General features: G+C 33.1%; 2 protein-coding genes across 4 annotated transcripts; one reads left to right on the top strand and one right to left on the bottom strand.

Annotated features, from left to right (window-relative positions):
* Positions 1–15,551: 15,551 nt before the first annotated feature.
* Positions 15,552–85,317, bottom strand: LOC124369123 (protein DENND6B). 3 transcript variants are annotated; one of them, XM_046826882.1, is made up of 9 exons: positions 85,046–85,317; positions 78,367–78,589; positions 62,879–63,151; positions 57,810–57,995; positions 55,882–56,126; positions 51,215–51,405; positions 49,710–49,981; positions 42,435–42,647; positions 15,552–18,489 (listed from the first exon to the last, which is right to left on the bottom strand). In XM_046826882.1, exons 2-9 carry the CDS (start codon positions 78,556–78,558, stop codon positions 18,292–18,294), a joined length of 1,770 nt encoding a protein of 589 aa, XP_046682838.1. In that variant the 5' UTR covers positions 78,559–78,589; positions 85,046–85,317; the 3' UTR covers positions 15,552–18,291. The 3 variants fall into 3 exon arrangements, with proteins under 3 accessions (XP_046682838.1, XP_046682839.1, XP_046682840.1); XM_046826883.1 differs by lacking the exon at positions 15,552–18,489 and adding an exon at positions 35,810–37,782; XM_046826884.1 differs by lacking the exon at positions 15,552–18,489 and adding an exon at positions 38,975–39,090.
* A 4,529-nt stretch (positions 85,318–89,846) lies between these two features.
* On the top strand, positions 89,847–111,216 carry LOC124369121 (ras-like GTP-binding protein Rho1). Its single transcript, XM_046826880.1, has 5 exons — positions 89,847–89,961; positions 101,881–102,044; positions 105,167–105,367; positions 105,696–105,878; positions 110,520–111,216. The coding sequence occupies exons 2-5, from the start codon at positions 101,889–101,891 to the stop codon at positions 110,556–110,558; spliced, it is 579 nt and encodes a 192-aa protein (XP_046682836.1). The 5' UTR covers positions 89,847–89,961; positions 101,881–101,888; the 3' UTR covers positions 110,559–111,216.
* The last annotated feature ends 1,520 nt before the right edge of the window (positions 111,217–112,736 follow it).

Below are 112,736 nucleotides of genomic sequence, written 5' to 3'. Positions count from 1 at the left end.
TCCATCATTTCCTACAATTAACATTTTAAGAAATATACCTCGTTCGGTAGTATTTCTTGTACATTCTATTATGTGCACAATCTTCAGAAGTAATTACTTCCTGATGAACTGATAAATGTTATCTGAATCTGTAATATGTACTATGTTATATTATTTCCATTCAATAATAATCACAAATCACCATATAATCTTTCCGAAAATTTACATAAAACAGGGATCACCCTTCTTTCTCCACATGAGCGAGAACGGAGTGTAGGTGCTTTAGAATATTCCCAACGTAGCGCTCTGCGTGGCGTACAAGGCGGATTATTGCATATGTGATAATACTGGAAGTGATAACGCAAGAAGTAAGAAAACAAGATGGGAAGATAGATAAGCAGGATTGGACCAAATGGTAGTAAAATAATAAGTAGAAACGAGGAAATGGGTGTATGGCAAAGAAGATAGGAAGATACTTCAAAAGGAGACTATTAGCTATGTTCCAGGTGTGAATGAGAGAAAACGACTTTAGTGAGCAGCCGTTTATTAGGCAACCCAGTTGGTCAGTGGATTTGAACATTTCAAAGCTAAGTTAAGAGTATTCATTAAATGTATGATTAGAGGTAAAAAGTTGGAAGGAAGGACACTGAGGTGAAGAGAGAACTTTTTAAGACAAGTGCACATAGTTTGAAACAAGCGAAAATAATAAAGAAGAATGAACATTAAAGGAACATTAAAGGCTGTTAAATAAGTCAGTGTTGAAGATGAGAATACTGGCTTTCGCCAACTATGTCTCCTCCTCCTCTTCGCCCCCTCCACATACATCACATGTCCCCTCACTCCTACTCTATTTGGATTTTCGACAGAAATAACAAAACTTTTTATATGAAAAGAATATTTTATTGCGGGTTGAAACTTTTTAAAACGTACAACTATACAATAGTAATTTGGAGGTAGTCACACTATCTATGTTGCCTGTTTCTTTGAATTGTTTTTAACCAGATCTAAAAATTAAATTGCATATACTTAAAAAAAAAATGCTTTTAGGAGATGCGGCTCTTCCGAGTTCTCTAAGTATCGTATAAGCTATAAATGATAAAAATCTAAACAAAATAGTTAATCTCTTAGGAAATTGTGAGGTTATCACTAAGACATGATTTGTGAGTAAATATGTTTAATATGTAATCAATTTACGAGTGATACGTGTGTGCCAATTGGACCATGTTTGTGGTCTCTTATGGTTGGTAACGTACACCCGCACACTCACAGATCTTTTTCCATACCAGTGTTTTTCAAATCGAGTGTATCCCAAAATGAATATATCCAGAAAACTCTAAAACTCGAGTTTTCACATCTCAATACTATATATAGGCACTTGGTCTTGTATTATGGATGGGAGAAAGCAACAACTACCGTTATCACGCTAATAATAAGTAAAACCACCCCTAGTATATCACTTCTACAAGTAACATATCCTAGCTTACTCCTATAAGTATACTAATAAGTAAAGTCACTCCTAGTTAAATTTAAATATTTGGCTTTTCCCGATACATCGTACACTCATGCCATTTCTACATACTTCTCTGAATTTTATTATTTTCTTTTTAAATTCAAAAAGTAACAAAAACAACAAAACTGTTATTAACTGTGCCTTTTCTTACAATACTCTAAAACTAATTAACGAAGTGGACACGATTTAACTTAAAATTATTAAGTACCAACACAATTCGTGAAGGTGCCCAATTTGAAACGACGAAGAGATAAAATGGCAATTTTTATGGTACCTTATGGGGAAGTGTAGATGTAACCGTCCTAAAAACTGTGACCTGTGTACAGAGAACTGGCGTACAATCCACACTTTCACTGTTTCACTGCACGAGTAGCCTATGTTATAATCACTGTTTGTTAGGACTATTAGAGCCCGTTAACTTTCTTCGTTCGGACAAATACATATTCAAGCAGGTTGAGCAGTCTGGCATGCAAAGCACGGCGCGTCGGGGTCGGTGTCTCCTTCATGTCATTTGGATCCTTTGATTTTATCCTTTTTACTATCTCTACTCTCTCCCCCAATCACTGGCCCTAATCCACATTCATTTCTTTCAACTCCTCACACAAAAATTTGGAGATTGCTCATCGGGTAACAATAAATCACGTATACCGCGTAGAAAACTACCATTAAAAATTCAAATCTTGATATATTTCAGTTTTGGTCTGACATGTTTTGAATGAAAGTAGCTCTCCCTAGAGAGCCCAAAATATTTCGAGATTTGAATTGTGTTATAAATGTTTCCACGCGGTTTGAACCGGAAGACCTTTATTATCATCAAGGTCACGACACCGGCCGCGTAAGCCTACGAATTAAGACTAGTACCTTATCATTATTAATTATATGTAAACTAGCTGAAAGTACCTGTGCTTAGCTAGAGTAAAAATAGCACACACATTACGTGTGTAATGGAAATCTTTGTTTGGTTTGAGGAGATAAAATAATACTTTGACTTACACCGCAGTAACATGGGACTGCAGCTAGTTCCCTTCCTGGCCGTGCGGGAAAGGAAAATCACTCCTAAAACCACTCCTGCCACCCTCCAAGAATAAGCTTGCGCTTTATTCATTGGTGAAACATAACTACCAGCAACACAACACAACACGGCAACCGTTTAAACTGAAAGTTGTAGTTGGATGGAACCAAAATTAGGGGGGGAAACAGTTTACCGCACCACAGCTTGTGGAGATGGACAACTTCAATGACGTTTCTGTGTTAAGCATTAAGCTTCAACCTGCAGTCACTTGTCATTGCAAAGTTTCGAAATAATCAGATTACGCGGAAGCTTTATTGGAGCACCAATTTCAACTGACGGTTGTAATGTGCAATCCCAAGTGGAAAGTGTAAAGAAGTAACTACGTCTTCCACTTTTACAACAGAGTCTACAGATTGACATTTCACTATCTCAGTAGGAAGTTGGGCCAATAAATAATCGTTAATGCTTGCCGCCATGTTTATTATTTGTGTAACAATTACCTTTTCCTGATCTGAAGACATTAAATATTGCTTGCGTATAATGTTGCTTAAATTGGAATAGATATATTCATTTTAACTGTTTAGACCCTCGAAAACTGTACACAGATTGTTTGGAGTGTTTATTTTACCATTTTCTTCGTTCACGCTTTCATCTACAATTTCAAGAAGTTAGAAAACTCTTCTGCCCCAAGTTCACATGTGAGATAAACACTGATATTGACTAGCAAGGTTTGGACTAGGACTTTAAACCACAGGTACGAAAACTTATATAGTTTATAGAGAATAACAACTTTAAACTCTGCAAAAACAGTGTAATCTTCAAACCTTAAGTAAAAAATCCTCTTTGTGTTAATCTGGTATAATGTTTAATAGTGTAATGTAGTAATATAACTGAGCAAAAGAAATTGTTTTGATTGTTCAGATTTAATAATAGATCACTTTTTATAATTACTGCTCCTTGTTACACATTGTCTCAGATACATAGACTACTGATATTAACAATTATTAATACAGTTTTCATGATTATTGATCCATATTTCACAGCCTCAGTGGTATCTTAAGATAACTACACAATTAATAATAGAACATGTTTTATGATTACTGTCCCATTGCCCGAGATGTATGTACGAATAACTATCTAATTGATAATAACAAATTCATAGTGTTATTGCTGCATGCAGTGGAGCACCCAGAAATCTTCTCTGGGGCGTGTCGTGTACACACATGAGTTGGGTTATGGACTTTTGAAGTAATAAAAGGAGGGCGAAGTGGAGGGTCAGATTGTATAAAGTTTGCAGTAAAATCACTTTACCACCAATCACCAGTAATTTTATACTCAATTTTAAATTTTTATAATTTCAGAATTTTGTTGAATATAATATAATATATATATATATATATATATATATATATATATATATATATATATATATATATATATATATAATATACACTTTATGAATAAAAAATTACATTAAAAACTTTAAAATTTTTAATTGTACTTTTTTAATGGTTATTATTGAGTAAATTCAGGTATATCATATAAAGGAGGTTAAAATACATAAATATGTGGTAGAAATCACTTTTTGAAAAAAAACTGTACCTCACGTTGAATTTTGTTTTTGTTTACGGGAAATCAAGTGAAAATTGAAACTATTGTCTTTATTCAGACAACATCATCAATTCAAGGCCTATAAAGCTCTTATTATTCTTCCAGTGTTGCAGCTTCCACTTCTTAGTTCTTGCTGCTACTCTGGCATTTTCGACAATCTCATCAGCTTTTTTATCTGATTTTATTTGCCACATTTGATCAAACGCCCTTAGCCCACAGTTTGTATTCACCAAAACGTTCTAGCAACACCTTTACCATACCTAAGTAACTAGAGGTTTAAATTACTAATAGAATCCTGTAGATCTCTGTATATAGGCTTGATTTTATTCATAAATGCCAAAGGGAGTAAAGAGCAACAGTATATCTAAAAAATACGGAGCACTAAATATTTCGAAAGTTATATTAGTATTAGAATCAAAAATGGAAAAATCAACCTTGTGCCATTTATCGTTGTAAAATGTATTTGAGTAGTTTAGCAAATTTATGTATACCTATTTTGTGTATTAAACCATTGATAAAATAATAAAAATCAAGAAAAAATATAAAATGAACAATCTATTTTTTAATGGCGTCAGACTCTACCTAATTAAGACAAAATTTAATCATAACATTATCAAAATATTTTAAAAAACAGTTAAGTTTAAATCACAAATAAAGACCAACTCTAAATCTTAATGTCTACTCTCGGATCACAAACTAATAGAGCTCCAATAACAGGTATTATACTAAAATTTAGCTTGTTCATTTTTGAGTTTTTACATATAAAACTGCTCACTAACAATAACTTCCATGATATATCAATGACAACGAGAAAATATCGGTTTGGTGCTACTTTTCAACCAAACTGTAACTTTGCACATTCATAAGTCGGAAACCTGTGATTTTATAATGTTTAAGTGTTCATACAAGATATATGCAAGAGTATTGTAATGGAGTATGTAGTTTTTAGAATCTTAGAGTAGTATGTGAATAAAGTTGTTATCAAAAAACCATTTTTACTTTTATTCTTGACTGGCTGATCCTCAAAATTCGGTATTGCTCACATCATGGAGCTCTTAGTTATTAAGCATATAATTTTGTAAAATTACACAATTTTTAACGCAGATTAAATAGAACACGTTTGGATAATTTACCGCAACTGGCAATTGCTAGTTTAACGTGCAAATCGTGGCACTGTCCAGGACGGTTTTGCCTCTTAGTGACGATTAACAACAAACTAACTCAGTTTAGAACTGCTCAGAGCTTGGTATCATGTTCACTACTGTGACGACTGATCATATCGGAACTACTCCAGAAGATACTTTGCACCAGGTACTCGTCGTCATAAGAGAACAAGTAATCGCAAACCGAAAGTACCTGGCACAAGTTGCTTTTACGGTACAGATACTTTACACGTTGGACAAAGTATTCGGACTCGTTTACCAGTAATAGTAAGTGGAACATTTAGGAGTACTCTGTAACGTATCATTTTAAATCAGTACGAGTGCATTTTGAACTCGGTTACTGAAAGTACCGAGTACAAGGAGAAGTCACAAGAAATAATAAGAATTGACATCACTTTCGTAGTTACTGCGGGAGGGTGAAACATTTAGCGTTTTGAAATAAATTGAATAATATGTGCAGTGTTGTATATTTTGTAAATTAAAATAGTTATAAAGTTTGAATGTATATATTTGATTATAATGACTTCAAAGTTACAACATAAATATTGTTTTTATTCCCAAATAAACTAATAGGGGATTGATTTCTGAAATTAAATGCTCTTGGGGCGGGGCGAACTGTTCGTTCCCCCCGTCACGTCGGTGCGCCCCTGGCTCCATGCTTCATAGCCTCAGCGATGGATCGTCAGGTAAATATCTAATTAATTATAGAGCATGTTTTATGAATGTTGCTCCATGCTACTGGTACTATCTGATGCATCTTTGGATAGTAATTCAATTGTTTTTAATGACAATGACTCCTTTGTTGCATAGGGATGCAAGGGACTCCTACTCATTACGCATTGAGAATTAGTGTAAAATTAGACAAACAATTTACACTATACATGAAATAAATAAGTAAACCAACATATATTTTTATTAAGAGTCGCGCGTGAGTATATTATCACCGTACACATTATGAGATATAAATAGTTGATACGTTTATAAAAATGAAGCATGTCTATTAAACATAAATGAACTGAAAATATTAAGTTAGTGAATTATTAGATTATGTACAGTCTTATGTGCCACTCACATAGCATATTTTATGAGGTGGGTGCGAGGAACCAACTAAAAATCAAACTCCGGGAAACAAAACGGATGGGAGGTTAAAATATGTAATGTCACGTACAGAGAGATATGAGGAGGACCGAGATGATCTCACCTTACTCTTGCCACGCTAGACAGAAGATACCAAGGCAAATTGCAAGGCAAGATACCAAGGCAGAAGAAAAGTATGGCAAATTGCCACTCTGACATCACATCAAATGTTATTAATTCTGACTCAAAACACAAAAAGTTCGAGCTGTTAACTTTTAAATCATTACTAATATTCTAAATACCACCCAGCTCTAAAATTACCAATTTTACATATAGAACTGTAGGTGTAGGATTGACGTTAAGTCCATTTACATAAATAAATCAACGTGTGAATAAATATTGTTATTTTTAGTATTTTTCTATTTAGGAGGAAATGCCTTTTACGACTATTTTATAGATTAGATTAGTTATAATTTAGTATTAGTTTACAAATGCAATATCTGTCCAGATATACAACGATGACACTATGCACTATTTTATTTTATTGTTTATATTTCCAATTATGGTAGTACACTTTTAACTTTTGTATACATTTCAGTAAAACTATACACAATTTAGAATGTTATTGATGTATTTTTGATAAATAACCTACTTCCATGTGTTATATAAATTGTTAATAAAATAAAATGTGTTAATAAACAAGTTTTTAAAGTTGTGATATTGTAGAGTCCTGATTATAAAGAAGCCTAGCACTAGTCCACATACTTTTTGGCCTTATGGATTCCATATCAAATAATGATATCTAGCAATATTACTATACGTTATCAGTTGACACATCAAAATTGACACACCACCATTTTTTATACACAAGTGACCCTTAACATAAGAATTGCTTTGTAAAACTAAGACTTAATGTTGTCTAATTTCTAGGAAGAGACTAACTGCAAAGCATTGAATAAAACTGCATTCAAATTAGTTTTGTTTCATATACAGGAATGGTGCTCATTTCTTCTCATTTGACAAAATTTGTTGACGGACAGAAACAACAACAAACAAAAAAACAAATAACAAACGTTTAATAACGTTTCCACCGGAATGTTTAGCAGTGTCAACGCATATTATTTTAGTAGTGTGTAATAAACAATGAAACCGAACTGTGGAGACCTAACACACAGCAGTGGAACAGCTGGATACTATACCTTGCAGCACAATGAGCGTAATTAAATTCTAAACGCGGTTCGGCTGGGCTCGCATGAAATACTCTAATAAGTAAGTCGCTTCCATATTCATAGCCTTACGTTTCATAACGGCAACTAGTGGGGGTGGGTTCTCCGAACGAGCACACGCGCCTTTGCTCTCTTGTCTATCTTAAGATTGATGTAACAAATCAGTTAACTATTTATCCCCATTAATAACGAACGTAAATGGTATATTTCATGACGACACGCTTGTAAGCTCTCTTGTCTATCTTGGGGTTGTGTAACAAAACAGTTTACTATTTATCCGCATTAATAACGAACGAAAATTGTATATTTCATGACGACACGTTTGTAAGCTCTCTTGTCTATCTTGGGGTTGTGTAACAAAACAGTTGACTATTTATCCCCATTAATAACGAACGAAAATTGTATATTTCATGACGACACGCTTGTAAGCTCTCTGGTGTATCTTGGAATTGTGTAACAAAACAGTTGACTATTTATCCCCATTCATGACGACACGTTTGTAAGATCTCTTGTCTATCTTGGGGTTGTGTAACAAAACAGTTGACTATTTATCCCCATTAATAACGAACGAAAATTGTATATTTCATGACGACACGTTTGTAAGCTCTCTGGTGTATCTTGGAATTGTGTAACAAAACAGTTGACTATTTATCCCCATTCATGACGACACGTTTGTAAGCTCTCTTGTCTATCTTGGGGTTGTGTAACAAAACAGTTGACTATTTATCCCCATTAATAACGAACGAAAATTGTATATTTCATGACGGCACGTTTGTAAGCTCTCTTGTCTATCTTGGGATTGTGTAACAAAACAGTTGACTATTTATCCCCATTAATAACAAACGAAAATTGTATATTTCATGACGACACGCTTGTAAGCTCTCTGGTGTATCTTGGAATTGTGTAACAAAACAGTTGACTATTTATCCCCATTCATGACGACACGTTTGTAAGCTCTCTTGTCTATCTTGGGGTTGTGTAACAAAACAGTTGAATATTTATCCCCATTAATAACGAACGTGAATTGTATATTTCATGACAACACGCTTGTAATCTCTCTTACCCATCTTGGAGTTGTGTAACAAAACAGTTGATTTTTTATCCCCATTAATAACGAACGTAAATTGTATATTTCATGACAACACGCTTGTAATCTCTCTTACCCATCTTGGAGTTGTTGTAACAAAACAGTTGATTATTTATCCCCATTAATAACGAACGTTAACTGTATTTTTCATGACGACACGCTTGTAACCTCTCTGGTGTATCTTGGGGTTGTGTAACAAATTAGTTAACTATTTATCCCCATTCATGACGACACGTTTGTAAGCTCTCTTGTCTATCTTGGGGTTGTATATCAAAACAGTTGACTATTTATCTCCATTAATAACGAACGTAAATTGTATATTTCATGACGACACGCTTGTAAGCTCTCTGGTGTATCTTGGGGTTGTGTAACAAAACTGTTGACTATTTATCCCTATTAATAACGAACGTAAATTGTATATTTCATGACGACACGCTTGTAAGCTCTCTGGTGTATCTTGGGGTTGTGTAACAAAACATTTGACTATTTATCTCCATTAATAACGAACGTAAATTGTATATTTCATGACGACACGCTTGTAAGCTCTCTGGTGTATCTTGGGGTTGTGTAACAAAACATTTGACTATTTATCTCCATTAATAACGAACGTAAATTGTATATTTCATGACGACACGCTTGTAAGCTCTCTGGTGTATCTTGGGGTTGTGTAACAAAACAGTTGACTATTTATCTCCATTAATAACGAACGTAAATTGTATACTTCATGACGACACGCTTGTAAGCTCTCTGGTGTATCTTGGGGTTGTATAACAAAACAGTGGTTGACTTTTTATCCCCATTCATGATGACACGTTTGTAAGCTCTCTTGTCTATCTTGGGGTTTTTAACAAAGAGTTGTTTATTTATCCCCATTAATAACGAACTTATGATCGATTATATATTTCATAACCACGCTTTGTAAGACCTCTTGTCTATTTTGAGATGATGTAAAAATCATTTAACATTATCCCTTATAATAAGGAATGGTAAACATTATACGTTTGTTCTATTTTTTATCAATTCCTTCCTTAAATGAAGGTTTCCCTTAATGTTAGATGTTAAATGTAAGAAAGGACCATATGGTCCTAATTTTGCCTCAATAAAGAAGTGTTTCTTTCTTTCTTTTTAAATATGATTTAATCTTAGAATATTGATTAATTTATTGTTCCTCTTCTGTTCATTTATTAGCTTTAATAAATTGTAATAAAATGAATGATTCTTGCAATATCTAAATGATTTATTAAATCTTTTGATAGTTAAAAGTACCTTCAAATTTTAAAATAATATTTTTTCTCTTAGTCTGATTTAAGAACAGACAATCAAGTATTATCATTATTTTGAAATAGAATAATGAAAAATAATGCAATAATTTGCAATAATATAATATAATGCAATTAAGATGTTGCTTAATTGTAAGGGTTATTTAAAATGCATAATTTATTCAAATATTGGTTTTATTTCTTGAGTCTTTATGGAATATTTTAAGTTGGATCATTATTACATTATTTTAATATTTAATCACATGATCAATCAATCAGTCAGTCAAAATTTATTTAGTAGTAGGTTTTAAGAAAAGACTCTATATAGATTAGTAGTTTTGTAAAGAGCTAGTTAAAAAATACATCTGAATAAGGACTTGTAACATAGCTAAAAACTTTCTCATGTAAAGGGAAAATGGCAGGGTGAAAAAAACACAAAATAAACTAAATATATTGTTTTATTTACATTTCACAATTTCTTAAAACTAAATATATCAAATCCAATTGTAGATGTTTGATCTTTGTCTTCTTAAAAGAATCTTACAGTTTTGTGTCAACTATCATAATAAAAATTGTTCCCAAATAATTATGCTTCATTGTCAAAGTCAAACATATGTTTCAATCAAGTTTACATATTTAACTAATAGCCTTAATAAAATAACATACGTATTCAACAATTATACATCCAAAAATATACTATAGTTTGAAAATGAAAACCTTATACCTATACAATAATTACTGATATTAGAGAGAACACCACTATTAGTACTTTTATTAGAGAAAGGTATTCATATTTCAAATATAATTTGTTGTAAACATTTTAAAATTATTGCAATACCAACTTAAATGTACTACTAAAATTCCCACTTTACGAATGTATACTAGACGTGTGCATGTCAGGGAACTAATATACAATGATATTACACACTGATTGTACATTTGTTTAGTGGAAACATATATTCTACACTGTCAGCAACAACAACATTATTGAAAGTGTTGTTTAATAAGATGATTTAGACAAGGAAGAACCTAACTGTTTAGGGTGGGGGGCGGGTGGATATTTTATTTAAACACAGGTAGTCGACACACAACATGATACTATATGAGTCTTACTTCAGAGAAGATTTGAAGGGATACAACGAGAAGCAGATTATTTTGCTTCTCTATACTCCCCTCCCTCTAAAGAGAACTAGACAAAGTGTACTATCTTTGGACATATTTCACTTTTTTCTTACTAAAAAGTTACTGAAAATAAAATTACTGATTGATACTGTACATAGAGGATTATTTAAAAAATTAAATTCTTCTATACTGTATTGAGAATATGCTACTTTTTACACAAGTGTCAAACAATGTGACATCAAAGTATCAATTATAAAAGTACTAGGCAAAAAACAATATTCTTGTATAAAAACAAGTTTATTGCAGGGTATCTGTTTTGTTTGTACTCTTTATAAGCAAACTCCATTCTCATGGCATTTATGATGAGCATAATATAGACGTTTTTGCTTTATATTTTGATATTTTGGAACAACACAAGTTTAGGTACCATGCATTTATATTGTTTTTTCTAATACATTATAAACTAAGAATAATTTCCATAGTACCTAATTTAAGTATAATAAAATAAGCATGTACTTAACATCTACACGTGTAACTAATTATGTCATGTATGCTGTTTTGGGTTTGTGAAATCTGTGCCTCCTTCAAAGAACTACAAGGAAATATAACTGACTAGGTCGGTTTCCTACTTGAGAATTTCACAGCGATACAAGGATTGGCCAAAAAGTATCTTCCATGAACTCAAACAGGATAATGAGACCCAGATGCCAAAAGATACAAATTTTCTCTAAAGATGAAACTTTGTGTAAGTTTTTAATAAAAAGAGACAATTCTGTTATAGTGGGGGATGGATTGCTGTCAGCCGCTACTCGGATTGATCTATGGTGTGTTGCAGGCACAATTACCGGGGCAGAGAAAGCGCCAACAAAGACTCAAGAAGATTCTCTATTTCAACCGCAAGTTTTCATCTATCAATGATATACCTCGACTAGACTCAAATAAAATTGAGATATTTTACATCTTCTGTCATTAATTATAAACCATCTGATAAAGCAGCAGAATTGTGTTGTTTCATTTACTTTATTGGGACTATCCTGGTTTCCTTGTGTGAAGTCTAGTTGGTATATCAAGGAATATCTGTGTCCTGGCTAAGATGTGGAATGAGATACACTTAGAGATATTTAATAGCCTGAAGAATGTTGACATACTATCTGTGCTGAAAAAAGCCTAGTGAACTGCCTGATAATAACACAGTCCATGGGAGATCTGACCTTAGTTATAAGGTCATTGGCTGAGCGTTAGCGAAGCCTATTACTCAAGGGTCTGAGGTCAGTTTGGAGGCACATTTAAAACTCTGATCGATAAATTACGAATCTCTCAAAATTATTTTTTACGTATTATTTTAAAAAAGCAGAAAAGGGAAACCTCCTTTGCATTATACCAAACGTTAAATATACTACCTTTCTGTCATATTTTCGTGTTTAAAGTATTAAGTCTGTTCTACAGGAGAAGTGGCAATAAAGAAAATAATTTAATATGTCACTATAATACTAGGAGCTGTTCTGCAGGTAATGCTAGACTAATTAAAGTAAACAAATCCATTTTTAGGCATTTCTATAGTTACCTTGCACCTAAATATTTTAATCAAGTCCCTTATTATATAAGACAGAGCATTAGACTTAGGGAATTTTGTTCACTGTTGAAAAGTTGGCTAATGACTAAACAAGATGTAGAATTTTTGAATCTTGTAATTAGTTAATATAGTTTAATTATTTCCATAGCATACAATATATGTCATAAATTAATGTTAACGCACATTTGAAAAACCTTTTCACAGTTCTAATTATTGAATAGTTATTACAATATTTAAGTAGTCTAGTTTAGAGTTTGAAAGCATAAACATTGCAGAGAGTGTCTTTCTTGAATATTTAAACTTTATGTGCTAGACTGAAAAAAAAATATTATTGTATTTTTATCTTTGCCTTATAAAAACTGGCCACACTACTGGTTACGTGGCCAGTCAATTTCCAGGTTTTGTATTTGCAATTTCTGTTGTATGATGCTGATGGAAATAAATCATTTATTCATTTATTCAGCTATGTGAAGTTACTGGTTAAATTACAATAATTCAAATTAAAAATTATTATTTCATTTCACTATCTTTTTGCCTTTTTACTTAAACATTACAATAATTTTAGCATATTAATTGATCCATTACAATGCATGAGCAGGAATATAATGTACCAAAATGGAATACCAATGTAATTATCCTGTCATTTCAAATCTTTAGAACATTTTGGACTTTGTCATGAATATTGTATTAAGCTAGTCAGAACCTTAACCCCTTAATTGCCAGCCCGTGTTAACACGAAAGAAGAACATATGAAAGATACTGAAGGACATGTATCTTAAGCAGTTAGCTGAGGCAAGTCTGGACTCAGATGCTGTGGCAGAGGGATGCATGTGAGACTGCATGAATATTAAAGTTAGGATTTAGTAGGAAATTAGTTATAAGAACTAATTTAGTTTTACGTGTTAATTTAAAATATAATTTTATTTAATATGTTTTTCACATTCACAGACGTATTTAGTTTTATAAGTTTGTTAATTTTTCAATTTACATGCTAAAATATTATAGTAATTTCATGTTCTTTAAATGTAACAATTTGTTTGATTCTTTTATTCATAAGGTAATACATAATTTGTTAATTTGTTGTTGTCACAGGTTAAGTGTAAGAAAGAGCCATGTGGCCCTAACTTTGCCTGTAAAAAGAATTTTTCATTTAATCTTTGTTTGATGAAGGCAATCCACTTTGCGTTCCAACTGCCACAACCGTGTTAGTCATAGTCATAGTCAAACTACTTTATTCTGTAATATGTACAAGGTACAAAGAATAGCGTCACTACAATGAAACTAAATACTGTGTTATCACATGCCTAACGGCTGTTTCGCTACAAGAAGCCTGGCAACTATAAGATGATACACATTGGTCTCTACTAGTGTTTATTTGAACTATTACAAATCCAAAGTAGTGCTGTTAATTGCTACTACACTGTGAAGATCAACTGAGGAACTATCACAAATGCATATGGTGAAGTTTTACCTGGACTTTAGAAACAGAATGATATTTTTTCTAGTTTTCTTAATTGTGTTTTTGAAGTTGCTACTGTATTTTTTTTATTTACTATTTTGATTATGGTTCATTTGGTATGGAAGGAATTATTTGTAATATTGATAAGGACGTTTTATCAATTTTAGATTTCTTCAGATCCATTGTTGTGAGTTAGGCATTCAGCAGTGTGTAACTTTTCTTAGAATGATGGTGATTGGGATGGAGACTCAATTTATTAACCGCAATCTAATAAGACGAATCAGGAGACTCTGGTGGCAGTTTGATAAATGAAGATGTTGCTGAAGTTGATTATGTGGACGAGAAACACACTACATTTATGCTGAGGAGCAGATCTGTGCGCTGCAAATAACCCCAGCAGTACCAGGTGACAGCACCATTGAAAACTCAGCACTTAAAGGCTGACAAATCAGATAAGCTGCCTTTAGTTAATGTAACATTGTATCTCCAATACATAAAATAGCAGCTAGGTGATGGGGATCGGACCAGGCTCATGTGATATTATACAGGTAATGAGAAAGTATGATTTCTTTTGTTTTTAGAAATTGTAAGCTTAATAAATAAGGAATATCCAGAAGTCAAATACTTTTTGAACAATCCTTGTATTACTACGGTATATATAACAATAGCTATTTCAGTACTGAGTATTTAATACCTGTATTGTTCAAGACATAAAAGAGATTATCAATAATCATAACTTTGGCACTAGAAACACCACCTTCTTTACCCCAACTGTTAAGCAAAACTTGAGTGCAGATTGTTGTTTAATGTGAGCATAATTCAACGTTTTCTCATGACCTTACTTGGATTTTAAATATAAAAATATTTAGAATCTGGAATATACTGTGTCTTCAGAATTTGATGATTTTTGTTTGCATATTGTACCAGATTTATTTATGTTTAATGCAATCAATCATTACATAGTAAACTGTGTACATGATTAAAAAAATAAATTTTCCAATAAACATTCCTATATCAAGCCTCTCCATGTAATACAGGTTTCAATCAATTGTATTTGTGTATGAGACCATCTATGAACAGCTTATATGTGGATAGAGATAATCCTGCACTCAAATTGTTAAATAAGTTATAAAATAAAATGTTTTAACACTTCCATGTTTAGTTCTACAAATCTGAATTTGACATATTCTACTACCATGTCTTCTCCTTTCTTTGAGTTTTCTTGAAATATTTAATTTGCTCTCATCTTGTCTTTAAAAACCATATTGTCTATATTATATGGCTTCCATAATTATCTAAAGCTGAATCAAAAGACAAAGCTCATAACTAACTGTAAACAAAATATAACATTTTTTTTATTAATTTTAAATTTGTATAAAGGTAAACTAGAACAAACTAAACAACAAATTAAATAAATAAATAACAAAATACAAAACATAGGGAGGATTGTGAGAAAAATCACTATCTACTATGACATGTTTGAATAATATTATTTACTAATTATCATTGGACTTTTACACTACATATGTACAGTAACCTACATATCACAAATCCCCTCTAACTGTTAAAAAGAGTTTATTCTAAAATATTTACGAGTTAAGGTATTCATGAAACACTTATAAACAACGGTTTGAATGTATCTCCATACATTGAGGGAAAGATCCATTTTTGTACAAATTAGAGTGTATTTTTAACTTATTTGTCAGTGCTGGAAGTAACACTATTAGTACTTTTGATTTTTCAGACTATTTTAATTCCAGAAGGCAGCATTCATATACATTATATCAGTCCTATTCTGTATAATGTAGTTATAGGCCATCATGAATACCTAAAAGCCTTTTGCAGTGTGTAACACATGGTGTTCAATATCAGTCTAATTGAAGAAAATTTTACAAATTTTTAAAAATTACTTCAGTAACATTATTATGAAATGGTGACAAATTTTAAATCGTCATAACTTTTGAACGTGCTCTTCGCTGTGGTAAGTTAATACTTATAAACACATTGTATATGAATACCTACATGTAACACACTGTATTCAATACTAACCAATAAAAAGTCAAATAAAAAAAATTATTGAGCATTAACCTATTAACTTATTTTAATTATTTTTACATTTTTACAGATATCTGTCACTTTGTACTGGTTCTTTTAATGCAACAAAATAGTTTTTATAGACAATCTAAAGAGGACGTTATTTTTAAAATAGTAATTTTATTATTGGTTTTCATAAATTGGAATATAATATCTATTTGCAAAGTAAACTAGTAACACTTATCCAAAATTATTATAACTGTTACGTGTAGTATCTAAATAAATTATAATTTAACCAATAGTTAACGTAAGTAAAAAATTCATTCATAGAAGTCTTTTTGAAATACTGCACGCAGTATGGACCTTAACTAAGCTTAGCAACCAATGAAAACAAGCTATTAATTTGACTGTTTTGTTAAAAGTACAAATATTTTTTTGATTGATTAGTGCTCCCAATAAAAATACAAACTAAACAACTAAAAGTTGTATTCGACAAAAGAAGGTTTTATCAAGAACTATATTAACAGTAAAGGAAAATAAAACAATAAATGACTAATTAAAAACTAAGGAACTATAAAAGTGAGGTAAATCAAAGCTTATAAAGAAAAACTACTATGTTTTACAAGGTTATTAAACTCAATACATGTTTCCATAAATTGCACTATAATAGTTTTAATTAAAATATCATAACTGTACTTTTGTTAGATGTGGTGTATTTAATGTACTGAAGCAATGATGATATGAATATATTTTTCACATTATAAAAACTATGGCTTCTATTATAATAATTATTATTAAAGGTTCTTGTTTGGATGGTAGGCTAAGCAAACAAAATGTAAATAACAATGAATAAATCCAATGGAAAACTGATGATATTAAAATATTTCACGGAATAACTTTAAGTAAGTTGTTTAACATAAACTTTGTTCACTGGCTTAGTTCCTCCCCTATGCTTTGTTATGCAATTAAATTATCTCCACCACAGTTGTGACAAGTTCATAGTAAAATTTCAAACACGTTGTTCTTTAAGTTCTTTCATGTGCACACTTCAGTCGCTGTAGTTTGACAACTAACAGTCACAGCACCTGTAGTCAGTTAGCACACTATTTCAACAGTTCAGTTTCTTTTTGAAAACACATCATACTACAGAAGTTGCTCTTGTACAAGGATGGCAATCAAGAAATAAGGCTATCAACATTGCATACACTCTAGCCAATCTGGTGTTTAAAATTTAAACAGATCCTCAAAATGAGGTAAGAGATACAATCCATATGCACACTTATCGGATTGTATCCAAATTCCCTTCGTTTAAGGTGAGTGTGTGATAGAGCACTTATGGCAATTGACAATGGAAACACCACCTGGGATAGACATACTGTCTTGGAGGTCTGAGGACCTAGTTAAAAATAAATGATGCTCATATCGTTACAATTGATAACAGTCCCAAGTGCTAAGACCTAATGTTCAGTAGGAGCCTGAAAGCCCAAAGAGAAATTGATTTCACAGTAAACCACTGGTTCACTGGTTACCAATAACCACTGATACATACCATCAATCCTTTAAACTTTTAAATAAACTTAATGTTTGAAATAATTTTTCAAAAAAAAAACTAAAAATTAACTATTATTAGAGTATTTTTTCATGTACTATGTTGTGAGAGAAACCAGTCAACTTTATTTCTACAATAACTTTATGATAATAAATATATTTGAATTTTTTTTTGGAACCAATTTATATTTTAAATTCTACCATCCAAACAATACAGTTTATCTTGAGAAAAAAGAAAAGCTTTCAATATTACAAAATTTAGCACACGTGCACCACAACGATACAGAGATAAAAAATTCTGTTGTTCTGGACATTCCACCACATCTAATAATGCCTCATCTATATTTTTTATTATTTACTATCATTATTAGATAGTAATGGTAATAATAATTTATTACTAATGTAAATTATTAAAATTAAAATTTTGGAATATAAAAACTAAATAAGTAAGAGTGTAACAAACAACAATGCTTCAATGAGACTATTCTAGCTATCTGAAGTCATAAAGAATAAAACTATAAATACAATTCATTGGCTAATTTAACCGACCTCAGTAAATATAAACTAAAACAGATGTGGAAATGTTTGAGAGAAGCATGAAAGAGAATAAAGGAAGGAGAAAATGTTGGTATCAGCTGTAGGAGAGAACTGTTCGCAAGTCTTCTGGCAAGGTACACACAATGTCCTGCAGACGGCACTGTAACTGTCTGCGAGTTTCTTCCCCCAGAGGCATATCTTCAGCATCACATTTCTCCAGCTTACACTTAATCTTCAAGATCATATCAACCACTTCCACTTCTTTCTTATCTTTCACCCACTTTTTCAAGTCCTGAAATGCACAATGTATGTGTTAAATGTACTACTGTTTACATACAATAGTTTAAATATTTAACTTTCCAATTTAAATGACCGAGAGTATCCATGAATACTCGCAAGAAATGTTAAAGAATATACATTATAAGTCAGTATAGTAAAAGTTCAACAGTAGTAATAAAAAGTGCAAAGTTCGCAATCTGGATTTCCAGATCCAAAGTCACTGAAAACATGCTATTTCCTCTAAAAAGACTTAGTCTTTCAATTGGTTCATCCTGAAAAAAACTAAATATGTAGTATTGAAATCCACAAAACATGCTTCAATGAGAGCTTTAAAGCTATTTGACGTCTTCAATACAACAGAATTACAAATACAATTTGTTGTCTAATTTTAATGCACTCATTAGGTATGAAACAAAACAGAGGTGTGGAAGTGTTTGAGATAAGTGTTATAGGGGATAACGGTATAACATGTATGACAAAAACACTTTCAGTGCATTATACGAGTAGCTACGCAAGGGCAGATGTTGCACCATGATAAGGCACTCTTTTTCTTCTACACATTATTCAAACACAACAATTTGTAAATAGAATAAATAAAGTCCTTAAAGCAGTAAAAAAATTCTCAAAATAAATTCTAATTTTTATTTCATAATGGCATTAAACTATATATTAAATGCAGTCAAATCATTTATAAATCAAGACTAAAACTACATATTGAACGATTTTATATTGATATTTTCAGTTTTTAACCACATTAGTGATGATAACAGATCTATCTTCAATCATATATCTCAACATCTTGTTGATTTTTATAATTTTATATAATTTCCCTGCTTTCTTCCAAATTTTATCTTTATTTCTTCATTAATCTGCTTACTACCATGACACCAAGTGTTTGAAAATATTCTTTAACAACTCTCTACTAACATTATATAGAGTTCTTCTCTGAAAATTTCTCTATGTATTTTCAGTATTTTTTAAATTTTAACTCACATTTTATAAATTTTGTATATTTCCAAAAGACCTAATTCAGCTCAAATTGGAGTTTATAAACATCTGCATTTTGTTTTGGTATTTATCCAATGTTATGAACTTAAATCATAACTGTTAAAAGACTTATTTACTCGATTAATTTGCCTAAATTAGCTTTTTAATACTAGTAGAAGTTGGTAAGTGCAAATAGGGCTGGTGAAATCGTATACATTTGTCCTCACTAATAATTTCAGTTACTGAACTGCAACATTTTTTAAATGGCATGTTTTAAATTTTGTTATCTTTGAATTTTTTTTGTTCATTGCCAGAGACATTTTAGCCATAAGTCTTTATTTACCAGTGAATAATGAATGATAACTTGAATGTATTTATTGCATTACAATGGTTCCAGTATTTATTGTAATGTGGTCTACATGTTTGATTTTTTTTACAATTTTAATTATATACATATCTTGAGTTTGTTATGTCTAATGGATCCATAAATTCTTTGTTTATGGTTTGATATAGTATGAAAATAAAATGAGGCTTATAATTTAATTTATCTTTGTGAGACATCATGTTTCATTAACTGTAATTGAAATTTTGTGGTATATGTCTATTTTTACACGCTTTACTGAGTTAGCACATCTATTTAAGTTTATATTTCAACATTATAATTCAAAAACAGTTAAAGTTACAACACAATAAATTTGTATAACTATTAATCTAATTCAAATAAAATGTTATAATGTTTATTCATGTTTTGATCATCAAATTTACAAATATGCAGTGAACATGCAAATTGGTGGTCTTTTATGGGGAATTATATGACATGGAAAATTATAGCATGTTTTAGGTTGAAAGGTTATAGTTTCCTTGATCCTCGTCATTTATTTAGTTATATACTTGAGCAGATAGTAACAGAATCTGTCTGCAAACAACCAAGTGATAATGTGACCTACACTAGCATATTTACTTTCCTAGACTTATAGAAACGTGTTTTCAATATCAATGTTCTCTCTATTGGGTTCTTGTAGATATAATAAAAATGTCTAAACCCAATGCATCAAGGATCAATGAATCAAAATATTATTTATTTATCGTTATTACAGGAATATACTGAATGGTGCCAAGTCTTAAAATAACAATAGTACATTAACAAGACAATGGATTTAAACATATTTAAATCAACGTTAATTCTAGTCGTTAATCCCTAAAAATATCTGATGTAATATAGAGATTTTAATAAACAACAAAGGGACTGAATAATAAAATTTAAGAACCAAAAACATGAATACTAATATACTGCATTTAAGTATCACAACCTGACATGTGCGCCTGTTTGCCATGCCTTTTATTAAACAAAGTAAACTGTACAAATTTCTTGTTCTAAATGCTGCATATTTGTTTGAGTAAGTTTGTAATTAAAATGTACAGTTTGATATGTAATGAAAATGTACAGTTTGATATGTAATGAAAATGTACAGTTTGATGTAATAAAAAAACTATTACCAATCGTTAGTACACTCTTTACAAAGGATATTATATTTTTTACCATCAGTTTGGAATAGGTTTGTTCCCTTGGGGCATACCCCCTGAATATGATACACCACTTATTGGGCGTTTCTTTTCGTATAAGTTAATATTATTTTCCAGGAAACAAAAAGAGAGTCTTGAAGAATCAATAAAAACTTATCAAATAAAAAGTACTGTTAAAAGTGACTAATTACTATTCCTTTAAATGTGTAATCATACTCATTTGTGCACAAGATTACGCAATGTAATTAACTACAAGTAATACAAAAAATTAATGTTATTAAAATGTGTCTCATATTTTACATTTTTATCTTGTATTTTATCAAATTTATTGCTGGAGGGTGGCACATTTTATTTAATAAGACCAATTTGTTTAAAATTTAGTTTTTAACATAAAGGGTATATTAAACATTTTTTCATATGATTCACTATTTAGATTACAACAACACACCCAACTGCTAGAAAAATGTTTATTAGGCTAATTAAAATGTGTTCAAAGAAATTACTATTTAGTTCTTCCTTTTAAAAATGAGAGTAGTAGTCTTAATAAAATGAGGCTAATCTCCTGTTAGCCTTATTATGCTCACCCTCATGGGCCACTGGCGTGTGCAAAGATCTTATGAAACAGAATGAGGGGGAGAGTCGATACAGTACAAGGTCAAAGCACTAATAAAAAGTCCAAAGTCCAACACTTTAAACCACTGGTTCTTCTAAATTGATTCGACTTAAACTTTTCAAGTTATAACTACCATCTTTTATAACACCACATGCTTATACACTGTACAAGAAACAAAATTCACATGAAATGAAAAATTAATTTAATAAATAAAATATTTAGTAATTTGAAATTTGGATTTTTATTACTATAAATTTATCCTTCATTCTAATTGTTTGAAATCCAGTACTGAAAACACAACTAAGTATGGTCTTAAAGACAGTTTCTAAGGGACTTCAAGTTGTTTAAAAAAAGGAATTGTACATTTTCTGTAAAAAAATTGAACCGGATCTTGATACAAATAAACAGATATGGAACAATGAAAAACAAAAGAAAAAAGATTTTAATAACCTAGACTTGAGAGAACCACTTTGGATGGATATAGTCAGTAATTGCCTCAACCAGGGTGGTATTAGCTTGAAGCTTCTTTCCCCCTTGGCTAGCATATCTTTGCACACTCTTTCCAACCATTTATTATGTCTGGAAATCATAGAAAGAAATCTTTGGTTGCAAAACTATGACTTTACTAGAGGATAACTACTGAATTATGATTCTATTGGATTTATGTGATTCTTAACCCTAGAAGTGTGTCCATGTTACCAAAGATAAAACGTCAGTCCATTTTTGACGTGTTGCAAGGGTTTTTTAAAAAATTCGTAAAAAATATTTAATATCAAGAAAACATATATTGTTATATATCGTTTTTCTTCTCAGAAGTTGTACTATTTGAAATAGGAATAAATCTTTTGATATTCTTTGGTTTAGTATATATTTTCATGAAAATATCGAGAAATTGCAAAAAGTTTTATATGAAAATTTCAAGTTTGGACCTCTGTAAGGTATTGAAATATTACAGTAAGGTCAAAATGTTAAATGTATAAAATGTAGAGAATTCTATGCTAAATTAGAAAATATATTAACAATTTCTATTAAACGAAAATTGTAATTTTGCCATTTGTTTTTTACAAAAGCGAAAATTTACAAAAATGTACAAGGGTTTGGGCTTTTCATTTTTTTTACCTCCAAATGTGACTATATATTTATATGAAACAGTTTTATATTGTAAATTATACATGCTATTTGAAAACACTAAAAGTAAACAACAACAAAATAAACTATTATTTTATTATAAGCTTACAAAAAAAAAAATCTTTTGAAAAATGAAAATATTTTGTAACAAAATTCAGAAACAAGCTAAAAAACGTTCACTTTACTTTATGTTTATGTAATTTTTGAATATACCCTTAGTACGTATGTTTGTTTAGCTAAAATAAAATATAACATATGTTCAAATACTTTGAGAAGGAACTGAGTTATGACATTTTTTGTTAACAGTCCCACGTTGAAGAATTTACTCATAAAAAATAATCTGGTTTGCAATGTAAAAAAAAATATGAAAACATTTTTAAAATTTTTTTTTACTTGTTATATAATGTTAGCACATAATGTTTGAAAGAAATACACTCAATAATTTTTGAAAATTGAGTAAAAAATATAATTGTTGTGCGTCAAATATTGTAAAACCTTGCATTGTAAAATTTTTGACAATATATAAACAATAGATATTATAGTTCAAAATAACATTGTTTTATAATGTTTTTGTCATTTCATATGTATTTATGCAGTTGAGTATTTCAACCTGAAAAAATAGAGACCGAAATTATGAAAATCGGTAAAAAAAATAAACTCGTGGTGAAATAAAATGGTCAACAATGGCCGACAGGGGTGGGTTGGGTTGGTCTTGATGCGAAGCCGTGATTCATCTTTTTGTTTCGCACTGCCGGAAACCTACTGAACTAAATTTACCGTTGAAAGATTGTACTGGTAGATCGTTTCTTTCACTTTACACTGTTTTTTTTATATTCTTTATTGACAATAAATAACTGTGTGAATGTTATTATACTAACCAGCATAAAATATGCTGGTTTACAACTTTAGAATTGTCCCTTTTTAGAATATTCATAGTAAATCAACTATTCGTTCTAATGCCTTTCTGTTTGCACTGGAAGAAAGAATATTTCATTCCGCGTCTATTGACATATAGCAGCACTGTTTGCAGGCAATACGTAACTTGCTGTGATTGGTTTAAAATGATGTATTTCTTTGACCCGGCCACCCGCGAAATTTAACTCAAATGATGACTTCTTCAGAAAACATTTCACCACGACCGTAATATTGAAGTTAGAAAATAAAAGTTTATATAAAAATTGTAGAGTGGAATCTCACAATTTCAATGATACCAAAAACATGGTAATTGTTTGAAGATAAATAATTATTTTTAATGAAAAACTGAACCGACATTACAATATGCTGGTTCCGCACAACACACATAAATTACAACCGACATAAAATATGCTGGTTCCACACTTCTAGGGTTAAAATAACAAGTCAGAATATCCATATTTGTATACATATAATGAATATGTTCATATACAATGTAAATATCTTTCAATGTTGCTATTGATATACTAAATGGAGAGAAGGATCTACAATAAAACTTATATACAATATATATGGGCCCAAGAAAGTGCTTCTTATGCTTTCATGAGGTTTTAATTCTTTTTGTAAGTATGGGTTGATGATTTAGAGTTATGACGCAAATGAATTTTGAGCATAATAGCTATAATCCTTCTCAACACTGTCAACTCATGTGAATAATTTCTATCTGAATTAAACAATTAACACTAACAGATATTTTCATTATAACAGATAAGGATGTCTAAAGCTATTTCCTTGGCCAAGTGTTTATGCTACATGTAGGAATAAGAAATCCGTGAGCCTACTAAACAGAAGTGCTCAGACTATAGCTGTAAGCAGATATGATTTATTTACATAAAAATAGTCTTATTCATTACAATCATTATTTTTATGAATAACAATTGGACTACAGTTTGCAGTGGTAGACCAAGCACCTAAATGGAAACCAAGTTAGTTTTTGCCTTGTACAAAAAATAAAAACAAGGATTGCAATGAATCTTTCAGCTCTTTTCAATACAGAGATACTATAAAGTTATAAAATTTGTTAACCCTTTAATTTTTTAAGAATTTAATTTCAGTTTTTATTTAATTTTGAATGTTTAACTATTTACTTTAATATTTGAATATCACTGAATGTCCACTAAACACTTGAAATCCTGAATTTTCTTTACCTAATTCTAAAACATTTAACAATTTTTATAGGCCACATATTTTATAATTATTAATGGCATTCAAAATCAACAACTTTCAGTTACAAATCCGTACAATACAAAAACTATATTCTAAGGCAGATTGTAACATACAGCCCTACAAATTTTAATGGTCCAAAAAAAAGAGTATCACAAGCAAATATCTGAAAAATTTTCATTCTATTTCAAGTTAAAAAATTACCAAAAGTTTTCTAGCACAACAAAAGTGATTTAATTTTAGTTTTTAAATCTGCTTATGCACTTTCTATAAAACACATCACTAATGTTGTGCTGGTCAGAGAAAAACATGTTACACATTTGTAAAACAGAAAAAAATTTACTCATAAATTTACAAATGTGGTTATACAGGTAGTAATATTACTTAATTACTTTAACTATAAATTTAATAATAAATCAGAAATTGTATAAACAATAATTGTTATTTAAAAGGTTGACCGAGTTTTAAGGGTCGTTCTTTTTATTTGTTATGAAAATGTGTTCAGGAAAACATATATTAAAGTATAATAATGATTGCTTCCATATTTTTGTTCCAAACTGCTATTTACATCATTCATAATCATTACCTTTCCCAGTAGAAAATACACATGTTCATAGTTTTATTCTCCATAATCTTTTAGGGCATATCCCTAACAGCTGGCCGTAGTAAAATGACAAGTTTTATCCCATAAGAACAATGTTAAACTTAAAATCACTTTTACACCCTTAATTTTTGACCTACAGTAAAAGGGGGGGGGGTCTCATTTAAAGATATAATTAATACACATCCAAAAACTTTTTAGATTCTTTTTTTTTTTTTAAGTGTATACATTTTGAATATTTCAACAAACAGTTACATATAAGTTTGAGATTTTTTTCCCTCAATAACTAATAAAATATTTTAAAAATAAAAGCTTTTGAATGTATATATCTTTAAAATGAGACATCTATAATCCTACAACTGAATATAAGAGCGTCAATGTATCTGAAGTTTAAATTGTTTTTATGAGGCTAAACTGGTTGCCTAGGTTGCCTAAAAAAATGGTTGCCAGGACAGGTATTTCTTAAGTACTTCACTGGTTACATAAATAGTCTAACTCTTGAGCTGATAATTGCAATACATTGATCATGTATGTTACTCTTAATGTCATAAGCAGGTGCTTGAAAATTAAAACTTTTTAGAAACATCTGTTTCTTTTATTTTCGGAATTAAGTGCCATTTGACAGATGTATTGATCAATGGATCAACCAGTTAAATTAATCTCCAATCAATGATGTAACTATATTCCTTTTTGGAAAACTAGTTCAATTACCATCATGTCTGACCAGAAACTTACATGTGTTAAATTCATTACATTATAAATCATGCGTTTTTATAATCCAGATTAATATGAATTAATTAATTTTTGTTATTCCTTATCTGAGCCAATTGAAATAAAAACAATATGTAATTTCTTTAAATCAATAGTTTACCATACGGTAAACTGGGACTAAAGAATCTATGTGTTTCTAAGTTTTCAGGGAACATGTGTCTCCCTAATGAGTTAAGAGGTCAATAGGAGCTACTTTTTACTGCATTAAAATATTTAGTAGTTCCACCAAAGGGGTGAGCTTCTTAACACAATATGTTCAAATAGATATTACTATTTATCAACTGATTGAATGATTGAAAAGAGTAAAAAGACTAAGATTTTTACAAAAATCAGTCTTTATCTTCATTTATTCTTTATATATACAGGGTATGTATAATAAGTAACCGGACTGAGCCTGCCCCGCTCCGTCAAAGCGTCTGCTAACTGGTATCTGGTGCTGTAGTGGTGGTGGGGGGTCTAGTGAAAGGGAACCGGGCTGCAGCAGTTGCCTCCAAGCGCTTGGAGAGTTAGTATCGAGCGAGAGCGGAGTGCATGTTCAGTTACCCCGTCGGAGTGAAAATGGAGAGTACGATCGAGCAACGTTTTAGCATTAAATTTTGTGTCAAACTCAAGAAAACGGCCACGGAAACTCTTCAAATGATTCAAGAGGCTTACGGTGAGGATGCTCTGTCCAGAACTCAGGTGTTTCAGTGGCACAAAAATTTCCGGGAGGGCCGCGATGACGTCCATGACAAACAGCGCGTTGGTCCTCCATCAAAGAGTCACACGGACACAAATGTGCAAAAAGTGCGTGATGTGTTGAACAGTGATCGTCGTCTGAGCATTCGGGCTATCGCAGATGAGTTCGGAATTGATAAGATGACCGTTCAAAACATTATTAAGAACGATCTGGGCATGAGGAAGATCTGCGCGAAGCTGGTACCCAAACACCTGACTGATGAGCAAAAGAAGCGTCATGTTGCTGTCGCTTCGGAAATCCTTGATCGACTGCAAACCGAACCAGAGTTTTTCAACCACGTTATTACAAGAAACGAGACGTGGGTTTTTGAATACGATTCTGAAACGAAGCGGCAGAGTTCGGAGTGGCACACACCGGCGTCACCACGACCGAAAAAAGCGCGCATGAGCAAATCGAAGGTGAAGTCGATGCTCATTGCTTTCTTTGACGTGAAAGGCATTGTTCACAAAGAGTTTGTGCTACCCGGTCAAACTGTAAACGGCCAGTACTACAGAGAGGTGCTCCGTCGACTAACCGCCCGGGTTCACCGAGTCCGTCCGGAGATTGCCGATTCATGGATTCTCCATCACGACAATGCACTGTCGCACACCTGCCTGCTCGTCACCGAACAGTTGGCAAAACAGTCGAGGGCAACGTTGCCACAGCCTCCTTACAGCCAGGATATGGCACCACCGGACTTCTTTCTGTTCCCCAAGATCAAGAGACACCTTAAGGGGACGCGGTTCGGGACTCTGGAAAACGTTCCACGTGCTACGACGAGGGCTCTAGACAACATCGAGGTTGCCGACTTCCAGGGAGCGTTCAGGGATTGGAAAATACGGTATCAGCGTGTTATCGACTCCAATGGGGACTACTTTGAAGATTTCTAAAGAAAAATTGTACATATGTTGCCAATAAAAAATTTCCTGAAATCAGTCCGGTTACTTATTATACAGACCCTGTGTATATATATATATATATATATATATATATATATATATATATATATAAACATTTAAGATCAAAGGTTTAATTGGATCCATAAAATATTCAAGATCACATACATGTTAACAAATAATGTTAACACAAAGATTTAATTTGACCATTGGAAAGAATTGTTAATTGTTTTCAAAAATATGAACATGCTTCATTTGACTGCAGGATTTGAATTATTGATATATTTCAGCGGGGTGTTGCAAAATCCCTTTTGAAATAGTTTCAGTTTGGCTTATTTTCATCTTAAAAGAGCGTGTAGTGTTTAAAATTATGTACTCATAGTTGACCTTTTGCTTAATCTTTGATCTTGAGTAAATTTGAAATGAATAACAAGGACCTCTTAAACTGTTCCAACATTCTTGTTTTGTGAACTTTTCAATTATATGTTGCAAAGGAGAACCTTGCTGTTAGAAACGTTGAAATAAGAGTAGTTGTTCTTCTGTTGGCAATAAAACATTTTTAACATATTTAAAAAATTTGTCCCTGTTAGTCTAAAAGTCTCTTAAGTTTAATTCTTTTAACTGGAACTATTAAAACATCACCAATGTGAGTGGACTTCATCACATTATGTGTTGTTCCTGGTTGTTACAATGGGTAAAAGAAGCAAATCTGGCATGCTCATAATTCACTTATTATGTTGGAAAATAGATATATACAAAGTATTTAAGGGAAGAGTGGTGAGTTAAAGTTCTTCACCTATTGACTGAATGTTTAGAACTTGAAGAGAGAGTTTGAATGAATGCCTCAACTGCTAGAATGGAATCTGTTTCCATTGGAATCCTAAATCCAGATTTTGTTCAGTTCATATCCACTACCACCTAACAACACGCACGAGAAAATGAAGGCAACATTTGAATGTCCAGTGTTGTAGCAATCACCATGATTCATAGTTGCCACAAACTCAGTTGTCACATCAAGATGCTGAATAATGTCTTGTTTTACTGACACCCAGATGGTAAGTGAAATACTTTCGTTTGGTGGTTAGGTGTGAAGGTGGCCAAATATCAAGATTCCCCGTCGTCAAGACAGGCTCTATCTCAAGCATCACATTGAGGCCAGCAACATTGTCTTCTTGTTATGCACCATCACTTTATGAGGGGCCTCATCTGAGAGACTGGAGTTCTAAGTAAGTTTAGGCCTGTATCACTCTGCTTAGGGGAATCATTATGAGACACCTATCCAAATTTCAATAGGTGGAATAATACAGCCACAAGAGCTGCAGAGGCTAAGGTGAATAAACGGAAATCAGCATGATGGAAATCAATACCGATCGTATAACTCTTCTTCTTTTCTATTTATATAGTTTTTTGTTCATTTACTCAAAATGCAAATAATTTTCATTTGAAAAGAGTGAAAATGACATTAAAATGTTATTTTCTTTGTCTAGGTGAGCTAATGTCCACAGCAACTTTTAGTTTCACTTGTGCTGTGATATTACTTTCCCATTTGACACAGATATACTGGCAAACCAAACACAATAATGCAATCTTGTATCGTGTTCATAAGAATTTTCGGAGCCCTATAAAGACTATTGTCACATTACATTTGTGCCCTAAATTTATGACATTATCACAAACACTTCTTTGATGTATACTATGTAATCCAAAACCAACTCCATGTGAATCAGGGTGTAATTCAATCGTGAACAAAGATTATTTTGCTAATTAGGTACGTACTACCAAAACATTAATGAACATTTTATATGTAACAGTTACAATATTAGACATATTGTGGTGTTTGGTTTACCAATGTGTACCTTTAATTAAGCGTCAAGTTGAGTCTTTAGGATGCTATAGTTCTGGCTGCACTGGACTGAATCTTTGTGCTGCAAGCGTTGTTTCTGTAATACTGTTGAGGATTTGCAAGCAAACGTGCTGATCTAGATTTATTGGCCGGCCCAGCACTGCATAATGAATGGCCATGTTATTTTTTTGTATACAAATACCAAAAGGTTTATAAAGTAACATCACCAAATGCAAAATCTGGCCTCTGATATGTTGCTAATTATATGTTGTTAATTAATGAGCTATTTCTTATATCCATAAACATCTGTTAAATACACTGTATGATGCTATAGCAGTGTTGGTTATTTATATTTAAATAAAACTTAATAATTTAACTAAATAACTTATACACATAATAATATTATTTTCATAAAATGTTATTTATGATTAATAAATGAGGAGTTATGATACTTACTAACAGCAAAAGTAGTACACAATTAAAAAATGTTAATATTCCAAAAATTACAGAATTAATAAGTGAAAAAGAATTTGAGTGTTGTGCAGTAGATGGTAAACTAGGCAATTTGTCAATAATTATAGTTGGGTTGTACAGAACTCCTGGCATACATAATGTATGATAATGTGTTCTTGAATAAGCTTGACATTGCTCTAGGTATGTTACTTACTAAATATGAAAATATAATTCTGGCAGGGGACATAAATATAGATGTTTTAAAGGAGAATTCAGCTCATAATGGATTAAAGAATACTTTAATTCAGCACAACATACAATATCTTGTTAATTTTCCTACAAGGGTTACCATTGGTTCTGAAAGTGGTATAGATAATATTATTATTAATATTGATAAGTCACAACTTTCGGTTTCTGGTCTGGTCATGGAGCTATCTGATCATGATGCTCAGCTGTTAGAAATAGCTTATCCTAATAAAAAAGAAAACCAGCCAATTTCACAACTAAAACGAAAATTTACAAAAGAAAATAATGATTTATTTGTTAAAAAATTAGCTTCAGAAACATGGCTAGATCTGTACAATGCTCCAGTAGAACATAAATATGACACTTTTTACGGCATATTTATGTATTATTTCAATTTATACTTTCCATTAGTAAAATCCAGGGTTGATAACATTAATAAGGACATTCGGATAAACTATGAACTTAAAAAAGAAAAGGAAGAATTCATTGCATTAAGTCAGACTGTTAGGTTAACTAAATATAGGGCTACAAAAGAATTACTTAATGAAAGAAAAAAAAGATATCATTTAAATGCCATTGATGCAAAAAAAGAATTTATAAATAATAAAATCATGAATTCTGATGTCTGCAAATCTACTTGGAAAATAATAAATAAAGAAATAAAACCTAAAATAGAAAGAAACAATGACATTAGATTGATTGCAGATAGCCAAATGAGCTCAGATCCATACAAAGTTTGTCAAATATTTAATAGTCACTTCATAAATGTTGTAGATGACAGTATAGTTCAAAATTTCCCTATCTGTGTTAACCATAATAGTAATAATTTAATTACTCAAAATCCACCCAACAAACAGCTTTGTATAAAGCCTTTAAGTGAAATCGAACTTGATAAAGTCATATCATCTTTTAAAAATAAATTCTCTGCGGGGTATGACGATGTCCCTATGCCTATTATAAAAAATGCAAAATATTTATTGATTAAACCATTGATGCATGTTATTAACTCTTCTTTTGTGAGTGGAATATTTCCAAAAAAACTGAAAATTTCTAAAATAAAAACAGTTTTTAAGAAAGGTAGTACAACTGATCCTACTAATTATCGTCCATTGTCAATACTGCCAACCTTCTCCAAAATATTTGAGCGTGTAATGCATATTAGGTTAGTGGAATTCTTAGAAACTAATGGGTTATTTGAGGAGGAGCAGCATGGGTTTAGGTCGGGTAGATCTGTCATCACTGCTGGAATTGAGTTTGTGGAGTCAGTTCTGGATTCTGTGGACTCGGGTAATCGTGCTTTTGGTATATTTATGGACCTCAGCAAAGCATTTGACAGAGTCTGCCATAACACTCTTATTAGAACATTAGAACATTTAGGGATTGTGGGTGTGCCGTTGAACTGGTTTATTTCCCATATTAAAGAGAGAAAACAATACGTTGAACTTCCTCATATTCAGAATGGTCAACTAACCTCTGTTAAATCAAAAATGAAAATAATTAAATATGGAGTCCCTCAAGGCTCTATACTTGGCCTCCTATTACTTCTGTGCTATATTAAAGCCTTGCCGAATACTGTATTAAATTTAAATAGTAAAATGTGTTTGTATGCAGATGACTGTAACCTAGTTATATCTCATAAATCTCTAAACGAAATAGAAAATATAGCAAACCAAAATATGACATCAATATATGATTATTTTTGTGAAAAAAATTTGTCACTTAATGCAGATAAAACTAAATATATTTCATTTTGTACACACAAAAATAAACTCAGTCCACAGCCAAAAATTGAGGTTCAAAACACACAAATAGAAAGAGTAGATCAATTTAAATTTTTAGGTTTGACGTTGGATGAATGCTTAACTTGGGATGGTCACATACAGGTAATTCAAAAGAAAATATCTTCTGGTCTTTACGCATTGAAATCAATTTCAAAATATTGTAATCTGGAAACTTTAAAAATGGTTTATTACTCACATATTCACTCGCATATTTCTTTTGGTGTTGCTTTGTAAGGAGCAACCAGTAATGCTAATTTGCAAAGTATTTTGCTGTTACAAAAAAAGGCTATGAGGGTTATGTTAAATTTACAGAGACAGGAGTCAGTGAAACAAATATTTTCAGATTTAGGTATTTTAACTATTTATGGGCTTTACATTATGGACACTATATTAGAAGTAAGGAAAGCTAATTACAGCTTACCTAGATTAGGCACCTTCCATAACTATTCAACTAGACACCTTAATCAATTGGCAGCTCCACAGATTAATTTACAGTTCACAAGGAAAAAACCAATAGTTACAGGCATTAGATTTTACAATAATTTACCTAAAGATATCTTAGCAATTGACAATTTTCAAAACTTTAAAAATAAGCTAAAGCAGTATTTGATCAGTAGACCACTTTATTCATTTGATGAATTTTTTGTTTTTAGTTAGTAGCCTTAAGGACTGAAATGTAAAATACACAAAATAATCTTGTATATAATGATAACCGTTATAATGACCGATTTGTCATGGGCCTAGAATATAAATTTTGTAGATTGGGTAGTCATTATGCACCTTGTATTATCTTATGATACCATAATTATTGTAATGTATGGTATATTGTAAACTGACACCATTTTATGTTTGTTACATGTTATGTTATGTACAAATTATGAATAAAGTGAATTTGTATTGTATTGTATTGTTATTAATGAACCTTGCTTTTATTAAAATTGTTATTAGATCTGTACTAATTACATATCAATTAGGTAGGAAATACAAAGTATATTTTTCCAACGAAATATCCCTTGAAAGCCTTATTGTACATTACTTCTGCTTAGACAAGCACAATCAAATGAATACTTTATTTTCAAATTAATTAAAACTACATTGTAAGTTTGGATGAAGATGAGTTTAGCTATAAATTATGTACTCATTTTAACTTTATAATTGGGATAGTTCCTTTCTATTGTAGGATTTCTAAATTAATTTATAGTTAACATACATCTCTGTCTATTTTAATTGGATTATTATGGGAAAAATACGCATGTCAACATAACACTATTTTAAATATAATCTCAGGTGGTAATATTTTGCTAATTTAGATTTTTTATTTTATTTTAATGATTTAACCCCTAAACATTAAAATACTGTTAATAATAAATATTTCAGTTACAATATTTAGTATACACTAATTAATATTTCACATTTAAACTAAACACTTTAAGAAAGTTTTGGAAAGATCATGTTGAGCTGTGTGACACAATATTACTTAAAAATCAGTTATATATATAAAGGCATTTTCTATTAATTAGGAAATTTTGTTTATAAGTTAAATGTGCAGGCTACATAAGTAAATGTTATACAGATATTATATGTCTAATCCTTGTTTATCAACACATTTATAATCAAATGAACCTGCTAAAAAGAGTAAAACTCCTTCACTTATGTTGTTAACCTTGGGTGCACTTTTACAGTAATTTGAAGTAGTCATATGATAACATCAATAGGTAACAATACATTTATTAACTCTTAACTCTTTTAGATTCAATAATTAAACATTGTTAGTTTTTTAAGACCAACTAACAATATATTAGTAGTCACAACTTGATAGCCAGCTGCTTGATGTATAGTGTTTTTATAGCGAGTTACCATGTTTTGAAATGACTAAAAGAAATATGAACAAGGACAAAGAGAAAAAAGGTTAATCGATACCTTAATTTTCTTATTCATTTTGATTCGCTATTTCCAATTTTTACCATTATTATTTTTTATTTCTCCTATATGAAATAGATTGTTGATGAAAACTGATGAAGTAACTTAAAATTGCCTTAAGACTAACTTGTAATTAAAGGTATGTATGCGTTAGGACATTTATTAATTATTTTCCACATTTTTATTGGTTGGTAAACAACCTATTGTTTTGAACAAAATAAAGAATATATTTCATATTGTTCCCCATTTTATGCAAAGAAAAATAATTAAAATCATCAGAGTACCTTGTTAGTTTAGAAAATACTATTTTTCTACAACAAAATTTAATTTTGGAACAAACTGGACTGAATTTTAGGCAAGGAAACTCATACAAGGAAGTTCTGACAGGGTTAACGAATATAAACTAGCTATACATGAATCACCTTACAATACAATCAAGTTATAGCATAACTAAGTGGCAACACTGCAGGTGGGGGCTCTCAGCTTGTGTGGATTGCCCACTGTCGGCCACTTAATTGACCGTTAAAGTATTTTAACTCCCAAGCCATAGTCACAAGTCCTGAGCCAGGAGTAATGGACGAGATAAACCAACCAAAGTAGTAGAGAACATTATAGTTGTTGGAGTCCCACACAACTCTAAATAAATTCTCAAAATTCTGAATGGGCCTCCATCAAGGGTGATTACATTGTTTGCAAGTTCTGCTATTTTTATTTAGATCATGTAGTTCCTAGCTCACTGAAAATATAATTTAACTGATTGAGCTTTAATTAAAATTTAAATTGTTCAACGAAACAACTTAAAATCTAGTATTTTTATGCTGTTAGACGGAATGTTTAATAATGATTGAAACACAAGAATCATCATTATTTTATGACGTTTAATACCTTCTGCAGTGAATAATACCTTTTAACCCTTTCAGGGCCAGGGGCAAATATGAGATATTGCAAAATGTTTTCACATCTCATATCCCCTTGTGACTAGTCAAAAGTGCCAGGCTAAAATTGGCGATTTTGCAGTCTCTTAGATTAAAATTTATAAGTTTTCATAAAAATTAGACAATGACCTAAAAGTAGCACCAAATTACTCGTATAGATATATATACTATTAACAAAAAAATATATAGATGTAGTTTTAAGTAATTTCAAATTTAAAAAAATGTATTAATAGATTACATAAAAAAGAATGTTTTAAATATTTTTTGCAAATAACTAAAAACGTAAAAATAATTTTCTGTGGGAAGCTGATTTATTATATTATACATTTAGAAAGGAACATCCATATAAAATGTTGTGTTATTTCTCTCATAAATAAATGTTTTATGACACTGGCAGCAGTCAGCTGATAATGTCACGTAACAATTACAAAATAAAAATTATATTCATATTAATTTATCTACAAATATACCAGGAAATAAAAAAACATAAAACTTTAATCATATGACGTTTTATTTTAAAAAAAAAAACAACGAATATCGAGGAGACGATATATTGCCGCTTGGCACTTTTCAGACAAGATTTATGGTGGCAATATATTACCTCCTGGCCCCGAAAGGGTTAAGAGGTACACTCTAGTTTCATATGTATGCCACATGAAGAGCCGGCCATCACGATGGTATGTTATGTATCGCCTCAATCTTTGATGATTGATGTTAAGATTGAGAGAAGATTAGTGGACTAGACTCAACTTACAACTCAACTTAGTGGAATGTGTATAGAGTAATTACACATTCCTTCTGATACAAAAAGCTCACAATAATAATACTGGAGAAACATCTGATAACAAAAAACAGTTCATTTAAAAAGTGACACCATGGTACATTTGTTAAACTCAGATTGTAAAAATATATCTTAGTTCTTGGGCCAGTGTCATTACCGACATCTACATTTTCTCGTTTATACCGCGTTGAAACATTGCTTATGCAATTCAACTCTTGAAATATTTCAGCCTCACTGTGGAGAGCCATCTTCAGTCAATAGATGTTAAACCGAAACTACCAATAATAACATTCATCTATATAGATAAGTTTGAAGTGACAGAACTTTATCATAATTCCTGGAGCTCAACCAACCAACAACCGATTATCATCAATACTGATGTAGTTCCTTTAGATATTCTGAAAAATGATGTGTTTGTTGAAATAGTCTTCTTACTATTGGTTGAATTTTCGTATATCTAAGAATTTTATGACATGCTATTGAATTGCTAATAATGTATAACAATACAAACAAATTATCATTGACATATTTAATAGAGGGAATGTACTCATTAATCCAATGGCAAGTTTAAACTGGTGACTGGGAATACTTCTCTGATATTATGCAACTAAGCCAACCTACAGGCAATAAGTACAATAATCTAAATAACAACTACAGTATCAAATAATTACACATTTAATTTACTCACAAAATTCAAAGTTAATAAGATGTTTACATTAAAACAAACTTTACAACTAATTTAAAAACTATTAACACAGTTCATTATAACACAGTCATTTTAAATTAAGTACAACTAACTATAGAGTTTGAAAATTAGGCAAATTTTGAGTGTTTGATTTGTAATGAGGTAAAATCCAATACATAAATAAAGTAAGTTTTTGAGACATATTTCAGATTCATACTGTTAAGTGCATACCAGGCAATTTTTACAAACACAAGACTAGTCTCTAGCAATGTGCAAATAATATACAGTAATATGAAATAAAAGTCAACTGATTTTGATAGAACTTTAAATTGAAAATTCACAACCGAATAATGAAAACCAAAAGTGATACATTTTACCAGCTCCTCTTCAAATGTAAAATTGTATGTATTCCATCTATATTTATGTCAAAGACTAAAATACACTTTCATTTACTACAAGCTTGGTTTTATAAACTACCTTTGGACTCCTTAGCATATAAGAGAAAAATAAGCATTTTACTTTATGACAATGCTAATAGCGGGCATAATTTGAGGAAGGATGGGTTTTAGATTATTGATGGAGTTTATTTTAAGATAAATTATACTCATCCTAATGCCATAACACCCAATAAATAAATTTGGTATCAGGTTAACGTTGCTGCCCAATGTCTAGTTACTGCATTTTGTGTGTTCATCACATGTCTACTCTCAGCAATGCGAGAGTACGAACAATAATCAGTTTTTGATTTTCAGTTCAAAGATTAAGAGAAAGTAATTTGTGCTGTTACCATTTATATTTTTTTATGTAATACAAATTTTCAGATAATTGAGACATACTACTATAATATAAAGTAAGATACGATACACATTTCTCATAACTGTACTTGGTTATATTTACTGGTTCTCACATACTAACGACAAGGGAATGTTTGTCCATTCTGAATTTAAGTTAAGCCTATTTAAAAGTATTAATAACATAAAAAGAAAACAAATTATCTAAAAATTTTTTGCATTTTTCACAAATACGGGGTACAGAGTTTAAGCCAAGTTTATTACAACAATATTTTCAAGTCGAAAGTACCAGATCAAATTATTAAAATATTGAAAAACTACTTAATTTTCTTGAAATGCAACTAGAACACACAATAGCGTTACAGAAAGAGTGAAAATTACATTAATGTTGCGGAATCCAATTCAAAAGTTTAAAATGAAAGAATGTGAAATTAGGGTCTGCGAGAACAGACCAAGCACTCCCACCACCGACGCCCTCTTGCTTGTTGAGATATATCCTAGAAGAAAACACATACTCTACAGTCCATAATAAAATTTAATAAATAGATCAAATTAGTACATATATGCAGTTAAAATATTTATAAGAATGAAGTGCAGTATAAGACAGTTTTAAGTCTACTAGACATATTAATCTTTACAACTACCTTCAGACTCACTATGGTACAACACTTTACTCTCCAGCATAAATACTGTCTTCCTACTAGTAAGTTTCTAAGTTACTTTTACTCTTACTCCAAGAAGGAATAAGTCAAACTCAAAAATTTTATCCTGAACAACACTAACTAGATCTATTACTTGATTCAGAATGAATATGATTAATAATGAAACCCAACTTTCTGGATATACAAGTGGTAGTGAATAAGTTTTAAATAAAACTATAAAGATACAAAAGCAAAGCAGGTTTCTTTACAACTCTCATTTACATTCTTCTTTATCTAAGATAACAAAACTGTTTCTCAAATGCATTTCTAATTAAAAAAAAAAAAACAGCGATGAGTTAATTTTATGACACTATTGCTATGTTAATAGTAAAATTGTTGTACTTGCCTTTCAGATTTCTATGCTATAAATGTATTATTTATTGACACTTAATTAGGGATAAATAATAGATTTATTAAGCCACACTTCATCAAGCAATGGTTTACTTCTGTCAATACTTTACCAGTTCTTAAATAGAAATAATATATCTTTTAGAATTTGTGTACTAGATTGTTTACTAATGATTTATTTGTCTTCTGTAATTTAAATTAGCCTTTCCCAGTATGAATAAGGTGGTCATTATAATAATGACTTTATTTAAAAGATTACAAACTGAAGTATGGATATATACTTCTTTCAGATATAGATTTTTATTTATGTAAAAACTTAAAGAATGATCAATATGCAATTTAGAGCATTAGTTCTCACATGTAGAGAAAATTATTTTTAAAGTTCTGAGTCCAGATTATCCGAGTTACCATACCATTGATCTCCTGAACTAACCGAGTGAATCATCAGAAAATAAAACATAAAAAAGCACTTAAAAGCAGACCAACAACAAGAAAACATATTTATACTTATACTGCCTTTTACTGGTTACAGGTGAGCCTTTGTACTTGTCTGTCCTAAACACATTTCTACACAAAAACACAACAACTTGAACTGCACAGATTTGATTTATAGAGTGAATTAATACTGTCAATCATTATGGATGTCCGCCAGCCTTCCTCTCCTTACCTCTCTACTAATCTCTTGGGCTTGTTACAGTATGCTTGGCACGCAAGGTCGGCCCATCAGCGTCTATATTGGCTGTTGCTAGGTCCAGCCTACACATGATGACCACATCAGTCAGTCTTAGTTGTCTTTGTGCTTGTGGTAAAGGTGGTTGAGTATTAATTAAAGTTTTTACTGTAATTTTAGTGAATTTTGCGTAGTGGAAAATTGTTCTTCTAGCTATCAATGTAAAATGTAGGAGATTTGTGGTTTTTAACTTATGTTAAAGTAAGGTATGGTAAATATTCTTTGTATGGTTATGCTAATCATCATAATCATTATTATTATTATTAATAACAATAAGTTTCTGTATTTCAATGAGTTTTTTTCTTGGTATGCCATCTACTGCTGTTTAGTTGAATATACAATATATTAGTTATTGTTATTGCTGTCTTTCAATAACTTATTGGTAAAGCATGTTGCCAAGGGTTTTCCGTCAAATAAATAAATGAGAATTAATATTAATAGCTCATTAGCCACTCAGCTATTAACTTGGATGGCTAATACTGCATTTCTAAAGTTATTCCTAGAACCTATGTTGTTCAGAGGCATTATCAGAAGATAAATTTGACAGTTAATAAAACACTTAAGTTTTTTTAGGATCAACTAATGGTACATCAGTAGTTTGAGTTTTAGATTATAAAAAAGTGTATTATTAATTTTATTCTGCTAAGTCTCAATCCCAAACTTATTTTTAGTTTTTGTATTGTAATTTTTTATCATTGCAACAGTGTGATAAAGAAGAAATTGTGCAGTTGGCAGCACTTACTTTCACAACTGAAACCCAGTAATGCTTGCTTGTTGTTGCAGTTAACATTCGATAGCCAGCTGCCTGGCATTAAGATTGTTTAGTGTGTTTACAGGAAATCTAACAACTGAAAGTGAGAGTTTGGCTTTAAAATAAGTGTACTGAAAGGAGAGTAAGAGTAAGTTTAACTTTACCAAATTTGAAGGTTATTTTTGACGTGACAACGTCTTAAATTAGGTTGCGGCTCGGAGTCACTCATGAAAAAGTGTAACGCCTGGTAACGTTACGATGCCCGTCCAGTGGGTCCGCCGCACGGGATCCGCACGGGATAAAGCAGATAACTGTGGGTCCGCCGCACGGGATAAAGCAGATAACTATGTTTATTCGTGAAAATGTGGAGTGCTTAGATTCGTCATTTACAACAACTACAACAATAAAGGTAAATAATTGTACACTGATATTTCATTATCGTAAACTATGATTGATTGATTAATTGTTAGATTGACACAAAAGTTGAGAAACTGAGTTTATAGGTTATGTCATACTATTGACAAATGTTGATAGTGTTAAGTAAATTATTAGTTTAAATCACTCTGCAATCAATCGTAATTCAGTCGATTGAGAAGAAACAGCGCGTATTGCTAGTCAAACATTTAAAATAACAAATTATAACCTCTAACCTGTCATAACAGTGCGACCAAACAAACGAACTAAACCGACCAATCACCACGCGCCGGAGTTAGAATTTAACTGTGTTTAGCAAGAATTTCAAATTCCAATTTTAGTAAATGTTTTATTCAACTTTACCATTTACAATAACAAATTTTAATTAATTTCAAATTATGTACAATGTTTTAGTAAACAAAATATATTTCTATAGTTAAAATTTGTGCAATTCTTATTTTCATTCAATTCCTTGTTCCTATTGTGCAATTTAATAATATTCATATCAATAAATATTCTACCGAGAAAAAGACGTTGTCACGTAAAATCTTTCGCCCGTAAAACCGACTTTACAGGCAACCATAATTTTTTTTATTATATAAGGACATTAAATTGAACACACATGGGATGTAGCAGGCTGTTTTTTTTTTACCGTAGAGAGATTGAATTTAAAGTGTTTAATGCCAAAATTCCAAAAACAACAAAGTTGCACTTAATATTTTGTGTTAATATAGTATAGTGAGTAAAATAAACATCAGTTAGTGTAAATTTGGCTTTGCAATTCTGCAAGACTGAACTTTTCAAATTAAACCCCTTTCTCTTTGTTTCAGTGCCCAGTGGGCACAAAATATCCCATCTTGATCTAGAGACATAATGTTAAACTGAACAGGTTTAACATTACCTCTAATTTAAGAAAAGAGGGAAGCAACATTCCAATTTGCTAAAGTAAACCTGCTCTTCCCACCATATTAAGATTCACATGTTAAAATCTGGGTTTTCGCTCTTTTTACTCAACCAAAAAATTATAAACAGGACTTGTTACAGGACAAATCATCTGTAGAAATATCCTCAGAGGATGGTTTTTAGTACAGGATATGAATACAACTTCCAGATATTCATTTGGCTTTAGTAGGATGTGCAGGAAAGGTCAAACAGGAAATGTTCTTAACAATTTGATAAACAATTGGTTCCACAACCATGAGGAACTCATTGGTAAATTAAAGCCCTTTGTCAAGGCATATCTGTCAATCTTTAACCTGAATTATTGCACTACTCTATACTTTCTCTCCAAACTCTGTGCATATGAAGCTGTGTATACAGCCATACACTAAGAGAGCTCTACCTACTCCAATAGTCATCCTCAGTCGACTAGACCTACCAATTCTCCTAGGGGACCAACCATCTGTTGCGTTTGACATCTTTGGATCTGGATGAATCGTCCCTCTCACAAAAAATTAACACACTACAAAGTCATTTCAAGGCGCTGTTTGTGATGGACGAACTGAAGATCTCTAGCAGTCAATCCAGATCCCATTCTCATGGGAGTCCTACAGGTAACCCGAATTGCTAAGGTCAGTGCAACTCCTTGCCTATCAGAACACCTGGGGCCTGTTAAAATCACCAATACTATAGAACAAAGCTTGCAGGTGTAACTATCCTTGTTCTTATTTTGATTCTAAAATCTCCAATGGCAGCAACAGACAAACAATTCAGAGGAAGCCGCCTGAATGAGATAAATGCCAAATTTTCTGAAATCGGTTGTCCTATAGATCTCCCTTGAACCATCAAGTGCCAGAAAGGCAGAATATTCAGTGTTTGCTACATCATAACTAAGTCGACTCAACCCTGATTGTTTTTGAATTGAGTTTAACTTTATGATTTAGGAAGGTATTGGATGTCGGTCTGATTGACCTTGATCTTTACCATTGCACTTAGTTTTTAAGACTGAGAGTTAAGCAACCTTGTGAATACTACAGGGCTTGAACCCCGGATTATTTATGAATAACATTCTAACAGACACATTTATGACTTTTCTCAATAAGTTCGTGGATGTACTATTTTCACCATCACAGTTTTTGTAAAAATTATCACAATTCCTTCTGGTTTTAACCAACTTTCATGTTTTTATTCCATTTTATTTCTCCACACCTTATTAAATGAATACAAATATTATAAACAGGAATTACTACCAAACTAAGAACTTACCGCATCAGAGAGAGCCTCAAGTTGCAGGATTTGAAGTTTCTGACTCATACCCTTGTAGCGGGCATTGTACCAACCACTGAAATTGGGGGAACGGAAAAATTTACGATAGAGTCCAACCCAGTCACCCTTCACTCCTGATGTCAACTGTGGACCTGATGTTTCCAGTGATGCTATAAAATCATCAGGATTGAACGGCCATGGTTGAGGAGCTGCCTACAAAACCATAAAATTCTTTTACACACATATAATGAAGCATTCTTTTGATTTTCTAAAAAAAATTGTAATTATTAATTTACTTAATACATCCTGGAAGTTTCTCATAAATTTTAGGACCCATAAGAGAGGGGAGGGTTTTCAAACAATTTTAGCCTTAAAGTGGTGGAACCAATTTTAGGTTGGATTTTTTAAATTCATGGCCCTTTAAGATAAATTCACTCATTTCACATTAAAAAATATATCATGATTTCAGATCATGTACTACTGCTTTATTCAGAATCAGGTTACAAAAATTACACCCATAGATTGTTACAATGGTTCTACTAATTCATAAACAACTATCACACATCCATAATTTGACGTTGTTTTACTAAAGACAACACCAAACACCCTGGAAGTTTCTCATAAATTTTACACATCTGGAAGAGCCTTTGTACTTGTCTGTCCTAAACACATTTCTACACAAAAACACAACAACTTGAACTGCACAGATTTGATTTATAGAGTGAATTAATACTGTCAATCATTATGGATGTCCGCCAGCCTTCCTCTCCTTACCTCTCTACTAATCTCTTGGGCTTGTTACAGTATGCTTGGCACGCAAGGTCGGCCCATCAGCGTCTATATTGGCTGTTGCTAGGTCCAGCCTACACATGATGACCACATCAGTCAGTCTTAGTTGTCTTTGTGCTTGTGGTAAAGGTGGTTGAGTATTAATTAAAGTTTTTACTGGTATGTAAACAAACAGGTATGTAAACCATTTTTTTGGACTATATTTTTCGTAATCAGGGACAGCTTAACAGCACTATTAGTACAATTTCTCCTCTTGCACCATTCTGAAACTCTTTAGTACAATCTATTCAACAAGATATTACTACGTCTATTTATCTAGCACCATTTTTTTTTCGGCTACCTATATTTAAATAAAAATTACTGTAACAACAAGTGCACATACTCCATCTCTGTAGTTATCAAGGTCCAATTCTTTTTCTAGTCAACATTAATAATTTACCAATTGACTTTCCAAATACTAATTTTATTTTATTTGCTGACGATAAAAATATACTAATTCCAGAAAACAACATAACGAGTATGGAGGAATCAACTACCCAGTAGGGATCACTTCTGGCTGGTTTATACCTTCCAGTTAAACCTACCACTGGGCACAGCAAAAACCGATGTGTCACTTAAATCTGGGTAACCTTATGGATGTCCAGGACCGGCACATCACTAACCGCAAATGTTTGTTCCCTACGTATCAGAGGTTCTTGGTAGCCTCAACAAGGGTGTGCCACCTCCTGTCTGCTTTGACTGGAGAGGCTGGTTCAAAGCTGGCCTCCCCTTCTTCCGGGGGGACATGACTGAGATTAGTGCCCTAATTCTTCCTCATGGATCTCGATATGAGGCGGCTCCTACCCCCAAACATTAACCATCCTGTCACTCCGGAAGCAGCGCTAAGGTCCTTATAGAACTAAGTGCAATTTATAAGCTTCTTGTTTTAAGAGAACAAAAAAAAAAAAAATGGAGGAATCAATCGTAAGAAATCTAAATCAACTTGATGGATGGTTCAATACTGCTGGACTGTTATTAAACCAAACCAAAACAAATTAAATGGATTTTAAAACAACAATTAATCATAACAATGTCTTGAAATGTAGCAGATTAAACCTAGTTGATTCACATACATTTTTAGGATTGAAAATTGGTGAACATTTAAACTGGAAATTTTATGTTAATTATCTAGTACACAAACTAAACTCTTTTTGCATTGCAAAGAAGATATTAGCAGATTCAGTATCTATTTCTATGTGTAAGATTGTACACTTTTCCTATGTACAATTAATTCTGAAATATGATAATGTACTCTAAGGTTCATCTCCTAATTAAAAAAATGTATTTAAAGCCCAAAAAGCTATTCTGAGAGTAATTGTTAGTGCAAACTTTAGAGAGAGCTGCCGATCGCTATTTAAAAAATCTAAAATACTCAAACTATTATGTTCATATATTTTTGAATTCATAAAATCCAAAAACCTTTGACCAAACATTAGCATAATCATTATACTAGACACAAAATTCTTCTTGCCTTTCCAATTCACAAACTCTATTATTTTAAAAAACTCCACAATATATGGGAATTCACTTATACAAGTGTTTACCTTTGTCACTAAAAGAGCTTAAAAATAATAATATTCAAAATAGTATTAAAAAACTCCTCAGGAAAAAACTTACTACACTATAAATGAAATGCTGAAAACAGTTTTTCAACAAATAAATAAAACAGTAACTAATCAATTTTAAAATCCCAACCCATTATGCAATTATTCATTTTTACATCATATTATCCCTTCAGGCTATGAAATATAAGGATGATTGTATTATTCTTTATAGACATAGTACAATATAGACAATACATGCAGTACAAACTGCAATGTTTGTATCTTAGATATACTTTTTTTAAACTTGACCATGCACCTATTTTTATTACTTACCGTATATAATTATTCAACTGTCAATGTGTAATAAATATTTTGAATTTGAATCAAACAGCATATCATGCAATCAAACGTCCTTGATGACCTACTTGCTGTGACCACTTGTCACTCGAATCAGGGGGCGAGGTTTAGCGAGAACCTAGTTCACCACGCCTCTGGCATGTCATTCCCTACATCTGTAAATATACATCCCTTGCTTCCCACTTTTGAACGAAATACTATGTTTACATATTTTACTGTTACCAAAAACTGATTACGCCACCTTAACTGGCCTTCATATCTGAGTGTGGGAGGGTAGACTCTTCACTATTGTGTAACCTTTTGTGTAAACCTTTGTTTAACCATACATGTCAATTTTAAGATGCAATAGCTAAAGAAAGATCAGAACGCAATGTTTCTTAAAGAAAAGTTTACAAATATATGTGGAGGCACTTTTTTACCATTCATACTGCTTTTTCTAGCTTAAAAGCTGTATATGCTTATTTTGTATAACCCCTAATTGCTGCCAAAAGTCACTACGGAGGCAATACATACGTGATTTAAGTTGTGTTTTATGACTTGCAATATTTCTAAGAACTGCTAATAAACAATTACAGAAGCTAGTTTTACTGTAAATTCTTGATGTGTATTTGCTGATTTAATCTATTACCGATTTATAACATAAGAATTTGAGTGAATCATTACATTTTAAAACTAGGTCACTTGATGAAACTATACTGATGTCATTACTTGTTGATTGATTTGTAACAAGCTCTATTATCTGAACTTTACACACATGCATGGAGAGGCCATTTATTGCAAACCAGCCACTCAGAGGCTGAAGCTCTCAAACCACAACACCACACAACCATACATAGATCAGTGTTTACTTCCTCGCATATCATTGTTGTACAACAGTATATTAAAATATGTTCATTTTTGCTGCTGTTTTTAAATCATATTTATTAGATAAACTGAAAATAAACAGGGACAAAAACTGAACCATGAGAAACAGATTCATGTTTTTAATGTATTGTAATTTTTGTTCTTTGTGTACTTCTTGCAAAGCAGGAAGGAAACCAGGCCAATTCAAAGTCTTTAATATCATATTTTTGTAATTTTTATATTAACATTACAAGGTTGCCACAATAAAAATCTTTGAAAGTACACAGAGTACACCACATAACCAAAATGACCAATCAAAAGAGATCACCACACAGTCAACAAAGGCAACTTATAGCATTTTTTGAGTATTTAAATGTTTCTCGCTGTTTTTAAAAATCAAACTGATTTGAATTTAGAAAACTATTTTTTTCCATACAATTCATAAATTGTAATTTTACAGCTACTTAAAAAGATTTTTGAAAAAGAAGACACAAGCACAATCAAAATGATACCTAGAAAGATCATTTCCATACCCCCTTTATAAAAAATAAGACTGTGTATGAAGGTTTTAACTTACCAAGAAAACCTTCTGTCAGGGTGACTGGTTTATGATAAGTTTGACACAATATTTAATCAAATCAATATATGTCTAAATGGTAAAAAGCACCTCATTTCATCCAAGCCCCTCTCTCTCCTTTTTATTTCATTTGATTTTTTTAAAATTGAAAACTACTATTCTTGGATCTAATGAAGAAATTATTTTAAAATTCAAAATTTTACAAGTCATCTCTACTTGGTCTGTCTCCAGATAATTGCAAAGAGGCAACTTGTTTACTGTAAGTCATCTCTACTTGGTCTGTCTCCAGATAATTGCAAAGAGGCAACTCGTTTACTGTAAGTCATCTCTACTTGGTCTGTCTCCAGATAATTGCAAAGAGGCAACTCGTTTACTGTAAGTCATCTCTACTTGGTCTGTCTCCAGATAATTGCAAAGAGGCAACTCGTTTACTGTAAGTCATCTCTACTTGGTCTGTCTCCAGATAATTGCAAAGAGGCAACTCGTTTACTGTAAGTCATCTCTACTTGGTCTGTCTCCAGATAATTTGCAAAGAGGCAACTCGTTTACTGTAAGTCATCTCTATTTGGTCTGTCTCCAGATAATTGCAAAGAGGCAACTCGTTTACTGTAAGTCATCTCTACTTGGTCTGTCTCCAGATAATTGCAAAGAGGCAACTCGTTTACTGTATTTTTTTAAAGGAAACATTTAAGTGGAACATTTACAAAAATAATTTACTCAATTTACAATACAACCGTAAAAGCCCATTTATACTACAATTTAAATTTACTACAATATCTATTGGACAATTCTGAATGTGATTTAATTTGGCCTAGTTTGCTTTCAACAACCATCCGAATAACATTAGTTATCTCTATATTATATCTATTTTAAGACTCCCTTATGGATTTGTTATTGGTTTTGTTATTTGGCTAAGGAAACAACTTTTCTACATATCTTTTTGTAATGTTTATAGTGGATTTTAAAATTAGGAGATATTCCACTTGGATTCAGAGTGCAATATGTGCTTATTGGCAGCAGATATACAAGGCATTACTTTTTCACTTAGGCAAGCATATTTACTTGAAGTGAAAATAGAAAGATCAACAGCGTTACATAAAACATCTGCAGTTAAGAGTTTGGCTGTTTTAAATGAGACTTAAGCACAACTTTAAAAGTCATAACATTAATATCTGTTTTTTTTTCTAAAATTTATCTTGTTTGAATCTTGTAGTTTACAGATGTTATTATCAGCTTCTAAGCATATGATCCCGAAGACCAAGGGCTGTTGTTATTCATTGTATATGAAACCATTTTTACAGATTTGCAACTAACCTATTTGTTGATTGAATTCTTGACTGTTCAGCTATGCTGAGTCCAAAATATAATTAGTTGGGCAGCCTACATTTTGAGTTTTATGAAACAGTGAAGAACCAAAACCCATGATATTATAATTTTTAAATGGTATAAATTTGTTTTTTTTTTAGTGTATTAATTTCTTCTTCATATGTGTATATATAATATTTCTATATTTTTTTGTTCTTAAGATTTAATATTCAACTAGCTGTTTATATTTTCTTTGTAATGATTGTAGTTTAAAATAATCTCATAATTTAATTTTTTCATTTGGATGGTCAAATTCTCTCATATTCTGCATTTTTTGTAATTTTATCCCTTCATATTAATTTGTATTACAAATTTCTCTTCTTTATTGTTTAATTTTATGCATTTTTCAACTGGTTGTTCTGATTATTAAAATTTAACTTTCAATTCCAGCTTATATTTTTATTTAAGTGATTTTCCTCTATGAAGTTTTTGATTATTTTTTCATAAGGAGCATTTCATAAGTTTGATGCTAGAAGAAGAGAGTTTCTAGGCTCTCATTCTTTTCACTTTGGGTACTTATTAGTTAGACCTAATAGTAATGTATCGTAGTCGAATCTCGAAACTACAAAATCTTCACAACAGATTCAGATTCGAGAATCGATTGATGATATTCAACAATTAAATCTCAAACCTGCTTCTATTTGCTGTATCACTAATTTATTCGTACAGCAGTGATGTTCAATTTTCACTATATGTAAACAATGAATCATTTCACCGGAATATTGTCTCCTGTATTGCAAATCCTATCCGTAATGACTATACTGTTACACTTTATCCTACACACTCTCCTTTATAATTCATAACAAATACAATATAATACACATTGTGAAGAGAACTCTAACAATTAAAAATTAATAGGTTTAATACAAAGTGCATCAACTACTTGGTCAAACTTGTGTTAAAGTCAAGCCCTTTTTTTACCAATATTTAAAAAATAACTATTCACATATTATAACAAACAAATACACCTTATCCTGTTGTTAACTTTTACACAGAGTACTACATACATCGTCTTATTCAGTGATTGTTAAATTTCTTGCATGCTTTTTTTTTATGTTTATGTAAAAAATAGAAAAGGTATTAGTTCTTGAAAAGTCATGTTTCATGATATATACAGTATATGTAATGTTGGAAAACATAATCATGTTATCCCTTCAAACATCTATTGTCAAAAACTAACTAAAAAAATAGAATTTTAGGATTTAGTATGTAATGACTATTTTCATGTAAAATGAATATTTTCTTAACAATCCTAATATTTTGTTAACATTTTTAAACTCACTATGTTTATAATGTACTTAGTAAAATTATTTTTGATGACAAATTACAATTACTTCGATAAGTTAGTGGAAACATGGTTAAGATTTGAAGAATCGATATATTTCAATTACTACGATAAGTTAGTGGAAACAGGATTAATAATTGAAGGATTTACATATTTCCTTTAAAATTGTATATATTGTTGCTTTTATAATGTATCCTTAGTAAATGGGACATAGTTTTATTTATAAATTTCAATAAATTAAATCTTTATTATTCAGTTGGTTAAAATATTGTATTTTACCCAAATTAAATCAAGAACGGGAATAAAACTCAAAACAGAGGCTTTGATTTTAAAATCAAAATAAAAATTATTTTAGATTAAAAATCATATAACAATTCAGCTGCTCACACCTCAAGATATACGTTATACAATAAAAGTGGTTTCTTTTCTTATTTGACACACCTTTTGATTTATACAACCCACAGTTTTATCAGTACCTTGTAGGGGGAAATATTCTTCTGAAGAGGCATGAGGGTTCCCATGTATCTCTCGAGAGGAATCATGAAGCTCTGTGTCAGCTCTAGCAAGTGGCGTCGCAGAAGAGCCGACTGCACTTCTCCTGGCCGTTTTGTCTGGACACCCTTCAAAACCTTTTTCAAGATTGTTTTATCCTTCTGCAGAAATGGCTGGTACTGAGTATAAACTCCTGGCTTTGTGTCTAGCATCTTCAAATGGTTACCTTTCCTTATCTTGTGTTTCTGAAAACTGCCTGGAAACAAAATTGTGCTATTTTTAAATGCACAATAATAGTGAATAATTATTTATGATACAATAACACTGAAAAATTAGGAAAAACCCCATTATGAAAATGACATATATATACTGTACTGTAGAAATATTCCTTTGGGTTGAAACATAGATTGATCTAGACTAAAAAAATGTTTACACATTATGATATGTTATCCTTTACGACTGCAAATTTGGTTTAAACAATATGAATGAACAAGATAAGATGTATACTAAAACACTATATTTAAAATATATATTAATTCATAAAAAGTGAAATGATTAATAGAAAAGGTATTTTTTCAAAGTAATCCAAACATGCAACTATGTGTTAGCACCCTTAAGATATATGAAAAACCATACCTAAAATGGTTAAATGAGTTGAGTAATAAAGAGGTAACGATAACCTTGTTTCAACTTGAGTTTATGTTTATAATCCTTGGAAGTTGCTCCCTCATGTGTAGTAATAATCTTTGGAAAATTTGACTCCAAAACTTTTAATATAAATTTAATATATTTTCTTATGGGGAAAATCTATATTAAACATACATTTTTAAAAACTATTAGTATTATCAGATAATAGTAAATTTAACAATTCATTATCACTGTAAGCAAATTTGGGAATGCCAGTGTCTGAGTAGTTTAGGATGTCGGACTTTGGACCTGAGTTAGAAATAGCAGTTTCAAATCCTGTCTGTGACCATTGAATTTTTTATCTGTACCATGGACTTTCCTCCTAATTCTGTTTAATAAGATCATCACATAGGCCAATGGCCCATGAGACAGGCAGAGGAATAAGGTTTAAAAGAAATTGGCCTCTCCTTTTTTTTAAAAAAAAAAAAAAGAATTTTGCTTCTGAAAAGAAAAGTTTCAGAACTGAAAATTTTTTGAATATGATATGAGATCCTATTTATAACATAGTTTTAAACTTTCGCTCCATGTAATAAGAGGAGCCTCAAGATGTGCAGCCAGCATGTAACCTGTGTGCCCTCTTAAATACAGCAATATTTTGGACGAATATAAACTAATAAAAAAAATATATATATATATATATATATATATAAATTAAATTTAGATTACAACTCATTGGTATAGGTAATGAAAACAATTGAGAGGAAATGAACTTTGCTAAAGTTTTGTACATAAATGTGATGTACTCAGTCTTCTTATACATTCATCATTTCAAAGAGAAATTCAAAAATTCTGAATTAATTACCACCATTTGAAGAATCAGGTACTTTGATGATATGAGGCCAGTGCTGCAGTGTCTTGGCAAAGAATGGGTTAGTGACACCAAGAATAATCGGTGGCGGTGCATGTGTTCTCGTTGTGTATTCTCGAAACTCGCTGTCGTGTATTGTGAAGTATGGTCGGTAATCCGCATAGTACATCAGTGGAGTTATCATACTACAAAAAAAGTTATGATCAACTTAATATTTACTATATGTATGTATGGATCTATTAATTTTACAATATATCAACACTTATGTATACATTTGAAATTCCATTTGTTTAGAATTAGGGTATTTCAAATATATCATTTAATATTTTATATTTATTAATATTAAACTGTACCAAAGTTTTCCAAATGAAATTTAACCTAACAATATTATGTAGGATTCAAGCCTGTTTGTGTTTCTGGATGCACAGAGTCCAATGTTGCATTAAGTAATGTTCAAGGTATACTTCTAATGTTATTAGGTGAGGCTTGCAAATGAAAAATGAGGTAATCTCTCTCACAAAACACCAAAACTTAATAATAATACATACTTAAATGCTATCCATGAAAAAAAAAACATACATGTTATTCAATAGTAAATAATACACTTCAATTTCTAACAATAACAAAAACATGTAAAATCCATACATTAGTTAAAATCTAAAACATCATTGATATAGACAACATATCTGCAAAGGTCACAAAAGGAAGGACTATTTACTCCATTAAGATATTTAAGTCTGCCAACTGAAACTAAATACTTGACGATTGACTCATCTAAAATACAAGGATCAACCTAAAAGTAAAGACTATTTGTACTTATAGACACTTTTATTCAAAGATAATGAGGGAAAATATATCTGACTCCATATTTCCAAGCCTTAGCTATTTTTCTATTGTAGTTGCCATTTAAATTGAAACATATGATATGGCACTTCAACAGTTTTTTCTATGCCTTCTGCATACTCAGCTGCCGACAAGTTATTAAACCAGGTTGTAGTTAGTTCTATAGTTATTGACATACAAAAAATCCATTACTTTGGGGAAAAAAGATGGTAATTACTCAAGTACAAATTCTGGTTTGATTAAGAATGCTTACAAACTTTCAATTATACTGCTGAATAAAGAATGTACCTGTCGTATATTGGCAAGCCTGACTGATGATGTAGGTATCCCTTTGTTGTGGGACTATTTCTTCATCTATTTAGCCACTGTACACCCCAATGTAAGTTCGTTAGACTCTTCCTTGTTTTCAAAGCTCAAGATACAGCTGAAAGTTCACCGTTTCAAAGATGTTTTCACCATTCAACAAGATCAAGATTCTCTGACAAAGGTTACAAAAGCTTCCAGGGGGCCTTTGCAGTGAAGGACTCCCCCCCCTCCACGTGTCGGGTATTGGCAGTGTCGGTATCATTGTATGTCCAAGGAGACATACAAAAAAAGTTTTATTTTTAAAACTTTTAACAAAAAATACTGATCGGATCAGAAAAGTTTTTTTTAATAGACCCAGTCTCATAACTTACACACAAATGATGTACAAATGCGACTCAGTTCTTTTATTTATTATGAGCTCAATAAAATTAAACATTATGTAGGGAATTCATTATTAATAAACATATGAAGACAATTCTTTGTCAAGACTGTTGACAGAGAAAGCACAACGTGTTTATGGCATAGTTAGGAAACAATTCGCTAGACCCAGAGTTTAACAAAATGTCATACAATAAACTTATTTATTTGGTGATGTGATAAAAATGACCTCAAATCATCTACATTTTCTGCAAATATGACAACATCATCTGCAAAAGCTAGGATGTTTAGTTTAGCTCCAACTTCCACCCCTAACTCCCTCTCTGCTACACTCTGAAGTGCTTCTTCTATGTGAGTGAGGCAGAGAAAGTGGGGTTGAAGACGAATGATGCAAAAACTAAATATATGCACTTTAGAAGGAATCAAAATCAAAGAGGAGGACCCCTACAAATTGATGGGCATGTTTTCGAACAAGTGGAGAACTTTAAGTACCTTGGGGTCACAATATCAAATAAAAACACAGATGAACCAGAGATACAAAATAGGATCAACTCAGCAAATAGATGTGTATATGCATGCAATAGGATACTTTCAACCAAATCTCTCTCTCACAAAACTAAAACTAGAATATACAAAACAATTATATGTCCAGTGCTTTTGTACGGATCCGAAACGTGGAGGCTAAATAAGAAGGATGAGAAAAAGCTTCTAGTTTTCGAGAATAGAATTCTACATAAAATTTATGGGCCATCATATGAACAAGGGGTGTGGAGAAGAAAACATAATAGAGAAATCAGGGAGCTCTACAATAGTACGGATGTAATAGGAGAAATAAAGTGCAGAAGACTCCGTTGGGCAGGCCATGTTTTGAGAAGAGAAGAGGAATGCAAACTGAAGAGGGTAATGTACGATAACCCAGAAGGAAAACGGCCCCGGGGGAGACCAAAAGTGAGATGGTGGAACCAGGTGAAGGCTGATATGGAGAAGATGGGTGCTTCAGAGGAAGATGCAGAGGACCGTTCAAGATGGAGGAGCTTTGTTGGTGCGGCTAAATATCACCTCCGATATAAATGGTCCTGGGAGTAAGAGTAAGTAAGTAAGTAAGTGATAAAAATACTAGAGCCACTACCCCCATCGCTGGATAGGGATTTAGTCTCAGTTAGAAGTTCTGAATCTGCAGTGAAAACAACTTATTCAACAATATAGATAAGAATACATTTAGAACTGTGATTTTAAGACAAAAACCAAGAATTGGTTGATAGAGAGTACTCTCAATCTGTGGTTTCCATCCTCTGCAAGAAACTAATCCAAAAGGATTTGAAAAATTAATAATAGATTTAATTTTCTGATGTATGTCAGACAATACATTAACACATTCGCTGCGGGTGGTAACTCTGGTTACCACAAAGCCTTTGTTCTGAAATGAGGTCAGTGTGCGGCCAGCACTTGAGCTATCACAATGCCGTATTTCTCGTTCCTCGGGAGGTACTTTTCCCGTGTTTTCATGTAGTTCATTTTCACATTAAATTTTTCATTATTTTTAATGATTTTTAAGTTTTTTTAGTAGTGATTATGCAACACAATGGATCTACCTCAGGACCAAGTGGTATACAACAACCAAGTCCCAAGCATACAACAGAGACAGTATTGAGTTCAGACGATGAAGATGACAACATGGACGATATAGAGTACCAGATAGACTCAGAAGTTGAGGATCCTGATTACCAACCTTCCCCTATGGAGCACTCACAACCGGATTGGAATAAAAGATATTCCCTTTAATAGACAAGAAGGATTTTTAGTTCCTTTGTCAGATAAAAAATCTCCAATTAGTTTTTTTCACACTGCTTGTGGATTTGTTTTATTTAGAGGGAATTGTTAAGGCAACCAATAAGTACACATTTGAGTTTTTGTGGGCCCTATACTGTACCTGGCTCTTGAGTTGGTAAGTGGAAAGATCTATCTATCAAAGAGTTGTTGTGTTTTCTTGGTCTTATTTTACACATGGGCATAATACAAATGCCCAGACACCAAGATTATTGGAAAACGAATAAATTGTTTTCTTCTTGTTTCCCAAATTTCATGTCACGAGACCAATTTTTTATTATCTTACATTGTTTGAATTTCGAAAGCCATCCTGATCCATCTAATCGCTCATCTAAAATCCAGTTCCTTATTAATTACTTCAATAACAAAATGAAGTCTGTGTACTATCCACAACAAAACCTGTGTATTGATGAGGGCTTGGTACTTTGGCGTGGTCAGCTGTATTTCCGTCAATACATAAAAGGAAAACTGCACAAATATGGGATCAAACTGTACAGTCTGTGCGATCCCCATGGCTTGATTTTAAAGTTCTTTATGTATTGTTGTGTACTTGATGATTTTGGTGGTAAGAGACATGCGGCTAACATTATACTAAACCTGATGCAAGGAAAACTAAATTGCAGACACAGCCTTTACATGGACAATTATTATAATGGTTTTTCTCTCGCCTCCACTCTTTTGATAAGAAATACCTACAGCACAGGTACGCTCAAATTGAATAGAAAGTACATTTCAACGGATGTTAAGTCAGCTAAGTTGAAAAAAGGAGAAACCATTGCACACTATGCCAAAAGTGTATTGGTAGCTAAATGGAGGGATAAAAGAGTAGTGTTTACATATTTGTTTACAACTTAGTGTATAAAATTCTTCATTCTTGTCCATAGAAACCACAGCTAATAAATATTTTGCCTACTTTAACAAAAGAATTCAAGAACATCAAATATAAGTCAAACAAAAACGAAGAAATGCAAGGTTCTTATAAAATTGAACATACTTGTATGATGACTGAAACAAGAAAAGATCATAATAGAAACAAGCACTGTATCTAAGAATTTTGTTAAGAGGCTTGGGATTTTATAGGAATACACTAGGAATACCTAATTGTAACTAGGTGTTTGGTGTGAATTTAAATTTTTTTTAAATAAGGATCTTATTATCAAATTGTGACAGTTTTCTATTAGATTTTTTTTTTTGTCAATGAGTATTACAAATAAGTAACAAATCTAATATACTAAGTAATGTTATCTATAAATCTTAATTCATCTATCTCATTAGAATTGCACAGAAGTTAGGCCAGAGATATTCACCTGACAAGGGCTTGGACCATCTGTGCAGAAGTGGCCGGAGACGAAGCCATGACTACAATGGGTTCTGCAGTTAACACCAGTTCCCATAGTAAGTGCATGTGATAAAGCACGGTAGAAAATACTTGGAAAGTGTTAATCTCATAGATGGATGGTAGAACGGTAGGAAGCAATGTTGGAGGCACATTTGCCACATTGAGCGGGCCACCACCTGAGTTGCTCTTGGCACTGTCACATGGCACTTGGACCTGAAACATTCCATCTATCAGTTCATCAGAAATTACTAAATGAATATAAGATAGGTTTTAATAATATAACAGAAAACTTATATATGAATTGCAATGTGATTATTTCAGAATTATGACAACAAAATTACAGTCCTAATAAGAACCAACAATTACAGCTAGGAAAGCTACAGCTCTTTTCTTTTACATGTTTCATGAGCTAAAACCACTTTCCCTGACCAAATAAAAACACCAGAAATTTTGTTTGAAGATTTGTTCACATTTACATTTATAAATACAACCAATATAGCCTAAATATAACACATTTATAAACAAAGTTTTCTAACATATTGTGATGTTTTAAACCATAATTAGTTCACCATTTTAAATCTGACCTCACTCAGCTTGCCATTTAAGATTAGGTACAGAAAATGTTTACTTACGTTTTTAACACAACATATATGTAAAAATATATAATTTTTGGGATATTTATTGTGTTTTGTTAATTATAAAAAATGTCTTAAAAGTGCAGAAATCTATTCAGAGTTAGTCAAAATTTAATAAACTAGTATGGAAGCAATTTTAAGAAATATTGTATTGAATATACCTGAAATCTAATGACAATTTTTACACAATGTCTATTGTCTCATTGAAAGCAGCACTAAGCGTTGTCTACTTCTACACTATTTAGAAGTAGATATGGATTAGTACATGAGTTTTAACCAGTAGCAATTACAAATAAACTAAAATTACCAATAAGTAATAAAACACTAACACAACTTACCAACAGTAAAACAATACATAGGTATTTACAAGTCTCAACACAATAACAAAACATGTCACTGTTGTCAGATGCTCACAGAGTGTTTTAGCAAAAATTTCAAGTAACTTAAAAGCCAAAAATAAATGTATACGCATTGCCTGTTTTAAGATTATAAAGAATAAAACAAACAGCTTTGACAAAGCTTAATAACTAGACTCAGGGAAAGCACAACCTCTTTATTTTTTGCAAACTCTTTGTTTCTACAATTTTACAACATTAAATATTTCAAACTAAATCTCTCTGTGGTTGAAAATGTGGATGCCCAAATGGGTACAAAATATCCTGTTTTTGTGTGTTATTTTTAATATCATTATGTTAAGAAGAAGAGGAATATCCTTTAAATCTTTTAAAGGTAAGCCTATTCTTTCTATCCTATCAAAATTGTCATGTTAAAATTGAACAATAACTTGGTACTCGGTTTAATATAATTGTACAATGCAAGCATAGTGAGTTGAGACACGAAACAGACAAGGGAGACCCCTTAATCTTCCATATAACACTCAGTGGTGTAACTAAGGGAGGCATGAGGGGAATAGAACTCTCCCCCTTCCCCAAAAGTCCTAAAAAATAATTGTATAATAGCAATCCACCTTGTTTTGATATACATCAGTTACATGTTTTACTTTGAATTAGGCCCATCTAATTTATTTAAATTTAGATTTATCCCATATCTCCCAGTGTGGTTTGGTTTTCAACCAAATTTATCCCCCCCATTCAAAGCCAAGTAGTAGTAGTTACACTACTGCCAACACTAATAAAATAATACTGATATGCTTAAAAATGAAATTGCTTAGTTAATTAAGTTAGTATGATATTTTGTTCGCTTGATTACTATCATTTTTATTTCCAAAATAAAAGTAAAAATGTATAAATAAAACACTTACCTGAAGAACAGTGCCTATAATTGGCAAATTGAGAGTGTCGCCTGGAATAGGAGGTGCCCACTGGTCAATATCATGGCATGCAGCCTCCACACTGTTTAAGCCATGATCAAAGAACTCTGGAGCTACTAAGCTAACAACTTCGCTAAACAAGTTGATGAAAGGGAACCGCGATATAATAATTACACTCTGTAACAAACATTAAAATGAAAATTATAACTGAGTTACAAAAATAAGGACATTAATAAATACACTGCTTCAAACAAACCAAAGTAAACATATTTCACACTAAAGACATACTGATACGTTGGCCTTCCTGTTCAATATTACAGTACGATGTTGATCATTTTTAACCTTAACACATCTCAACCCTACCAGTAGATTATGACCTTCTTATCAACTACAATACGCATTAGGTACAAGAAAACGCAGACAATATGAAAGGTTTTAAATGGCAAGGCAGGAATCAACTAGCCTTTATCATTAAGTTGTTTGAGGCTTTCACATAATTCAGAGTTCTAGCTGTATCAGAGAGGAGTTAACCTGTAAACGTAATTATGTACATAGGTTCAACCTATGCAGCTTATTTTGTACTTTGGACATTTACAAGGCCCTCATAAGATGTTATGCAAACAGTTCGGAGAGGCTTTCAACATTTTTTTATACTGAGCAAAGAGAAGTTTATGTTCCTGTGGCTCTTGTATTAGAGCCACATATGTCAGTCTCTACCTACTAGTTGGTATCAGTTAGTAACTATAAAGAACCTGGTCATAGAGTTTTACCTACATGGTGGAGGACAATGAAGGCTGATGCAGAACCTGGGCCAAGGAAGTGATTTAGTCTCTTTTATACTCAAGCCTGTTATAAATGATATAAATAACAATCTGGAGGTGCTCTCTTAGGAGAGTCAGATCCTTACACTATCTGTTTCTCTCCAAATTTAACTCTGATTCCCTTCATATTTATATAGTCATATGGAATTTGAGTGCTAAGAATGTTAACTAATAATATTGACCAAGGTGTTCATCAGCAAAAAGTACATCCAGATGAGGTGAATGTAAAATTAGTGTTCAGAAAGATCTTAAGTGGGTTTGAATTCTCGAGTAGTGAGTTTGATGACAAGGGAAAAGGCGACTGCTCCACAGGAAGGAGTTTGATTTCTTAGCAACAACCTTATTAAGACTATGTCTGGGAGTATATTTTATATACAATCAAGGTCTGACACACTTGCTATGGAGCACTTGTTGAAGCAGTGACCCAGGACCTGGTTGTCAAGGCTGGTATGTAGGATGTTACATAGTATGAAACTTCAGATGACTCCTCTCCTTCATTTTTTACTAGCTAAAATCCCTAGGTTGACTCTGCTTACCCTTGAAATTCTGTTTAAGGATTGCATTCAGTACATTCACAATCAACACAACCGTCTCCTGAGAATACGCATGACAAGAGGAAGGTGACATTAAGATAACCAGTGCCAAACCGATTTCCATATGTTGGAGACTCATCTGATAAAAAGTTACTATAAAACTATGATGGTCACATCATACTTCATCGTGACTCTGTATGTGACATGGTGAATATCAGATGCTGGTTGGACTGTGGCTGTAGAAGAAGAACGCCATAAGTCCCATATGGTCTGTAAAGAAATGTGTCCTTCTTTTAACTCAGCTGATAGGTTTGAATTAATAAGGCTGAAAGCCAGGGATTGCTACTACTTGATAAGAAAATCGACACGCTTACTTTGTAAACTATCTTTTAGGGTCCAATGATTGAAGAAACACATAAAAGTACACATTTTTTCACATAATTACAAATTTTTGATTGCACTGCAATCTTTCTCAACCAGTAGAGAGAGATATTATGAATTCTGAGAGCAACCAGTAAAGAATGCAGTGCAATTGATAATTTCTAGTTATGTGAACAAATGTGTACTTTTATGTGTTCTTTTGATCAGAGGAACCTTTAGAAGATAGTATTAAAGGTAAGCCTGCTGATTTTTCTATCAACTACTAACAAACACTCAGGTGATAAGTAGAGTTCCTCACTTCCTTTTGTTGTCTGCATGCTGTGACATGGCTAAATATTAAAACTGGTTCTCTTTCAGTAATACAATGAGACCAATTATTCATTTTGGCATGCACTGTCACGTATCATGGGATTTGGTTGTCTCAGGTCATGGAGAAGTTCTTAGTGAGTTTGTGTTAACTTTTCATCTGCTTGGGAATATCATGATTGGGGTTCTCTGAGACAGCGATATAAACTTCAGTAGGTCAATTTAGATGACCACCAGAGAATGGTGTCATGCAATTCATAGGAGTCGGGTGAATAAAACAGAAGCCAATGGTGCACACCAACACCCACCCGAACATTAATTTCCTTTCTTGTTTATATATTTACTCGTCCTCATTTTATTTTATGTTGTTGGTGATGTAAAATAAAAGGTGCATATTAGGAACCAGAGGATGAAGGTTCAAATATCCTTTCTGTGGATGGACTCAGCAACCTAGTTTTCATACGAAGAGAACAGTGAGAGAGATAAATGTAAAGCAAAACTCTCTGCAGATACTTCATCTTCCAAGTTTAGAAACTTAATAATATACAACTTGAAACTCTCAGCATAGATTACCAACTGCACTGATAGTAAACTGTTACATTGATAGTAAAGGCTATACTGCTAAATTCTGTGAATTATAACATATTATTAGACCCCTACCGAAATTGACAAAGACGCCCTGAAAAAGTAGAGGAACTTCAGACCATAAACATTTCTGGCAAGAAAAAGGATCACCTTCATTGTGATCAATCATCCATTGCATCAACAGAAGTGGATAACAGTCAAACAACTCTTCATTATGATTACGAAACTCTACAGAAGACACTAACTGAAAACACAAGAGTGAGACATATTCAAAAGCTATGGAGCATTGGAGACAATGTCATATGTATGATTACTGCTTAAATTAAGTTAATTTACAATACTGACAGTAATAAATCTAGTGCTTATATACTTGACAGAACTAACATGATATATGAAAATAATTTATTTTTGCTCTACAGATACAGTCATTACAGGTGTTAAGGGGGCAGACTTTGCTTGATTCAGTCTACCTTCCATGAGACTTTAAAGAGATACCACTATCCAATATGAAGAGAAGAATAATGGATTAATGGAATAATCTATGATTCAAGCGAAGTCATTAGAGGAAGGAACAACCTCGAAGGGATAAAAACGAATATAAAAAATTTGTTTTATAATTTGTAAAATTTTTAAACTCTTTCATGATTTATATAAATTTAGTATAGATAAACCCAGTATTTTTATTACAACATACTTATAATGCATTCATCAGTTGATTCTAATTACTCACTATCTCATATTAGAACTTTTTCCTTACATTATTGTAATTAAAGACCTCAATTGTAGCCTAATCTTTGTGTTAACAAGTATAAGAGTGTTCAGTCAGGCCTATCTTTGAAATGCTATTTTACTCTAATTTATATATGTTTTTCTCAGGAACCAGAGGTGTATAAAACTATGTCACTTGATTATGTGTATATTTCTTAACATTTAGAGCAACAGAAAAAATTGTAAAACCCATAGTTCTAATTTTGAAAGAATTTTGTCAGGCAACATAAATTTTTTATTAAATCTTCAACTATTTAATATTTTCTTATGCTTAAAATATCTGTATTAACACAATTTATAACTGTAATTTTTCATGAGAATCCACCAATTTGTTCCTGAGAAAAAAGGTACGTAAGTGAAAGAATAAACTTTCAGGGAACTAAAGGTAAAGACAATAAATATGCATATATAAATATATATATATATGCATAAAAAATGGCTGTGTTTTGTACATTATAAGGTTAATTTTAGTGGCATCCTACTCCATAACTGGGGTCATCAGGATCCTTCAGGTCTTCCCACTTGTTTCAGCTTTCTCTTTGCACACTACAGGGACTTATAGAAATGTTTTGCAATATATGTTGAGCTTTTTTGAGTCGGCTTACCTATGGTTTAGTTAGCATCTGCCCAACAGTCTTTCCCAGCTTTTTAAAATCAAACACCTAGCTATATTTACCCCTTAAAAACAGTGTACGGTTATGTCCATATCTTTGGAATCGCCCAATCGTGGCATACAGAAATATCCATATTGTCTTATTTTACTTTGTTGTGTACATTACAATTCACAAAAATATCATGAATGTGTATATATACATTGCACATTCTCATTCTCACCAACATATATATATATATATAGGAAGCAAACTTGAATGTATCATGCCAAATTAAATCACTAACCAATACTATTCTTTTTTCATTGCTATTTCGCCTGATGATGCTTGGCATAGAATGCGGATATAGCCGACACCTACATGTACCACGCCTGTCAGTACCAGTCAAAAAATAATTTTTATTGTTTCTTCTTACAAGAATCAGAAAATAAATTAAACTTTGGAAAAACAGAATTTTTATATCTAAAAGACACGCTAAATGTACAGAGAAAACATTTTCTTCAGTGTTTTAAGGTTAAAAGATTTTATGGCATAATACACCCAAAGTGAAGAGTGAGACAATAACAAACACAGTTTTTGACAAATGATTCCAAACTATCTGATTCACAGAATCGTTTGATTTCTGTGATTTACAATGAAGACATTTCTTCAACAGATCAGGTGCACTGAAGTTTCATTTCCTCTATTATGGCAAGAAGGCAAACATGTTTTCCATGGTCAAACTAATCATTTGAATTCACAACTTTTCTATATTTTTGAACTTATCAATATTTTTTATATAGTTTTCCTTATTGAAATGTAATAATTTTCTTACCAAAATGTTCAGGAAACATAGTAGAAAAATTTTAATTATGACAATTGCATACTTTTACGATTTTTTCCTTACTGAAGCCCTTAAAGAATGATGCATAATGTGAAAATAAGTACGTGAAACAAGCAACAAAGGAATGATTAGTAAAGCATAAGCAATATTTAAAAAAATCTAAAGCTCCAAAAATGAAATAAAGAAGAATTTCTTAAGGTTACAGAAAGATTTTAACACATTTTTAACTAACCTTTTGAAAATATCCCCTGGGCAGTGATATGTCTTTAACTTGGCGAAAATAAACAAATCCGTAAAAATAGCCATTATCAATTTGCAGATATACAGGACACTTTTGGTTGTAAAGAGTATGGATTGGGAGAAGATCAGGACCACCGGGAGCCTGACGGATGCGGATGTGGAACTTGGTGTCTCCCATGCAACTGGAGTTAGAGTCTGGGAACGCCAGGTAGCAAATGTTCGCTTTGTCTTCCTCCTGTAGTTGAGCGTCTACCGGGTACAAAACCTACATCAAAATTACATGTTGATTTACAAATTCGAACAATTATTGATCAAGAAGCAGTGATGTATGTTTTAGAAGGTCAATCCATACCAAAAGAATACACTTTGTGGTAAACAACTACTGTACAATAAGAAGTAATTCTGAGTAAATAGTAAAAGTACTTGTCAAGTAAAACTTATTCTTCTAACCAGAGTACTCAGATGAATACATTGATATAGTAAATGTAATTTTGAATATCAATGTATACAGTTTAAGAACCCAAATGATGTTATTGTGACCCAGTAAGAAATTACCTATGTTTAGTGAAGAATATTTTTTTCAAAAATACACATTTTTTCTATTTATTTATTTTTCTTTATCAATATTTCATCTTAAAATTGTTGCTGTATTCTCATAAGATAATTATGTTTACTAAAATATATAGTTAACGCATAGTAAAAAATTAAATATACACTTCTAAAAGTTTTAAAATAAAATGATTAAGGACTGAGCTTTATCAAAGTACCCGCACAATATCTTGTGAATGACTTATGCTATGGACATGATTGTTGACATATAAATTCACTTCCACATTGGCAACAAAGAGTTTGATACGGTATATGTACCTCACCAGAATTGTCTGTGCATTAATGAAGTGGCATTAATAGACAGAGAAAGAGTAATTTTGAATTTATTTGATCAAATAGTCATTTATGGACTAATTTCTTTAAGAACACCTTTTGTCCCTATCTACTAATAGTGCACACATCCAATTTTGAGCAAGGAATATGTACTTTGGTTGGCCAAACATTCTCATAATTTAAATCACCTTATGAACTTAACTCTGTAATCAAAAAGTGATGGATGAGAAATTGGTAGATAAGGGTGGAGCATATTAATCTGAAAAGGTTCCTTCTTAACTTGTTTACATCCAATAAAAATATTTAGTTAACATCTGACAAAATTTTACCTCCTGCAGATTTATGGATTTATTATTTAAGGATTATACCAACAGTTAAGTTAATAACTGGTAAACCCTTTGATGAACCAATCAGCCTGGTCTACTTATTCTCATAATGACTCAACTCCCTGAAGGAAATAAGCTCCTGTTCTTAAACCGTAACCTTACCCTCCTTGGGAATATCTTCTGGGTGAAATAAAACACCCTGATAGACTTATTCAGCTGATAAATATTACCATATTTGAATAAGTATTCTTCAGGTAATCAAAACACCTTTTATCTTTAAATCCCCTGTGGTACTGACTTACTTATAATTTGTACACTGAATAAACAGAATAATCAAGCTAACTTCCTGGTATACTAGAAACTTGAAATTTGGCAAAATTCCAGTTTAGTCTATGTAATCAATGGAAATCACCTGAAAGTTAGAATTATCTTTATTTAAATTACTCAATTTTTTAAGATCAGTAATGCTTACTCTCCCATGCCTTTATATTTTTCATACACTATTTTTTTAAGCAAAACCGTGATCTATTCAAAAGTTTTTAATTCCATTGTCAGTATTGTATTCACAATAGAAATAAATTTAACGTTCCCCCGACGTTAAACATAATTTTTTAAATCCTACGTTTTATAATGCTGTGATTTTTTAATGCCCTCCCTGATCACCTAAATAAATATCATCATTAACATGTTTGATGCAGGTGCAGTAGATCTACTGCACGGCTGCCTCGCGACAGGCGTGCATGACGTAGATCTACTGCACAGCGCCATTGTTTAGTAACCCAGTCAGTGTGCTCTCAGCACTCGTCGTGTATGGTTGTCCGTTTTGCCACTCGTGGGGACATACTTTTCCAGTGTTTTTGTGGTCGCCGTTCTCAGTTAGCGTTTTGTGGTTAGTTTTTAGACTACTTCAAATTTTACAGTTTTTGTTGTGTGTTTAGTGTTATTCTTATAATACAATAGACATGGATTTGCCTCCTGGAACTAGTGGAATCCAGAATAGACGTCAGTTTGTGGCTAATAGTGATTCTGATTATGAAGACGACCCTGGTGTCCCTGGTTATGCTCCGGACCTCGACGATGAACAATACGAGACTGATGAGTCAGAGGTCGAAGACCCAGACTATGACGTTAGACTACAACAATGGAATCCTCAAACTATAGGTATGAAAGATGTACCGTTTACAAAAGAGGAAAAGTTTTTAGTCCCTTTGCCTAATGAGATTACCCCAATCAATTTTTTCTTGTTGCTGGTGGATGTGATTTTTTTTGGAGGGCATTGTCGCTACTACGAATAGACACGCGTTAGAGTTATTCTGTGGACCTACTACAACCCCAGGCTCACGAATCCATAAATGGAAAGACATTACCATAGAGGATCTCAAATGTTTTATTGGCCTATTGCTGCACATGGGAATATTACAATTACCCCGAATACAAGACTATTGGAAAACTTGTAAGCTGTTTTCAACATGCTTCCCCAAATTCATGGCCAGGGACAAATTTATGCTTATTTTGCGATGCATTAATTTTGAAAGGTACCCTAACCCAAACAACAGAGCTTCTAAAGAACAGTTTCTAATTGACTACTTCAACAATAAAATGGACTCAATTTATTATCCTCAAAAAAAGTTGTGCATTGACGAGGGAATGGTTTTATGGAGGGGACGGTTGTACTTTAGGCAATATATAAAAGGGAAACGCCATAAGTATGGCATAAAACTGTACAGTTTGTGTGACCCCCATGGCCTAATACTTCGTTTTTTTATGTATTGCAGAGTTTTAGATGATTACGGTGGTAAGGGACATGCAGCCGACGTTGTATTGAAGCTGATGCAATGGAAACTCAATTGTGGCCACAGTTTATTTATGGATAACTATTATAATAGTTTTACTCTTGCCTCAAGCCTGCTCCATAGGAATACATATTGCACTGGAACTCTTCGGCTGGACAGAAAATACGTATTTCCTGAAGTCAAATCGGCAACCCTGAAAAAGGGTGAAACCATCGCCCGCTACGCCGAAAGTGTTGTTGTCGCCAAATGGAAAGATAAAAGCGTTATCTCTTACATATCCACTGAGTTTGAAAATGACATGGTGAATTCAATTAATCGAGGTGGTTCGGAGAGATTAAAACCACTATCAATTGTTCAATACAATCATTTTATGAAAGGCGTGGACCGCAGTGACCAAATGATGTCATATTATCCTTGCGAAAGGAAAACGCTGCGGTGGTACAAGAAGATTTTTGTCCACGTAATTCAGATGATGTTAGTGAATGCACACTATCTCTATAACGAAGTTCGCACATCAAGTGGAGAAAACAAAATGCCTTTGTATGACTTCCGTCTGGAGGTTATTGACAAGCTACTCCCTGACATTCCCGAGCCTCCTCGACCTCTGAAGCGCCACAGCGTCCCCCATGTACCAGAAAAAGGGAAAGGAAAGAGAAGTAGTATGGTGCAGAGTTTGCTATGCAAATAGCAGAAAGAAATACGTGATGAGGCAGTGTTTAGAATGTGATGGACAGCCTGGGTTGTGTGTCTCACATTGGTTTGACCAATTCCATGACTAATGAAGCGTACCTTGGGGAGGTTGGTTGGGTTGTATATAATAGTTTTTAGTGTTTTTTATCAATATATTTTTAGTTATACTAAGTGATTTGTTCCCAGTATTATTATAAACAATCGTTAGTGATCTGTTTTTGAAAAAACAATAAGGAAAACGGTGTGCGCTTCGAAGAGAGACTGCCCCAGGAGCGTGTGCGGTAGATCTACTGCATATTTTCAAAATGGCGAAATTCGGCTCTTTTGGTGTTTGATGACCTTTCTGTACCAACCCGTGTCACAACAACTAAATTGGTAAGTGAATACTAATAAAAAAAAATTAGCCTCTAGTAACATACATTACTTAATTTTTAGCAGCGAATGTGTTAAATAAATTTAATTAAATTCAAAAGTAGTCTTAAGGATTTGTTAGCACATAACTTATTATAGTGTGAAAGATTTTATTAAAGGAAAACATTGTAAATTTTAGTTTTAATCGTATTGACACATGGCAATGATTATAATGGTTTAACGGAAATAAAGAATGATTTTACTCTAAAAAATTCACAATCGCTGACCGGGGCAGTCTTTTCTCCCAAGCTGTGTACTGGGAAAACCAGAGGTTGTAGATGAAATCCACAAGAATTTTAAACTTTCTAAAAAAAAGTTCAGTCACTTTTTGTTAAATCTCCAATGGTTAAGCCATAAATTACCCTCAAAGTAAAAACTTTGCTTGAATCCAGAAAATAAGTAAACAATATGTGCTACTTTTAACTCCTTGTCAAGCCCTATCTCCGAATTCAACTTATCACATAATTCTTCTTATACCCGAATTTTATAACCACCACCTCTGGGGAGTGAGCCGAAGATGAGTAAATAATATGTAACCATTCCTTTTCCAACAATACAAACTCATCAGGAGTACAAACTCATCTAAGCTATGTACAAATACTGTCTACGTAACAAGTTTGGTCTGAATTCATTAGGAAATATTGTACTTATCGTGTTCAGAATTATTTCTGCAATGTTGTATACTAGTTAAATGTTTGTACTCCCACTACCCGGAAACTATATGTGACATCAAATATTATTGTAATTTGTTTACACTATAATCTAAAATAACTTGGATCTATATTGTGAATTAGTTTAGTTAAAATTTTGGATTGAATGTGAATAGCCACCACCTTGAAACTTTTCATTGATAAAGACTGACTAACGAAATCATTCAAGCTATGTGCAAATACTGTCTTTGTACAGAGTTAAGTCTGGATATTTTAAAATAATAGGAGTTATTGTGTTCACAAGTGCATGTTATATTGTATAAGCCCATACAAACATACATATATATATATATATATATACAGCAGCACCCACGGTTCAAAGCAAGGACAGAGCAAGCCAAAAATCTTCACTCAGTTAGCTGCACTCTGGAGGTTCATCTGAGAAAAAAAGACAGAATGAGGAAGGACAAGGGACACAAAAGGAGCAATCGGCACCTCCCCTAGAACTGTCCTACAAGTTTTTTTCTTTTCTCTTAGGACAAGAAGCTTATAAATTGCACTTAGTCATGTAAGAACCTTTGCGCTGCTTCCGGAATGATAGGATATTCAGGATGGGTAAGGTTAGGGAGTAGGGGCCGCCTCCTATCGAGATCCATGAGGAAGAATTAGGGCACTACATCTCAAAGTCATCCCGGAATAAGGGGAGGCCAGCTCTGAACCAGCCTCTCCAGTCAAAGTAGGCGGGGGGTGGCACACCTTTGTTGAGGTTAACAAGAACCTCTGAGGTAAGGGAACAAATCCCACCAACTCCAACAGTCATCTTCCACAGTAGACTAGACCTATCGAATTGCCCATGAACCCCAGAATCTCAACATTTGCGGTTAATGATGTGCCGCTACTGGACATCCATAAGGTTGCCCAGATTGAAGTGGCACATCGGTTTTTTGCTGTGCCCAGCGGTGGGTTCAACTGGTAGGTATAAACCAGCCAGAAGTGATCCCTACAAGTTAGTAGCTGAGGGAATAAGGGTGGGAATACTTCACTTCCGTTTTCTGGAAACCCACCTTACTACTAAACAAATGGAACTAATTCAAAATGCTATTCTGGAAGGGATCGTGGAAGAAAAAAAGTGGTCAAATTCCTCAAGCTTCTATGGGAACAGGCATCAAGCGGTTTTGATTTTCACCTGTGAAAATACACTCAGGCTTTGGGAGGAAACGAGTTTGAGGATTGTGTTACAGAGATTCCTCGAGCAAGAATTACGACAGCTTACTTCCCACAGCACAAACAACTCCAATGAATAGACCATGAAGTTCGTGAAGGTACAAAACTAAGACCTTATAGTAGGAGAGTGGAATGGAATGTTCCCACAGGGGTGGCAAGGGCAAGTCTGCACTGCTTATCCCAGCTACTGACTGTATTTTAGCTAACAAGCTTGAGAAAGAGAGTCCTTGGATCAGCTACAAGTTTGGAAAAATTCAGCTTAGGCTGAAACAGAAAACTCAGGGTAAAATAGAAAACCCCAAAAAGGAGGAAGAGAACTCAGGAAAGTGTGAAACCTCCACCAAAGCAAACACTACAGAAGAAATAATGGAAGTGGAACAGACTCCAAAGGTATCGAAGACCCAGAAATTACCTTAACTGGAAGGTCTATTCAAAAAGAAAGAGCGGAAAATAAGATAAGACCTACATGCTTCCTCTTCTTGTAGAAGGGCCCCACCTTGAAAGAACCATCAGTTTTGGCCAGGGGGATGGAAAGGTTGCACACTCCCCAAGCACTCCAAAAACTGATAGATGTTGATCTCCTAAGAGGGGTGGGTACTGTGGTGAAAAGGTAATCAAACGCCTTATTCAGATAAACATCCACTATACTAGGGGCGTAACCAACATCTTGCGAAGGTCGTGAGGTTAATCTTTACACGCCTGGATATCACCCTAATCCAGGAACCTTGGGTCAATAAAAGAATCATCAGGGGCCTAAGGACTCAAGTTGGTAACATAATATATGATCAAAGTGTTGAAAACCCAAGAGCCTGTGTTTTGCTATAAAAACAAATTAATAGTTTTCTTGTTACAGAATTCTGGCAGTGGCAGTAAATGTTGCCAATCAACAAGGGGAAAAAGAGGTTGCCTCAGCATATTTCCTTAATCCATATATAAACTGTCCACCAATAAAAATAAAAAGCTGCGGAGAAAGAAGAGCAATCCTTGGCTGCTCCTTGGGTGAGGAGATTCTCCAGTTATGTTATGAGTGTGTATTTACTCATGACATTGAACTGGCAAATAAAGAGTCAGAACCCATGTTTATTACAAAAGTAAGGCAAGAGTGTTGGATATCACCTTAACCAAAGGCCCAAACGGTATTAATTAGATGGGTGGTAAGTCTCCCAGATCCGACCAAAAGGCGGGGCAGAGATAAATGTTACATAGAGGATTTCTAAGTCTACTAACTGGAGGAGATACAGAGAGACCATAGTGAAAGAGTTATTAGAAATAGATCCCTATCAGAAAAAACAAGTTGGAACTGGAAAGGTCCGTCCAAATGAAAATGAACATAAGGTCAGTCCAAATGAAAATGAACATAATGAAGGCCTATGAGAAAAACTGCCTCCTCAGAAGCGATAGGCTAAAGAAAGATGTGCCTTAGTGGAAAAGGAAGCTAGAAAAACAAAACAAAACGAGAAAACTCTTCAAAAGGGCAAAAACAGATGAATGGTTTCTATATTATAATGCCCTACATGAATATAAGAAAGAAATAAGAGAAAAAAACAAAAGAAGAACCTGGAGAAACTTACATTAACTGTTTACCAGAGGCTTGCCACAAGATGAGTTTTTCTATTCTCTGGTGGGGGAGAGGACTGGTTGTGAGGTTGCTAAGTACAGACAAAAAGAATCTTCACATCAGAAAGGATTAAATGGGCTATTACATCCTTCAAGCTCTTTGAATCACCAAGGGCGGACAGAGTCTTTCCAACCCTTCTACAAGAAATGTTAGATATTCAATTAAATAACCGTATAACCCTGTTTAGGAGCAGTTTTTACATTATTGAATTTATTCAAAAGAACTTGAAAGGTTTGAAGTTCTATCAGATGCTGTCAAGTGGATTGTAGCCCTCTCAAAAAGTCGCCAAGTAAGAGCAAAGCTTGATGAGGAATCAACCACTATCACAGACTGGAAAGGGGTATAAATCTACAATGTTGTGCTGAATACCTAGTGGGAAGAAATAAAGATACGATGGAACACCCCATTCAAGATGCCCTTAACTTTATAAGCACTGGTGTCATGGGGAGGTTCTGAGGATTAATACATCAAAAACAAGTATAATAACCTTCACCAGAAAAGAGAATTTCCAACTAGCTCAACGTGTTCTGAAAGGTACTAGAATAAAATATTATAATGTGTTTGAGTATCTAGGAGTAGTTTTAGACAAAAGGCTCACATGGAATCCTCATATTGAAAATACTATTAAGGTAAATGTAAGGAAAATATACCGAAGCAGGGGAGGGCAGGCATGGATCGGCCAAAGTCTTTCAGGCCGATATGCCTGTCCTCCTTCCTTCTCAAAACCATGGAGAAAATGGTTGCCAGGTTTGTTTGGGAGGGAGCTCTTTTGGAGCGACCTCTGCATCCTAACCAGCATGCCTACACTCCAGGAAGGTCATGCGACTCGGCCCTGCATCAATTGGTGTGCAGAATTGAGAAGACGCTGGCGGCAAAAGAGGTAGCCATAGGAGTCTTTTTAGACATTGAAGGAGCCTTTGACAATACAGCCACTCAGGCGATTATCAATGCGGTCTCAAGACGTGGTGTTGATGGTCAGGTGTGTGACTGGATAGGGACCTTGCTCACGGACAGGGTTGTTGTCACAACCCTCATGGGAGCAAGTGTTAGTGCGAAGACTACGAGGGGCTGTCCGCAAGGCGGCGTCCTCTCTCCTCTTCTGTGGAACCTGGTTGTGGATGACCTGCTAAAGTCTTTGAATAGCAGCGGTGTCTTTGCACAAGGGTACGCAGATGATATTGTAATTCTTGTGAGTGGCAAGTTCAACACAACAATCACGGAACTGACCAATGCTGCTCTGAACATGGTGGGAAATTGGTGTGATAAGGTTGGCCTCACCGTCAACCCCACCAAGGCTGCTGTGGTTGCCTTTACCAGGAGGCGACAGATGGAGGGCATTGGTCCCTTTCTATTCAAAGGCTCACCCGTTGAGCTGAAGTCTGAGGTCAAGTACCTGGGCGTGATTCTAGCTAGATAGGGTTCTAAACTGGGGACCTCATCTAGAAAGGGTCATTGCCAGGGGTAAGTGGTCTCTAATGCAATGCAGACGTGTGATAGGTGGGCCCTGGGGACTGAAGCCGAGGCTCTTGTACTGGCTTTATGTTTCCGTGGTCAGACCTGCACTAATGTACGGAGTTGTCGTATGGTGGCCAAACACGGAGGCCAAGACGGTGGTAGCTCGTCTGGCGGGTATCCAAAGGATGGCCTGCCTTGCTATCACTGGGGCTTTTCCTAGTGCGCCAGGCGCAGCTCTGGACTGTTGTCTTAATCTCGCCCCCCTGGACATTGTCATTCGAGCTATGGCCAGGAGGAGTGCCTACTGTCCAGCAGATGGGACTCTGGTCGGGCTGCAGCAGTGGGCACTGCAGAATTAGCACTCTGATACAGGAGGATGTTTTGCACATATCTCTGATCAGATGCCACAAAAATTTTCCTTTGACAAACCCTTTAGGATTATTTTACCCTCAAGGGATGATTGGTCAGAGGGGAAGAAACCTCTTCCACCAGCGGAGCTCGAATGGTTCACAGACGGCTCTAAAACAAAAAGCGGCACAGGCGCTGGAATTCTGGGAGTGAGACCATGTAGGGAGCTGGTGGTCCCTATGGGTCCGTATCCGACAGTCTTTCAAGCGGAGGTCGCAGCTATTATAGAATGTGCTTGTGAGAATCTTCGTCTGCGATATAGGGGCAAGACGATTAACATTTTCACGGACAGTCAGGCAGCGCTGATGGCGCTGGATTCTTGCGTGATCAAATCCAAACTGGTTTGGGATTGCTATCAGGCCGTTTCCTCCCTTGCCAGAATCAACAATGTAACCTTTTGTTGGGTTCCTGGTCATGAGGGGATTCTTGGGAACGAAAGAGCTGATGCCCTGGCCAACCAGGGCTCAGCGACGATTATGACGGGCCCTCAACCGTTCTGCGGCGTTCCAAGGTGTGAATCCTCTAGGGTTATCTCGAAATGGATTCGCGCGGAGCATGGGAGAAGGTGGAGGTTGCATCCGGGTTTGAGAGTGAGTAGAATGGTATTACAATCACATTCCTCCAAGGTGGCTTCGGACCTTCTCTCATTAAACAGATCAATGTCTTCTAAGGTCATTGGTCTCATTACGGGACATGGTCATCTGAGGAAGCATCTTCACAGAGTTGGCATCCTTCAGGAGGATCCGCTCTGTGGAAGGTGTAATGAGCAGGAGGAGACTGCTGAGCACCTGCTCTTTGATTGCCCTGCAATAGCAAGAGAGCGGTATGCCATCTTTGGTAGTTTGGACAGGGGTGGTGAATTTTCCCAGGAGGACTTGATAGGTTGTTTTCGGGGGTTTGTTGAACTGCTGAAGTTGTTGACTGATGGGCCTCATGGTGTGTTTCCGGGGTGCGCAAAAAGCCCTTGAGGCTTAAGTGCATGACAGTAGGCCAGCCCAAGGAAAAAAAAAATATATATATATATATATACTACAAAGGCTCTTGGTGTTTGACTTTGGATATAAATGGGGACTAAAACCCACAATGAAGTATTGAATCTAATAAAGCCATAATAAACCAATGGTCACATATAGGCAGTTCTTGTGTTGTGGCCAAAAGTAGAACAGAATACAGCAGCCAAGAGCCTACAGGGTCTTCAAAGGCAGGTTTGTATATGCAGTACTGGGGCAATGAGCTCCTGTCCAACTCTGCCGCTGAAAGTGGTACTGGGATACACTCCTCTGGGGTAGGTGGTGAATAAGACAGCTGCATTAAGTGCAATTAAGCTTCTGAGTAGGAAGGTGATTAAGCCTGCTTCCTCAGAAGGACACATGGTTATTAATACTGGAATTCCCTGAGGCAGAAATGATAACATATGTTTCTGAGAGTATGGTTAAGAAACACTCCTTTGAAAAACCATATCTCGTTACCATATAAAATAGAGATAAATGGAGTAAAAAGGAGACCTACCCTACTAAAGATGTTCTGAAGTATTACAGTGATGGATCACGCCTAGACACTAGACAGGGTTTGGAGTATATGGGCCAGTAGCAAAATTTGCAGAGCCCCTGGGAAAACATGCCACAGTCTTCCAAGCGAAGATCATGACAATAGAAACATACTCCAGAAAGCTCATATAAATTATGTCCAAGGGAGCAGAATATTTAATACTTTCAGACAGTCAGGCAGCATTTAAGGCGCTCGACACCTTTGACCCAAATGCAGTAAGGGAATGTACACTAGTGGAACTGGCAAAGAGGAACAAAGTTACTCTTGGCTGGGTGCCAGGCTACAAAGGCATTCAAGGGAACAAGACAGCAGACACTGAAAGCCTTCAGGTAGGTTCAAAGCTTGACTGTGGAGTAGCCTTCTCTTATAGCAAAGCTTTAGTAAATAATGGGGAAAATAGGATTATATCCAAAACCTGGAGAAAGGCCTCAGGACTAATCAAAAATGTTTATCTCTCCTTATGCAACAGGGTGATCACTTCTCCTACAACAAAATAAGGAGGAGCTCTTTCCTGGTTCCAGTCCTTCCTCACTGATAGGCGAGAGATAACAATGATCTGTGGTGTCAAAAGTGATCAAATGCCCATTAATTACGGAATGATCCAAGGGAGCACACTTGGGCCTATATTATTATTAATATATATCAATAATATATACATATATATATGTTGAATATAACAAATAAATTAGTTCTCTTTGATGACACTCTTGTTTTAACAAGGGGAAAAACCTGGAATGAAGTATGCCGTCAAAATGCACTACGTGATTTGATGATTGTGAAAAAATAGCTTGATCAAAATATTTTAACATTAAACATTTCAAAAACGAAATTTATGCCTATTTCGTTCACTACATAATCAGATTATGAACTCTCAGATTTGACCATTCACTCTTGTGCAAATTACATCACACTAACAGTAATTGTGGAAATATACAGTGTGTTAGCAGTTACAAATATCAGGGAATTATATTTAACAATCGTATGAAATGGACGGAACATGTTGAGTATTTCAGAAATAAACTGGAAAAATATATTTGCTTTTAAAGAGTTAATTAGTATTCTGAACGAGAATGAAATTAGAGTAGCTTATTTTGCATATGTACAGTATGGTTACTGTCATTGCGTGGGGTGGAGCAAATAAAACTGTAATACATAAACTTAGTATAATAAAAATAAATATTAAAAGTGGCTTTTAGGAAAAGTAAGCTTTACCCAACGATCACCCTATTCCAAGAGACTAGAGTTTTTACTGTTAAAACTTTATTTACTCATAATTACAGCACTAGATACTCTAGAAACATATATATTACTACCTCCCATCTTATTAAATAGTTTTCAACTACTAATTGCTATTACATTTCTCAACTGCTCTACAGAAATTTATGCTTGAACTATGAAGGCGTAGAACTTTTTCTAACACCGGCATTGTCAACTTTTAAAAGAAAAGTATCAGAACGGCTTATGTAAAGTTCCGATCACATTCTCTAACATCCCGATATTAACAAAGTTGAGCAAGATCAGTCTCAGTGAAGAGGAAGTCAAGGCCATTGTTCTGACCAGGTACAGCAGGCTGACCTAACCTTGCTCCCCTCACTTACCCCTCTGTCATCACACATGTTGCACATCCTGCTGCTCCTGGATGATAATAACTTTATCCAACTGATATTGCTTCTTAATTATCGATCTTTATATATTGTTTATATTGATTATTTTTTAGCTTAAAGAGGTTGTCATTATTTACAGAAAGATCATCCACTAAAACAGTTAACATAAAAATTTGATTGGTCTTTTTATTTTTTGGTATTTACTTGTTGCTAAAATTTCTAAATTTGCTTACTTGCCCATGTAGACTCTAATTTCCCTAAGGAACTGTATCCAGTACATAAATATATATACAGGGTGGAGCGCGGTAATTTGCTGATTTGGAAATGAAATAAAAAAATTATTAACCTTAGAAAAAATTATTTTTTTATTTTAATTATATTGAACAGTAAGGGAATTTTTAAATTACATGGTTTTAAATAATGTATCTGGCAAATGTCGACCTTCTGCATCCACACTCTGCTACATACGTTTTCTGAAGTTTTCATTAACTCTAACAAGCATTTCGACTGGTATTCTGCCAATTTCAGCCTCAATATTGTTCCTTAGGTCTTCCGTTGGTTCCGTTGATATACACCTTCGACTTCAGGTAACCCCAAAGGAAAAAATCGCATGGGGCTAAGTCTGGTGAGCGTGCCGGCCAGTTCACATAACCCCTCAAAGAGATAAGCCGTCCAGGAAACATTTGCCTCCAACAATTCATGGTAACCCTCGCTGTGTGTGCAGTGGCATCATCCTGTTGGAATCATGTATCCTCTAATTGCATTGCCTCAAGAGCCGGCTGAAAAAATCATGTATCATAGTCAAGTACTGTTCGGAGTTCACAGTTATGGCACGACGGTTATCCTGAAAAAATTAAGGGCCAATGATGCCTACTCGTGATATCGTGATATGGCGCACCACACAGTGACGCGGTCTGAATGCAGAGGTCTCTGGTGGACTTCTCTGGGGTTTGTTTCACTCCAGTAGCGCATGTTTTGCTTATTAACACACCCACTGAGGTGAAAATGTGCCTCATCAGAAAAGAACACAATTGCCTCACGCGGTATAGCTGCAAGCATGTCTTCACAAGAAGTACGCTGTGTCAAATAGTCCCGTGCTGACAATTGATGGACCACGCACATTTTATACGGGTGAAATCTCAGTTCATCATGAAGAATCCGGTGGAGAGAACGTCTTGAAATGCCAAGAGCAAGTGATTGCTTCCGAGCAGAGCGTTTTGGAGATTGCAGTACTGCTGCTCTAACTCTATCGATGTTTTCCGGTGTTGTAATCCTTGTCTGAGGTCCCCTTCGTACACGACACATTCCCTGCTGTTCTGAATGCAGTTACCCAATTTACAATTGATTGCCGACCAGGAACACGTCCGCGAGGGGGAACAGCGAATCGTAAACGAAAAGCACACTGCACTGCAATGATCGAGTGGGCATTTGAAAAATACGCTTCAACACAAAATGACCTCTCCTCTCGTGTCCACTGCATGATGGCAATTGGGACGCGGAGGAATACAAATCTCCCGTCAGCCACTATAAGCCACGCCCACTCTTCCCTCTCTTCGACCAACAGTGCCGCCACAGCCTGCAGTGCAAAAAAGCAAATTACCGCGCTCCACCCTGTATATATATATATATATAATTAATTAATACATTCTTCATGTTTTAAAATAAATTATAATATAAGAAACATATGTATTTTAATTTGTATTATTGGGAAATAAATATTAATTCATTCATACATTTTCAGATTATAGTCGTTTTGGATTCTGGGTCGTGATCGGAGAAAATCCAAAAAATCCTGAATACTCAGTCTTGAGAGCGATTGTAATAAATAGATTTCTATGGAATTTACATAAAATAAAAATTATAGCTCTCGCTATTGTGCAAACGGATTTCAACATCGTTCATCAACAAATATCAGCACATTAATGAATTTCACTGTGGCGTTTTTCAGTTGTGGTGTGAGTCGTCAACATTCAGACAATCAGCTGACTTATTGCTTAGCAGCCATTACATATCAAGTTGCATATGTCAAAGGCAGTAGAAGAGTTAATGATGACTATGTGAATTGCTTTAATAGGCTGAAAGAGAATAAAGATATAATTTTGTCATTGCTCACAGAAAATTTTAATTGAGGGCTCTTTCACTGATTAACACGCTCACAATAACAGCTTATTTTCGGATTTTTTGATATACTGTTGAATTTTACAATAATAATGCCAAAAAACTTTAATCTTATTTATACATTAAACGTCTTAAGTATAGCAAGAAAAATATGTAAGCTTCTCCATTTTGCACTAAACAAATTATTTCCGTACATTTTTTAAATGTTTTTATATGTACCCAAAGTGTTAAAAGATTAAGCAATTGTGCGCCCAACGGGATACATGATAGTCTGAGGTATTTATTTAAGCATTGGATCAAATTTAACAAACCACCAAGACAGGCTAACAAAAAAAGCAATATGGAAATGCGTAATAACATGTACCCCATTGGGTGCACAACATGCTTTACGAAAACCCATGTGTTCCCGAATGGGAACACAACAGCTAATGTAAAAGATTGCGTGTACCCAATGGGGTAAACGTCGTCATGAACACGTTAAATATATTTACAGGCTGATACATGATGAATAAGGTAACATAGGGTGTGATGTGAGAAAACATAACTTCTAAATAGTAGAAAAAAATTAATCAAAGACAACACAAAAAATTATTATTCCTAAAAGTACAGTATGTATGTATAAAAAATTAAAAGTGCAAAACATAGGCAATCTGAAAATAATTTTATGAATCAGAATGAAGCCAATACAATTCAGGTAGGATTGTTTTCCTACTACCTTTGTATAGTTCAAAGTACAGTTTTCAATAATAGTACCTCAATTGCTTGTCCCAGCTCCAAGTCAAATGTGACAATACAGATGCAGTGGATCCAGTTAGAAAATCTTTCCCAGGGAGTCGGCTTATTCTGTGATTTACATTCAGCTTTCTCCTTCTTTTGCTCTGATAACATGGTTTGACTTCCACTATCTTTAGCTCCTGTTCTTTCTCCTTTCTGTTCAGAAGCCATTGATGGACATCCATTGGTTTATCATATATCACTAAAAAGTAACAGCACATGATTATCTAAGAAAAATCACATTTGTTTTTGTGCAGCTAAATACTGTTTCATCAATTACTTTAACTGTTATAATAAGCTAAATACCACATTATCAATGTCTTTAAGGTTGTTTTTAGTCATAATAAACATGTGTATGATCAAAGCCATATTAATATTTGTTTTAATATGGAAAAACATAAAACACACCAAGGAGAACACCAAATTACAAAATCCTAGATTTCAGGTTCTTTTCTTTTATTTATATTTTTGGAATTTTGAGCAAAACTAATGACACCAGCTCAACTTATATTAAAGATGTGGCTGAGATTTGGTGATTATATCTTTTTTAATCTTCCCTCACGAACCCATGTGAGATATTTTGCTTTAAGACTAAATTTTACAGTTGAAAGATTTCGATGATAGGCATTTAATTTAGTTATTAATATGGTATATGTGGTGCAAGTTACCTCAGTAAAGTAAATTTGTTTAGTTATTAATTCTTGTATTTCAGATTAAAATTAAAGAATTAATGCTTCATATTTCAGAAAGAACATATAGTCCAATTGAACTTAAACAAATGAATGTGCATATAGGAGACTTTTAGTGATAAAAGCACTGAACCTTCAACTGTCAGACTGCCTTTCTGAAAGAAAATATAACATATCCAACTTTAATAAAAGTATAGATTTTTAATGTATGGTTGTGTTCTGATAAGTATACTTCGAAAACTAGACTGTCAGTGATCTACTTAAACTACTTTTTATAGTTTAATTTATAGTTTATTTATTTATTATAATTTATTTTATAGTATAACTTAATTTATAGTTTTAACTCTTGGTGATTGGGATGACTCTAATGTGGCCAAAACTAATCTCTCAATCAGTTCGGATTTAGTCTCAGGTGGTTGTGCTCTCAGTTTGGTGCGCCATGCATAGTGATTGTCTATGTTCTACATCACCACTCGGTGCTTGCGTAACCATGTAGGTCACATTTACTTGGATTTAAATGGCAGTATTTGATCTTTGGCTCTTTAAAAGACTGAGATTTAAATTATACTCTCAAATAATTTATAAAGTTTATGAGTTTCAAGGTTGAAACTTGATCGATTTGTTATTTATTATTTGACTTTTAAACAAACCAAGTAATACATAATTTAAATTATAGGTTGATCTGTTTTAAAAGTATTTTTATTAGAAAACAGAATATAAACTCATAACTATATTTTAAGCTTTTGTCTCCACGAAAAGTATTATTACTTTCGTACATTGATGAGATACATTACAGCAGCTAGTGACACTGACACTCGGATAAACAATAATTCTGAACAATGTTTACTATGGTATGTGCTGCAAATAAAGAAATATTAATTTAGTTACTTGGCCGAGAGATTGCAGCACTTTCCAGCCATTATAAGGATTTAATTTTATAACTGCACATAATATTCGGCCACACATAGTGGTCTGATGAGCTCAACAGCAAAACAGCCAGGACCACTAGTGTAGCCAGCCGAGCTGAAGATAGGACGTGGTCATGAATCAACTACCTGACCAACTTAAGGCAATACCCACCAATATCAATAAGCAAACTAAGATATTTTTGATTCCGGCTCAAATTAAAAATTTCATAAACCATAGTTTATAATTGATCCCTGATACCAAAATTATAAATTTTATTATTTCCAAGTATCTGAACTTCTACACTACTAACTAGCTCTTGTATTAAATTTTCCTCTACAAAGCAGTGTACTGATATTTTTCTAATACGTTTTTTCCGTAAGTACCAAAATTTACAACTTGCTATCATTTTGTCATCTGTGCACGGTATTTAATATAATCTAGTCATGGATTTATTAAGAGAGCATTTCGGACTGTTATTTTGAAAGTTGGTTTATCCCAATAAGAATGCGTAGAATATCTCAGTTTTGCTTTTTTTTGTTAAAGGACCACTGCATACAAGGTTTGTCCGAAAAGTATCTGACCTCCCTTTGCTGGCCGATTGTTAGGTCACTGACTGTCTCAGATCTGTTATGGAGATGGAGGGAGTGCCATTCCAATACCAACACCAGGCATTCTCTGCGTTCCTCTGACCAGTCTATGAGTCACAGCACTCCGTTTCATATGTTATTACATGTGCTAGCACCTCATAATTTTACTGCAAGAATGGATACTGCATGTATCATTGAATGAATCAGTGAATATGTATAAAAGATTATTTAGTGTTTCTGAGATGGCCAAAAAGGGTACTGCCAGAGCCAGAAATGAATAATTAATATTCTTGCTCCACATGCTATATTGTCATAAAGGTTACAAATGAACATCTTACTATACATGCCGGTTAATGTTATTATTCCTTTGCACCGGAATCATGTTTTAAGAATTTTCTGCTAGGTCAAATGACCAGTGATATAGCCACCGCTATCACTGTCAGCTTGGTAGTTAAACTTACCAAAATGTCTCTCAGATAGGGTGGCCAAAGCTGGCCAACTATTGACCATTGTAGCTTTTTTTAATTACTCAAGCAAAAACTCAGAATATAATAATAAATCTCTGAATGGCTAGTTGTGTTTGACATCCAACCTCAGAGGAAAAGCAAAATACTAAATATGTCCGAGCTGACACAGAAACTGCTACGGTCAGCAGTAGTGGCCACCTAAGCTGAAATAAACAATCTAAAATAAACAACTCCGAGCTGACAAAGGAATTTTGTTGTGGCTATCAAAAGGGTTGATCATAGAAATCAAAAATTTTTTTCCCACCCTAAACTTGTACTTTTACTGATAAACTGAAACTTAAACGATAGTTTAACACTATACTTAAGCCATACTTAACACTATGCCAAACGCATTATTAAAATTCGCTTTCACTACATCCCTTGAGTTAGTATTTAATAATCAAGCTATGATCACGTGAGCGCCACAACGTTTCAGGTTGGACAGATAAGAAGTGGCGTAGTGCGTGGATAATGATATCTTATTGATCAGCAACATCTATAATGGCTCTTAAGACTGCCTGATTGTCAAACTAAAATATGAAAGAAATTTATACTGACCCAAAGATATTTTTTACAAATACCTATTTATAATAAAACAACAGATGGAATTTGCCAGTTCACTGAAAACAGAAAAACCAATCATAATATTTTTTAACTAAATTTCAATCCTAATTAAAGCTATTCCACAGTTGCCGTAAACAATGCAAAAATGTAACATGTAATACATAATTAAAAGAATTTGTTTTGCTCTCTCATGACAAAAAGCTGAGAAATTATACTTAGTTCTAAAAGGACCTTAGCGCTGCTTCTAGAGTGACAGGATATTCAGGATGGGTAAGGTTAGGGGGTAGGAGTCGCCTCCTATGGAGATCCATGAGGAATAATTAGGGCACTAATCTCAAATTATGTCCCCCCCAGAAGAAGGGGAGGCCAGCTCTGAACAGGCCTCTCTAGTCAAAGCAGGCAGGGGGTGGCACACCTTTGTTGAGGCTAGCAAGAACCTCTGATACTTAGGGAACGAACCCCACCAACTCCAACAGTCATCTCCCGAAGTAGAATAGACCTATCGAATTACCATTGCACCCCAGAATCTTGACATTTGCGGTTGGAGATGTGCCGCTCTTACCATAAAGTTGCCCACATTTAAGTGACAAATCGGTTTTTGCTGTGCCCAGTGGGAGGTTCAACTAGAAGGTATAAACCAGCCAGAAGTGATCCCTGTTAGGTTACCCTTAACACTGAGGGAGCCTCACAACTCCAACAGTAATCTCCCAGAGTAGAATAGACCTATTGATCTACCTTTTCACCGCAATATCCCGACATTTGCGGTTAGTGATATGTCACTCCCAGACATCCATAAGATTGCCCAAATTTAAGTGAAACATTGTTCTTTTTTATGTACCCATGTAGGTTAAACTATAAGATATAAACCCAGCCAGAAGTGAACTATCCTATTGGGTATTTTCAATATAGGAACAGAGCTTGTGAGCAGATCTCAAGAATTGCACTGCCATTCTGGAACACATGGCCACATGGAAAAAGCCGTCCAAAAAAACACACCAGCGTACAGTGCAAAACAGCATTCAGTTACTATAGCAACCAGTATTGAAACGATAACAGGGAGCCAATAGCAACAATCGGTACGTAGCTGTTTTCTGACGTTCAGTTAACATTCTCGCACATTTTATCTTTAGTTTTAAGAGCTAGCCTATATTCCACGATGGAGAACAAAAACTTAGGTTTCCTTAAACATGTAGAGGCATCCTTACTGTGTGGGACTTTCAATAACAGGTATAAGAAAGGTTAAGGCATTAAAATTATTTTCATCGATAATTTTTATTCATGATCACAAAAAGACATGACAACATGTTATTACCTGGCTTTGGTAAATATTGTAGAACTGTATTGTTTAGAGCATTTGATTCTGCTACTTTTGGTACTAGAAACATTTCAATACCTCAAGATATGAAAAATAATTGTTATACAAAAACATGCAAAATGCATGTATAGATAATCACTATTTTGCATGCAGTGGTTTTCTAACACTGTCAAAAAATTAGCACAGAATTTTTTAGAGGTAATAATTTTTTCTCCAGGCTAAAAGCTTTAAAACTTAAGTTTCAACAAGATTCTGATCCAGTATTATTAATTACTTTCATTTAAGGCAAAACCTATATTCAAGATGTCCTAATATATGATTGTAATAAGGTCTACTTGCATTGTAAAGTATGATCAAAGTTGCAAGCAGTGTTGAAGTTTCTTAGAGGCTATAGAGTAAATCAAGAACAAATAGTCACTACCACCAAATTAGCACTCCAAATAATAACCTTGGCATATTTCTTGAAATACTACTTGGTAAAAATACTTTAGGAATAAATCACCTTTGCTAATTGCTGGAAATTATTTGTTACTTATGTACAAGACCTACTTCAAATTATTTGTTTAATTTTATAATGGAAAGTGCTTAATAAGTACTAGGATAGCAATACTAATTAAATTAAAGAGAGGAAGGTTTAAAAAAATAAAATAGGTTATACATTGTCTCCTAAAGGGACAAAACCCCTCTTGGATGGGTGGTAAATCCACAGGTAGGATGTATGGTTCTCAGGTAGGACTGTTAGCTCTCGGGTAGAGTGGTAAACCCTTGGATAGTGTGTTTGGCTCTTAAGTACGATAATAGGCCCTCATGTAGAGCAGTAAGTCCATGGCTAAGGCTGCAGGCTCTCGAGAAGGGTTTTAGATCCTTGGTTAGGTCAGTTGGCCCATAAATAGGCGAGAGTCAGAGAGTACATTATGTAAGTTTTTGTTAGCTTCATGAACAAAATGACAGTTATTTTCTGTTATTCTAATATTTAATATATATATATATATATATATATATTTGTTGAAATATCAGTAGCCTATTTTGGGCTTAAGGTAAGGAACTCCCTACATTGAGGTATTTTGGTATCAGTTTACAAAATCGTGACCATGGAAAGGTATGTTCATTTTTTTTTCCTGAAAACTACAATTTTTCCTGAAAACAATAGTGAAGAAAAAATTCGTCGGCAACGAAAATCAAAGGAGTTACGATTTTTTGAAATCCTCTGAAAACTCTGTTTTTGACAGTACCTCTGGCAATTTTACTGAAATGATGACGTTAATCCTGTCAACGATGCCTGCCCGCTGCGCAGTGCTGCGCACTGCTTGCTCTTTTAGAAAAAAAATTAACTCGAGCTTGCAAAAGTCGAATCCCAGATCACGTGATGCCCCTGATCCTTAACCCTCCAAGTGTTGTTCGACAAAATTTTGTCGGTTATTTTCCATCTTTAATGCAATAATGCCCGAAAGGCATCAATATAATACAATGATATACTTTCCCCCCAGTTTATATGCACCTGTGATAATAACACTTGGCTATAAATGCCCAACCCATGAAAAAAAGTCCATTTTTCATGGTCACGGTATTGTAAATAAATACCGGTATTTTTACTCCATGTGGAAATATTTCTTACTAAGCCTATCCTCGCTTTTTTCTTAATATTGCTAACCTTAATATTTGTTAAGTACTTTACGCTAAAAAATTAACATTATATAAAGTGAGACTTCTAAATATTTACTAAATAAATACATGACAATATTATGTTACACATATGAAAGACAGAGATAAGGCCGACAAAAATAATCTTCATAGTCTAGTAAATGTGCATCTAAGGCTAAACTCAAAAATGTTATGTAAATTGTGTGGTTCTATGCATTGTATTTAAATTGTTAATATATTAAATCAATTAAATTTAAAATTAGCCTACAAACAATTAAATAATTTATCAATTTCATTACAACAGTTTTTTGTCTAGTTTATTGTCTAGTTTATATGCCTACTGTATAAGATACATGCTAACAGACTCAAAATTATTAACAGTTTAATAATCTTTCTAAGATTAAATTTATTAAACTTTTAATTTAAACACACAAACAACGGCCTTACCTTAGAAAGTTCACATAAGTTGTGTGAAATTTGAATCCTCGATTATAACCTTAAAACTGCCCTAGTTTTATGTTGAAAACTCTTTAAATTAAATTAAATAAGGGAAAATAATACGTCGTCATGGATAGTATTCAGGTTCGGCACTACGTACATAGTTCCCACAACTCAATATCAATTTATTTATTCAATTATGTTTAAAAACAAATGTAAAACAAAAATAAAAACACATATTAAATAATGACACTATTCCAATAATCTACATCCACTTGTTCTTCTTCTAATTTCAATTATGTTCTGCCCCCATTCATATTATGTTGTCTGACAGAAACCGGTGAGTCCGGTAAATGTAAAATCTGGTAAGCCTTTGACTTCACCTTTGAGTGCCAATATTTGCAGTATCTATTATGCACTATTAATATAGTTTATAATTGAATTGAATTTCACTCACCGCCAAGAGTTTATTATTCCTATATTATGCATTATGAATTATGCTGATAAACTTACCAAGGTGTTTGGAATAGATCTCTGATTCACTATAAATTAGCAAACACTTTATTTATATTAACAGGCATTCCATCATAGACAGCTTGAGCAAGTGTGTTGTTTGCGATACTTGCAAAAAATTCGTTGAGTTGTTCTGCATGGTGTTCATCATGGTGTCTGATGTCAGTGTACTCTTGTTTTTAAGTTTTATTGGTTCATGTGTACACTTATTTTTGCACCTCTCTTGATTTATAACATTCCGTATAGCTCTACTTTTGTTGTCAGCATCATTAATCAACTTGGATGTCAGATGTTTTCTTTGGGCCTTGAGGTGAAGGTTATAGGTCCTATTTCCCTCTGTTGCAGTAGAATTGTTTTATTCTGTACCAGTTAGCAGGTATTCTTCTTGAGCTATAAGAAATTGTTCACGCTTGTAATTTGTTTCTTGGTCATAATTAATTCGTTGCCTTTTTTCTTCTTAATGTGGGTATGGGTATAAGGGCATGCCAAGTTCATTAGTATGTTCAAGTATGTCATGATTTCTAAAAATTTATTATAGGAGACTTCTGCTGATGAAGAGCCAAGTACATCAGTTCATCCTTTTTTTTCCAACGGATTATTAAGAAGTGCCAGGTTTCTGTCAGTAAGATGTGTGTTGTGTATAATTTGGTTGGGTGTAAAGATTTTTGAGTTTTTAGTTTCACAAGTTATAGAGTCAAGGGTGGTTGATGAAATTTCTAACGCTTCATCAAAATTGTTATTTGGTCTGTAGATTCCAATAATGTAGAAGGACGTTTTTTCAATATTAATTTTATTGCAGACAGCTCACATACAAGCTCTTTACTGTATTTTTTTCCTCCCAGACCGGTTGCATAGTTTTTAATATAATCTTTCACCAAAATTGCTACTCCTCCTTTTTGGTGGTGTAATCGACAAAAACTTTCAATGAGTGTGTAGCCCTGTACGTAAGTGGTTTCTAAATTTGTCCTTTTGAGTCCATGTTCTGTGATGATTACAATGTCTGGATTAGTAGTGCTGAGGAAGTGGTTCATTATGTCAATTTTATTGCACAACCAGTCAGCATTTTGATGAAAGATTGTTAACTCTGCATTTTCTCATGTAGAGATGGAGTTTGAGTTTTTGTCTTGCTTTTTCTGTTGTGGTGTGGTTTTAGAGATACGTCTAAAAATTATTGATCTCATTAGGACTTTCGATGGAGTTTTTTTGGGTAAGTAATAATACTGTCTGTTGTCCTCCTAGTACTTGGAATACTGGTAACTACTAGGACTGGAATTGAGGTCCCTTCAAACATTGGGGTTTTAGCGTGACTTAATGAGGCTGATGGTTTTTGGTGTTGAATAATGTCTTTGTAGTAATCTATATACTTCATGAAAAAGTAATCTAAAGATTCTTGATCTCCTCGTATTTTGGCTGTCATAGGTGGATGGAAGTCTCTCTTTTGGACTCAGTTTTTTACTGGGAGTTTGGTTGTCTCTCCCTCTCATATCTGGGATCGGTTTATTGGAAGGAGTTTAGCTGTCTCTCCTTGTCATAATCGGGTTCAGTTTTTTAGAGGGAATTTGGCTGTCTCTCCCAGTCATAATCGGGTCACAAGGTCATATCTTTGCCCTCCATTTCTCTTTTTAAATTTTCCTCAATGGAGAACATATTTTCTATTTTAGATTTAAGGGAAGTAATGTCGTTTTCATACTTGAGGGAGGGGTTTTTGGGGTTCTTTTATATATATGTCTATGAGTACTATTTGATATAAGCTTATCACTCTTTGGTTGATCGATGATTTCCTCTTTTAGAGATATTTCCTGGTTTAGGTTTCTGTTGAGATGCTGGACTTCGAGTTGTAGTTCTTGGATTCGATCTTGTTGGGTAGAAACAGTCTCTTCAGAGAGTCTAAGAAAATATTCCAGGTCTCCCGCATTTTGTAAGTCAGTTTTCAATAAAAAAAATAGAATACAATTAAATTGAAAATACGTTTGTAATTTAAATATACTCGGTAAGAGGTAAACAATCACAACAAAATAGCCTTAATAATATATTAATTAGGAGGTAGGATCAGTCAATGTTTACCAGAGTAACAAAACGTAGCGTTTTTATAGAATTTTAGTTTCCAAGACATAACACAATTTTAAACTACAAAACAACTATTTAAGATTGGTATTACACCTACTACTGTAACAATACTAGATATAAACTCATGATTTTTCTAGAATCTCAAAAACTTCTTGGTTCAAAAACTCATTGAACTAGGCACCTATAATAGTACAAACTGTATGATTTGGTATTTAATTTTCTTCTCTCTTTTGTTGTATGTTCTTTCATAAAAAACATTTTGGGCCTTTACATTGTTCTATGCTGCAGCACTACCGTGCCTCCTTCAGCCGAGACCTCAAGGGTTCCAAGTGTTTGTTGTGATCTTGGATATCACATCCGTTAGCATCAGTCCGCCCCCAGCAGAGTTGATTCTCGGTTGACTGATGCCACTGCGAGTTGAATGTTATCGCGTTACATGACAAATACTCATCCTAAATGTCAATGTTTAATGCTGCTTCACAAAATGATTTGTATCTTGGCGATAGTAAACGCGTACCCTTTTATGTCTAATTTTTATTGGTGTAGTTCGATTTTTCTTGTAATTAAATATTTGCAAGAAATTTGCTAAGCTAGCTCAGAGACAAAAGGTTTGACTTGATCTATGATTATACTACTCTGCACAAGGAACTTGGTGATTACTTGCTGCACAAGAGCTATATGTCAGGATATCTGAGCATACAAAAGGATACTTACAATATCTCATAACAAATAGTCAACTACACTTAAATACCCATTAACACACTAACTAGTTGGCACAACACCCACTATTTCAGTATAAATTACATAAAATAATATAAACATTTGTACCCCTTCCTCCACCATACACTTCCAATACAACGTATCCCATCTCCAGCGTTTAGCCACTTTTAAAATCCATATAAAATTAAGGTTTTGTTTTATTCAACAGTTGACTATGCTATTGCTGCATTTTATTGTATAATGAAGATATAGAAATGTGCATACCCATTTTCAAGTAGTTTATATCTTTGGTGACGAATAACAGCACTAGCCAAAATTACCAAAAACTAAATCAATAAGTTAAGTTTGTGACATAATCCCTTCTCATTCTCAGACATCCAGTTACGTTTCGTTCAAGAGATTTATTATCATTTATTATGGGTGAAAGTTTCACACCTGACTGTGATCGCAGGATAGGGAGGCTGGATTTAAGCTGAGATCAGATTTCATCGGATCTTAATTTTATGTTTCACACCTACCAACCCCTCTGTTTCAGCCAAACACGACGGAATGACAACGATCAGAAGAATAGAAGATTTTTATTTGGCTTACAATCATAATTATTTGAGAGATTCTTCATGGGTCTCATTTAGCTTCCGTGGTCCCAAGCACTACTGACTTGTATAAAAACAACTTTCTCGGTCAACTATCCTCTCTTTCCTTGTGCTGATGTTGAATCTTTCCTGGCCACCTTCTGGGACTTAGCCGCGTCTTACTTAGGAAGGTAGATCGGCTTTGTTTAAGCCTGATACAAGCTCCTCTTAGAAATGTCCTAACATACTATGGATTATTGAGTATTCTTTTTCCTTCAGTTTCTTTTTAATATTTTTTCGCTCTACAATGTTGTCCTCTCCTTCTGTTTAAAGTTCAATCATATTCAAAATATCTCTCAGTATTTGTGGTGGCCTTGTCTGAGATTCGCCTGTAGCGCAAAACACCCTCTATTATAGGTAAAAAAACTCTCCTTAGTCAGTGACTCAAGGACATTTGTTACGATTTTGAGTCGCCTGGCCACCTTTGTGATCTTTCTATCTATTCAAAGAAGGTGGATCTGCTCTTTTTAGCCTATGCGATTAGTTTTTTAACCGGATCAACATATATAATCGTGTTGTCTGCTAAGTATGCATCTATACATCTACATTAATCGTGAAAAGAATTATTATAGATAAATAATTATAACTGAATTCAGGTAATAGAGGATTCGGTAAAAAATCGATGGGACAATAAAATTAGTGTTATTATAACACGCTAGATTATTATTACTGCACTTTGCATGGAATGCAGTTTAGTGTAATGATCATAAGACGAAAGAATTTAGACATATGATGAAAAATATACTATGCGTAATATTATATTCTTACTTGACAATTTTATTATTTAATTGAAAAATATATATGATTTTTAATGGGCATGGCTTTAATTCTTGGGTTACACATTGAATTTTCCATCTCTATGTAGTGGCTATCCTGTTCATATAGGCGTGGTCTTTATTGGCTGAGTTTGTGCTGTTTAGATCATCTTAATTGTAGTGGCCATCTTCAGTTAATGTTGGATGTTTTCCCTTAAGTGTTAGCGGAATTGTCTAGGTTAGTAATTTTGTCTTAATATAATAGCTGTAAATCGTTTAGATAAGCTTACTTCTATGATTTCTTTTTTAATCATATACATATACTATGCTGGTATTTCCATCCTAAATTTACTTGATTACAGCAGTCAGTTTAGTCAGCGTTTATCTGTTAGCTCAGCCTATCCTTCAGTTGATGTAAGTTGTTTTATATGCTGGAAGTCACTCACATTGGTTCTTTTGCATTATATGTTTATGTAATTTATAGAAATATCGTATAGTATAGGATAGTTTTCATTCGTAATGATCGTTTTAGCTTATGAAATGACAAATGTATAGTAGGTCTAGAAACAATGGAGGATGGTGTACTAGACCTAGGTTTTAGAAGCAGTGATGACGTTCCTTTGAATCATGCTGATTACAGTTTAACACAATTACCTATAATGCATATATTAGATATATAGTTTTCGTTTGGTGTCTAAACAAATATTCAATCAAATGCAAAGTAAAATATAGCATAGCTCAATAATTTTGTTGATTTTGTGCTTGTAACCTACATACCTCTGTGTGTGACTTATGTAAATATTAATTAAGAGAAAGAGTTTAATGGGGAAATTTGAAATAGTCCTTGTTGTATTTTAAAATATTATATTACATAGTCATTTAGTGAAGGTGTAGGAGAGAGAGCTAATGTCTTAGTGGGTGGAGTCACCAAGTAGTCTTAATATTTCGATAAGTTGTACAATTTGTTGTCGATTTATTTGGTTTCTTATAGTAATGAAGTCTATATGCACTTGAAATTATAAATATTAGGTTACTGGTTTGTTTTTAATTGATTTATTTTGTTGCATTTTAATAATTCTTCAGCGTGTATGGATGATTGTTTTGCGACATCTAAGGAATTTTTTGAGTTCTAAAAAAACTGATGATGAGAGTATGTTAACGAATCTAGTAATTTAGTCAAACACCAGGAAATAAGAAAAAGTCCTGGAAATTAAGAATAGACCATAGTCTAATATAGAATTTAGGACAATTTACAATATTACACAATTGAAGACATTCACCAAAAAGAAGATAGGACCTATTTAATACAAACATGTTTTTTTCCTTAGTTGTGGTATAAATCTGGATAAATGAAAGAAATTAGTTTGTGTAAGTTTTGTCCTTCAGCATAGCCCAGTCAACACAGTATGATTCATTTCAGGCATAGTGCATGGTAGGCTACTCGACTATGTATTTTGATTCTGATACTTGTTACTAATATAACTAATATAGGTTGTGTCACACCCCTCACACCCTGTCATATTCTTTAGGATTCTTACAAAAACTGCTCTGACATTGATGAGGCATATAATCAGATAATAGGATATTCTTACAGGCAAAGAAGATCTCTCATCCTATAATCAGAGATCATGCATTCTTGAGACATAAATGATGTAATTAATGGCTCTCAACCCTTTGCTAGCTTTTTTTTAAATTTATTTATTTTTATTAATAGTACTTAGTGTTGTAACTTATGTAATAGTCTCATATTTAGAAAGAATGTTGTAGCAGTTTATCGTACAGTTTCCGTAAGGTTTACAAAATATTGTATGTATTTAGTTTTGTTACTCTTAAATTATTAGATTAACCCTCTTCCGGGTTGCCTGTTTTGAGTTGCCTCAATGGTGATTCTGTTGCCAAAGTTCAATAGTCTCCAATCACCACCAACTGCCTTACTATTGCTCAATCTACTTTGTGCTGCCATCATACAGCTACTTCCGGAATGACTAATGAAAATATTTATTGACAGTATTTTTGTCCTCGTTCATTCAATGTTTTTTTACCTAGGAGTGCTATCTAGGAGTAATGTTTGAAACTATTTATCAATATTTTCGTTTAAAGTAATTTGGTCATTTATCGTTACAATCCCTTCCAACTTGTGCTACTATCATTTAGAAATTACCTATTGGAACAGAAATTCTGAGCAATTACTGGGTCAACTTCAATTTCTTTCATATTTTAGTATGACGATCAGGCAGTCCTTATAAAGTAATAAATATGAAAATGAAGTGCTAGAAAGCCATTGTTTACCTTTACCTTGTCAAGCAGTAAGAAGGTTCATTGTCCTCACACCACACTACTTTTTGTCTGGTCCAATCCAAAGAGGAGTTAAGGCATTCACATGATCTGAGGTTGATTTCTAGATACTATCTCAAAGTATATTTTCATACTCTGCTGGCACTGATGGCCGCGGAATTTGTATTCAATACTTTCCCATGATCGGATCATGTTGGATGATGTGGTGCAGGAAAGTATAGAGTGCCCTTGTGCATTGGGGTGGGTTTCAGTGCTACCTCAGGCAGCACCCTGCAATGATTGCAGAAAAAGAAAAATACCCCTTGATATAGTTGCTATATTCAAGCTCAGACCATGTTAGCAGTACTATGTTGTTAGTATTGCATCGATTAATTAAATAAGGTAAAGATTAGTTTACACTTTCATCCATCTATAATATGTAAATAATGCACATAACTGATTTAACTTTTTCCCACATACCAGTTATGAAGTGTTGACTCTGAACTTTCTTATCACTCAGTACCGTTCAGAATGAAGTTTTGACACTTCATTTCATGTTTCTTTTAGTACTGTTAAGAATGACTTTCCGACGCTTAATTTCATGTTTCTTTCTCCCTAAGGACTACTTTATCGTCATACTGAAAATATGTAAGATATGAAATATGTAAGTTGACCCAGTAATTGCTCAGAATTACCTTTGGGACTATTTTTAACTTTCACACATCAAATATTGTTGTTGTTTTCATGGTTATCTGTACAGACATAAAAACTGTTAGTAATTATATGAAAATACTACATTTTTTTGTTGTATAAATGAGTTTTTTGTTTTCCTCATAGGCTGTAGAGAATAGTTTTTACATTGATGTATCATATGTAACAGTTTTGTTCGAATAGAATTGATAAAATCATAAAATACAGAAAGCTTTCTGCGCAGTTCAGCCTGATAGCGCATCCCAATATCTTGACTGGGAGAGGGTTAATGTGTAACGTGTCCAGATACTTTCTTACCTACAGAAAGATATTTTATTGATTGTCAGAGTTTAACAGAGATATATTTGTGGGTTTAAAAAAATACTCAGCCTGGTTAGTTGTATTATTTTATAAAAGGCAGATTCTTTACAATAGATTCTATATTTTCCTATGTTTAGTGTTATAAAGAGTATACATATTCTACACATTACAAATTTTAAGTCCGTTGTTCTACAGGGTGCGGTTCTTTACCAGACAATATGTTATGTATATAACCCTTTCAGGCCCAGCCTTGTAATTTTTTTAAATAAACTATGATTTATTGTTAACTTTACTTCTTATGAGCCAAATAAATAACTGTATTTTTTTTGTATTTATTTATTTATGCTTTTATGGTTTTTTATGACCCACAAAATTTTGTGGCCTGGGTTTTTAACCCTGCTTACCTGACTCGTCATTATGCACAGACAACAACCATATGCTTTGTAAACAGCAACACATTGTTATGCACTAATTATGGGAAGTTAAAAAGAAAACAAGTTAAATAACATCATGTATTGTATTAAATGTTGTTATACACTCATATAAACAGACACACTTAATGTTATATTAACACGCATACTAAAACAATGCTCACGACTTGACATTTTGCTTAATTAATGACATCAGAGTTAGTTTTAAAGTAGTTAAAAAAGGGTAGATAGAAGAGAAAAGGCAGATATGGTTATTTACAGTGAAAGTCTTTGAAACATGAGTTTTTTACAGAAAGACACAAATATATATTACATTTAGTGCACCGGACACGTGTTCGGCTTTTGCAGCCTGGGGCCTGCAGTTTCTATTTGTGGATAGCTCGTCCATCACGGGCCAGTGCGAAAACCCATCTTGCAGTTTCTCTTTGCAAGGTAGGGGTGCACAAAGAGTCTTCTTTGCAGGAGGTCCCTCCTCTTCCTCTGCTTCCTGATACCTTTTGGAAGTGGGCACGGCAATGAGCTTTTCTGCTATAGCTAGTCTTAGCTTCATTAAATCTAGCTGATCTTTTTTGGGAATACTATTAGCTATAGCAGATGACCTGTACTCCATCCAGGAGTTCACTGCTGCCAGATCCATAAAATGAATGATGACTTTTAAGGGCCACTTTTTTGGTCTTGAAAAATGTCCTGTATGCTTCCATCTGCTGGTCGCAAATGTCAACACCTCCCATTTTTTCATTGTACATTTTTACGACGTTTGGGCAATGAACATTTGAATAGTTTTTTTTCTTTTTTGTCCCACCTTTTAACTTCGTGTACTGGTTCCACCCCATAAATATTTGAAGCCATAAGCACAGTCTTGTTGTCTTTCCACTTAGTCAGGACAAACACTTTCATCCCCTCTGACTTTTTGGAACGGATTCCCCCCGAATCATTTCACTGTCTTTGGAAACTGGACTGCTTTCCCCAATTCTGTTACCCATTATAGTTCCTGTCCCAAAAAAAACCTTTTTCCTTAAGGGCATCAAGCAAACTTAGTGTAGAAAAATAGCGGTCATAGTGAAGTCGGGAATTAGCTGGCAAGGTTTTGGACAGGTGCAGGATTACATTTGCCCCAAGACCTAAACCACTGTCTTCCCAAGGAGTGGTTTTACCTTGATACATCTCAAAGTCTACAACTAGACCACTTGATGTTGTGCAAACAAAGTTTTTTAGACCTACTGGTCTAGGTTTATTTTTTACATATTGTCTACTAGGGCAGGCACCAAGAAATGGAATCATCTGCTCGTCGATGCTGTAATCTCCTGTTTGGCGAGGCCATACCAAACAACGGTTTTCTGACAGCATCTATAATGGGTTGGACTTTCCAGAACTTGTTTTGTTTTGTTTTTTTGTTTACAGTATTGTTATCAACCAAATGTAAGTTTTGCCTTAGCTCTGTAAAACCTATTCCTCGACATGGCATCAGCCACAGCTGGCAGTCTGTACTTTTGGTCCCAGTACATTCGAAGTCTTGGGTATCTTATAGTACCCATGATCAGCTGGATCCCAAAAAACTTTTTTTAGTTTCAGATAGTGAAGTGTTTAGCTCTTTACTGCAGTCCATCAAGCTAATACTTATTAGACTCTACAGCCATTAACTCAAACAGCTCTTCAGTAAGGTACCGTCCAAAGTATTCACTAGGGCCTAGAAGTTCCTCCACCTGTAACAACAAAACAAATCTTAGTCTGCTAAAAAGAATATTTTTTGCAGTACATTTTTTTGTAGTTCTTTCATTTGTACCTGACATAACATCAACAATAATCAAACTAAAACAACTTTGCACGAACTTGACTTTGATTCTTGAAAGTTAAGTTTTGATCTGGCCTAAGTTTAATAATGTAGGCTACGAGAATACTTACTGGAAGTTCAATGATGGGTGCCACTCAATTGGCGTTTCCCAAGGTTTTATTCTCCACCGTTGTCTGAGCTTTCCTTGTTTCCATCCGGACTTGTAGTGGAATGTCAGAGTTCAGTGGTGATGGACACCGTTGTGGGTCTGCTTCCATTTCATTAGCTACAGCTAATTGCAGTTGTGGCACATCTTCTTCATCAATATCAAAATCTTCCAAATCAGAGTTCTCCAAAAGCTCTAATAGCTGGTCGTCATTGAGAAAGGACAAATTGTCAACTCCTAAAAAGATACACCTTTGATTAGCAATTTTTAAACATTTTACTTGGGCCTACAACAGATTTTCAAATGCACCAACTTTTTAGGACTAGGCCTATGTAAATACCGATGTTAGAGTAACCACAATTTAGGTACCACTTTGTATAATCAAATTGCATAACTTTAAGTTATTATTAAAATAAGTATACAACATAGTTTTTAGTTTCGTAGCAGTAACTTAAAAAAATAACAAAGTAGGGCTGCAGGCCCAGACAACAAAATTTTGTAGGTTAACTTTTACTGTCATTTTACAGATAATAAATTAAAAACAGTGTTTCATCATTTAACTACTATCTTTGTATTCTTCATTTCTTTCTTAACCAAAACAAGGCAAGCTAAGTTGGTTTTGATTAGTTTTAATGTAAAAAACTTGTATATTTACCTGCAGCGTCAGCACACAGCGTCATCTTGGATAAACAACAACATACAAAATAGTTCTCTCAAACTCGCCACCAGGCTGTAGCACCAAACAGACCAGCTGGTTGTGTTCAGTAGAACCTACAAAATCTTGTGATGTGGGTCACAACTTGTAAAAAGGTCTATGCTGTGAAGAATAAATTTTTAACTGAACCCACAAAATATTGTGGTCGGGGCCTGAAAGGGATAGGTCTAATCAACAAGAACAATAGTGCTAGCTTTTACAATTATTGCAGTACCAGTAATGGTTATTTTATTTCCTTTAAAAATCTTATATCCTAAATATTAGTATTATCTACCTTTTGCTATGTATAATATCATTATCATAATCTTTTTGACAAAAGGTAAAAATATTTATTTACTTTTGTTGTAACACTGTTTTAAACCCAGTATCTTGTTTTTCATGAACTTGCCAAAAAGCCCAGGGAGAATATGGTCTCAAGTATATAGTCGATTCCATGTTTACCATGCTGTATAGATTTATTGGGTTTTATTGGACAGGGGAGAATATAGTATAAAGTATACAAGGTCTGTTTAAAATTATCGTGACTTTTAAATTTCCGCAGGTTATGTATGTTCTTTTTTTTTAGGCATTGTGTTGGTACATATTTGTCTGACATATGCCAACAAGTTCAGCCATTTTGAACGTTCAGTTAATTGTTGATAGCTGATTTGCTTACACATGTCATGGCTCGTCTTCGATTTGTGCCTATTTGCAAAAAATGAATCAAAGAATCTGTATCAAATTTTGTGTTAAAAACAAAATTAAGTGTGCGGATACATTCCAAAATGTTGACTGTGGCTTATGGAGAAGCTATCTTGGACCGAAGCAACATTTATCGGTGGTACACAACGTTCTCAGAGAGCCAAGAAGATGTGAATAATGAACAGCATGCCGGAGGACTGAGCACGTCAAGAACAGACGAAAACATGAATTAAGTGAAGAAAATAGTATTGGCCAATCGTCGAATCACGGTTAGAGAAGTTGCTGAGGACCTCAACGTATTGATTGGCTCATGCCATTTGATTTTTACCAATGGTTTTGACATGAGACGGATCGCCGCGAAATTCGTACCAAAATTGCTCAATTTTTACCAAAAACATCAGTGCATTACCATTGCTAATGAGCTGTGTGACTCTGTCCTGATGACCAAAAATTAAAATGTGCTATCTCATGTAGTAAGATAAATACTTATAAATGAACTCAGAACAATACTTTATCTAGGAGAAGCTTTAGTAGTATTATTTGTTTATATTAGCATTTTTATGCAATGAACCAAACTCAGAAGACCTTACACCACCAGGATATTTAACTACAGTTATTAACAACTAATAGTTTTGATATTATTAAACAGAGTGGCCACCCGACCGGGAATAAGCCGGGAATTTTTCTGAGAACCGGGAAAATTTCAAAAATACTTTTTCCGTCTCCAAAATCTTATAAAATCAAGACATAATTTGACAGCTTCTTGAATCAATAACTGATTAATCACGGAACGTCGTATTTTACGCGACGTGGCTCGTGAAATTGTGAATGAAGATCGACATATGTTCGTTAGCTACTCTGACACCGTTTGATCTAAGGTTATCTCCACTAGTGTAATGAGTTTTATCTTGGTTAGTTCTACTCCTGTGCCGTGGCAAGCCTCCGCCCCCCCTCACAAGTACGTAACAATGCATTGAACAATTAAAATCGGCCGACCGATCGTTTTTTACTTCAGCACTAAACGAGTGGTACGCTTTAAGCGGTAGTAACCGCGATACAAACGTGGTTTTTATACTTAAGTATTATTCAGTCGCCGAATTGGGGTCTCCGGACGAAGTTGTCCAACTCTTATTCTTTAGAGAAAATAGTGTTTTGGAAAGACGTGTGTTAGATAGATAGCACAGGCCTAAAGTGTACAGTGTTATAAACAGGGTTAAGAGTTCGGTTCGTTGAATAATATAATGTTTGACGGTTTGATAAGAGGTGCAGCCGGGGTTTTTGAGTACACCAGAATGTCAGTTGGATGTATACAGGGGGGCGTTTGCTTCCTGTTGTACAACAATGACAGACTGAGCTGAGGGTTGAGCGGCAGGAGAAACATTTAATGTTGTACCGAATGGACAATACACATGGGGTTGGATACCGCTGAGGTCGTAGTAATGAATACTCGAAATTCGAAGTTTACGTTTATATTTAATATTGGAAAATAAACAAAAAGCACAACCTCTAGTTCATAAAAAATTAAAGTATTGCCACGTTGCTGCCAAATAGAGTATGAATAAACTAAAATATGATACCATGGGATGGGCCTAAATATTCCAATGTTCTATGGATTGTACCTTCGAAATTAATAATTATTAAATTTTTAAAAATAACTTCCCTGTTACGAACTTGACTCACAAACGCGGGCGTCACCATTCTTTGCTCGACAATGCAGTCTGTAGTCGGCACAAATATTATCCAAGTTGATCCGGCAAATAAAACACATTCAAGGTAAGTTACTTTACAATTTATAATTTTACTTTACATTACATTCAAATTACATGTCTCGCATGAAAGGGCTAACTTATGATACGAAAATATAAATTGTTACTTACGGACAAAGCGCGAGATGTAGCTTCGGTAGCGAGGTTTTGCAGCTACAAAGTTCCCGAGAGAAATAATTAATACGCGTGCCAATTAGGTTATCAATCCGCCAAGAATTTAGTCCCAAGAACATCTGATGTAACTTATACTAACCAGTAAGAAGTAACTGGGTTGCGAAAATATGTACTATATGAAGTAAAACTAAATAACGAATTAGAATTGGCGGCGGATAAGCGCCATCGTGTGGCACTGTCCTGAAGCTCACGTCTGCCATGGTTAGTGTTGGGTGTTCCCCATATGTACAACACAAACATTAAACTTGAAACAATGTAACTGACTAACTAGCTGAGTCTGTTAGTTAGATTACAAGGACTACGAAACAACACTGTCTATTCGCGGACACAAGCGATCGGCAGTACTCAAATTACCGATTGGTGAAATGTTTTTGTAGTTCTTTGTTTATAAAACTATTTAGAAATATATAGCAACAGAATAACGTAATTTATAAATAATATTATAGTTAAAGTTCGTTTTTTCTGTGTCTATATTTTTCAACGCTAGCGTGTTGCTGGTTCTATGCTCGGACTTTAGCTCCTCGATAGTAAGCAGACGATCGCTACTTCGTATTTTATCCGTACGTCGTACTTCGCGTAGTTGTAAATAGATATATTCTCTATAAATATACATCCATACATTTTTACGTAAATGTAATATATTCTGGAGGCGCATTTTAGAACCTACCATTTGTATGACTTAAAGAGGAAAAATTACTTGGAATTTTAAATATATTCATTTCCATGCATTTCTGCAAATTCCTTTAAAGTAATGTGGTATTCTTAGGCTTCCCCCTCCCCCACAAAAGATAAATTAATTAAGTAGAGTTCAGATGAAATTATTTGGTTTATTTGTTGATTGTACTGAACCGACCTTGTGTACCGGCGAAATCATCGTCTCGTACCGAAAGTTCGTCCACCGCTAGACCTCTGACCCGCAATATTGGGCTGCAGTCTACCCAACGGTAGCGCTGTGTTGGTATTTATTTATTATCTTTGTAGTAATTCGCTAGCCTTAAAACAATTTTCAAGTTGCAGCAGCAAATACGACAATCTTCAATGCTTTCATCATAATCACTATTGCTTTTATGTTTGTGAACCAACTTTATAATTTCGAGAGGACTATGGCCGCCATAGTGATGCACCAGCATTATTCATTGTGTATTCTAAACTTGTATTTGTGAAATCTACATGAAATAACATACCAATTTTGGTGGATCGTGAAGAAATATGAATCATATTGAAAGTGAACTGATCTTATTCTACATTTCTTCAAACAGTAGTCAACTGCCAACTGGTCTCTTGATAATTCCACCAATGGCAGTTAAAAAGATTTATTAATGTTTACACAGTTAGCCTACGGAATCATACATGAAAAAGATTTTTCTTTCTGACATTTTTAAAATTCAAGAAAACAATCTGTAATTGATGGATAACCGTTGATTGCTACAAACAAGGTTAAAAAAAATACGTGATTTATAGATTCAGCTTCGTGAGGTCTACATATCTGAAATAGTATGAGGTCTTCAGCTTTGTGATATAATAATTTTACAACTATAGTTCATCATTTTTAAAAGTAGTAATTAATTTTAACCTTTTGTGCTCGTCTACTCCATCGAAAGACTCAAGATTGAGTTGGTCATGTACTTCTGTTCCACATTGTTTATGGGGTCCACATTTATGTTCCTTTCTCAATGGAGTAACTTTTAAATTGTTTTACAGAATAATAATTTTTCTGTTTGAAACAAATGATAGTTCACTTGGCTGATTGAGCATCAATATGCTATATAGGCTGGTTGTGTTTGTAAACAAAGATGTTGTGGTAATTTATTTTTATTATCTTTTGTTTAGATTGTGATTTAAGATTATTTTGTTTTTACCTTGATATCGGCTGGTTGTGTTTGTAAACAAAGATATTTCGGTAATTTATATTTATTATCTTTTGTTCAGATTGTGATTTAAGATTATTTTGTTTTTACTTTAATATTGTGGGTAAATTGTATATATTTGCAATGTGGCACCTAATACCTACAACATACTGTAATGTTGTGTAAAACATTATATAAAAATTACATGTTTTAGGAATCTAAGCCTTTTAATGTTTTTTAAATCTTTTTTAATTAAACCTTTATCTAATTATGCCTTGGTCAATTTAAAAGGGTTTTCTTACAATAACTAACTTGAACAAAACAGTATTTCTTATAAGGTCTTTAGGACAGAAAGAATACTAAACATTTAAATGACTTCATCATAACTTACTTTTTACACATTATACTAACTATTTGGTGTGTGTGTGTGTGTGTGTGTTGTGTGTGTGTGTGTGTGTGTGTGTGTGTGTGTGTGTGTGTGTGCGTGCGTGCGTGTGCGTGTGCGTGTGCGTGTGTGTGTGTGTGTGTGTATACCATGTATTGTATCCATTGTTGCATTTACAAAACAATATATATATATATATATATATATATATATATATATATATATATAATTTTGTTTTGTAAATGCAACTCATCAAAATATCAGCTGTTGACTTTAGTATTTCCTAACAGCTTATGAAGGTAATATAACAATGCTGCCAACCAAGAAAATTTTGCTCCTTGGTTCCATTAATTTCCACAAGGGTGTATTTACTTCACAACATTGTAAAATTTAATCCTCATATAAATAACTTCTGACTTCTGCCCGGATACACTGTATAGAAGCTAAACAAAGGCAGTATGTCAACTTATTGACAAATGTGACTTTTATTTTTTTTTTTCTAAGTGAACCTAAGCTGAGTTGACAGTATATGGCATATATAACAAGATAAATATGTTGTCTGTAATGTAGTGTCCAAATAGCAAAATACAAATCTAATAAAAATATTACCATAGGAATATAATATTTGACACAGCAAGTTTGCTTAAATTTCATTCAAAATGGAAGCCAGGTAATTTTAATTTGCTTGCCTGATTACAAATGTTTTCAACCAATCAATATGAAAAATAAAGGATTAATTAGACATAATAAGGCTAAAAATAGATTAACATTTTGAATCCAAACATGTATTTATTTGCATTAATCTTAGCATTTTTTTAAATGCTAATCAAAATTAACTTGGTGTATTAAAGTTTCCAATCAAAATACATGTTCACAATATGAGTTACAAGAACTACCCATAGAAATAAATTATTTTATTGTAAATTTTTATTTCAGAGGCAGAAATGGCTGCTATCCGCAAAAAGTTGGTTATAGTTGGGGATGGTGCCTGTGGTAAAACATGCCTGCTCATCGTCTTCAGTAAAGACCAGTTTCCTGAAGTATATGTCCCAACTGTTTTTGAAAACTACGTTGCTGATATTGAAGTTGATGGAAAGCAGGTAAGCTTATAATAAAGTTGTATTAATTGACCATTTTTGATAATATACATTATGGTACAAGATATTAAAATATCTTACCAGAAATGTTTATATTAATACAAGTTTATATTTCTCTTAAGTGTGAATGTATATTTAAAAAAATATAAAATGATTTATTTTCATATTATACTGTGCTATAGCATTGTAAAGTACAGTTCAAGTTGTTATAATTCACATGTACATCAATGCTCCAACCTGATAGCTTGGCTTATATACTATTCTTCTCTTATGTACATTATCAGATTTGTATGTATAATTATGTAGTAACCTAAATAATTTATTTATTTATAACTTTTTATCATGAGGTTATTATAGAAGAGTATTGCAACAACATAGAAAACCAATTTTGAGATTTTTTTTAAATTAACATTTTGTGATAAGTACTTTAAGTTAGAAAAAGGTTATAAATGTGCCTATCCATCATTGGCAATGGCTAAAAATTACATGAATGGTCCAGTTTTGAAGAAATTTGCAAGCAATTGTGACTTGTATTGTATTTATTTACTATTCATTGATGACTAAGAAGAACGCTTCTTATTCAAATAACGCAAAACTATTTCAGAACAGCTATAATGATTTATTTAATTTTAATCAGATATAGATTCTTAACAAAATAAATCAAACATCGTACCAATCAATTATTGGTAATGTCTTATCTAAAAGAAAAAGAAATGGAATATGAATTTTAGGTGAAAAAGTTATTAACAACATTATTTAAATAAACAAATTATTAAATTTAAATTAAATTTTGCACATTCAGTTTATTTTTGTTTTTGTAAATTCAATTATTTATTTACATATTACATATGTAAGATTGTTACAAATGTAACAAAGAATTGGTGCATTGTCGATACAAATATGTCAAGAAGGGCTCTTACAATTTAAATTAAACGTTCAATTACAAAAATATATTAGAAATCATTTCCAACAAACATCTAATCCAAAAGTTTTGTAAGGTTAAATTCGCATTTAGGGTTTAAAAGGGCCGTTATGGTTAATAATTTCTTAGCACAAAACAAAATATTTTTTAATTTGGAATAACTGAAGTTAAATTTTTGTGATGTGGTCAGGTTAGGAAAGTCATAGTTGATTAAAAAGATGAAATATTAGCAAAAATCATATATATATATATATATATATATATATATATATTATAAACTAAAAAATTTTGTACTTCATGTCTCTTTTCTAGCTCAGAATTAATACATTAAGAATATTTTAAGGGTTATTTAGGACATGCAGCTACAGTCTGAATTGCAGTAATATTAACTAGTTGAGCAAATGTAAAATTATGTATGTTTTAACTTAAGGATGGTTTATAAAACATAAACAGATTGCAGTCCACATTGGTTAGTCAAAAAATAAAGGACACATCAATCTGTCTTCAGGTATATGGATATTATAAAAGAAATATAATGTACAAAAGAAGTACTTGATTCACTCCTGGTTCATTCTAGTAATTATTTGTCTTTTTATGGTAATTTTATAACATTAGAAAGAATTGATGCCGATTGTTTTAAGATATCATTAAAATAAAATTATAGATAACCGTCTTCCCTTAGTTTGATTTAAACTGATGTAATACTTTCCTTCATTAACCCTCTGAGTGGTGAAAGACGCTGCAGCGTCTATTAAATCTCGTTCGCCAGTGGCAGAGATGCTCTAGCGTCTTATTAACGCAAGCCTCTTTTGTTCCGGTATTTGCGATGTTACGCCACGACTTAAACGCTATATTGGGTATGGTTAGAAAGACCAGATTCCAAACTGTAATTTGATATAGTATTTAGATATACTGGCAGTAGTGGAACCCTTACAACCAGTTCATCCACCTACTGTACTACCTCCTGGACCAAGTGGAGATCTTACTCACCGAATTGCTCATTTACCAGGCCGTAGTGAAAGACTTTGTGCAGTGTGTGGACACACCAAAAAAGTGGCAAAAGTCACTTGTGGTGCCCAGCTTGTAATTGTGGGGTTCATAGGGAGTGTTTCCCTTACTTAGAACATTACTGGAGGCCTCTCAAAACCAGGAAGAAAGAGGAAGAATAAGGTTGGCTCTGATACTGACTAAAATGCAGTAAAAAAAACATGTGTACATAAAAGTTTTGATCTGAAATTAGTATGTGTTTTAGGAATAATACATATAAACTATATATATTTTTGTTCAGAAATAAATTTTAAACAAAATGGCTACTTTGTATTTGTGTTAAAAAAATTTAATTCAGTAACATTTACTCAGCCTAACATAAAAACAAAAAAGATTTTTATTTTTTATTTTTGGAATTCAACCCATTGGTTTTTTACACCTATCCAGGGTAAATGTTTCATTTTAATACCATTGTATTCTGTGTGTTATGTAGTTTAATTTTATATATGATAGGTCATACTTATATAATTTACAGTATTTTATACAAATTTTCTTTTGAGAACATACAAAATCAGTAAAAATGTCCCGCCACTTGGAGGGTTAAAACTGTTTTACTTAACAGTTGGCAACAAGATTTAATTCGTATCTTTCACAGTATCGGAAGTAATTACCAAATCAATAGTTCATTAGTGTGATTTATAAACAATTTTATATTTACCTCAAACTAAATTATAAAAAAAAACTCTAACTGTAAATTAAAACAAACTTTAAAAAAAATGTGATGTTGAAATTCTGTGGTTTTTATTTGAAAAGGCTTGTTTTCTTTTTTCCATTGTTACTGTTACTATGTTATACGATTTATTAATATAACCTTTTTTATGTAACAATGTGATGTCACATTTAATATTGTAAGAACTGTAAAAAATAAACCACGGATGCTATAAGTGATTGTGGAACTAACTCTTATTATACAATTGTATAACAAATTTTAATAGTCATGAGAACAGTACAGTTACTTGCTATCAGAATGAGATGTGTTATGTTTATGTAATTCTTATGAAAAACTAATTATTATTTTATTTTGATATAGTTTAAAGACATTCCTACAACACTTTGATAATGTAGTCTCCATTCACCATTGGTAAAACAAATTTGTCTTATAATTTTAAGGTTACTTAGATACCTTTTTAGAGTCTAACAGTAGCATGATTTACAGGTAGAGCTGGCACTGTGGGACACTGCAGGTCAGGAGGACTATGACCGTCTCCGTCCATTATCGTATCCAGACACTGATGTCATACTCATGTGCTTTTCTATCGATTCCCCTGATTCCTTGGAAAACATCCCAGAAAAGTGGACCCCCGAAGTAAAACATTTCTGTCCAAATGTTCCAATTATTCTTGTTGGGAACAAAAAGGTTGGTGTTTATATATTTGTTTGGAAGGATTTACCTATGATTCTAATGATGGTGTTGTTAAAAATAATGTTATAAAATCAAATTTTGTTATTTTTTTATTCTAAAAGTTTATTTTAGAATATTGAAATAATATTTTAACAATATCATGAGTACACTTTTATGTATGAGTTACACTTTTACACATCGTTGGTTTGGTATTTTTATGATTTTATTATTAAATTTAAGATTAAAGACGTTTCTTCAGAAAAAATGTTAAATTCATTCAACTGTATTTATACCATTGTTATTAACTGCTGAAGTGGTTGTAATCAGTTTTGACATATTACAGGATTTGAGAAATGACCCAAATACAATAAAGGAATTGGGAAAGATGAAGCAAGAGCCTGTTAAGCCTGAAGAAGGCCGAGCTATGGCTGAGAAGATCAACGCCTTTGCGTACTTAGAGTGTTCAGCAAAGAGCAAGGAAGGTGTGCGTGAAGTCTTTGAAACTGCCACCAGAGCTGCTCTTCAGGTATATGGGATCAAAGAAAATATATTTTTAACTATACACTCACCATACTTAAACAAAATGGATGTTGATCCTATAAACTAAAAAATACTTTTAAAATAATGCTCCAAAATCTAGGTATTCTTTATTAGATTATTGCAATTTTACTCTAAAAACATATGTAGTAATGTTTTGAGTAGATAAAGGTTATTGATGTATAAATTGAATTAGCATGTCCAATGAATATTCTAAGAGTATTTATATTAGCAGTTGGTCCAATGAAATCCTGTTAAAAAATTTTCCTGTTAAGTCATGCTCTAACGTTTTAAGCAGGAAACTTTATAAGCACATTCAGATTTTCATGGTCTTATTTGTTTTACAAATACCCGTTTTCTGCATTCTAAAGACTATTTATTTCCTTGGAGGCCGAATTTCATGTATATTCAACAGAGATTATTATTGGTCAGAAGTCATATTCATGTTCCACCATGTCCAGTCAGGCAACATACCAGGAAGTGAAATCTTTCCTTTGCCAAACTGGTAAACAATGGATCATTTCAATTGAAAAATACTCTTGCATATTACGTCATCTGTTGGTTGTAATAGTCAATTAATATTGGCGAAGAGTAATAGAGGTAAACAGAAGTGCTCGAGCTGAGGTGAGTTCTTTTTTAAATGAGCTTAATGTCATTTGTCTAGTAGGAGATGAAAATGTTTTAGGTAAGTAGTTAACTAAAGCAAGGAAATGTAACGATTTAATAAACACTATTTGACTAGAGATTCGTATGTTCATGCATAGGAGCATGTCTATTAATGGAAGGTTTACTGCGTCTATTTGTGGATTACAGCTGATCGATAATACACAAATTACTAATCACTAAAATGTTTTTGTTGTACTTTGTGTTTAATAAAGCTTAAATAACAGAATTAACAAACTATCATCACATGATATGTATTTTAGAATTTTCACAGGTTCGCTCAGTACGATGACGGATACTAGCCTAGCTTAATTTAGGAGATTGAAGAAAAGAACTCTCTCTTTGGTTGACTGAAACAAAGTAATATATTTTAAACATATGCAAAATTTTAAATTATGTTTCAGTTCAAGACAGTCTTATAATTTAGAATGGGAGAGAGAGTGAGCAATTTAATCATGAACTTATCTCGTTCAAAATCCCGGCACAACTGCGCCAAATAATGGCCATTAATCCCTTGTTGCAATAGTTTACTCCCCCAAATGGTAGAGTTCTGTTTGACCCCCTCAACATGGTACCGTCCTAGACAAAACAGATTTCAGCAAATTCCTTATTTACTGCAATTTTGCAACACTTTTACTGTGAATGTGGAAATTCACCAGACTCACTGGTGACACAACTGGACTTAATATATTCATATACTATAGTTCATATACTATACTAAATTATATAATCTTCTTCTCCTGCATTACTTAAGCTAATGCAACTGACTGCATTATATTTATCATATATTACTACAGTTAAATAATAGATGAAATGTTTACGTGAAATGAAAATAAAGTATATTATTAATAATTTCATATTAATAAAAATTGGCAGATTGAGATTATGTATGATGTTACCGATCTGGCCTTACATCTATAAGTTCAGGGTCATCACAAAATTGTTTTTGTTTTATAACTACTATTTCAATTACAGTTAGTGTTGCAGTGTTTGCTGCTTCTATTCGTGGATAACAGCTTATCTGAATTACGCAAATTACACTAGCCTGCTGCCGTCTATTCACGCACAATAGCTGATCAGTAAAAAAATAATAGAACTAGAACAGTGGTTCCCAACCTTTTGTGTTTGGCGACCCACTTCCAAATGTTTGTTCACATTCGCGACCCATCCCTCACCCGTGATTTTATATATACATATGTATATTATGTATAAATAACATTAATATAAAATACACATGATTTATATTTAAATACGTGTATAGAAAGAATGTAAAATGTAAATAAATATGTACACAGCTTAGTATTGAAAACATAGATAGAGTTTATTGATTATTCAAGATTACAAATAATTTTTCTATAATACTAGTGTGACTTCTGGCATTGTTTTGACTGAACAAGTAATTCAATGTCAGGATTAAAATTAGATATTTTGAGGCGTAAATCACTTTCAACGTCCACCAGTCTGTTTCTATACTTATTCTTGATGTGAACCAAGGTTGAAAAGGCACGCTCACAAAGATATGTTGTCGAAAAAACCATTAGGAATCTCATTGAAAATTTTGACATCTTAAGAGTGGGATACTCGGAGAAAAAGACAAAATTGGGAATACTGGAAGTAAGAAGAGCAAGAAGGAAGCTAAGAATTGAAAAAGAACAAAAAAACAAGGAAATAGTAGGTGTTATGCTGCTGGTTAGATATGCTAAATTAAAATTTTAAAATAAATAATAGTGTTAAAAAAACTTTGACAGCGATTTTCCGAAACCTGTGTTTTACATTACCGTCAAAACTCAAAAACTATTTGTGCTACAGCTACAAAGTTTTTACGAGTTACTCAGGACACATATAGCTGCAATGTGAACTATAATCATAAGGGTGAGTAACGACATATTATTGTGTACTGAACTTCCACCCTCCTAGAAATACGTGGCGTTGGCCGCGGACGCGGATGCGTGTCTGGTAGTTTGACGGGATTCGAGACCGTCGCGGCATACGCGGACGTTCATACTATGGATGGACGGACGCAACGCCACGGCAGTGTGACATGGCCTTACGAGTGACAGTCACGCCGCGACCCACCTTAAATGCGCCCGCGACCCACTAGTGGGTCGCGACCCACCGTTTGGGAAACGCTGAACTAGAACATTGACCGTAAAGTGGCTTGAAAAACATTACATATGTTATCAGAGGATTTCATTGTACTTTTTATCGGGAGTGAACAACTGGCTAAAATTGAAGGCAAGGTAGCCAAAGGCATCTTTGTCCTTAAAAATCTCTCAAAACTTGAAACAACTCAATCGACAAAAAGTATCTACCACTGTTTACTTGAGTTGCATATATTATACTCAATTATTCTTTGGGTGGCTTAGTTTCAAATCTTAAAAAGATTTACTTGGCAAAAGAAAGCCATTTAAGGCATGTTGAACTAGCCCACCCCGCTCTCATTGCAGTGATAATTTCATAAAATTAACGTTTCCATGCCTGTAAATATATGAATGTGCCAGGTACTTGAGTTATCAAATTTAGAATATCTTAAGAGAGTACACTCATATTACACTAGATTCAAAAACAGATTTGCTATTCAACATAGGCTTATTCTTGTTCAAAAATATTGAAGAAATACCTTGTAGTCTGAAAACTAATTTGCAACAAAACTTGTAAGGGTAAATTACATAAATGTTTTTTATGTACTGGAAATATTTTATTGATTATTCCAGAGTCTTTGATCCCCTTCCCCCAATCTATCTATATATATATATATATATATTAGAATAACCTTAAATATGTAATTGATTACTATTTGATTGAAATAAAATAATTAAACTATATTTTGTTTAAAAAAATAAGTTCAGAATAAAATTCCCATAAATGAACATTATACTGTGTACACGTACAGGACCAGACTTAACCTAGTGTGCTGACTTTATATTCTAATATAATATTCATTTAATGAATAATTATATTTGTCATCAGTAAGACAAAAACATTTTGTAAAAGGATTTTATTAAATGTTGGTGGTTTTCTTATGAAAGTATGCGACACCTTCGGACTCTTAGTATACTAATGTTAATTTTATGATTTGTTAATATGGCGAAACAATTAAAGAAATAAAATAATAATCAGTTTTTATAATGAGCCATGGTCCGTTGTAATATTTCAAACCGTGGAAATTTAAGGTTTTGCCTAACTCTTGTGACAGGGATTTGTTCTTCAAGTCAAAATGTAACAAATATAAATAATTGAAAATGGTGGTTTACTTTCTGCTTTTTACAGAATCATTCATCAACCACATATAGTTAGTTTTTTTCTGGTTTTCAAATGGCAACTGTTCCATTTCTTCATGTATTTTTCTCTAGAATAAGCAATAACAAATAAAGTTATTTTATAACAATTTAAAATTTTTTGCACCAATTTTTTGGCTCTTTCTATGCCAGTGGCATTTGATTGATTCCGCTAAACATCCTTAAGGAAAACAGCCCAAACCCACTTGCTAATTTTATTATCCCTGAGAATCAACCTTATCTAAAAACAGTTATTTAAATTAAAAATCCAATCATATGTAATGAAAATATTGACTTTCTTCAGAATAAACGTTATGTAGTTTAGAGACATTATTAATTACCTTTTAGATATATGCATCACACCATATCTGGTGTGGTGCATTACACCATATATTGGTGTAAAGAAACCAATTCCAGAGGTCTTTTGTTTAATGAATCACTTACTGTATGTGAAATATTTTCTTGAATTTGATCAACTAAATATAACAAAAGGTTTTACAGGCAATACACACTGTATTATATACATCTTTTTTAGCAACTTGTAAGCATTACAAGTGTCATGGACTCTGGCAGATGCTAGCCCTCTCTTCATGTGCTCATTATGAGCTGACCAGCATTTAGTCAATTAAAGTAACCTAAGATAATTAAAAACAAAAATGATTTATCTAAATGTATGTTTACATTTTTAGGTGAAGAAGAAGAAGAAAGGCCGATGCCGACTGTTGTAAGCTCCTGTTTTTCTCTTTCACTGGCTGTTACCGAATGGGGCTCCTCAACGGTTTTATTTTATTCCAAGTCAACACAGTTCAAGTGACTTGACATGACTTTTCTATTTGATGTTGTAATTATGCCAAATTTCTAATTGTTGATTTTCTGTTTGTGTCTATACCAGCTTAGGACTTTAATGTAGAGATGGAACGATATTTCCGCTCCCGCAGATCTTTCGTCTTCCTTGCTATTGCAGCTCATAAGATCAAACAACGGGAGACTTGATCTTTAAAAAATTATTTTTATATTTCCAACGATCTTAGGTTGTATCCTCATTTCATTGTTTGGCTTGTATATTGTAAGTCGCTTGTATAGTTAGTTATAACAGTTAATATTACTCGCACTTTATCTTTGTCGTTCCATCTCTAAAATAATTTCAAAGCATTCTTTTGTAGTGTGTTATGTTCAGCTTAAATTTATGTTTTTATAGGAGTAAACAACAAATGTACCAGTAGCCTTGTAGAGTTTATTTATTTTTGTTTGCTTTTGATTAAATGAATCTACCAGTACTTGTTGGAAATACTGTCACAAATGAGCTGAGAAGACACAACATTAAATTGAACTTATAATAAAAATTTTGTATGCAATAGGATTAAATTTTGTACTCTGGAATTGACAGATTTTCTAATAGTACTTACTACTCCCAACTGCTTCATTGTTACCACTATTACATATAAACTCTGTCTTCTGCTCATCTTTTGTTACTGAAGATCTATCTGCGGCTCATTGCACAAATTAATACTCTTCACTCTATTTGGGCTGAGAGAATGTTAGGTACGTTAAGTCTTGGCTTTTGACAACTTGCTTAAGAGAATAATCACTTATCTTCTTAGATTGAAATGCCAAACTTTACTTATGATATGTAAAAAATAATATATATTATATATATATAAACATATATATATATAATAATGCTAATTTTAGATTTATTATTATTATTATTACTATGAATTCAATTTATTACTACTCTAAAAAGTCAATTTTTTGAAATAAACTGATATTGCTTATTAATTAGCGTTTACTTTCTTTACCTCTTGTTAGATAAATAATAAATAGGATGGAGGCTCACAAATTCTGGAATCATCATTATTAACTTTTAATAGAATATTTACTACAATTCAGAATTTGCATACATCGTAACAAGGTTGTTTCAAAGTTGAAATGGTAGGGTGTCAAAAGGGTTATAAGTATTGAATCCCTTTTTAAAACATTTTTTGTTAAAATCAACCGTTATAAAAATGATTTTATATTATTTAACCACAAGTTAAATAACATCAGCCAACAAAGACGGATAATTTCACTGAAAATGGTGACTTTGTCTGGTTGTCAATCCCCAGTTAGTGTTAGTTTAGCAGTAGAAAAAAACGGAGAACCTAATGAATGGACTAAAATAAGACAATAACAAACCCTGGAATAAGTATTTAAATTAACAAAGGGACATATCTTTGTTACTATAAACTTACAAATTGAAGAGAAGATGAGCATCAATAATAAAAGTAAGAATCATCCAATTTTTAACAATACAAATATAAACAAGGGGTATAGAAACATTATGCCTTTGCTCTACGCATTGTAGTATTTTTAACATAGAATCAAGCAAATACCTGCTATACAGGCAATGCTTTTAAACATAAATATGAATGCTGCATTTTAGAAATAGCAGTCAAGGTAGTACAGTCAGGTTTTGTACAGTTAATTAAAAAATTTGAGTCTTTTTCCTGAAAAGATTTTGATCATTCCAAGGATTTATAAGCATTTAAAATAGATCTTTTAGGCAATTTTGTAATCAGTCCCGAAAACAACTGAAGAAAAGAATGTGATTTGTTACAGTATATATATGAATTATGACTTCAGGGAATGGCATGTTTCTTAATAATTTATATCTTACGTAAATTACATTATTTATTAAATGTTATTAAAAAAGTTGCATGTTTCTTAGTAACACATCACTTGAGGAACACATGCTGTAAAAATATCATATCGTTATGATTTCTTTGTGGGCCTGGTTACAAGATATCCACAAATCTACTTTGATTTCTACAATTCCTTGTGGAATAGCAATTTTTTTAACTATTTCATTGTCTTCAAGAAAGGTACCTTAAAAAATAATAACCCAACTGAACACTGAGTACATTATC

Source organism: Homalodisca vitripennis, chromosome X (genome assembly GCF_021130785.1).
Source record: "Homalodisca vitripennis isolate AUS2020 chromosome X, UT_GWSS_2.1, whole genome shotgun sequence".
NCBI lineage: Eukaryota > Metazoa > Arthropoda > Insecta > Hemiptera > Cicadellidae > Homalodisca > Homalodisca vitripennis.
The sequence above is the reverse complement of the archived record's forward strand: the minus strand, read 5'-3'. Positions and strand labels throughout refer to the sequence as shown.

Bases quoted from the DNA above. Each gene is read 5' to 3' on its own strand.
- LOC124369121 (XM_046826880.1), top strand. From the start codon at position 101,889: ATGGCTGCTATCCGCAAAAAGTTGGTTATAGTTGGGGATGGTGCCTGT. The intron at 102,045-105,166 runs GTAAGCTTATAA...CATGATTTACAG, and splicing joins TTGAAGTTGATGGAAAGCAG to GTAGAGCTGGCACTGTGGGA. The intron at 105,879-110,519 runs GTATATGGGATC...TTACATTTTTAG, and splicing joins CCACCAGAGCTGCTCTTCAG to GTGAAGAAGAAGAAGAAAGG.
- LOC124369123 (XM_046826882.1), bottom strand. From the start codon at position 78,558: ATGGCTTCTGAACAGAAAGGAGAAAGAACAGGAGCTAAAGATAGTGGA. The intron at 57,996-62,878 runs GTTAGTTAAAAA...TGTTTGTTACAG, and splicing joins CCAGGGGATATTTTCAAAAG to AGTGTAATTATTATATCGCG. The intron at 56,127-57,809 runs GTAAGTGTTTTA...GGAATGTTTCAG, and splicing joins TTATAGGCACTGTTCTTCAG to GTCCAAGTGCCATGTGACAG.